The sequence below is a fragment of the Lepidochelys kempii genome, chromosome 25 (genome assembly GCF_965140285.1).
Source record: "Lepidochelys kempii isolate rLepKem1 chromosome 25, rLepKem1.hap1, whole genome shotgun sequence".
NCBI lineage: Eukaryota > Metazoa > Chordata > Testudines > Cheloniidae > Lepidochelys > Lepidochelys kempii.
In genome coordinates, this window is record NC_136404.1 from 8089915 (window position 1) to 8233622 (window position 143708).

The window sequence follows — 143708 nt, forward strand, 5'->3', positions numbered from 1 at the left end:
TCACCAGGCAAACACCTGTTGCAGGAGTGTCGTAGAAAGTGTGAGAACCCAACATTATCCTTAGAGCAGTGCACAGAGGCCCCAACCAAGACCAAGGCCCCATTGTGCTAGGCGCTGTACATATACAAAGAGTTTACAAACAACACAGACATGACAGGCCAAAGTCAGGAGGAAAAATGCAGGCTTACCCAACCTCACCCAGGAAGTCAATGGCAGAGAACCCACATCTCCTGAACCCCGTCTAGTGGCCCATCTACCAAGCCAGATCACATCCCTCCACAAAGGGGATGGGAGAGGGAATTCACTTCACACCAGCGCAGGGACAGAGGGGAGGAAGCTGGAACCCCACTATTCAGAGGCTACCAAGGCTCATGGGGCCAGGGGCTGTTCCTTAATAGGGGGTTGCACCTACTCTGTGGCCCCTTTGCATCATCCCAGCTGGCACAAAGGGGTCATAGGACAATGACGAATAGGTAGGGGACCCAACTATCTGCATTAGCCACCTCGGTAAAATTTTCAAAGCATCTAAATGAACTATAATAATACTAGCTCTTATATGGAGCTTTTCCTCAGTAGATCTCAAAGTACTTTACAAAGGAGGTGAGCATCACTGTCACTATTCTACAACTGGGGAAACTGAGGGAAGGGAGGGAGGGAAGTGACATGCCCAAGTCACTCAGCAGGCCAGTGACAGAGCCAAAATTAAACCCACGTCTCCGGAATGCCAGTCTAGTTCTCTACCCACTACACCCCACTCCCTTTCCTTTGATGGCAAAAGTGACTCTGGGACTTAGGCTCCTAAGTCACTTGGGTGCTTTTGAAAAATTTTATCCCTAGTCTCCTACCGCAGCACGTCCTGCTCCACCAGCGACGCCAGCCTCGGTGCCCTGTCCCCACAACCCTCCCCTTGCCTTTACCAGCCCCCTCTTCTGCACAAAGTGCCCAGCCAGCTGAGACCTGCCAAGACACTTCAGCATTCAGATCCAGCCTTACAACTCACTTCCTTCTTCTGTGCTGCCCACGCAAAGCCAGTCAGTAATAACAGCAGGTTGTATTCTCATTGCTATTGTTTATTGGATTGCAACAGGGCCTAGAGACTCCAGTCAGGGCCTGAGTAAGATCTGCGTATGTACAGGGCCTAGCACAAAGGTGGTGCCTGCCCCAAAGACAGGAGGAGTGGCCTGGCAGTTAGGACACAAGCTGGCAATTTAGGAAAGCCGGGTTCAGTTCCTGGTTTAGCCGTTGACTTTCACTGTGACTTTGGGGAAGTCACTTCACCAGCTGTATGCCTCAGTTTCCCGTCTGTAAAATGGGCGCAATGCTGCCCTGCCTCACGGGATTGTTGTGGGGACTGTGACATGTGCCAGCACTACAGTAATGAGGGCTAGGTAGACTCAAAGGAGTTTAAACTGATATACTTTAAATCAAAGCTTACAGATGCCTGGTGCAACCATGGGATTTCATGGCTGTAACCCCGGTCCCGTCCTACCCCTTCCCGGCTCGCGGCAGAAGTAAGACAGTGGGTTTTTCAGTCTCTTATCGGACTCCGTTCAATGGTGCTCATGGTGGGTGCAAACACGGCCCTGGTGCCTAAGCATAGCACGGCTCCTCTGATGTTATCAAGTGTATCAAACACAGACACACATATTTCGGGCTAGGTTTGCCCCCTGCCCTCTGAAAGGCCGGGACCAGAGCAAGGACGGTGCAGCCTAGTGAACCTAGGCAGAGGCGACACCAGGTGTTTATAAGCCCTGCCCTGGACCCCACGGCCTGTCACCAGAACCTTTCAATTGAACGCGTCATCTCTGAACCTTGCACAATGCGGTACCTGGGACAGATTGCGTTTTACCCTTAGGTCTTGTCTCAGCAGCCAAAGCTCCACCCATGCTCTGGCCCTCCCCAGCCAGCTGCAAAAGGGGTGAGGGAGTCCCGGGCCGCTCTCCATCAAATGCTATGGCCTGCGGTCCGGGGAGCCCAGTAAGGGGGCATTTAACCCACTGCATGGGGGTCACATGTAGAATGAGGAATGTAGAATGAGCCCGCAGAACCTTCCTGTGTGCCGCACGGGTGAGTTAACACAGCCCGAGGGACCAAGCTTCTGAGAAAACCGGTCACACTGACATGCTGGTGCATCAACAACACAGATCTGGGCTTAGCTCTTAAAACAGATGGAACCAGTGTAATCCTGGCTGCAGCACCAGGGCAGGGACACAGGGCAGCAGGCTGTCCCCAGGCAGCCGCCAAGCCCTCTGCATCAGAGCTGGGATCTCTTAGGGTCCAATCTGGTGCTCCGGGGAGGAGGTATGTTAACTTCAGGGTGACTGCTCCTACTCGCATGACTAAGGCCTCCTGTGAGGAAGGACCTGCAGATGCAGGTACCTGATGGACTGCAGGCAGGATCTCTGCTACGGCTAGCTTGACTGACGCAGAGCACCAGAGAGACACCTGGGATTCTCCTGCTCGGAATAAATGAATGCAATCTCAGTGCCCCCCACTGAGCTGCAGTTCTCCCCCAACTTCCCCTCAACTCCCTTTCCCTTACAATTCAGCCCCATTATTTCCAGAGTTCCTGCACATTATCAGAATAACAGGACCAGAAAATACAAATAAGAATAAAACGTCGCTCTCATCTAGCGCTTCTCATCAGTCGACTTCAAAGGGCTTCACAAAGGCCGTCAGTATCATCACTCCATCTTACAGATGGGGGAACTGAGGCACAAAGTGACTTGCCCAAGGTCACCCGGCAGGCTAGTCGCAGAGCTAGGAATAGAAGCCGGCTCTCCTGAGTCCCAGTGTATTGCGCTACCCACACCTCTGAGGAGGGCATTCACCCAGCCCTCCTATCCCCACATGGCTCACCCTTTACTGTGAGCTGCACTGCGGCTCCAGAAGGGATGCCCTGTGACTCCTACCTCAGATATAGGATTTAAAGCACCCTGAACACAAGCTCGGCAGACAAGCGGTGCACAGCGGCCTGCGTCGCACTGCAGGCGGGAAGGCCAAAGCAATAGGACAAAACACCTACTCTTATTAAAAGTGCCAGGGGCTCTTTAACACCCACAAGGAACAGAGAGCACCTGGGTTTTTATGGCCTTGTCCAAAAGACAAAAGTCACGGAACTTGGCTGATCTGCAGCATCATGGGAGGATAAAAGGACGACTGAACTCGACAGCGATCTTATCCCGTAGTAGCCAGGGAGTCCGGGCGATTCACAGCTGATGGTCAGACCGTTCAGCCAGCCTCTACCCTCTCACGCGTCCCGATTTGTCCTGTGCCAGGGGCAGGTGGTGACAGTGGCTGTTAAAAGCCCCCCACCCGTCAGTGAAAATTTTGACGGAAAACTTGTCAGTTCAGGTGTTCTGATACCACCACAAGGATCCTCATCGCAGATGGTGTAGATGGATGGACAGACAGATATAGAGGAACGTGTAATGGCGAATGTACAGTCAGAGGAGAGTGGGTGATGATTAGATAGACAGACAGACAGAAAGGAGTGTAGATAGATAGATAGATAGATAGATAGATAATGTGTCTGATGATAGACAGCTCATGGTTACCTCTTCATTCACTGGATTAGATGGTGAGACCCTCTCACACAGCTGTCCTTTACCAGAGTTCCTTGACTTCTCTGCCCTCTCCCTGGCTAAGCTGACATGACCACCCAGTGAATGCCAGTCTCTGGCTCTTCGGTAGCTGCCTTCCCTTTCCCCTGCAGCCTCACGGGCATAGCTGCAATTCTGATTTCACTCCACTGATTTCAGGGTGTCCCGCCCTGAGTGACATCCCCCAGGCTCCTGCAGAGACGGCCCCAAACATTCCCTCTTACCAACACAACTGAGACGATTGCTATAGTAGTAGAAAACCAGCCAGGTGGCCCAGCCCCTACCTCCCCGCTCCATTCCCCACAGGCCTTGTTCGGCGGCTGCTGGATGTCATCGAGTAGACACGCAAATCACAACAGAGCCACGAACGACTCTCTAGCAACCGGGCCCACAGCTCTTACCGGCTCCTGGGTCTCTGTGGGTCCCGTTCTGGGTCGCAGCCCTTCTGCCTCCCGTGTTCTGAAGCTACCTGGAACTGGGTGGAAGAGGAGAACTGAAAAGATACCCGGTGGCACCCAGAGCTTTTCAATGCAACGGCGAGTCAGAGGGAGGCAGAGAGCGGGGCGTGTCGGGCTCCTCCCAGAATCTGTACAAAAGCAGAGGCAGCTGTCGAACCTGCACGGCTCACCTGCCCCCAAACAAAACCTCCTTCATTCCAGGCCAGGGCTGGAGCTCCTGCCAGAGCAGAGGGAGCCAGGGGGTTTGTGGTGGCACTCCACAAACGCAGTAAGAACCACCCCCCGCCCTCCCTAGCCAACGTCCGCTGGGACATGGGTGTTGATTTTTCTTTACGCAATAGACTTTCCCCAGCTGTGTTCAGCTGCCTGAGGCCAGCAGCCACGGGGTCTGGCAATGAGCTTGCCGGCCCATCGGGATGCTCTGCGTAACAGGGGATCCATGGCTCAGTGCCACGCCTTTGGAGCGCCACCACCACCCAGCCCCTGCCCCACAGCCAGGCACCCCCCTGCAACCAAAGGCCACCCGACTGTTTGGATCTAGCCCCTCTGCCTCACCCAGGCTTTATCTAAGTGAGCATCAAGACGCTGCAATCAGGGGTCAGGCTAGGCGCTGTACAATCACGGAATGACTCTCCCTGCTCCCAAAGAGCTTCTGGTCTAAGCATAGGCAAGAGACAGCAATTGGATATAGCAGATGGGCTGGGGAGAAGCACAAGGTGAGAGCAAGACAATCGCAATCCGCCTGTTCACTGTTCACCGGCTGCCTTAACCACTGCCGAGCGCTTTGCAGCAAAGCGGTTAAGGCAGCCAGGTTGTGGCAGGGGAGTTTTCAGGCGCGGCTGGAGGGAGGAGGATGGAATGTTATGGGGAGCTCCATGCATGGCACTGTGTTCGGTGCAAGCAGGAAGGTCATTCAGGGAAGGGCTATGGCCCAGGCTGGCCAGGAGGTCAGACTAGATCATCCCCGTGGTCCCTTCTAGCCTTAGAAGCTGCCAGTTTATTTTTGCCAAGCCCAAAGGCTCCCAAATACCGGCTCAGACCTGACAGATCCCGGGGTTGGCCCGAAAATCGGGAGAATGTTTTTAATTCGTATTTTTTTCAGTTGTCTCCAGATTTTTGAAAAAAAACTCCCCCGTGTGTGTACTGCAGTTAGTGGTGGCAAATGATAATGAGAAATACAATTTTGGGTGCTGCATTCACCCCCCATCAATTGAGTTTCTGCACCAGCTCCCACATCAACCCTGGACCCCCAACCAAATAAGTTTTGGGGGCCCCGCCCAGCTTTTTACATCTGCCCCAGCCCCACATCAACTGCATCCATCCAGCCTCGCAACAATTCTTCACACACACCCCTCTGCCCCACCTCTGCCCCCTGCCTCCCAGCACCGATGTTCCTCCTGCACCTGGGGGACCTGGGGGGCGGAGCAGTTCCAAAGGGGAATCTCCTCTCCCCCTCGCCAGGCCCTGGTGCTGCAGCATCAGACAGGAGGGGCAAGAAGGGAGCGGAGCTGCCCAGTGCACCGCCCTCCCTCTGAAAACAACATTGGCTGCTCCCTCTCCCCGACACAAAAACGTCTTTCAGCTCCTCTGGGGAGGGCGGAGCCCTGCCTTGCCTGCCACAGCAGCTGCAATTGGCTGTTCTTCCCGAGGGGGCTGGGAAGTGGGGACGGCAGCCAATCAGAGGGGTTTTCCCTGGGGCAGTCTGAAAATCAGCAAAGGCTGGAGCTTCCGGCACCTGGGTAGACAGGCTCCAGCAAGAGCCAGAATCCCGTTCTTGGGGAGAGTCTGGCAATGCTGCATGTATGGGGGGAGGCAGGAGAGACCATAGCACCACCCACAAGGGAGGATGGTCCAGGGGTTACACTGGCCTATGACTGAGACCTGCGCTCAGTTCCCTCCTCTGCTGCAAACTCCCCTGTGTCACCTGGCCCAGTCTGTCTCCTCAGTCCGCTCTCTACACACGGGGGGGTAACAGCACCGCCCAGCCTCCTGGAGGGGAGGGTGGATAAACAGATGGGCTGTGCAGAGCTCAGACACGCTGGTAATGGATGTCGGATAGACAGGTGGAGAGCAAAATGTATCCGGGGGCAAGTCAAGGTGGGCGAGGTATTATCTTTTATTGGACCAACTTCTGTTGGTGAGAGAGGCCAGCTTACCAGCTCCACAGAGCTCTTCTTCCACGGGAAAGTGTCATCCCAGGTCCCTTTATGATCAATCAAATGACTTAGGAACTATACAGACCCCCCTACAATGAAACTGCCGAGACATCCCCAGTCACCCTGCCGAGACAGCCCGGCAAGCCGGGTGCTTCGTGGCTTTCAGGCGTAGGAGCCGAGACAGCCAGCCCGCTCTCACTCCACAGCAGCCTGTGAAATCAAAGAGAGATGGTGGATGGACCAGGCTTACATGATGCCCCAGAGAGCTTCCACTCAATGTAGACAAAGGGTGGGAGGGGAAACAGAGGCAAGGTGATATGCTACGGTCAGACAGGAAGTATTGATCCCAGAGCTCCTGCACGCGAATTGTAAAATCTCATGACTTTTAAACTGATCTCACGATTTTGGGGGAGCGGGAGTAGGTCTGACTCGTGGTTTTTCAGTGCTTGGGATGGAAGACACTGCCTGCATAGGTGCGGACTTTTAGTTTTCCCTAGTTTTAGTTTCCCTTCAGTTTTAGCTCCACCCTCCCTCTGCTCCAAGCCCCACCCCTTCCCCAAGGCCCCGCCTCGCTCTACCGCTTCCTGCCCCTGCTCCACCCCTTTCCCCTGAGGCCCCGCCCTCACTCCAATTCCCTAGCTCAAGGCCCCATTCTCGCTCCACTTCTTCCTGCCCCCACTCTGCCCCTTCCCCAAGGCCCCCACCTGCCTGACACTCACTGCTCTCTGCCCTCCCCCAAGCCCCTCCCCAAGCCGCCAAGCAGCTGTTTGGCAGGGACGCCCCTGATCAGCTGTTTGGCGGAGCAGATCAGCTGTGGTTGGTGGGTGCTGAGCATCTGCTATTTTTTTCCCCGTGGGTGCTCCAGCCTCAGAGCACCCATGCAGTCAGCTCCTGTGACCGCCTGAACTAAGAGAATGCCTGAATTACAAGACAATCTTTCACATACTTGCAAAAGGTCTCCTTTGTGCCTGTCTCTATGCAAATCCATGCACATCTATGCAAATTCACAAGTGGTTTCTTGTGAATTGGAAAAGAAACAGAGCCAGGGAAGTGCAGCTTCATGCCACTTTATTTGCTCAGCGGGGCTGCCTGAGTCATGGCCGTGATGTGGAAATCTTGTGGGTTCAATGGGAAAACAAATGAATCAGCGCATACAATGATCTGCTCCCTAACTCACCAGGAGTATCACAGCTAAGGGGGGTGGGATCTGGGTGTTCAAAAATTGGCAGCACGTGATTGTTGCAGAGAAGGTGGGATTAGCAAGAGGACAAGTTTCTAACAGCCTTGGATGTATGAGTTACTCCCACTGAGCCACATGGTCTACAATTAGGGGTGCCGGAACAGGGCGGCCAGGCGGCCATGGCCCTCCCACTTTTTACCAGCTATAATGGTGAGCAACGGCGGGGGGGGGGCAAGAGGATGGAGAGGAGCAAACAGGGGGCAGGGTCTTGGTGGGGAAAAGAGGTGTGGGAGCGGGGCTTCAGGGGAAGAGGAGGTGCGGAGACCCATAGGGCTCATGATCTCTGGTGTTCTTCTTAAAGCCCCAGCTCCTGAAGTCACGTGATTGTTGGGAGTCGACATCACTTAGGATACGTCTACACTGCAATCGGAAGGCACAGCATGTGTAGACGTACCCAAGCTAGCTCCCATCTAGCTTGCTTGGGGACCAACGGCAATGAAGACATGGCAGCCCAGTAGCTGCACAAGTCCATAGGCAGCATCTCGTGACGGGTGCTGGACAGCCCATGCTGCCGTGGCTTCACGGCTGAGCTACCGAGAGCAAAGCTACTGTAATTTATTGCTCCCATTTCTCCCCACACATCTCCTCTGATCCGCCTCTCCGCCCCCATGGAACAAAACAGCCCAGAGAAGGAAGAGGCACCTTCCATGAGGTATCAGACACTGCAAACCTAAGGAGAAGTGCCGAGTCTGCCTATCAGTTATAAACACCCTAAAGGAGTCAAATTAGGCTTGAAATTAGATGAAGGTTTCTAACCATCAGAGGAGTGAAGTTCTGGAACAGCCTTCCATGGGGGGCAGTCGGGGCAAAAAAAACTGCCTGACTTCAAGACTGATCTTGCTAAGTTTCTGGAGGGGATGGTACGATGAGACTGCCTACAATGGTACGTAGCCAATCAGCGACTGCTAGCAGCAAATCTCTCCAGCGGCCAGTGACGGGACACTAGGTGGGGAGAGCTCTGAGTTACTACAGAGAATCCTTGCTCAGGTGCCTGGCTGTTGGGGCTTGCCCACATGTTCAGGGTCTAACCGATCGCCATATTTGGGATCAGGAAGGAATTTTCCCCCTGGTCATATTGGCAGAGATCCTGGGAGTTTTTCACCTTCCTCTGCAGCTTGGGGCCCGGGCCACTTGCAGATTTAAATTCATGTAAATGGTGGATTCTCTGTAACTTGAAGTCTTTAAATCGTGATTTGAGGATTTCTGTAACTTAGCCAGAGGTTGGGGTCTGTTACAGGAGTGGCGGGGGGACAAGGGTCTGTGGCCTGCGACATGCAGGAGGTCAGACTGGATGACCATGATCATCCCTTCTGGCCTTAAAGTCTAGGAGTCTAAAAAACCAAGTCAATGCAAAAGATGATCAGGCACCAGATGGTGGGAAGTTGCCAGATACCCACGAACAGGCAGCCCCGTACGGACCTTTCCTCTCACCCCATTTCCCCTCACTATCCAAGCCATTCTCCCCACTCCTTAGCCTTTGGGAGCAGCACAGGGTAGGATGCAGGGGAAACCAATATCACTTGCTATCTCCTTTCCTCCCCCTTGCTCTTTTTTGTTAAATAGCCTGAGGGGGGAAATAATGGCAAGCAATTCTGACAGGCGAGTTTACGAACCAATAATGTTGTGGAAAACCTCTGAGGTCGTCCTACCAACCCTGGGCCTGGGCCAATGAGATGAAACTTCTGCCAAGCAATTACTCCCTGCAATTAACCAAAGAAACCCGGGGATGTAATTAACCGAGCCCTGGGAAGAAAATGCCTGGTGAGGCAATCACTGCACAGCCATGCCTGAAAGGAACATCACAGCAAATGTCTCTCTGCTTGCCCAGCCCAGCTGGTTGGAACCTCACAGGCATGGCAGGGACCAAGAAAGGATGGAGACTAGCTAGGGAGGAGCATTAAAGGGCAAGAAAAGCTCTCAAGCTAGGAGCTGCAACTCCTAAACCCTCCAAGGTATCGACAGGACCCACTCCTCCCCACAGAGCCACCCTTCCAAAGGCCAGATCGAAGCACGCTCCTTGCCTGCCCTTTAAGGTCATTAATCAATGTGCGCTGTGCTTCTCAAGCACATCTGGGCCCGTTCTCTCTCCTTCCCTCTCCTGCCCCATCTGCCTCCCCTGCCCACGATAGAATGGGGCCTTTTACCAGGTGGAAATAAAGGTCCAAACCCAAACAGCCAGGACTGGCAATCTGAACTCCTCAGATGGGAGGGAATTCACCTGGGAATTCTCAGGCACCACCCAACTGTCTGGTTCCAGCCGTGACACCATCAAAAGGGGACCCGCTTTCTAGCTCCAGTTCGGACGAGACCCAAGCCTGGAGAAATTTTGATCGATTGGTTATTCCAGGAAAAGTTACACCATCGCAAGAGGGAGAAGACATTTGAACATGGGTCTCCTATAAAGGCAGGCGTGAGCCCCAATGGCTGGGCTACGGGGCACTTCCTGGTGAAGCTGTGCCCCTGTTTATAGCTAATTAAGCCGGCACTGGAGCAGGGACGTCAGCCTGGGGCTTCCCCGCTCCGAGGCAAGTGCCCGAGCCACCCATCCATAGAGTCATTCTCACTCAGGCAGCCAGGCCCAGTGACCAGTCAGGGTCATTCTGCAGTCCTATGAATTGCCGCTAAGAATGGCCCATGTTCAAATCCCTCCACCGCGTCAGGTGAGTGCCCCAACACCGGCTCCAGGCTATGTGGGAGGCCGATGCTGCCGGTAGTTCGTTCCGATCAGCCCAAAGCAGATGTTCTTCATTTGCCAAAACCTGTTCTGCAATTTTTGGATGTGGTTTGAGCTGAACCGATTCTTCTTCCTTCTTCAGAACTTCCAGGAAACCAGAAAAAAAACAGTTCTGTGCCCAGGTCCAGGAGCGGGGGTCTGACCCCCTGGCGCCAGCCTGGTCACGCGTCTGAAGCTGGAAACCACCACCATGCCCAGCTCTGCTTCCTCCCGCCTCTCCCTCCTGGGCTGGGGCTGCACTAGGACAGCTGGGAGCCGTAATTGTCCCCCACAAGGGTCTCGCTCTACTTACCACTCTCACCAACATCTACCACGCCTGGGAGCAGATCCCTTTTGCCCTGTTTGCACTCCAGCTCCGTCAGTAGCTGCCATCGGTGGAGAATTATGGAGTCCTGGCTTTCCTAATGCGGAGAAGTTCCTACGCCTGCCCTGATTCACCCCACTCTCCACCCCAGGGGTTGGGTTATCCCAGGCGGCACCTTCCATGCTTCTTCTGACACCCATAAGCTCACCACTAAGAACCTGTTTAGCAAGTTCCCCACCAGCTGGGCTAAATCCCCTTCCGGCACATCCACACCCTTTGCTCCACCCCCACACCCAACCAGCCCTATCTGCCACTACATCTTCTGACTGCATCCCTGACATGTTCCAGGTGCCTCCTGGATCTCCAACTCCTCTATGACCTTCAGTGTCAAGGCGGGTTCCTCAGGCAGATGTGATCCATCTGGGACAGTTAACCCCCAAAATCCCAGCACCCTCCAGGCTGGAACCTGCTGGCCTCTGAAAGTGAGCATACAAAACTGGCCTTCAAAGATTCCACCTGGGGCTGATTTACAACAGTGGGTGAAGATCACTTTGCATCTGAATCCAGGCAGGGCGGGTGTAGTCCAGAGGAGCTTCTGGCACTGGGCAACGTCTGACCGTAAGTCACACCAACACTGAGCACTTGCAGTATGCGGGACCTTTCGTCAGAGCTTTGGAGCTCCACGTTTCACGGCCCATTGTTATCCCCATGCGCGGCACGGTGGGGAAGATCCCAGGGTGAATGCAAGGGCAGAGTCAAGCATAGAACTCAGGTGTCCTGCCTCCCAGGCCCCTACTCTTGCCGCTAAACGACACTTCTCCACGAGCGCATTGCAAACGGAGTCTAAGGGTATGTCTACACTACGAAATTAGGTCAAATTTATAGAAGTCGTTTTTTTAGAAATCGGTTTTATATATTCGAGCGTGTGTGTCCCCACCGAAAATGCTCTAAGTGCATTAAGTGCATTAACTCGGTGGAGGCTAGCGTCGACTTCCGGAGTGTTGCACTGTGGGTAGCTATCCCACAGTTCCCACAGTCCCCGCTGCCCATTGGAATTCTGGGTTGAGATCCCAACACCTGATGGGGCTAAAACATTGTCGCGGGTGGTTCTGGGTACATATCGTCAGGCCCCCGTTCCCTCCTTCCCTCTGTGAAAGCAAGGGCAGACAATCGTTTCGCGCCTTTTTTCTTGAGTTACCTGTGCAGACGCCATACCACGGCAAGCATGGAGCCCGCTCAGGTAACCGTCACCGTATGTCTCCTGGGTGCCGGCAGACGTGGTACTGCATTGTTACACAGCAGCAGCAACCCCTTGCCTTGTGGCAGCAGACGGTACAATAGGACTGGTAGCCGTCATTGTCATGTCCGAGGTGCTCCTCGGCAGACATGGGTGCAGGGACTACATTAGAAGTGACTTGACCAGGTCATTCTCTTTAGTCCTGCAGTCAGTCCTATTGAACTGTCTTATGGTGAGCGGGCAGGCGATACGGACTGCTAGCAGTCCTATTGTACCATCTTCTGCCAGGCAGGCAAGAGATGAGGATGGCTAGCAGTCCTATTGTACCATCTTCTGCCGGGCAGGCAAGAGATGAGGATGGCTAGCAGTCCTATTGTACCATCTTCTGCCGAGCAGCCATGAGATGTGGATGGCTTGCAGTCCTTCTGCACCGTCTGCTGCCAGCCAAAGATGTAAAAGATAGATGGAGTGGATCAAAACAAGAAATAGACCAGATTTGTTTTGTACTCATTTGCTTCCCCCGCTTCCCCTGTCTAGGGGACTCATTCCTCTAGGTCACACTGCAGTCACTCACAGAGAAGGTGCAGCGACGTAAATCTAGCCATGTATCAATCAGAGGCCAGACCAACCTGCTTGTTCCAATAAGAACAATTACTTAGGTGAACCATTTCTTATTGGAACCCTCCGTGAAGTCCTGCCTGAAATACTCATTGATGTAAAGCCACCCCCTTTGTTGATTTTAATTCCCTGTAAGCCAACCGTGTAAGCCATGTCGTCAGTCGCCCCTCCCTCCGTCAGAGCAACGGCAGACAATTGTTCCGCGCCTTTTTTCTGTGCGGACGCCATACCAAGGCAAGCATGGAGGCCGCTCAGCTCACTTTGGCAATTAGGAGCACATTAAACACCACACGCATTATCCAGCAGTATATGCAGCACCAGAACCTGGCAAAGCGATACCGGGTGAGGAGGCGACGTCAGCGCGGTCACGTGAGTGATCAGGACATGGACACAGATTTCTCTGAAAGCATGGGCCCTGCCAATGCATGCATCATGGTGCTAATGGGGCAGGTTCATGCTGTGGAACGCCAATCTGGGCTCGGGAAACAAGCACAGACTGGTGGGACCGCATAGTGTTGCAGGTCTGGGACGATTCCCAGTGGCTGCGAAACTTTTGCATGCGTAAGGGCACTTTCATGGAACTTTGTGACTTGCTTTCCCCTGCCCTGAGGCGCATGAATACCAAGATGAGAGCAGCCCTCACAGTTGAGAAGCAAGTGGCGATAGCCCTGTGGAAGCTTGCAATGCCAGACAGCTACCGGTCAGTTGGGAATCAATTTGGAGTGGGCAAATCTACTGTGGGGGCTGCTGTGATGCAAGTAGCCCACGCAATCAAAGATCTGCTGATATCAAGGGTAGTGGCCCTGGGAAATGTGCAGGTCATAGTGGATGGCTTTGCTGCAATGGGATTCCCTAACTGTGGTGGGGCCATAGACGGAACCCATATCCCTATCTTGGCACCGGAGCACCAAGCCGGCGAGTACATAAACCGCAAGGGGTACTTTTCAATAGTGCTGCAAGCTCTGGTGGATCACAAGGGATGTTTCACCAACATCGACGTGGGATGGCCGGGAAAGGTACACGACACTTTCATCTTCAGGAACTCTGGTCTGTTTCAAAAGCTGCAGGAAGGGACTTTATTCCCAGACCAGAAAATAACTGTTGGGGATGTTGAAATGCCCATAGTTATCCTTGGGGACCCAGCCTACCCCTTAATGCCATGGCTCATGAAGCCGTACACAGGCAGCCTGGACAGTGGTCAGGAGCTGTTCAACTACAGGCTGAGCAAGTGCAGAATGGTGGTAGAATGTGCATTTGGATGTTTAAAGGCGCGCTGGCGCAGTTTACTGACTCGCTTAGACCTCAGCGAAACCAATATTCCCACTGTTATTACTGCTTGCTGTGTGCTCCACAATATCTGTGAGAGTAAGGGGGAGACGTTTATGGCAGGGTGGGAGGTTGAGGCAAATCGTCTGGCTGCTGGTTACGCGCAGCCAGACACCAGGGCAGTTAGAAGAGCACAGGAGGGTGCAGTACGCATCAGAGAAGCTTTGAAAACCAGTTTCATGACTGGCCAGGCTACGGTGTGAAAGTTCTGTTTGTTTCTCCTTGATGAAACCCCCCACCCCTTGGTTCACTCTACTTCCCTGTAAGCTAACCACCCTCCCCTCCTCCCTTTGATCACCGCTTGCAGAGGCAATAAAGTCATTGTTGCTTCACATTCATGCATTCTTTATTCATTCATCACACAAATAGGGGATGACTACCAAGGTAGCCCAGGAGGGGTGGTGGAGGAGGGAAGGAAAATGCCACACAGCACTTTAAAAGTTTACAACTTTAAAATTTATTGAATGTCAGCCTTCTGTTTTTTGGGCAATCCTCTGTGGTGGAATGGCTGGTTGGCCGGAGGCCCCCCCCCACCACCACGTTCTTGGGCGTCTGGGTGTGGAGGCTATGGAATTTGGGGAGGAGGGAAGTTGGTTACACAGGGGCTGTAGTGGCAGTCTGTGCTCCAGCTGCCTTTGCTGCAGCTCAGCCATACACTGGAGCATTCTGGTTTGGTCCTGCAGCAGTCTCAGCATTGAATCCTGCCTCCTCTCATCACGCTGCTGCCACATTAGAGCTTCAGCCCTGTCTTCAGCCCGCCACTTACTCTCTTCAGCCCGCCACTTACTCTCTTCAGCCCGCCACCTCTCCTCCCGGTCATTTTGTGCTTTCCTGCACTCTGACATTGTCTGCCTCCACGCATTCGTCTGTGCTCTGTCAGTGTGGGAGGACAGCATGAGCTCGGAGAACATTTCATCTCGAGTGCGTTTTTTTTTCTTTCTAATCTTCACTAGCCTCTGGGAAGGAGAAGATCCTGTGATCATTGAAACACATGCAGCTGGTGGAGAAAAAAAAAAGGGACAGCGGTATTTAAAAAGACACATTTTATAAAACAGTGGCTACACTCTTTCAGGATAAACCTTGCTGTTAACATTACATACATAGCACATGTGCTTTCATTACAAGGTCGCATTTTGCCTCCCCCCACCGCGTGACTACCCCCTCAACCTTCCCCCCTCCCTGTGGCTAACAGCGGGGAACATTTCTGTTCAGCCACAGGCAAACAGTCCAGCAGGAACGGGCACCTCTGAGTGTCCCCTGAAGAAAAGCACCCTATTTCAACCAGGTGACCATGAATTATATCTCACTCTCCTGAGGATAACACAGAGAGATAAAGAACGGATGTTGTCTGAACGCCAGCAAACATACACTGCAATGCTTTGTTGTACAATGATTCCTGAGTACGTGTTACTGGCCTGGAGTGGTAAAGTGTCCTACCATGGAGGACGCAATAAGGCTGCCCTCCCCAGAAACCTTTTGCAAAAGCTTTGGGAGTCCATCCAGGAGAGCCGCGAATGCCAGGGCAAAGTAATCCTTTCACATGCTTGCTTTTAAACCATGTGTAGTATTTTAAAAGGTACACTCACCGGAGGTCCCTTCTCCGCCTGCTGGGTCCAGGAGGCAGCCTTGGGTGGGTTCGGGGGGTACTGGCTCCAGGTCCAGGGTGAGAAACAGATCCTGGCTGTCGGGAAAACTGGTTTCTCCGCTTGCTTGCTGTGAGCTATCTACAACCTCATCATCATCATCATCTTCTTCGTCCCCAAAACCTGCTTCCGTATTGCCTCCATCTCCATTGAAGGAGTCAAACAACACGGCTGGGGTAGTGGTGGCTGAACCCCCTAACATGGCATGCAGCTCATCATAGAAGCGGCATGTTTGGGGCTCTGACCCGGAGCGGCCGTTCGCCCCTCTGGTTTTCTGGTAGGCTTGCCTCAGCTCTTTAAGTTTCAGGCAGCACTGCTTCGGGTCCCTGTTATGGCCTCTGTCCTTCATGCCCTGGGAGATTTTGACAAAGGTTTTGGCATTTCGAAAACTGGAACGGAGTTCTGATAGCACGGATTCCTCTCCCCAAACAGCGATCAGATCCTGTACCTCCCGTTCGGTCCGTGCTGGAGCTCTTTTGCGAGTCTGCGACTCCATCATGGTCACCTGTGCTGATGAGCTCTGCACGGTCACCTGCAGCTTGCCACGCTGGCCAAACAGGAAATGAGATTCAAAAGTTTGCGGTTCTTTTCCTGTCTACCTGGACAGTGCATCTGAGTTGAGAGTGCTGTCCAGAGCGATCACAATGGAGCACTCTGGGATAGCTCCCGGAGGCCAATACCGTCGAATTGTGTCCACAGTATCCCAAATTCGACCCAGCAAGGCTGATTTAAGCGCTAATCCCCTTGTCGGGGTGGAGTAAGAAAATCGATTTTAAGAGCCATTTAAGTCAAAATAAAGGGCTTCATTGTGTGGACGGGTGCAGGTTTACATCGATTTAACGCTGCTAAATTCGACCTAAAGTCCTAGTGTAGACCAGGGCTAACTCAGTCTCTCCACATTTCGCCCACTGCCACTCGCTGCATCACTAGGAAACAGCCCAAGATAGGACAGAGAAACGGGGAGAGGCCCCTGAGACAGAGCTAACGCACTAACCTGCCGGTGCTGGAGATCGGCCTTCCAGGAAGCAATGAAGTTGGCTGGGTCTGCGGCCTGTACCGATCACCAGCTCTTCAGCCAACTGGGTGTCGCGGCCCGCAGAGCATCGCTTCTCAGGAAACTCCCAGGAGCCGGAGGAGCGTGTGTGGGTGTGCCAAGGGGCTGAGACACCTCCGCAGAGCCTGCCAGAGATGGGAAGCTCCTGCCCAGACTGTGCCACATTCATGCGGGCGCCACCATCGCTCCCCAGCTCGCACGTTGCTCAACCGGGGAGTTGGTTAGCCAGTGAATTCCCACGCAGTCAGCACCGCCCAGGGGCCAGCCCATTGCTCTCACTGCAGGGTCCCAGCACAGCGCAAAGGCGGACCAGCCCCTGCCCGAAGAAATCCTGCCTGGGCTCTTACAATACCCGGCTGGAGCAGGCAATTGTCGGGACTCCTGGGTTCTATTACCAGCAGGAGAGGGGAGCATGGTCTAGTGCTGAGAGCAGGAGACACCTCGGCCTCGCCAGGCTGGTTCAGACCTAGGGTCCATCCAGCCCTGTCTTGGACAGTGGCCAACATGCCCATCCCACACCTCACCCTGCCAGCTGGAGGAAGTCCACCCAGCACTATCCCACAATGCTCCTGCTCACCCTCAGAGAGCTCCAAGCACTGACTGTCACCGGTCAGGGCAGAGCGTCGTTGGGAAGGTCTTTAGCTGGTCTTGGCTCTGGCTGGCCCCCAGCCCAATCCAGGGAGCCCGAGAGCAGTGTGGGCAGGACAACATGCCCTCTTCTGGCTGCGTTTCTGCCTTGGCGCAATGGTACCAAGCGACAGGGTGATGGGCCAGGGGGAGGTGTAATCACAGCCGCAGTGGCCATGCCTGTGTGTGCAGGAGACATGCATCGCACGGGCACCAGGGTGGGTCCAGGAGCTGCTGAGAAAGTTCCCATTCCAAGCCACTAGGACAAAATCTGTCCACATCCGATCACCACCCTGAGAGACCCAAATCGGGGACGGGGGTGGGATAGTTGGAACATCTGCTTTGAAATCAGATATAGCACCCCAGGAAATGCCCAGGGTCACATTTTCCACCCTTGGGGTGAACTCCTGGCCCTACTGAGGTCAGCAGCAGTTTGCCATTGACTTCTATGGGGCCAGGATCTCCTCCCCACTACCTACTTCATGCCCACAACATGTACACCCGGACGTGCAAACTGGCATTTGCATGTGTAAAACACCCCCAACACGGTTTCAGGGGGTTGCACTCGGGATGAAGTGGGCCTGCTCTTGCTGGAGGCAGCATTGTCTAGTGGACGCAGCCTGGGGGCTATGACTCAGGAGACCTGGGTCCCTTTCCTGGTCCCGCCCCTGCTTTGCTGGGTGACCTGGGGCAAGTCCCTTCCCCTCTCCATGCCTCAGTTTCCCCTCCCACCCTTTGACTCTTGTCCAATGGCTCCTGGTATGTTAGCCAGGGTGAATACACTGCATCCCCAATGCCCTCTCCTCCCGCAGTGAGCCAGGAATGGACCAGGTTCTGCAGCATCGCCAGCTCTCCAGGATACCCTCTTGGGCCCACAGCCTAACACTCCCACCTTCCAGAGCCTCTGTGAGTAGCTACCCAACCAGCCACGGCTAGCCCACACTGCGGGTCTCTGCCAGCAAGAAGGGCTGCGCCCCACCCTGGATCCATGAGCGGGGGTCACGGCCCTGCTGCAGACCCCGTAGCAAGGCCCCTGAGCGGGGGGGGGGGGGGATGGATCAGCCCGAGGAGAGAAGGGCTGGGGCTTCCCTCCCTGCCACAGAGGGCAGAGCAATTCAGCCAGCGGCAGCCAGTTCTCTTCTCAGGCCACGCGCTGGGGGCCAGAGGGTAAACCCCCTCCTGGACGTGTCAGAGGCTCTGGAGCGACCGTGTCAGGCACCCACGCCCTGAGGCTGATGGGCGACCGTGCTTCGGGCCCCTCTGCAGCGCCTGGTGTCTAGCCTCAGATAGAAGAGACACCAGGACCCAGCTCCGTGAAGGACCCGGCTCTCCCCAGACCAGGGCTGGCTGGGCACCCCGGAGTCCTCTGGCCAAGCTGGCCAACGCACCCTGTCTGGAGCTGGGGGCACCATGCCAGGGACCAGGCGGGGAGGCCAGCCGCCATCCAGTCCTCCGCCTCTGCTCATACAGCCAGGGGGCCGGGGGACCAGCTGAGAGCAGCTTGGGCTCTCCACCGCCCTCAGCTGGGAGCAACTTTCACCCGCTTTCCCCTGGGACAGAACCAAGCCCCCAGCTCCTCCCTGTCCTGTTGCTGGCTGTTAGATGCCACGGTGGGAGCTGAACAGATAATGAGAAAATGCGGGAGGGGGATCCCCTGGCTGGGGGCGTCTCTATCCTCCCCCTTTACCTGGTAAGATGCTGGCTCCATCTGCACCATCCAGCTCTGCTCTGAGGCGTGTCCATGGCCCCTGCACCCCTCATCCTGGCACCAGCCTGCCCGCCCTCTAGGCTCCTGGGGTGCAGGGTACCGGCGCCCCTCCTCCAGGGCTGACCCACACTCCCCCTCTGCTCCAGCCGGCCCAGCCCTTCAGTGCTCATGGCGGAGCCCCCAAGAACAGCCGGGGAACGATTCCTCCTGGGGCGTATCGCTGGGCGACCGATTGATGTAAGGACGTGGTAACTGTTGTCCAAGCTCGGCTCCCAGGACTGCAGGCTGGGAACTGGCTGCTGCCTTGTTTCACTGAATGGGGGGGGGCCTTCCATTGGCCAACCAACCCTCCACCCCATAGCCCACTGGGGCACCTGGTTAACCCTCGCAGGACCACTTCACTCCAGTAATGAGCTGTGGGGCGTGAGCCTCTGCACCACTGCCCCCTGGTGGAGAGAACGGGACCTGCTGCTCTGTGTGTCAGAGGCTCCAGACTGCTGGGAACCTGAACCTCAAAACTCAGGGGAAGCTGCTTCGGAGGAAGCAAAGGAGAACCAGGGTCCCCAGCCCCACTATCCCCAAAGGGGTAGGGGGAAGGCGGGGAAGGGTGAACTTGCCCCTCCCCCACTCACACACCCCCTAAATGGGCCCTGGGTTCCCCGCCCCACCTCTGGTATCTTCAGAGGGGTCTCAGCTGGTGTCTCTGGGCTCTTTGGGGGAGCACTGAGGCCACGGCCCCCCCGGCAGCAAACATCAGCGTGGTCTGGCTGGCTGCCCACAAATGGTCCAGCAGCAGGGGGCTGTAACTGTTCATCCCAGGTCCCCTGGGGCCAGCGTGCACCCCGGTCCCTGGGCCCCGCCCGGCCAGCACCCCGGGGAGCAGGGGCGAGCCGGCGCGGCCTGGAACCCAGACGCTGGCTAAAGACGAGCAAGGGAGGAATTCAGGCAAGGGGAAGGGCCATGGAAGCCATGCGGGAAGGGATTTTATTGAGACGCACCCATTTTATTGAGACACACAGACAGTCTATTCGGCCACGAACCCCCCATCCCCATCCTGCGTCAGCACGGAGCTCGCAGGGCAGGAAACCCCCCCACACCCAGCCATCGCCGCTGGGCTCCTGCCCCGGTGGGAGTTCACACAAGCGACGCGACACAACTGGGTCTCAGCCCAGCCCGATGTGGGGCTTGCGGGTTCAAGGCAGGTCAGGGTGGGCCCGGTGTGGTGGATCAGGGCGCAGGGTGGTAGTGGGGCGAGCTGGTGCGGAACGGGGCAGCCCCAGCCTGCCTGGCTCCTGGCAGGTGTTTGGGTCGCTCCATCCGGCCAGGGACCGTACCCAGCCGGCCAGTAGGGCGGAAAGGGGAATGCCGGCAGATAGTTCAGTCTCAGGTTGCTCCTCGGCCCAGCGAGGCCTCCACTTTTCAGATCTGTCCCTGGCCACGTCCCCTCCAGAGGCCAAATCCCGCTGGGCACTGGCTGAGGGTCCCCTGGGGGATACCGGGAGGGCAGCACCGCACCACCCCGGGCCTTCTTCGCAGCGGCCGGGAGATGCTCTGCTCCTGGCGGGCTGCCCTCGGCCACGGGCCGGAGCCTCGGCCCCAGCAGGGAGCGCCCCGCTGCGCTGTCTGCCCCCCTGGGGCTCGCCGTCTCCCCCAGGTCCGGCTGCTGACGCTGGCCCTTGCGGAACTTGGCCCGGCGGTTTTTGAACCACACCTGGCAGGGGAGGGGCCAAAGGGATGATTAATGACTCAGCCGGTGTCGGCCAGCGGCCTGCACCGTGCACGTGGGACCCACCCGCGCTTGCTGGGGCGTTCTTCCCCCTCAAGGGGGGCACAGACCTGCCCAAAGGCATGACAGCACCATGGTTCCCTGCCCCACACAGTCTAGATGGAGGGGGAGATACAGGCCAGTCCCATGGGGTGGGGGAGGCAGAGGGACCCGAAAGGGTAAGTTCCTGAAAGAGCCAGACCCCCCCCCCCAGCCCAGCTCCCAAGGGAGCCACTGGCAGCCCAGATCCAGCCCGGTCTGCAGCTCCCCAGGGCGTGGGTGCGGGGCGCCCGTTGGGGTTACCTGGACCCTGGCCTCGGGCAGGTTGATGAGCACAGCCAGCCGCTCCCTGGTCACTGCGTCGGGGTAGTGGGTTTTCTCAAAGGCTGTCTCCAGTGCCTCCAGCTGGGGGCCGGTGAATGCCGTGCGGCTCCGGCGCTGCTTCTGGGGGATCCCGTAGCGTGCTTCCAGCAGGAGCTCTGGGGAGCAAGGAGAGGGACTGGAATGAAAGAACTCAAATCCTCAGGGTGGAGTCAACTCCTGGGGCCTGCCCTGCCACAGAAAAACAATCCTCAGAAAGCACCTCAACATGCTTCACTTGAGGTCATCCACCCACCACTGAAATGCAGCCACCTCTGGGGTAGGGCATGGCAGCTGTTTCACAGCCCACAGCAATGCTGCACAACCAGTTGGAAGAGAAGCTGAAGAAGACTTCTCGGGGCAGATCTGGGCAGGGCCAATGGCATCGCCCATGCTGGAATTTGGCCAGGACACCTGAGTTCAAATTCCTGATCTTGTGAAAATTAAAGTACCACAGGGACCTTTAAGGACCTGATACCCCTTCCCGCCGCAGCGCAGTGCCCCACACACCACGATGCAGCTGGCTCAGACCCCTGTGGCCAGCAGCATGTCTTACCCTAGCGGCTTTCCTTGGAGGCTTCCCAGCTACCGAACCCGCCTGAGGCCCGACCATTTATTCCTACTGGGGAGCAGAGCGGGACCCCGTCGTCCCCGCTCAGGGAGAGATCTCCAGTACTGGACACTACCCACACGGAGAGGTGGGGGCAAGGCCCAGCTCAGGGGTCCCCATCTGGTACATTTCCTATAAGGAACATGACTGCAATAGGCCAGGTGTGTCCGTGGGTCCTGGCCCTGCGTCCTTAGATCACAGCATCACGGGGCTTAGGCTGCTGCTCCGGCCCCCAGCACTGTCCGGGCAGCTCCCAATCTTTGCTGCAGTTCTCCGCACAACCCCGGTAAATTGGCAACGCCTCGCGCCACGCCCTGCTCCCCCCAAGCCAGACCCCCGCTCCTCGTCCACCCTACCTGCTAGCCGATCCACCACGCTCACTGCACGCAGGGAGGAGGGCTGTGGGGCCGGGGCGGGCAGCAGCTGGTTCAGGCTGTAGTTCAGGGAGAGGGGGTTCATGCTGCCGAGGGTCTGAGCACCCTCACCGAGGTAGTACATGGAGGGGCCCAGCTGGCAGCCGGGGGTCTCACACCAAGGCCCTGGAAACAAAAGGCAGCTTTAAAATATAGTCACCGTAAAGAGAGCAACTCAGCTGCACCCCAGCGGCCGTGTAGGGAGAGGGGGGAGCATCCAGGGTTCTGCCTGGGGGGGTTGGGGCAGCAGGGCAGTGCCTGGCAGAGAGAGGGAGGACAGAGCATGCCAGTGATCTCCTAACACAGAGATTTGGGCCTCAAATATGTGGCCTGAATTATTGTTTATTCTTTGTATTCCAGGAACATCTAGAGGCCTTGGCCAAAGCTCGGGGTCTGGCGCGCAGGGTGCTGTACACCCAGGGAGAGGGAGACCCTGCCCTCAGGGAGCTGACAGTCTAAATGGATCAGACAGGCAATGGGTGGGAAGGGAAACTGAGGCACGGAGCACGGCTGTGACTTACCCCAGGTCACAGGTCACGCTTCGAGCCCTCAGCTATACACACGTCTATCCACCCTGGTGGTGGGTGTCTGTACTTACCACTTCCACAGACGCCCTTCATATGGCCCTGTACACACAAACGGACCCTCGCCGTGCCCCTCAGGGTGGGACAGAGCCCCAGATTCCCCAGGCCGGCAGCTGTGACGCCAGCCCTTGGCATAAACGGCTTCTTCCGTCACCGAGCTCCCCTTTATTTCTGATGCCAACCGTTCTGAACCAATCAGAGCAAGGGGGGCGGTCGGTGTGGAACAAGGCCAGCTAAGAGCAATGCCCCTCACCCACATCCCGTGTTTCTTCCCCTCCCCAAGCACCCCACATGCTCAGGGCATACATGGGGGTGAGGGTATGTGCACATGCCTATGGCTGGGGAGCGCTTTGTACCCAGGATTCCTAGTAATATGCCTGCGGGCTCCCCAAAACCATCCCCCCCCCATGGCATTCATACACGCAATCCCCCCTTGTCTCAGAACTGCCCTTGGGCAGCCTTGATCCAGATGATGCTTTAGCCCTGCCTGATAAACCAACGATCCATCCACCAGCTCTGCTGCACTTCTCTGATCTCCAGCCAGTTCACCAATAACTTCCTGTAGGCAGGGCACCTCTGGGCAGGGGAAGTCTAGCCCAGTGGTTAGGGAATGGCACTGGGTAGGTGCCCATGTGACCCTAGGATATGTGAGCTCTGCACACCCAGTCCAGGTGCTGACTTCAGGTTTGAGCCCAAGCCCTGCTTCTGTCCACACACAAATCAGCCTGAGTCAAGTCAGCCAGGACCAGGTCCTAGAGCTCTGTTAGTGGAGTGGGTCAGAGCCCAAGGCTCCCAGAGATTTGGTCCGAGCCCTGTCATTTCGCCGTGTGGATGCAGCTTAAGCTGCAGAGCCGAGTCCAGTCTGGGTAGCGCAATATGGACGTATGTGAGACCCGGGTCCAGCAACTGAGAGCCCAGGTTCACAAAGCAGTGTGGATGCTCAAGCACAGGCTTGGAATCCCCGACACCACAGACCTGGGTTTACAGTGCAGTGCAGGGTACATCCACACTGCAGAAAACCACGGCAGCGAGTGTCAGAGGCTGGGTCAACTGATTCAGGCTTGCAGCACGGGGCTAGGAACAGCCATGTGGACGCTTGCACTCGGGCTGGAGCCTGAGCTCTGGGCCCTATTTTTAGCCCCATTGCGCAAGCCCAGATCAGTTGACCCGGGCTCTGAGACGTGGCGCCGTGGGGATTTATGGCAGTGTAGACGGACCCTCAGTGTCTGAGCTCCTCTTTTGTGAAGTGGGGAGAGCAGCACGTCTGGAAATGAACCGTTTCATCCCCGTCTTGTTCGATAAGGTACCGACGTTTCCTCTCGGCTTCCTTTGGGCTAAGCGCATTTCGGCGTTTCTGTTCGTAAGATGACACTGTCTTTACAGAGCCCCTGGTCAATGTTATTTTAATATTTCCCATTACGGGAAGAGGTCCAAATCAACTGGTTTTTGGAATTTCTGTTTTGCTGAAAATTTCGACGTTTCATCCCGATTCAGGACATCAATTCCATTTTCCAGCCCACTCTAGAGCTAACCTTTCCTACAACGTTCCCCCTACCCCTCCACTTAAAGGGCCAGCTTTCCACTTCTCAGAGTCGCAGCAGCTGTCACCTGCAGGCCTGCGCAGAGGCAGGTGGAAGAGCAAAGGGGGCTGGCTGGCCATGGGGCAGCCCTACTCCGGTGTAGAACCAAAGAGAGAGGAAAGGCGGGCGTGGTCTCCCGGGGTCCCATGGGGATAATGCTGTGATACCTTTTGCCTCTCGGTACCCGGGGCCTGAGCCTCCATTGCCCTGCAGCTAGTGCAGTCGTGCACGCTAGTGCAATGCACGTGCAAAGCATCACCGTTCTGTCTGGAAGCATTCACGCCCACCTTGCACGGCTGTGACTGCACACGGCTGCGAGGAGCACCGGGGAGTCAGGTCCCCGGCCTCTCCGCGCCCAAGGGGCTCAGGCCGAAGGGCAGCCAGCAGAGCTGTGGGCGGGCATAGCAGGGGGCTGCAGATCAGGAGTGAGGGGCATCAGCAGAGCGGTGTGTATGGGGAGAGCCCAGGGCTGGCATAGCAGGAGGACGGTGGGCAGGATCGGAGGGCAAAGCTGGGGAAAGGGAGCCTGGCACTGCATCTCCCCACTCTGTGCCTGTCTCTCACCCGCCCGATCCATCCCCCGCTTTCGGGACCACCCAGCTGACCCATGCTGATGACAAAGGGTCGTTTTTCTTGAGGCACATGGGCTGCTCCCTGTCCCCCCTCCCTCCGGCAGAGGGGAGTCCAGGCCTGTGTGATCAGCACCCACCCTAGGCACTGGGCTGGCAGCTCTCCGATCTCCCTGGCGCATCCTGCTTCCTGGGGACTCTGCTGACAGTATCACCCTGAAACACCCCAAGGATCCCCCACATCCAACCCCCCCGCCCCCCGCAGGCTCTCTCACCTCTTCTGACCTGCCCAGGAAGGACACCAGCCTCCTCTTCTCCCCACGACAGAGGGCCCCAGGGCTATGGGGAACCACGGCCAAAATTTCTCCCAGCTTCTCTGCCCTGGGCTATTTAAAAGGGATCAGCCCATACCCCCCTCTGCCTGTTGCAGCTGCCAACCAATGGGGCTGGGGGAAGCCTCCAGCCAGATTAGGGATTTGGTTTTCGTCCTCTCCAAAGGGAATCGCAATGGTTTCTAAGCTGGGCTCAGCTCATGGGGGTCCCATTATTCCCCATTCAGGCTGTGGATTAGACGCGGGCAGGGGTGGAAGAATGCAGAGGGTTGGGCTGCGGACCCCCACCCCTCTCCATCATCCCCTCCCCCCCACCCTCTTGCTGGTTCGGTTGTTCGACATACGGCAGGTGGCATTGCCTAGTGAACAGGGCAGCTGAGGACTCCTGGGTTCTACTCCACTGGCCTCCTGTGTGACCTCGGGCAAATCATTTCCCCTCCCGACCCCACACACCTCCGTACCTCAGTTTACCCAGCTATGGAATGGGCATGGCGAGCCTGGGGCTGGGAGTTCCTGTCTGCCGAGTGCAGCCTGTAACTGCAGAGCATTGAGATCCTTCCCTGGCGGGCTGTGGGGAGAAGGAATTTAAAAGCTGCCCCCAGACTGCAGGGCCCACGGCAGTGGTGGGGCTGGAATGGTGTGAGTCCTACCAGGTTCGCACACACAAACATGGGGGGACACAGGCACAAACACAGGCCATCGCAGCTAGTGAGGATTTTCGAGTCGGCGAATCAAACAACAGCCCTTCCCCTTCGCTGCCAGCTTTCCATGCAGCCCTCGAAGCGCTGAATCAGTCTGATGTTTTGCAGTCGCACGTAACAGCCCAGCCAAGACCAGGCGCTGCTCAGGCCCAGACTGAGACTCAGCCCCCACTCTGCCCGCCCCCCCCTCCCCCCCGGATCTTCCAGTCCACACGGACAAGACAAAGGACTCACTAACTCACTCCTCTCCTTCCAGGCTGGCAGGGGCACCCCAGGTCCCACGGCAAGTTAGCAGACAGTTCGGGAACCCAACGCCCCTGCTTCTTAGTCCAGTGCAGTCCCCCCCACACATCGAGCTCACAAAGGTCCCATAAGCCAACTTTTGGCTCATGGAATTTCATACAGAACATTTTGCTGCTTCTTTTTGCATGGTTTTGCACCCCCTGAACAACCAACCCTACAATAACAAACCAGTGTACCCAACCTAGATCCCACAAGGCACCCTACAAAAACAAACCAGTGTCTGGAGGCCACGTTCTTATGAGCAACCCTACAATAACAAACCAGTGTACCCAACCTAGATCCCACAAGGCACCCTACAATAACAAACCAGTGTCTGGAGGCCACGGTCTTATGAGCAACCCTACAATAACAAACCAGTGTACCCAACCTAGATCCCACAAGGCACCCTACAATAACAAACCAGTGTCTGGAGGCCACGGTCTTATGAGCAACCCTACAATAACAAACCAGTGTACCCAACCTAGATCCCACAAGCCACCCTACAATAAAAAACGGTTACTCACCTTTTGTCACTGTTGTTCTTCGAGATGTGTTGCTCACGTCCATTCCAATCATGTGTGTGCGTGCCGTGTGCACGGCCGTCGGAAAGTTTTTCCCCTAGCAGCACCCGCTGGGTCGGCTGTGGAACCCCCTGGAGTGGCACCTTCATGACGCTCAATATACGACCCTGCCGACCCGGCGTCCCTCCTTTCCTTCTTGCCGGCTACTCTGACAGAGGGGAAGGGGGTTTGGAATGAACGTGAGCAACGCATCTCGAAGAACAGCAGTTACGAGAGGTGAGTAACCGGTTTTTCCTCTTCGAGTGCTTGCTCGTATCAATTCTGGTTAGGTGACTCCCAAGCCTACCTGGGCAGTGGGGTCGGAGTGAAGGAAACGCGGATTGTAACCACTCTACCGAAGGCCACGTTGTCCCTGGCGTGCCGGATGACGGCGTAATGCGAGGTGAAGGTGTGCTCCGAGGACCACGTCGCCGCCCTGCAAATTTCCTGGGTCGGCACCTGGGCCAGAACCACCACTGATGAGGCCTGGGCCCTAGTGGAGTGCACGGTGAGAGCTGGGGTCGGCAGCCCGGCCAGCTCATAGCAAGACGTGATCCAGGAGGATATTCTCTGCGAGCAGACCGGGAGGCCTTTCATTCAGTCCGCCATGTTACGAAGAGCTGGGTCGATCTTCTGAATGGCTTAGTGCGCTCGATGTAGAAAGCCAGGGCTCTGCGGACATCAAGGGAATGCAGCCACTGTTCTCGGGGACCAGCATGAGGTTTCGGGCAAAAGACGGGCAAGAAAATGTCCTGGCTGGTGCGGAAGTTTGACATCACCTTGGGGACGAAGGCCGGGTGCGGTCCGAGTTTCACCTTATCCCTGTGGAAGGCCATGTAAGGCAGTTCCAAGGTGAGGGCCTTCAGCTCAGAGACGTGCCTCGTGGATGTAATGGCAACCAGGAAAGCTGTCTTCCAGGAAAGATACAGGAAGGAGCACGTGGCCAGTGGTTCAAGCGGGGGCCCCATGAGCCTCGAAAGGACCAGGTTACGATCCCACGCAGGGATGGGCTGACGGACCTGAGGGTATAAACGGTTTAAGCCCTTGAGAAAGCAACCGACTATCAGGTTGGCGAAGACAGAGCAGCCAGATGCGCCCGGGGGGAAGGCCGAGATTGCAGCGAGGTGAACCCTTCCGGAGGACACCGCCAGGCCTGGCTGTTTCAGGTGCAGGAGGTACTCCAAAATGAGGGGCACCGGCACCTGGAGGGGGGGTGTCACACCAACATGAGAATCTCTTCCCTCGCCAGATCGAGAGACGTGATCGTCCCCCTCTATTCGACATTGGTGAGGCCTCATCTGGAGTACTGTGTCCAGTTCTGGGCCCCACACTACAAGAAGGATGTGGATAAATTGGAGAGAGTCCAGCGAAGGGCAACAAAAATGATTAGGGGTCTGGAACACATGAGTTATGAGGAGAGGCTGAGGGAGCTGGGATTGTTTAGTCTGCAGAAGAGAAGAATGAGGGGGGATTTGATAGCTGCTTTCAACTACCTGAAAGGGGGTTCCAAAGAGGATGGCTCTAGACTGTTCTCAAGGGTAGCAGATGACAGAACGAGGAGTAATGGTCTCAAGTTGCAGTGGGGGAGGTTTAGGTTGGATATTAGGAAAAACTTTTTCACTAAGAGGGTGGTGAAACACTGGAATGCGTTACCTAGGGAGGTGGTAGAATCTCCTTCCTTAGAGGTTTTTAAGGTCAGGCTTGACAAAGCCCTGGCTGGGATGATTTAACTGGGAATTGGTCCTGCTTCGAGCAGGGGGTTGGACTAGATGACCTTCAGGGGTCCCTTCCAACCCTGATATTCTATGATTCTATGATTCTATGATACGTGGCCCTAGTGGATGGCTTCCTGCTGCCTAGTAGGACCTGTCTTACTTGGTCTGAACACAGAAGCTCCGTGGAGTTCAGCCCTACAGCTTCCAGGCCGTGAGGTGGAGGGACCGTAGGTCGGGATGGCAGAGGTGACCGTGGTCCTGAGTGAGCAGGTCGGGGAGGAGAGGCAGCGTGACCGGTATGTCCACCGACAGCTCCAGCAGCGTGGGGTACCTCAGGGAGCGGGCAAGGCCACTCCGGAGCTACCAGAATCACTCTCGCCCCCTCCCTGCGGATTTTGAGCAGGACCTTATGCCCGAGAGGGAACGGAGGAAGGGCGTAGAGCAGGTGACCTGTGCAGGGCAGCAGGAACGTGTCCATGAGGGAGCCCGGGCTGCGGCCCTGGAAGGAGCAGAACGCTGGGCACTTCCTGTTGCGGTGGGTGGCAAACAGGTCGATCTGGGGAAACCCCCACCGTTGGAAGATGGGGTGGATGACCTCTGGCCGGAGAGACCACTCGTGGGTGTGGAAGGACCTGCTGAGGCGGTCCGCCAGTGTGTTCTGGATCCCTGGAAGAAAGGATGCTACCAGGTGAATGGAGCGGGCTATGCAGAACTCCCACAGTCGAATGGCTTCCTGGCAGAGGGGCGAGGAACATGCCCCTCCTTGCTTGGTGATGTAAAACATGGCTGTGGTGTTGTCCGTGAGAACTGTCACGTAGCAACCTTGCAGGTGGGCCTGGAAGGCTCGGCAAGCAAGGCGCACCGCCATCAACTCCCTGACGTTGATGTGGAGGGAGAGCTCGGTCTGTGACCGCAGGCCCTGAGTCTGAAGGTTCCCCAGATGTGCCCCCCACCCCATAGCCGACGCGTCCATAACCGGGGACAAGGAAGGCTGGGGAGCGGTGGAAGGGGAGCCTCCTGCACACCGCTTGGGGGTCGAGCCACCAGCGAAGGTAGGCGAGGACCTGTCCCGGCATTGTGACCACCGAATTCAAGCCAGATCTTCAGCCTTGCAGAGACTCAGGGGTTTAGTGATCGCTTTGCAGCAGGGGGGAAGGCTGAGCGCATGGGGCGACCCTCTGCTGGGACACAGAACCTGTGGGTTTGTTGCTCTGCCATGTGCCCCCCAGGTGACCTTGGTGCAGTGACGTGGGGCCAGTTCAACTCCCGGCACGCTGAGTTCTTGTGACATTCTAGCCCTGACTGTCTTGCCTCAGTTTCCCCTCCGTGGAATGGGGATAAATGCCCTGTCTCCTGCCATTCGTCTGTCTGGGCTATTTATGCTGGAAGCTCATTGTAGCAGGAGCTGCCTCTCACTCTGTGTCTGTCCAGCACCATGGGGGCCCGATCGGCGCGGGCCGCTAGGAGCTGCTGGTCTCATACAAAGTCCAGTGCACCTGGCAGTGCCACCGACGAAAATGAAATGATCTGACGGCAGCTTTGGTTTCCATTCTCCCGACCGGCAGCTCAACCGCACATCGTCGAACACCGGCACTTCCCCGTGGGAAAGGATATCAGCCAAACCGCATGTGCCAACGGGTACCTTGTCTGGGGGCAAATATCCCTGCCCCCTCCAGGCTGCTCCCTCGGAGGGTCTAACGCCAGAGCCTGGGGCTGGGGGGTGAATACAAAGGGCTGCCCTTGCCACCCAACCAGAACCTCTTGTGGCTGCCCACAAGAACCTTTGTGGCTTGAGTCCTTCCCCTCCCACTGCCCAGCTGTGGGGTTGCAAAGCAGGGAGAAGTTGGGATGAAATCCTGCCCCCCCAACCCCTGTTTTAAACAGCAAATCTGTGCTAATCCCCCAGGGTGGCTGGCAGACAAAGGTCCCTTGGCCCCTAATCCCACCTCTCACTGAGGGCCAGGGAATTGTCAAGAAGGGGATCAGCTAATTGATTATTTAGCTCGAAGCTAATTTGCTCTGACAGCCAAAGAGCGGCCGCCAGAATGGACCAGTGCGATCGCTGGCAAAAGCGACTCACTGGACAGCCACCGTGAGCCAGGTGTAGGGCAGCGCGTGTGGGTAGGCATTGAGAACTGCCAAAGGGGTCGTGGTCATGCCAGACATGTGGGCAGCTCCAAAGGGCAGTTGCGGGGGGCCGGAGAGAGGGGGCTGTCAAGGTATTTGGGGTTTGTGTCTCCCCCCGGCTCTGTTGTTATTGAAAAAAGAAATAACCGTGGAGCTCAGAAACTCAAATCTATTTCCTGAGTTCAGTCCCTGCCCCGTCCCCCTGCCCCCAGATGATCAGGTGTGCATTGGTGTGTTATTGTAGGGTCACTCGTGTGTGCTGGGCTGTGCAAGTTGGTTTGCTACCATAATGTTTTCAGGAGAATTAGGCTGTGTATATTGGGTTGTTATTGTAGGGTTGCCAACAAGAAGTAGGCACACATACTCTGGTTTGTTATTGCAAGGTGGCTTGTGGGAACAATATTGTGCACGCTGGTTTGTTATTGTAGGGTTGCTCGTAAGAACTAAGCCTGTGTACACTGCTTTGTTCTTCTTCGAGTGCTCGCTCATATCGATTCCAATTAGGTGTGTGCGCCATGTGCTCGGCCGTCGGAAAGTTTTTCCCCCAGCAGCTCCCGTCGGGTTGGCTGTGGAGTCCCCTGGAGTGGCGCCTCCATGGCGCTCAATATATGACCCTGCCGACCCAGCCCTCCCTCCATTCCTTCTGACTGCCCGCGACGGTCGCTGGAAGCGTGGCATCTTGCTTAGCAAGTTCTCCACGTTTCCCTAGCTTGAGTCTAATAGTAGCTGTTCTTTCTTGTAGCTTCTTTTTTGTTTTGTTGTAGTCAGGAGCAGTTGGGTTGGGGGCTTTCCCCTCCGCCCCAACTGCTCTCCCTTGGGAGGGCCCAAGCCCCCAGGATTCAAGCCCTGCAAGTCCTGCTCTAAGCCCAGTGCAGGTGCAGTCCCAACCCCACCTGGCCAGGCTGCGTCTCCTCCTCAACGTGGAGAAGTCAACCCTAGAACCAACCCAGAGGATGGAATTCCCTGGGGCGGTGCCCGCGTCCCGTTTCTGAGCTATCGCGGGCGTCAGTCCAGTTCGGCCTTGTCTACACTAGAAGGGATCGCCCGTATAACTAGGCTGGGCCGAATTCAGGTCCTAGTTTTTACCATTGTGACCGAGATCAACGTTCTGTTTGAAGCTTTTTTTTTTTTTTTCTGATTTAAATGTTCACACTTGTGCAAAATTATGGGTTTTAAGCATCCCCCCTACCCCCCGATTTGTATTGATTTAAATTTTCACAGTTGTGGGAAATTATGAGGGGGGGTCGGGGGGGGGGACAGACAATAATGATTTAATAACAGCAGATGTTGAGATCCAAAAAGTTAACACTTTGTAACCGCTAAAACGCAAACTGTTATCACATGGCAAAATATACAAAGCAAATACCCTTCAATCAAACTCCGCTAAGTTCTGAAGCAGTATGTTTCTCACTTTGTCTAGCCGTAAATTTTGACTGTTATTGATGGAAATATTTTTGTGTGTGTTTGGTGAAATCAACATTTTATCTAATCCTGCCAAGCCTACGGAGAGCTAAACCGACAAGCTGTCCTGGTGGAGATGCAGCGTTTGCCAATGTAGTTTAAAACAGTTCCCCGAACAGACTCATCTGTACCCATAGAAGGACTCATTTTGCTGGTATCGCTGCGTCTCCACTGGGCCTTCTGCTGGCGTAGCTGTGTCGGGCAGGGACATGGAGTTTTTTCCTGTTCCTAACAGACATAGTCATGCCGGGAAAACTTTTAAGTGTAGACCAGGCCTTTCTGAAAATGTGGGCGTTTCTGAGGTCATGGAGTGTCAGAACCGGGATTAGAACTCAGGACGCCCTGGCTCATGTCCCAGTGTACCCCGACACAAAGCAATTACAGCTGGTACCCGCCTGACCGAGCCCTCTGTCAGCCAGGTCCTTTCCCACTGTGCTAGCACGTGGTGTATCAGACCTTAAAGCTCACTGCCCTACTTCTCTCTGGGTCATACAATGTCAGGGTTGGAAGGGACCTCAGGAGGTCACCTAGTCCAACCCCCTGCTCAAAGCAGGACCGATCCCCAATTTTTGCCTCAGATCCCTAAATGGCCCCCTCAAGAACTCACAACCCTGGGTTTAGCAGGCCAATGCTCCAACCACTGAGCTATCCCGCCCCCTTAGGGCATAGGGACATAGGGCTCCCAGACACTCCTAACACAGGCAGTGCATAAAGTCCTAGAGGACTTTTACTATAGGAATGCGACAACCACAAGGGATTCCCATTGGTACAGTGTCTGGCAGTGGCCAGACTGGGTCAGAGCAGGGTCCATCCAGCCCAGGGGCCTGTCTCCAACAGCAGCCAGAATCAGCTGCTGGAGAGGAAGGTGCCGCGATGGGGTAACCTGCCACCCACGGACTTTCCCCCATTCCCTGGTACTTAGAGGTCAGCTTAAAAGGGACCATAGGAGTGTAAGAGCCGGCCCTTGTGCTGTTCTATCTGGCACCCTCAGCATCACAGCATGCAAATACCGCCAGGCCCTAATTTAGGCTGAGCTGCGTAACCCCACCCTGGGAGGCACGGAAGTATTACCCCCACTTTACTGAGGGAAACTGAGGCACAGGGCAGCTTGAGTGACTTGCTCCTGGTCACACTAGGAGTCGGTGACAGAGCCAGGAGTAGAAAAATGACGACGGTAAATCGATCTCAGGCTTCAAGGCTTCAGCCAGGTGTCTGCAGGGGTCAGGAAGGAATGTTTTCCCCCAGATGCACATTTGGCAAGTCGTATCCTGAGTCTTTTTTCACCTTCCTCTGAAGCATCAGAGATTGGCCTCAGCTGGAGATGGGACACCTGCGGGGTGGACCCATGCTCTGAGGTGGGACACAGAATCCTCTTTCTAGAGACCTGGGTCTAGGCTGCTGGGTCTTGCTCACATGCTCTGGGTCATACTGATGTCCAGCTCTGGGGTGGGGAAGGAATTTCCCCCAGGGTCAGACTGGCAGGGAGCTTGGAAATGCTCTGGTCTGAGTAAAGGCTTCGGGGTTAATACAGAGGCTCCGGGTGAAATGCAATGGCCTGCGTTATACAGGCTGCCAGACCAGATGGGCGGATGGTCCTTTCCGGCTTAAAACTCTATGAAACGATGAACCCCGGCTCTCCCAGGGCCCAGTCCACTAAACTCATCCTTCCTCCTCTGAACTAGAAAAAATGAAGCCAGACTTTGGGGGGAACCACTGAAAACGAAGGGCCGGAGCAAGAAGCCTGCCTGGGGGCAGGGGGTGTCGATGCAGCAGCTCGTCTGGCTGTGAGGAGGGACAGCAGATGTGTTTGGGGCTCCCGCTCAATGGGAGAATGGGCCATGACACACTGGTGTCACTCGATAAAGAGCTTACCCTCTCCGCCATGCAGGGCAGAGCAGATTTCTCACCAGCCCCCCCAATTTCTGATCAATACTTTCCCGTCTCCCCCTCCCCTTCTGTCACTTTCAAGCCATGGCGTTAGCGGGGCCCCTTCCAGCCGCTCACACTTCTTAAGGGACCGGACAAAACGAGTTGAAGGCTTTTTAAAGACGGGATCGATCATCCCCGCTCACCTCTGACCCTGGGAGCCGGTTGGCTCTATGGAAAGAGGTCAGCTGCACAGACGCCCTGTGAAAGCAGCGCGGCGGGGACCCGGCTTCATGCTGAGCCGGCATTTGCCAAGAGAGCCCCAGCCAAAGCCAGCTCTTTCTTTACCAAAGGAGAAACGACCCCCACCCCCAATTAACCAACCCAGAGAGGTGACTCCCAGGGCACTGCAGTGTCCGAGTGTAACAAGGGCCCGGGAAGTGCTCCATGCTCCCTGCCAGACGAAGGCACTTTGCAAACATTCTCGGATTTATAATCCACTCATTAATCCAATGCTGCCCCCATTTCACGGAGGGGACCAAGGCACCCCGAAAGGATGTGACTCACCTAGGCTCACCCGGCTAGTCACTGGTATAACCAAGCAGGGATCTCTGAGCTCGCTGGAGTCCCCTGCTTTAAAGGTAGAATCAGTGAATCCACAGTTGTGCACATGGTCTTCGTGAGGGAGCGCACGCCCAAGGTCCAGCCCCAAAGGGGCGAGCGGCTACTGCTTGAGCTAAAGCAGCATCTAGTGGGAGGCATCCCTCTGTTAGCTGCTAGCGGTAAAGGGCCTGTGACACACGTGATCAGTTCCAATTCCAGGTAGGAGCGGGCCGTGTGTTTCTCTCTCTCACACCCACACCCAATATAGACATAAGCTTACACCCTGGGCTGCATTTGACCCCCAGCCGATGGTTGCTCTGGTGTGAACAACCACGCAAGGTGCAGAACGAAAGGAAACCAGACTCCATGTCCCGCTGGCTGGTTGCTAGACAGCATGTGCCCAGCTGTTGGGACTCGGGGGCAGCGTTCGCACTACAAAAGGGGAGCAGCACCAACCACACTGGGCACTTTAAATGAGGGGCAGAGTGGAAATCAAAAACCCTCTTCCCCTTTCCTGCGTCATTTGTATTGCACCAGTCACCACAGCATCCAGAGGCTGCAGCTGAGGAGAGCTCTGGCTGTCTGGCCACGTGTCCTCGGTGTCAGATTGTCTGTTTGTGGTATTGATCTCCCCCCGTCACTGTAATATCCAGCACCTTGGAGCCTTTGATGTGTTTATCCTCACAGCCTCCCCAGGAGGTAGACCAGGGATGTAACTGAGGCACCAAGAGGCAAAGTGACTTGGCCAAGGTTACCCAGAAATCTGTGGCAGAGCAGGGTCTCGAATCCAGCTCTCCCAAGTTCCTTGCTTTCCAGGGACACAAACAGCAGCTCGGCCACCACGGAAGTCAGTGGCCTGTGGGCTCCTGGCTTCATCCATGCTTTGGAAACTCTCCTCCCAGATGCACTTTAAAAAGATATTAATTCTCTATGCCCGGTGATTAACCAGGCAGTACATTGCAGTGAAAGCCCGGCAGACAGCACTCTGGCACCAGCGTTCCAAGGGAAAGGAGGGTTAATGACAACCCCAGATCAGATTTCCTTTGAGCAAGGGACATTGCCCCCTTGGATCATGTGCCAGCCCCCCCTCGCCCACCCGCACACACTTCACGCTGCAGAGACGAGCCCTGACAGCCCGATCAATCCCCCAGCAGGTCGGCATCCGTGACAACCCCGCAGACAGAGGGATCCCAGTGGCACGAATTGGCCAGTAAAGAGCTTACACTGAGAAATTAACTAAAGACAGGCTTTAAGACAGGCTCAGCCTCCCTGATCGATACTCTGCACACGGCGAGGCTCTGGGCCGCAGTGCCCCAGGGAGCACCAGCACGACAGGACAAAGGGGTGGGAGGTTAATGCCGGGGCTTCCTGATCGGCCGGATCGATCAGCTCCATCACCTCTGACCTCGAAGGGAGCCCGGATGCCACTATCAACGGGCACAGACACAGGACAAGTGGCATCGCCGCATCTAGGTTTGTTTCAGCACCTCTTGTCTGAAGAGGAGGACTTGTGGCACCTTAGAGACTAACCAATTTATTAGAGCATAAGCTTTCGTGAGCTACAGCTCACTTCATTGGATGCAGCTTATGCTCTAATAAATTGGTTAGTCTCTAAGGTGCCACAAGTCCTCCTTTTCTTTTTGCGGATACAGACTAACACGGCTGCTACTCTGAATCTTGTCTGAAGATGACACAAATTCTTTCTCCGAGACCCTGTGCTGTGTCTTCATCCTGGCAGGTGCTGTTTGGCCACGAGTTTAAAGCAAGGCAGGTTGCTCCTGTGGTTAAGCCGCAGAGCCAGGACTCAGGAGATGTGGGTCCAATTCCCAGCTCTGACACAAACTCACTGCGTGACCTTGTATACGTCTTTTAATCTCTGCAGCTCAGCTGCCCACCACCAAAATGGGAAGAAGAAGCCTTCCTTTCTCTATTCAGACAGCCAGTTCTTTGGGGCAGGGCCTGGCTGCTGCTGCAAGACACGTAATAAATTATTATAAAGGAGACTTGGGAAAGGGTGGGTAAAGAACTGCAGGGTTTAGGTGTTTTTGTCGGTGCCTTATGAAGAATACAGAACCCTGAATATTTCTGCTCCTGCTTTTTGAACTTAAGAACAGCAGGGAGGTCAGGCCTTCCCTTCCCTGGATCTGCTGGAGGACTCAGAGATATGCATCTTGGGAGCTGTCTCTGTCCTTTGCTGAGCGAGGGGGTTCTGAATGTGTAACAGAGACCCTTGCTCCCAACCCTTACTCAGGTGTTTGAGTTAGAGGGGTTCGGGTAAAAACAAACGAAAAATGACACAGGGTTTTTGACAGCGTGAGTGAGCTTCCCTCCCCTGCCCACTTAACTGGGTCTCGCTTTGCTAACAATCCAATGAGGTCTGCAGCTGATCCAGTGTTCAGTGCGAGACAGGGTGAACCAGGTGTGTGTTTCCAACCCATATCGAGAACAAGAGCCTACTGACCCTTTGTAAAGCAGGACGGGCTGTTTTTCTAGCAGATCTGCTCTAGGAGTTACGGTGGGGGCTGGGCAATGCAGGAGATCAAACTAGGTGATCCCAGGGGTCCCTTCTGGCCTTAGAATTTATCAACCTAGCAGCAAACGGAGCAACTCCAGAGGCCTGGGCAGAAGGTCCCAATCCCCGCTGATGAGCCCTGCTGACAGGACCTTCAGCATCTAAAGCACCAGCCTCTGCCTTTGAGCTAACAGCAATAGAAGGCTGTTATCCTCTATGTGGATCAGCCACAAGAGGGTGACCGGTCGCATTTGCCCAACGTCATATATAAAGCAGCTAAAGAGGGCAGAGACTGTAACCCTGACCTACCCACCCTCACCCCAGGGACACGTTTTCAGTCTCACACTTCCGTACAATCGGCTTCCTGAAGAGTCAGCCAAGAGCGACGTGCAGACCTGGCCTGGGGCTTGAAAAGCTTCTCCTTAGGGGCTAGGGGAGCTGGAGGGCTTAATGCCAGTCCATAAAGGCTGAGAAGAAGGGGTGAGATGCAGACACAGGGGAGGGCCGAGCTCGAGGTGAGCCATGGCTTTTATGGCCCCCTAAGTAACCAGTGGTATTACCAAAGCCTTAACAAGCGTGTTAAATAACCCGCATTGCCGTGAGGTCATCTAATGGCCTATCATTTTTAATTTGAACTTTTCGCCTTAACCTTTTCTCAGTGCTGAATCAGCCTCCCCCACCAGCACTTTAATTCCTCCCCCATTTGGGAGATTGATGGGGCAGGAGTAAGGGAGCGTGGTCGAGGGGCTGGAACAGGAGCAGGGGCTCTGGGGTGAAGACTCCTGGGCACTCAGCCCAGCTCTGGGGCTGGGTGGGAGCTCGTGGTGAGCACAGGGGAACTGGGAGGAGGGTGTGGACTGGCAGGCCGGACTCCTGGGTTCTATCCCCCGCACTGGGAAAGAGTGGGGCCCATAGTTTAGGGGAAGAGGCAGTGAGGCCGGACTCCTGGCTTCTGCCCCGAGATCCGGGAGAGAGACGCAGGGGGCTGGGAGGCAGAGCGCTGCATAGCGCCGCTGGCCTGGCAACCCACGCTGGTTTAATGGCCCAGCAAGTGCGTTGAGATCTTTGGCTGACAGAGGCAATTGCTTTGGCCTTGAAGCTGCAGGGCCTGGTGCGGGGCACACACTGGCTGTGTTACACAGGCACAGGTGCCTGGTGGGTGAGTCTCAAGGCCCTGGCACACCGGTCTCCCTATGGCCCAGAGTAAAATCAGGGCAGGGCCTAGGTGCAGGAACCTTAGGCTACGGCTGCACTGAGCTCCACTCTCCCTTTGTCCCTGCTGGAGGACAGCAGCACTCCCACTAATACCGGATTGGGGCCCCCAGCACAGCACCCCACCCCGCACTGCCCAGGATGACGCCCTGGTGCACAGCCATGCCTTTCCTTAATGCTGGAGTGTGTCCTTAGGTTGTGGTCTCCCCTGAGGAAACAGGAGTTGGATGGTGAGGCCAAGGGCCCCCCACTGCCAAGCTCCACTGGGCCAATCACACCCTTGGTTTTCAGAGCATTGATCACCACCAATTGCAGCTCAGTCCCTCCCCTTCCCCCTTGCTCTCCTCCCCCCAACCCAAAAAATAGCAAATCCTTGCCCCTTACCGCAGAGCCAGGGCCCTTTCCAAACACTCATCTTCCTACCAGCCCTCTGTCATCACCACCTCCATTGTACAGAGCAATGGAGAGCGAAGGGGCTACCCACGGGCACACAGCCAGGTTGGGGCAGGGCTGGGAGTGGAACCCAGGAGTCCTGACTGCCAGGGCGAGGCTGGGACCAAAAGGCCCAGCGTCTCTGCAGGTGTAAGAAAGCCGCCACACTCTTCGTAACGCAGCCATGGCTGCGGCGCAGGGAAGGCAGAAGTTCCTGTTGAAACCAGCCCCCTTGCCCGTTAGGCTGGCGGCTCCCCAGAGCCTGCTGCCGCATTTCCCCTCTCGCAGTCCCACCAGCTCCAGCTGGGCTCAGAAGGTAGCAGGACCGGCCCCGAGTCAGACTTTGATGTGTGATGTAGCAGTAAAATCAAGCTGTTGGGAGAGTTAATGACTGAATGTAGCCCAGTGGCCTCAGTTACGAACTGACAGGGGTAGGGGGCGCTAGGCTGGATGGGACGAGACATGCTGACCATGCACCATGTTTAAACAGCCTACAGGGGGGTTAGGGCAATTGTCTGCTGTTCACTAAATGTCATGCCTGGAGTTTCGAATGGCCTTGGTGCTCTTCACTTCCTAGCCAAACCTGTTGTGTGCTGTGCTGAGAATGGAAGTTCCACCCCAGAGTTGGCTGCATTTCAGTCACGGGTGAAACAATCCTTCACTCCATACCATTTGCCTAGTGCATTGGGGGTGTTTGATGAAAGCGAATGTCACCTTTTATCCTCCAGGCAGTTTACGGGGTGGACAGTCTCTCTCAAAGGACCCTTGACAGCAAGTGCTCGGTACAGACACCGAGAGCCCTAGACGTACTTAGCCTCATGGTCTTGGTCAAAATTTACCCTCTTGTCCACAACAATGCATTCTGGTTACCTGCCCTCCACCCACTGCTTTGCATGGGGCTGAAAGGACACTGTTTGCAATGTACTTTGCAACCACTGTGAGATGACAGGTGCCGGGCGTGGTGTGTAAAATGCTGCACTGGTGCACTATTACAGATGCAGTGCACGGGGGTAGCAATAGGCGAGCCCTGGTCTAGCAGATAAAGCAGGGCACGGGTACAAGGAGCTCCTTGTTCTCATCCAGCTGGTGACCTGGGGCAAGTCTCTCTGTACTTCTGCTTTAGCTCTAAGCTCTTTGGGGCAGAGGAAGTTGATGACTTGGGGGGAGGGATAGCTCGGTGGCTTGAGCATTAGCTTCCTAAACCCATGGTTGTGAGTTCAATCCTTGAGGGGGCCATTTAGGGACCTGGGCCACAAATTGGGGATTGGTCCTGCTTTGAGCAGCGGGTTGGACTAGATGACCTCCTGAGGTCCCTTCCAACCCTGATATTCTATGAATATAGAGTGGTGCCAACCATCTGATCTGGATCGACTCCAGGGATGCTCCACAGGAAAAGCTCTGTGAGCAATGGGTTGGGCATCTCCCACCCATGGCACTGAACTGACACAAGAACACAGCAACGCCAGAGGAAGAGTTCCGTTTCGGGAGCACATACCATCCGTGAGCCCCAGAGCTAGCAGCCCACATGTTTATTCAACACCTTTTTATTAAAAATTATTACAAAAAAGGAACAGGTTACCATGTTTATATACAGTCCAAAAATCTACCCACTTTGCTGTTACAGTGTCCGATGGGCTTCAAAGAAAGCATTACTGAAAGGGGGCAGCCCCCCCCAAGCCAGCTGGTTACCTGCAGCAGCATCTAGAGTATGCCACGTTTCCGGGCTGGGGGGGAAGAGTAGAAAAAACAGGCGGTGAGGAGGAGACAGAATTAGTAAGAATACAGTTAACAAGAGGCCTGATTTTAATCAGCACAGTGATGACTGGCACCCCATAGCTGCTTCCTGAAATGGGACAGAGTGGGAGGAAGGAAAGAGGGACTGCAAAATATATAAAGCAACGTGGAATATTCCAAGCCCCTTTAACTAACACAGCCAGAAACCTCATTTTAGACTGTTGTCCAGTATGGGCTACTTTACAACTGAAGCCCATCATGGTGGATTGAAAATTGAAGGGGGAATGGAAGGACAGCCATCTTTTCCGCTGCTGGAAACCTGGCATTAAATGCCTCTTGCAACAGGCAAGAGGAATCCATCCTCTAGCCCTTAACGAGGGCAGCTCATCCAAGTAGATGTGCCTCCTACCCCTCCTCTCACCCCCCACCCCACCCCCATTGCTACATAGGCCCACACAAACATTGTGCAGCAGGCCCACTGGAGCAGAATAGCTGGGGAATCACTCCGTGTGCCATTCGCCCTCACGGGATGGCATCCACTGAGGGGTGGTGATATCCACTACCCAGGCCACTTCTGCTCTGGAACAACGGCACTTGGGCCTTTCTGGGGGAAAGCAGTCGGGGTGGGCGCGAACAAAAAGCAGAGGTGTGCCAGCCTAAAGGAAAAGCTGACTAGAAAGACGTCCTGAAGGCAAGAACCTGCCTTGAATACCGCACTGCTCTGAGCTTTATTGCTAAACAATGCGGTTCCTGGCAGTAACAGGGGGGCTGGGATGCTCGCCTCTTTCTATAGCCAGAGGAACAGAACCAGACTGGTAACAGTCCGCAGTGGCAATCCAGCAGAGAAGCTCATTAGCAGAAAAGATGGGGTAACCTCTAAGCTGTAGCTCCTACCTCCGGTGGGGAGAGGGGAGGAGCAGAGAAACCCATTTCTCCCCAGTAAACTTCCTCCACGTCCCCACCCACAGCGCAAAAGACAGTAAGAATGGGGGATTTTAATTGAGTTTTCTATTTTTATAGCCACTCATTTCCTGGAGCATTTCCTGCGCTGAGGGAGGGGCTGGGACACAGCGTGTTAGAGAGAGGGGAGATGGGCAAAGTGGACTGGCTGAGCCACTTGGGGATGGATCTTCAGAGAAAGTGGCTCAAGACCTGTTAACCCTGCTTCCAACCACAAACAGCCAGGAAGGGCAGGAAAGTGATGGAGCCTCTGGCTGATGGCTTTGCTCGTGATTGCAGGTTTCTAAGGGCAATGCTGCAAATGAAGAACCATCGTCCCCCCAACCAACCCCCAAATCCAAGCAAGCACATGGGGAAGATATGGTGAATATGGTGGTGGAGGCTGTAGTTGCAGGGAAGCAGCAAGGTTATATAGTCTGTAGTGAGGTTATAATCTATGAACGGTAACTGAAGCTAAAATAGAGAGAGAGAGACTTTACGTGGGGGGAAAATACATCTCCCAGTGGAACACAATGTATTGGTGGCAAGTTACTCCTTCAGACAGAGTTCATCTGTCGTATTCAGCCAGCCACTTTATAAAGGGAACAATGCAGCAGGATGTACTGTAGTAATGCCAGTCCCACACATCAGCCTGAGCACCCTCCCGGCCTACGCACAAGGTGCTACAGACTCCAGGGAGCAGACAATCTGCCAGGGAAGGCCCGGTATGGTCAGCACTAGGGGAAGGGGGTGTGAATTATTCACTTTAGAACATAGCGCCTGGCGCCGCAGAGGCCTGGAACAAATGGACAGCAGCTAGTGGAAGCAATTTTCAGTTCTGGTCGCTGTGTGTTTGCTGATGGAGGCGGCGTTAGCAAGGCAGCGTTCTGCCCTTCTAAAGGCCAGAGACGGCTGGGCTCAGCTGCTGCGCCGATCTCAGCTCAGACAAGATTCTGAGCCAATGACCATTTCTCTCTCTCTCTCTCCAAGCCCTGAATGCAAAGGGACTAGGAAAAGGGGTGCCATGAATATGGTACATTTAATGTCAAGTCATCAAAGCCCTTGCTATTCCTGTGCACTACTGGTTTAGAGTTACTATTCATAAATAGACATTTATACTGAGAGAGTATAGAAACAGATGGGGTGGGGGAGTTCTGTAAAGGAGGAGAGAGAGGAAGAGAGTGAACTGGGGGATTTTTTTTTTTTTAAAAACCCCAATTTCCATGAAAACCAGTTTAAAAAGTCCTATTTTCACCTATTGCTTTGATCTTGCTAAGTCAGCCCCCCACTAAAGGGATCAGTCTGCAGGGACCCCTGAACATTTTCCTGTCCAGTAACAGCCAGTGCTACCACCACCCAGCTCCTGTTGACAATCCTTGAGCCTTGCTTCTGACAAACACAATGGAGATGCTCTGGCAGCTGAAGGCATGACCCTAGAGAGAGCCAGCTCCTGCCACCCTGCTGTCACCCAGAGGATGCAATGAGGAGCACTTGCTGGATGCCACAACCTAGCCAGCCAGAGTGTAAATCAGGCCCTTTAACACCACCTGCCCCCTCAACAAGTTAGTAAATCTAAGTTCCTCCTGTCCTTGACAGCTGTAAGTTGCTCTATGGCTTCAGAGCCTTCCTCACAGTCCTGGCTACCTTCCTGCCCTATCACTGAAACTGACTGCAGCAGCAGGTGGTTATGGCTTCCTAGCTGTCCATGGAGCATAAGACACTTCTGGCTTCTTCACCTGTTGCCACCCAGGATCTACAGAGCCCTGCACTTGTTCAGAAGGATCTGGGCACAGCAACTGTGCGAGTCTGCTGAAAGTCATCATCATTCCTCCTCCTCCTCTTCTGCCCAGTGTGGCTGTTTCTATTCGCTGCCTTTCAGGGGCATGCCATACTCCCTTGCAGTGGGTTCTTGCTACAATCCCTTCTTGGTGACCCAATTCTCGACCCACCAGCCTTTCTGCAATTCACATGCCAGCTACCAAACGTTTCCCGTTTCACACCCTTCTTACCCAACTTTTCTGTCTGTTTCTCACTGTCCAGCCACTGGGGACAGCTGTTTGCTTCAGAAGACAGAGGCAGATGCTGTGCAACCCTTCAAATCTAAATTAGAAATAAAAAAGAGTTGTCTACCTTTAGCTTCACAGAAAAGATCATTTCAGATGTATCCAATGTGCCTCTGAACACTTCTCCTAGAGAATAAAGAGCCTCTCTCTGGCTTTACTACTCAAAGCAGCCTTGCCATGCCTACAAGGCAACTACTGCATCCCAGAGCATCTCTCTGGTGGAGCCGAGAGGATCTCAGAGCCACGTCCCGGCCACGTGACCATTGCCAGCTGAGAGCCTGTACCCTGTAGCTGCGCCAGCAGCAGACTCTACGTTCCATAGATACCAGCGAGTGCATAGGGGGATCTGGAATATGGCATGCTGCTGGGTACAGGTGAGCAGTGTTACTCGGAGTATTTATTACACTGCTTCAAAGAGGCGGAGGAGGAACAGGAGAGAGAACGAGCGCAAGTCATCGTTTCACTTTAGCATCTTCTTTGATCTTCCAGATCATCAGCTCCATGCAAGCGCTGGCGTCCTCGCTGGAGTCATGACCTTCCACTGGGGACAAGAGACACAAGTGCCACAGTTAGCCACAGCCTGACAGAAGGGACAGGCATCCTAGGCCCGGCTTCTGGGCACAGATTCTAGAGAACATGAGAGTTCCAGGTTCTGTTGGAAGGTGGGGGGACTAACTCAGACACTTAATTGGGAGCTAGTGGCCTCGAAAGCCCCTGCAGTAACATCAGGATCAGCGCTCTAGTTGCACAGGGGGTGGCCAGATTCCATGGTTCAAACAGAGAAACAATGTTGTCGAGTGACAGCTGTTCTGCACAGAGCGGAGAGGAGCAACTCTGCACTGCATGCCGTTGTGGGCACCTCATTTCAGAGGGAGACCTCAGAACGATCTCCTGGGGGAGTCTAGAGCAAAATGCAGCAGACAGTTACGCTCTTCAGGGGAAACTCTGAGCTGACAGATGCCAGCAGGAGTTTCACATACCCGAGAGCAGGGCAGAAGTACTGGGGTATGTTATGTGGCTCACGCAGCTGAATTCCCCTTACATCTCAGCACCACCATCAGCTCACTAGACCCCTCTGCACAAGGAGAAGGCAACCGCTGACACTTGCCTTACAGAAACAGACACCTCAGAGAAGGAGAGCGCCCTGGAGCCTGCGCCCTCCCCATCAGAATGACCTGACTTTGGCATCAGAACTAGGCTCAGATTAAGGCATTCTGAGCCTGACAAAAATGGAGGAGTGGGAAGGGTAGTTTAGGACCACATCTCACTCCTGGCTCCTCAATTCTCCCCTGCCTGAAAGATCAAAAGAGAACTCTGAAAAACTTCCTGCTGCTCCGCCCTGCAAGGTTATTTATGTAGAGCTGAAAATATACAGAGTGCTTAACAACAGCCAGGCCAGAGAGCAAGATCCCTGCCCAAAGGAATTTGCAGTCTAGAGGCCCAGGTGGTTCCCGTGCAGTTAGACAGAGACGCGTGAACACGACTCACTAGCAGGCTTGCAACGTGGGTTTTCAGAAGCGGTTTGGAGGAGAGGCGCTGCTGTGCTTTAGTCAGTAGGCTGTCTCAGTGTGAATGGGGACATGACTTGCAGCTTCGAGACACAGAGAACAAAGAGGAAGGGTGGCTCAGGAGACGTGGGATTGAGTCCCAGCCCTGCTATAGACTGCCACGGGCCGTGGGCAGGTCACTTACTCTCTCTCTGCCTTGGTTCCCATCTGTAATGAGGGGACAATAATGCTTCCTTTCTCCCACCCTTTATATTACCTTGTAAGAGTGAAAGGTGGCTGGGGCAAGGGCTGTCTGACTAGGAGTTTGCACAGCACCTAGTACAGTGAGGCCCCAATCTGAGCTATGCAGAGACAGCTTGGTGATGCACACGTGGTGGTAAGGGCAGACGGTGAGACAGGAGTGGAGGGACCTCACACTGTAGGTGGAATTAGATGGGAAAGCAGCGTTCCCGTTTTCCCCGTCTCTGAAGTCTCACCATTGTCCTGGATGATGCGCTTGAGGTAGTCGGCCATCAGCGTCCGGAGTGCTCGTTTGTAAGGCAAACCCAGCCGGTGGGGAAAAACGACTGCAGTATCCACCACTGTGCTATGGATAAGCTGCGGGGGGGGAGAGGGGGTGGAAAAAAAGAGGGTGGTTTCTTTTTCCCTCCTCAGAACAGTCAGTGCATTAACTGAGATTAACCACACACCCCAGGTAAGACCTTGATCACCCTCAGGTGCCACCTCCACAGAGCTCCCACCAAACCAGTTCCGTGGGCGGCTCTGGCTGAGCTGAACCGAAGCGTCCTGAGCAGCACCTTCTGCCAGCCAGAACGCCTGCCGGCCAACGCACCAACTCCCCTCCACAGGCAAAGCTGCTTATATCCACGTCTCAACTCCGCTATTAAAACTCCTCCAAGTCTTTTCACAGCTCATTACACAGTCAGAGCAGCTCCTTGAGATGGGTCCCTTTAAACAGAATGAGCTGTGCTTTGGAACATACTTGGATTTAAGCCATTACCCGCCACACCTCCGCACAAGCAGACTCTTGCCTCTTTTAGAGACAGGTCCATTGGTTTCTAAGCTCTGGCTGGGGCTTTGGAAGGGAATCACTTATGAGAGTTTCAAATTAGCTTGAATGGTTCTGTTCCTGCTCTATCTGCAGATGGATTTAAAGAGGGCTGGATAATCTGATTGCATGTGTTGTTTGTAGTTAATGTAGGATGAGACAGGGCGAGCAGATCTTATGGGCAGGGCACAAGCAAATCACTGCAAAGGCCAGGAAGGAACTTCCTGCCACTCACATACATAACAGGGGCAAAGAGTTCACTTGTCTCTAGTATCAAGCATTGATCAGAGCTGGAGTCAGGATAATGGCTAGACAGTGGGTGAGTGGTTCAATCCAGCATGACAGAGCCCATGTGCTTTTGAAACAGTACGTGCTCAAGTTTGCTCTGCACTAGAGAGCTCATACATTAATTCTCTGTGCTGGCCAGAGGAGTGTTTAACAGGGGCTATGAAGAAGCCAGGGTGAGAGAGAGGTTAAGTATCATAAGGACTGGATTTAAGAATGGGGTGCTTGAAGTACAGCCCTGAGACGGAGGTAAATTTGTACATCTGGCCAGCGAGGGCAATTCCGGGAGGGCTCTCTTCTTTAGGTTTATGATTCATGACACAGGATGACTTGAACAGCACTTTGACTCTTCAGCCGCCCATCTGCCCCTTACTTTGTCTAGGCACTTGCTAATGTTGCGTGACAACTTGCAACTTACTCGTTAATCGTTTCATAGCTGAGCTATGGAAATGCTTTAGAACAGCTGCAGTTTAATGGAAACAACCTGCCGCGCTCTTTGAAGTGTAAAACTGCCAAACATTATGGATAATCTCCTCTATAGCACAGTCAAGTTTGGCATCAGCCCAAGCAGAATAATTACTTATGTAGATCAGAGAGACTGAGGAAACGGGATAAGACAGCTTTAAATATAAAACTGAAATGCTATTGCTATTTGAAGCTTGCTGTGGCCATTATTGGGATGTCTTCTTTACTGCCAGAGCCTTTAGAGATTATGACTTTGCACTGCACTGCCTGTAAAGCTTTGCTAGATTGCTTTGGGGTTCATTCTCTTGGCAGTTTCTGTGATGCTAAGAGAAAATAATGACTTTAAGAAGCCAACACAGTCATCTTGTGCTGATGAGACTGTAAATGATTTTTTATTGTGATTACTGATACTTTGAGATCCTGGAAAGGAGGGTGCTATAGAAAGGCATGAGTGCAGGAAACTTCCCAACACCCCCATGAGTTAGTGACTGTTACCCCTTTATCAAATAGGGCTACATGGATAAAGGATGGTCTTGTGATTTGTGGGCTTGAACCAAGAGTCGATCTGCCAGACTTCCCTTGACCTTGGGGGAGTCACTTAGTTTCTCTGTGTTTCCATTTCTGTACAGTGGGGCAATGGCCCTGCCCTGCCCCACAAGAGAGTGGTGAGGATAAAAGACTGAGGAGCTCAGATGCTATGGTGATGAAGACCAGAGAAGCACCTTAGGGTTTGTCTATACACGAAATGCTACAGCAGCACTGCCTATCCGTCGGCATAGGTAACCCACCTCCCCGAGAGGCAGCAGCTCGGTCAACAGGAGAATTCTTCCGTCGACCTAGCCCTGTCTACACTGAGGGTTAGGGCAGTTTAACTACACTGCTCAGGATGTGGATTTTTCACACCCCTGAGCGACACAGTTAAGACGACTTAATTTGCTAGCACAGACCTGGCCCCAGATAGACAGAATGGTTAAAATGATTTGATCAAGGTTACACATCAAGTCAGTGGCAAACCTGGGGCTAGAATCCAGGAGTCCTAGTAGCCATCCTCTCCCTCCCACCCAAAACTCTTAAAAAATTCATGTGAACACAGTCTTGGTTTCAGGAGACAGTTTGACAGGCCAGCCCATCTCTGGGGTAGGGTCCTTTACAGGCCTCCAGGGGTAAGAGAGGGGTTCTCTTTCCACAGCTCACTCAATCCCTGACCGCACTGCTGAGCGCATCAACAAGGGAACCGTCTGGGCCGCTGGGGATGGTGTTTCTCCTAGGTACAGATCACTAGTGACTTGAAACATGGCTTGTGCCCCTGCGCAACCGATTGAGCGGCAGCCTCCAACGGCTCAGGGAAGGATCTACAATGATCTTTCGCTCTCATGAAGGTGAACTCTTACTGCATTACAAAAGGAACAGACCAGGCATGTAACAGGGACGCAGTAAACACAGATTAAAGAACAGGAAGGGAGGAGACAGGGTTTGTTACCTTTAGTGCAAATAAATCACTTTCCAAGCTGTGTCCTATCAAAATCGTGTCTGTGCTGAACATGTTTAATAGAACAGCTTGCACGTCTCGCAGGGTGATGCTCGCGTTCGCCAGGTCCTCCTCCGTCACACCTGAAAACCTGCAGTGCAACAGCAACAGGGGACTTCTTAGTGGGGCTGAACCATCCACGTCCTAGCAACCCCCACACATCTGGGGCAACAAAAACTTCCCAATCTCAAAGTTCTCAAGAATAAGCTTTCAGCCAAGTGATCCAGACCATTGAGACTTGGCGCACGACATGGTGACAGAGGCACATTTTGGCACCCGCCCCCATTACTGTTTAAGGCTGCAGTTCTGGTGCGGAGGTCCTGGTCTTCGTGGTAATTGTGAATCACATCTGCGAAGCTCACAGTGGCAGCTCCTTTGCCCTCGGGGCCTTGCGACTTGGCCCACGTGATCACTGGGCCACTCGGGTTTGGTGTATCCGCCCCTCCATAAAAGGAGATGGGCAGGCGGATGCACCAAACCTGAGTGACGTTGCGACCTCATGGGCCAGGTGCTGCCCCGCAGGACAGCAGCCACTGCACAGGGTGAGCCCACTCTCCACACCCTTTCAGGACCCCTGCTCCTCCGCTTTCCATGACACACCCTTGGTTTTCCCACACCTCTGCCATGAAATGCAGTAAAAATTTTGTGGATAAAATCACAGCTTTACTCATGTTTTCTGGGCCATTTCAGCACAGCTGCTGGTCTGTTACAACAACGTGATCCACTGAAATCAGGGCTTCACCTGAGTGGCAGCCACAATACTCAGCATAGCAGGTAAGTGGCTGGGCTTGAGGGGAAGTCCCCATGCCCTCTGTACGAGAGGAAAAGCAGCCACAAATGAGCTTTGCAATTCCAAATTCTAATCATAAGCCACATGCTGCAGAGGCAGCGAACTCAGCTGCTGGGGAGGAACGGCTGGAGGGGACTTGAGAAATGCCTTGTCATCACTTCTCGAGCCAGCTAAAGAGTGGTGCTGCTGACAGGCTAAGGGAGGGGAGCTATGCCAAGATATCAGTGTTGGGCTGCTGAAGTCATTTATTATTAAAAACTCTCTTTCTCCAGAAAGCAGAGTTGGCTCTGGCCATACTCCAGCCAGGGGAGGGGCTGCTCTTACCTGGTGTTGTAGTCCACCACTTTGTTGTCAGGTTTGACAAAGGTGTCATAGACCACTTTCAGGTCAGAGTTGATCACCGTTACTCTTGTCAGCTCCAGTCCTTGCTTGGTGTAACACTGTCAATCGCAAACAAGCAAAGAGAGCTGGTCTTAGCATGGTGTTTGCAGTCCAGATCTCAGTATTTACGTGCCACCCCATTCACATTAGCACCAGTGTCTCCTGCATTACGACGCTGCGCGGCCGGCTAGCAGACATTGGCTAACACTGCTATTTTTCAAGAGAAATTTATCATCTTAAGTATGAACAGCAGCTGATCAATTAAAAAATACATCTCCCACTAACCCCCAGAATGTGCTATGACATCATATAGCCAGATAATCACGTGGTCTGCCAAAGGAAAAAAAGAAGGAGTCTTATTTGATGCTAAATATGGCAGGTGAAGGAGAAGAATCTAGGAGTTGTATATGTACACCACAGCATGGCCTATAGACAGGCAGGTCTACAGTACATGATCTCTGGAGCACAGCATGGGGGGGAGAATCAGTTATTCAGACAGCAAGGTAACCTTCTGGTATAAATATTAATAAGAGTTCCACAAAGAGGCTATCTACAATTTATAATCCACTTTTTAAAATAACTTGATACGCAGTGATCCTGAACAGGCTTGCTCTTAATAAACCGTATCAAAAGGATGCTCATAAGCACTGGATTAGATCGTCCTGATCAGTTACATCCTGAGCCCTGGCTCCTCTTGCAAATGGATGAGAATGTACCGTTCCCATTGCTGACGGATAAGACTCCCACTCAGAGAGTAACTGTTGAAGAGCATGCTGCATCTCAAGTGCGGCTTTTCTTCTTCTGGGAGACTGACAGGAGGAAAGAGATCTCTATAGAGAGCGCTGCAGAAAGCTGCCCTGTTCCGTCCCAAGCACTAGCCCTATTTCATGTATATGTTCCCCTTTCAGTTAGGATTCTGCTCCCGGATACTCACCATTTCACAGTCTAAAGCATAGATTCCTGGATAGCCATCGGTAGTAGGCAGTTTCTCAAAAGTTTTCACAAAACCCTCAAGGTTCTCCTTCCGACCATCTTGGACATGTTGCTTTAAAAAGAAAACCACACAAACTTGTAAGAGAAGAGCAAGTCCCTGAAATCCCATCACAAGCCAGACAAGACTCAGAACTAACTTTCCAACAGATCAAATCTCAGACTGAAATAAGAAAATTTCTTTACGTTTCCAACAATTACAAATGAAGAATACGATTGGCTGGCAAAAGGTTCCAACCGAGCAGGTACCTTGTAGAAAGGCAACAATTACACTGCAGCCAGCGATTATATAAGCGTACAGGAAAACATTTTATAAAGCAACAATTAGTGCTGTTATACTACAATACACAAGGCTGAAGGCTTGTGGGCAGCAACAGATCGGAAAAATGCAGATATTCTGCAGTCTCACGCCACATGGTGATCCACTGCTTCCGATAACTTTACCATGGATAGCAAACCTGGCCACATACAACCAGAATCTCACCTCCACATGTTTCAGAGTAACAGCCATATTAGACTGTATTCGCAAAAAGAAAAGGAGTACTTGGGGCACCTTAGAGACTAACCAATTTATTTGAGCATAAGCTTTCGTGAGCTACAGCTCACTTCATCGGATGCATACTGTGGAAAGTGTAGAAGATCTTTTTATATACACACAAAGCATGAAAAAATACCTCCTCCCACCCCACTCTCCTGCTGGTAATAGCTTATCTAAAGTGACCACTCTCCTTACAATGTGTATGATAATCAAGGTGGGCCATTTCCAGCACAAATCCAGGGTTTAACAAGAACCTCTGGGGAGGGGGGGGAGTGTAGAAAAAAACAAGGGGAAATAGGTTACCTTGCATAATGACTTAGCCCAGTCTCTATTCAAGCCTAAGTTAATTGTATCCAATTTGCAAATGAATTCTAATTCAACAGTTTCTCGCTGGAGTCTGGATTTGAAGTTTTTTTGCTGTAATATAGCAACTTTCATGTCTGTAATTGTGTGACCAGAGAGATTGAAGTGTTCTCCGACTGGTTTATGAATGTTATAATTCTTGACATCTGATTTGTGTCCATTTATTCTTTTACGTAGAGACTGTCTAGTTTGACCAATGTACATGGCAGAGGGGCATTGCTGGCACATGATGGCATATATCACATTGGTGGATGTGCAGGTGAACGAGCCTCTGATAGTGTGGCTGATGTTATTAGGCCCTGTGATGGTGTCCCCTGAATAGATATGTGGGCAGTTGGCAATGGGCTTTGTTGCAAGGATAGGTTCCTGGGTTAGTGGTTCTGTTGTGTGGTATGTGGTTGCTGGTGAGTATTTGCTTCAGGTTGGGGGGCTGTCTGTAGGCAAGGACTGGCCTGTCTCCCAAGATTTGTGAGAGTGTTGGGTCATCCTTCAGGATAGGTTGTATGTCCTTAATAATGCATTGGAGGGGTTTTAGTTGGGGCTGAAGGTGACGGCTAGTGGCGTTCTGTTATTTTCTTTGTTAGATCTGTCCTGTAGTAGGTGACTTCTGGGAACTCTTCTGGCTCTATCAATCTGTTTCTTCACTTCCGCAGGTGGGTATTGTAGTTGTAAGAATGCTTGATAGAGATCTTGTAGGTGTTTGTCTCTGTCTGAGGGGTTGGAGCAAATGCGGTTGTATCGCAGAGCTTGGCGGTAGACGATGGATCGTGTGGTGTGGTCAGGGTGAAAGCTGGAGGCATGTAGGTAGGAATAGCGGTCAGTAGGTTTTCGGGGGTGGTGTTTATGTGACCATCGTTTATTAGCACTGTAGTGTCCAGGAAGTGGATCTCTTGTGTGGACTGGACCAGGCTGAGGTTGATGGTGGGATGGAAATTGTTGAAATCATGGTGGAATTCCTCAAGGGCTTCTTTTCCATGGGTGCAGATGATGAAGATGTCATCAATATAGCGCAAGTAGAGTAGGGGCGCTAGGGGACGAGAGCTGAGGAAGCGTTGTTCTAAGTCAGCAATAAAAATGTTGGCATACTGTGGGGCCATGCGGGTACCCATAGCAGTGCTGCTGATCTGAAGGTATACATTGTCCCCAAATGTAAAACAGTTATGGGTAAGGACAAAGTCACAAAGTTCAGCCACCAGGTTAGCCGTGACATTATCGGGGATAGTGTTCTTGACGGCCTGTAGTCCATCTTTGTGTGGAATGTTGGTGTAGAGGGCTTCTACATCCATAGTGGCCAGGATGGTGTTATCAGGAAGATCACCGATGGATTGTAGTTTCCTCAGGAAGTCAGTGGTGTCTCGAAGGTAGCTGGGAGTGCTGGTAGCGTAGGGCCTGAGGAGGGAGTCTACAAAGCCAGACAATCCTACGGTCAGGGTGCCAATGCCTGAGATGATGGGGCACCCAGGGTTTCCAGGTTTATGGATCTTGGGTAGTAGATAGAATATCCCAGGTCGGGGTTCCAGGGGTGTGTCTGTGCGGATTTGATCTTGTGCTTTTTCAGGAAGTTTCTTGAGCAAATGCTGTAGTTGCTTTTGGTAACTCTCAGTGAGATCAGAGGGTAATGGCTTGTAGAAAGTGGTGTTGGAGAACTGCCGAGCAGCCTCTTGTTCATATTCCAACCTATTCATGACGATAACAGCACCTCCTTTGTCAGCCTTTTCGATTATGATGTCAGAGTTGTTTCTGAGGCTGTGGATGGCATTGTGTTCCGCACAGCTGAGGTTATGGGGCAAGTGATGCTGCTTTTCCACAATTTCAGCCCGTGCATGTCGGTGGAAGCACTCTATGTAGAAGTCCAGTCTGCTGTTTCGACCTTCAGGAGGAGTCCAACTAGAATCCTTCTTTTTGTAGTGTTGGTAGGGAGGTCTTTGTGGATTAGTATGTTGTTCAGAGGTATGTTGGAAATATTCCTTGAGTCGGAGATGTCGAAAATAGGATTCTAGGTCACCACAGAACTGTATCATGTTCGTGGGGGTGGAGGGGCAGAAGGAGAGGCCCCGAGATAGGACAGCTGCTTCTGCTGGGCTGAGAGTATAGTTGGATAGGTTAACAATATTGCTGGGTGGGCTGAGGGAACCGTTGCTGTGGCCCCTTGTGGCATGTAGTAGTGCCTTGCATAATGACAGGTTTCAGAGTAACAGCCGTGTTAGTCTGTATTCGCAAAAAGAAAAGGAGTACTTGGGGCACCTTAGAGACTAACCAATTTATTTGAGCATAAGCTTTCGTGAGCTACAGCTCACTTCATCGGATGCATACTGTGGAAAGCGTAGAAGATCTTTTTATATACACACAAAGCATGAAAAAATACTTCCTCCCACCCCACTCTCCGGCTGATAATAGCTTAACTAAAGTGATCACTCTCCTTACAGTGTGTATGATAATCAAGTTGGGCCATTTCCAGCACAAATCCAGGTTTTCTCACCCCCCCCCCCCCCGACCCCCGACGTTCTTGTTAAACCCTGGATTTGTGCTGGAAATGGCCCACCTTGATTATCAAACACATTGTAAGGAGAGTGATCACTTTAGATAAGCTATTATCAGCCGGAGAGTGGGGTGGGAGGAGGTATTTTTTCATGCTTTGTGTGTATATAAAAAGATCTTCTACACTTTCCACAGTATGCATCCGACGAAGTGAGCTGTAGCTCACGAAAGCTTATGCTCAAATAAATTGGTTAGTCTCTAAGGTGCCACAAGTACTCCTTTTCTTTTCACCTCCACATGGATCCAGAAGTTCTGGCATCACATCCGTAGCTCATGTTTGAGAGACAACTTACACATTCTGGAACAGGTATTAAATGAGGAGGAAATGCTAATAAATAACATTCGCTCTTTCTACTTAAAGAAAAAACGTTATGCAGGGAAATTCCATAGTGAGCTTCTCATACTGAACCACTCCAGCTTCAGGCTCTTAGATCATCCCTAGAATCTGTTCTATGGCATCATATCCCTATCTTGTATGGCTACCTATTCTCTATCTTCTCGATTTAAAGCTATACATAACATATAAAGAGCCAATGAGAGCAGCATTCCAGGTATAAGGGAGTGCAAAGAAATCAAGATACTGCACTCAGTCAGTGCAAAGAAGTTACCTTACTTCAAAACCAGGCCATTGCAGACAAACAGACAAAAACACTGACCACATGAAAAGCGAGGAGCTACTACCTTCCATTTATATTCTGGGCCTTATAAGTAAATTTCCAAAGTGTTAAATTATTGTCCCATTATGAAGCAACAACATTATTCTGAACTAAAGCTCTAAGATCAAGGAGTTTTAGCCCAGAATACAATTATTACTGAGCTAGCAGTAAACACCCTCAAATTATATTGACATGAACATAAGAACGGCCATACTGAGTCAGACCAACTGTCCATCTAGCCCAGTCCTGTTCTTTACTATAGTTTCAGCTAGTTTGCCTGGTACCGAAGTCAGGCTTACTGGCCTGTAATTGCCGAGATCACCTCTGGAGCCCTTTTTAAAAACTGGCGTCACATTAGCTATCCTCCAGTCATTTGGTACAGAAGAGGATTTAAATGACAGGTTACACAAAGTTACACGTTCTGCAATTTCACATTTGAGTTCCTTCAGAACTCTTGGGGGAATCCCATCTGGTCCTGGTGACTTCTTACTGTTTAGTTTATCAATTTGTTCCCAAACCTCCTCTCATCACACCTCAATCTGCAACAGTTCCTCTGATTTGTCACCTAAAAAGAATGACTCAGGTTTGGGAATCTCCCTCACATCCTCAGCCGTGAAGACCGATGCAAAGAATTCATTTAGTTTCTCCGCAACGCCCTTATCGTCCTTGAGCGCTCCTTTAGCATCTCGACCATCCAATGACCCCGCGGGTTGTTTAGCGACTTCCTGCTTCCGACGGACTTACAAAAAATGTTGCTACTACTTTGAGTCTTTGGCCGGCTGCTCTTCAAATTCTTTTTTGGTCTCCTCATTACATTTTAACACTTTGTTTGCCAGAGTTTATGCTCCTTTCTATTTTCCTCACTGGGATTTAACTTCCACTTTTTAAAGGATGCCTTTTTGTCTCTCGCTGCTTCTTTTACTTTGTTGTTTAGCCACAGTGGCACTTTTTTAGTTCTCTTATCATGTGTTTTAATTTGGGGTCTACATTTAAGTTGAGCCTCTATTATGGCGTCTTTAAAAAGTTTCCATGCAGCTTGCAGGGATTTCACTTTTGGCGCTGTACCTTTTAATTTCTGTTTAACTGACTTCCTCATTTTTGTACTGTCCCCCTTTCTAAAATTAAATGCTACAGTGTTGGGCTGCTGTGGTGTTTTCCCAGCCACAGAAATGTTAACTTTAATTATATTATGGTCACTATTACCAAGTCGTCCAGCTATATTCACCTCTTGGACCAGATCCTGTGCTGTACTTAGGACTAAATCAAGAATTGCCTTTCCTCATATGCATTCCAGGACTAGCTGCTCCAAGAAGCAGTCATTTAAGGTGTCAAGAAACTATCTCTGCATCCTGTCCTGAGGTGATCAGAAATATCAGATATGTACCCAATCAATATGGGGACAGATGAAATCCCGCATTATTATGGAGTGTTTTATTTTTATAGCCTCTCTAATCTCCCTGAGCATTTCACAGTCACTATCACCATCCTGGTCAGGTGGTCTGTAATATATCCCTATTGCTATATTCTTATTATTAGAGCATGGAATTACTATCCATAGGGATTCAATGGTACCGTTTGGTTCATTTAAGATTTTTACTTCATTTGATTCTAAGCTTTCTTTCACATATAGTGCCACTCCCCCACCAGTACGACCTGTTCTGTCCTTCCGATATATTTTGTGCCCTGGTATTACTGTGTCCCGTTGATTATCCTCTTTCCACAAGTTTCTGTAATGCCTATCATATCAATATCCTCATTTAATATGAGGCACTCTAGTTTACTCATCTTATTTAGACTTCTAGCATTTGTATATAAGCACTTTAAAAACTTGTCACTTTTTAGCTGTCTGTCATTACATGATGCAATTGAATGGGCCTCTTTCATTTGACTGTTTCTCATCAGATCCTACCTATATTTTATCATCTTCCATCCTCTCCTCCTTACTAGGACATACACAATCACCATTAATAGATCCTCCCCTAAGGGATGTATCTGTCCAAGCCATGTGCTTTTCCTGTTGGCTTTCCCCCAGCCCTTAGCTTAAAAACTGCTCTATGACCTTTTTCAATTTTAAGTGCCAGCAATCTGGTTCCATTTTGGGTTAGGTGGAGCCCAGCCTTCCTATAGAGGCTCCCCCTTTCCCAAAAGTTTCCCCAGTTCCTAATCAATCTAAACCCCTCCTCCCTACACCGTTGTCTCATCCACGCACTGAGACCCTGCAGTTCTGTCTGTCTAAGTGGCCCTGCGCGTGGAACTGGAAGCATTTCAGAAAATGCTACCATGGAAGTCCTGGACTTCAAACTCTGACCTAGCAGCCTAAATTTGGCCTCCAGGACCTCTCTCCTATCCTTCCCTATGTCATTAGTACCTACATGTACCCCGACCACTGGCTCCGCCCCAGCAGTACACATAAATCTAGATGTCTCGAAAGATCTGCAACCTTCGCCCCAGGCAGGCAAGTCACCGAGCGGTTCTCCCGATCATTGCAAACCCAGCTATTTATGTTTCTAATGATCAAATCCCATATAACTATTACCTGTCTCTTCCTAATAACTGGAGTTCCCTCCCCCGGAGAGGTATACTCCGTGCGAAAGGATACCATGACATCATCTGGAAGCATGGTCCCAACTATGGGATCGTTTCCCTCTGCTCCAGTTGGATGTTCTCTTTCCCTTTCATCCTCTTCAACAGCACAGAGGCTGTCAGACTGGGGGTGGGACCTTTCTACTGCGTCCCGGAAAATCTAATCTATGTTCTTTCTATTCTCAGTTGGCTTCTATAGTTCACTAGGCTCTGCCTGGCTACCACCCTCAACTCTCCAGCTACATGCCCACAACCAACATGGCTGCCTTAGTACCTCATCTCCTCCATACAACAACACACCTCACTTGTCTCCAGCTCCTCGTTGTCCCATGAGGAATTAAATTACATCTGGCACTAGGTTTGGTGACTGTGCACAGAGAGATTAGAAGTCAAGGTGGCTGCAGAGATGAAGAGATCCAAAGGCAGTAGGTTAATCAAAGCAGATGTTTAAGAGGTACCCAATAAAAGCAGAGAGAGTTACATGTTTGCATAAACAGGTGATTACTGCAAATCAGATGTGCTCACATGTAGGAAACTGCACAAATGGGAATGAACTATGCAGCTGTGCATCAGTGACTGTACAGCAGCCCCACATTGCCAAAATTTCTCCTCTATATCGGTTTCTTCAAAGCCAACACTATTCCTGTGTAGCTTGACCATTTCCATGCAGTCAACGGCCAGACCTGCCAGCACTGCATCTGTGCACACATATCAGGTTTATTTTGCTAAGAAATGGGAGGATGCAGATAATTACAAAGACTAGTCATTGGATATCAAGTGGGTTTTCTCTCCCTCAACTATGGCTGTAATATAACTGGGGTCAGTAAAATAACCTAACAGATTTGCTGGGACCACTGACAGCTAATGGCTGTCTAACGGTCTTTTCCCCACACCATCTGGGAGTTTACTGACCCATGCTCTCTTACCTGCAGTTTTTAGATGGTGAGGAGAACCAGCCCTCAGCAGTTACTGTGAAGTACAGCAGTTCCAGATGCACATTTATAGAAAAGCTAAAGTCATCTGTGCAGCTACAATCTGCCATCTGCTGTTAGGTTTGCTAATTGCAATGCAGCTCAAGGCCTGTGCATCTCAAGTATGTTTGGCAGGAAAAGATGTAGAAATTTCACTGGGAGAAGAACAGCCAAATATCGCATTCACTTATATAGCGCCTTGGCCACAGCTATTTGTTGCTTACAATGCCTGCCTTCGGAGCTGCTGAGAAGAGCTCACTTCCCTCTCCTTCCAAACACGCACATTCTACTTTCCCTCATCACACACATGCTTGGGGTTACTGATATTGGCTCTGTCGTCAAGGGATGCTGTGAAAACTCACCCAGTTTGATTGGAAAACAGAAAAGAGAGGATTGTTGTGTAGCAATAGAACAGCAGCAACCAGGCGATGGCGGTTGCAGGAGGATGCCTCAACCCCAGAAAGCCCTGCAGCAGGCTTCATGGAATAAGAGGCTACTAAGGTGATTGAATATTTCTTGAAAGGCTGTGAAGTTTTATGGCTTCAGGTGGCCTCAAACAGCAGTACAGAAGCCTTCAGAGAAGTCACGTTTCTATAACGTCTTGTCAATGTCTTCTGACTTCCCCCCACTGTATTTTTCCTTAGATCACTGTCAGATATAACTGATTATTAAAAACCATTGTTTCTTTTCTACTATTTGAGTAATAAAAAATGAGAGAGAACAAAAGCCTAGTAAATTTAGTCTGTGCCCTGAGGGCCGGGGCAGGATAATTCTGTACAGTACACACCCCTGAAGCCTTTTCTGTTTTGCAAAACGTTGAGTTTTACAGCTGCCCTCGTACTTCATGGCATCAACTATGGCTGCCTTTTGTTTGTTTCTCCTTTGCAAGCACTAGTATCAGGTTAACAGGATGCACAGAGCTCTCCAGTCATTACTTTATCATTGCTGCAGGGCCAGCCAAGGGCCTCAAAAACAGGGCGGGAGAAAATGAGGTCTATTGCTACAGATTTTTAAAGACATGGGGCATATCAGACATTTTGAAGTTGATTAAATTTGGGGCCCAACAGAACTCGATAAGCCCCTTCTGTGTTCCTTCTTGCTTTGTTCTAGACCACGTTTCTTTGTCTGGAAAGAAAATATCTAGCAACAAGAGAGTACAGAGAAGCCAGTGAAGCATGTGATTGAGAAACAGCTCAGCAGACCCAACAGGAGGAGCTGATGGGACAGGGGTGCTCGCTTTAGACAGTCATTCATTCCCAAGACTTGTCCTATGCCAGGGGTAGGATTCCAGTTATAAGTTGCACATAGAAAGAGAGGCACCTTTTACAAACTAAGCATTTGGGAGCAATGCTCTGCTCTCTGGAGCAAGAGACCAGAGCTTGATTCCTGAGCTGGTTTCTTACCCACTTGGATTTCAGGTGCTAGAATCACTTTCGGTTACTGTGCCCCCAAGATCTGAGCAGCATTTATGGGTTCCAAAAGCACTCTCCCATCCAGTATTTTCCCAGAGAGGGGGAAAGTGTTGAGCACTGGTATGGAGGAGGACAGAACAAACCAGGGTAAGGAAGGTGCCCTGTAGAGGGCAGAAACCCCATACTCCCCACGCACAAAACAAGAGCGGCTTTTATAAGCGTGGGAGGAAGGGAACGCCAAGCGAAAAGCTGTGTGAGAGACATTAGTTCTGTCTAGGCTGCTTTGTGCCACCTAGTTGTTTCCAAGCATCAGTAATAGCAGTGACCGTACTTGTAGTTTGAGGGCACCAACCTTCTCAGCCTCCCTTTCACTAGAGCTCTAACACACCCTAAAAGCAGACCAGGTCTGGACTCCCTGAGGATGTCATGCCTGGGGGTTTGCCTGGAATCATTCAGTCAAATTCCAGGCAGAAACCCCTCCCTTGCCACATGATTCTCTTAAAGAACATTTCCAACCTCTTAATCGCGGAGAGCGTGGGAATACATAAATCGCGGAGAGCGTGGGAATACATAAATCGCGGAGAGCGTGGGAATACATAAATCGCGGAGAGCGTGGGAATACATAAATCGCGGAGAGCGTGGGAATACATAAATCGCGGAGAGCGTGGGAATACATAAATCGCGGAGAGCGTGGGAATACATAAATCGCGGAGAGCGTGGGAATACATAAATCGCGGAGAGCGTGGGAATACATAAATCGCGGAGAGCGTGGGAATACATAAATCGCGGAGAGCGTGGGAATACATAAATCGCGGAGAGCGTGGGAATACATAATCGCGGAGAGCGTGGGAATACATAATCGCGGAGAGCGTGGGAATACATAATCGCGGAGAGCGTGGAATACATAATCGCGGAGAGCGTGGAATACATAATCGCGGAGAGCGTGGAATACATAATCGCTTTCCACAAAGAAGCTGGTGAGTCTTTTGAAAGCACACACAAGACAGTAAGCGACAAATCATCAGGGTCATGGAGAGGAAAAAAAAGCACAACTTACTTTGGCCACCTGGCATCCCGGTGAACCCACAGCTCCTGAACAGCAGCTATAGTGTGTTTCCCAGCCCCCCGGCACTGAAATGGCAAGAGACAAGGGTCAGACATCAGAGACAGCAAGGAACCTTGTCTGCTAAAGGGTACATCTACTTGGCAGACATGTGCTAGATCTGCTTGAGCTAGTGCCTAAAAAGAAAGGTGTGGCCACAGGGGCACGGACGGCAGTTAAGGGTAGCCACCTAAGTACAATCCACCTGAGTCCCTGGGCACGCGCTGGGATGTCTACCCCGAGGCGCTGCCGTGGCCACGCTGCTACTATGAGGCACGACTGGAGCCGAACTAGAGTGTTCATGTCTACCTGAGCTGGGCATTAGGCCTCCCAGCTGCTGTGTAGACACAACGCAATGCTTTCAGGATCACTTGCTAAAATTTCTAGAGCAGTGAAAGGAAAAGATTGAGGAGTAAAGTCCCCAAACCTAGAGGGGTCAAATCTTCCCCTCCCAGTCAATCCGAACCAAGTTCACCAAGAGGGTGCCAGCTTTGTTGGGGATCTGGTTAGAAAACAGGCTTGAGAAACAGAGGTATGAATGATGAAGATTCTGTGTGCAAAGGTATATTTTGAAAGCTACGGCAAAGATTCAAATTAGGAAGGCCTCTCTCTGGGAAAGAAGTCAATTGAAAACACTGTGCTCTTTGGGGCAGTGACCACTACTCTGTATTGTTCACACAGCACCTTATAAACAAGGACCGTGACTGGGGCCTCAAGAAGCTACTGTAACAATAATAAGACTAAAAGGAAAGGAGGACTTGTGGCACCTTAGAGACGAACCAATTTATTTGAGTATAAGCTTTCATGAGCTACAGCTCACTTCATCCGATGCAGCCGATGAAGTGAGCTGTAGCTCACGAAAGCTCATGTTCAAATAAATTGGTTCGTCTCTAAGGTGCCACAAGCACTCCTTTTCTTTTTGCGAATACAGACTAACACGGCTGTTACTCTGAAACCTAACAATAAGACTGGTTCAATAGATACAATTAATCCATCGGGGACCAGCATTATTTCTTAATAGGTCTTACTTCCACCCATCGGTTCTCCTTCCGACAGTTACTCATTCTGGAGATAGTTTTATCTCTAGACCTGGCTAGTGCATCCTTCTGCCATACACTGCCCCTCACCTGCCTTCTAGAAAGGAAACTAGCTTAAAGGCAGTACCCCATGCACAATAATGATCAGCTTGTTGATAGAGTGAGTCAGCTCTGCCCCCACCAGTACAGTACATGCCTTTGCACTGACTCCAAATAAATTATAATCATGTTTAGAGTTGGCCTGACCTATTTTGAAAGCCCACAAGACATTATCCTAAAAGGACAATGGGTTTAATAAAGGAAGATATAAGATCTAGGGAGGTGGGGGAGGGGAGAGAATTACCATAGGGCAATACAAAATCATAGAAATGTAGGACTGGAAAGGACCTTGAGAGGTCATCAAGTCCAGTCCCCTGCACTGAGCCATGATTAAGTATTATCTACACCTTTCCAAACAGATGTTTGTCAAACTGGTTCTTAAAAACCTCCAATGATACCTAGGGAGTTTGTGGAAATTTGTTCTGGTGTTTAACTACCCTGACAGTTAAGAAGTTTTTCCTAATGTCCAACCTAAATCTTCCTTGCTGCAATTTAACCACACTGGTGGCGAAGAAAAACAATTCATCACCCTCCTCTTTATAACAACCTTTTACATACTTGAAGACTGTTAATCAAGTCCCTCCATAGGTTTCTCTTCTCCGGACTAATCAAACCCAATTTTTTCAATCTTTCCTCATAGGTCATGATTTCTAGACCTTTAATCACTGTTCTTGGTCTCCTCTGGACTTTCTCTAATTTGTCCACATCTTTGCCAAAGTGTGGTGCCCAGAACTGGACGCAGTACTCCAGCTGAAGCCCTATCAGTGCTGAGTGGAAGAAGTAGTTCTTTAAATTAAATCTTTGCTACAGCTGCAACGTTACATTTCATGGATCACACCACCACCTGCTAACATCGTGTTTTGCCAAGTCCACTCTTTTGTAAAGTGTCGCGCCACCAAGTGGCAAAATTACATACTGACAATTTCCAGCTACAGTGCACAACTTTGGTGAAACCCACAGGAAACAAAAAAATGACAAAGCACAAAAACAAATTGGCTTTTGGATTCAAGTTTAACAACAGGTCAGATGTTAAATGGCAAAGTACAGCTAATGTTTTGCTGACACCTTCATCAAAGAGACCTTACCTCGCTGCTTGCGTAGCCTTCCCCAGTGATGGAGACACTCCTCTTTGCGAATGCAGTTTCCAGATGCGGAGACCATGTATTCAGTACCACAGCGGCAGCAAACCCTGCATGAAGCTTTAAAACAAGGGCAGTTAGCTCACTGGAAAGTCTACATTTCAGCCAGTTTAACCAGGGCAATCAGTAAGTTAAACTTGTTACTATTTCCAATGTCAAAAAGAAACAGGAGACAGTTTTGCCTAGTGTTTAGAGCAGGGACAACTGGGAATGAGGCTGCCAGAATTCATATGCCCCATCAAAGACTCAGGAGGTGACCTTGTGAAATTCAGTCTCTAGAGCTCAGTTTGCCCATTTATAAAATGGGTATAGTGCCACTTACGTACCAACTTAGAGATGTTAATGCGGCTTAATGTTTGTTAATTGTTTTGCACTCTCAGTTCTGGCCTAGTACACACACATCCTGTGTATTCTGAGATAGCTATACAACCACAATAACTTAGGAAATATCCTGAACACGGAAATACAGGGTGAGAGGGAAAATATATTTTATATATATATATACACACACACACACACACGTACAACATGGCTAAGCCAACTTTGCCGTTGAAACGTTAGCTGATTTTCCTGAATCTTGCATGCTGGAATTTTCAACCTTAACGCTGCATTAATGTTTAGGTTTTGCATTTAATTTCCCTGATTTCACAAAAAAGAAAAAATGTAAACCTGAAAAATGTCGTTTTAGTACCATGGCCTGTGTTCAGATGGCCATGAGCATTTATGGGCACTCAAAACCAAAGCATGTGCCAAACACTCCAAGCCACTTTAGAAACTGCATAGCACAAAGATGGAGAAAGGTATTAACAGCACATGTGAACATCATGATTCTGAAGTTCCTAAAACTTTATAAATATTGAACCAATTTTCTTCAAACTCAGCTTGCATTCTTTCCTCATAGCAAACTGTAAAACAAGCCTTGTTTGAATCTTCTAAGTAACAGGTGTTTGAAAGCACAAAGTCTCCAATTAGAATATACAGGGAAAAATGAGTAATTCTCCCACCCTGGTCTCATCAGTCCAGAGGGGGTCAAACTTATAAAAAAAGAAATTAATCTTGGACTGAGACTAAGTATTGTAAATTTCAGCTCAAGAGGAACTTGAAAAAGTTAAAAACAACTAAAAAGGGTGCAGAGGAGAGAAAAGGTTTAGAATCGAAACTGGAACACAGTCTTAACTGTTGCATTTCCTACTAAAAATGCGGTAACACTTTTGCAGGCATAGGGAAATGCAGCTCCCTCTGGGGTCAAACATGACACTAACAGCACACCACAAACGAACACCAGAATAGAACTTTTCAAGGTATTTAGGATAAGTACAACGTGAATTTTACCATTTGGAACTCGGCCCAAATCCCTGGAATACTACCCCTGCTCGTTCCAAAAATGTACCATAGGATCGTTAATGACCACAAGTGATAAAAAATCAGTTTTGTGCATCACCTGAAAGGAAGAATGCCCCAAAACAAAGTGCTGGGTGATTTTCTGTTGTGCTTTCTACATTGTTCACTATTAAAAGACTACAAGGGAGATTCCAAAACCAAAAAGTTGATAGCAGGACCTCTAACCTCAATACAACAATTCCTTGCACTCTAGTCTGAACAATTTTCCCAAAAGCACCATATCATTTTAGCTAACAGGTCTGTACAGCCTTTGTGTCCTTCTTATCTACTTTATATTTTCACTCAATAGGTTGTAACAACATAATGATGTATGTTTCTAATGGCTTAAGTTACTGACAGCATCAAAACCAAAGTTCCCAATACACCTGCAAGAAGCTGCAGAGACACACTAGGTACTATGAACTCTGGACTATGTGAGGGTAGGTGATTGGTTAGCTCAGAAGATAAAGCATTTAACAAATACAGTTCCTGATAGCATTAAAGCCAGATAACTTCAATGCAGGATGCAACAGTATTCACAGCACAAAAGTGGATGCAAGGTGTTAAATGGATGAACACTTAACATGCTTTAGCCAGCTATCCCTCCATAACCAAATGACTGACTCCACTGAACAAGATTCCTCAAGTCCCTTTTTTGCACTTATAAATTCTGATAATGCATTTATATTTTTCACTTTGGCCTGACATTTTACTCAATCTATAGGACTCTGGTCTCCTCTTAGTTTAAAAAGAGGAAGCTTAATTCCTCTGAATGAACACCATTTTTCAGAAAATCAGATCCACTGCTTATTAAAGGGCCTTTAAAATTATGTGTAGTGGCACCCCCAAGTGGCAGAATTGGCACTATTCTCAATCATGCTGCAGTGCTATTGGGGACCCAATCAGGCACCTCCTGCTGTTTATTAAACCACCATAGCAGTTCATGGGAGCTTCAGTCCTAGGTCTCCCTCAATTCCCTTGGACATGAACTTAGTTTTTAGTGCCCGCATGGAAACCCGTAAGGCAGCTCCATGAAAGGCTCTTTGTGAAACAATTTTGTCATTTGCCTTCCTCAGGGACGGCCTGCTAGCCCTGGGATAGTCTGAATTCCAAGCAGAGATGCTCACTATTTCTGGAGAGCGTGAAGTAGATAGGCAGTTCAGGGGACCTGCGGGACGAGAGGAAGGACAAGTGGGAACTCAGTTACAATGTGCTCCACCCTAATGCAGAGGTCTAGATACTTGTTCCCAAAAGCACAGAGCCTTTGCTGCCCTGAGGATTGACAGAACACCAGCCAAAGCTGGATGTCGAATCAGACACCTACATACGCTCGCCTCTGAGGAGCTCACACACTTTTTTTTTTTTTTTTTTTTTGAGGTTTATAACCCAGTCGTGCTCCACGACGCAGCAGGGAACAAGTGACTGCAATCCTGGCCATTTCCTCTGCGGACGTGAGAGTCAGCTGGCTCAGGAAGGGATACCAAAAGATTCTTGCCGCTGACAACAGCTAGAACCACCATACAAGGCATAGAAGGCTGCGGTGAGGCCAAAAGACATATGCCCTGTAGTGAAAATGGTTCTCGAGGCCATGAAACCTTAGGAACCTCTGGTTCATCAGAAAGATAGTCATTTGCAGCCAGCCTCATCTTCAGTATGAAGGGGCAGCCTGCAAAAACGCTGGGTCCCAGCATTCAAAGCTCTATCCTGATGGAAGTGAATGACCACATGCTGGGATCTGCAGTGACCTCAGGCTGCACCTGCGAGGGTGGCTGCAGGCGGCATGGGGCGTACAGGCGGTACTTTGGCTAACAAGCCTTGCTGGCCACAATAGCTAGCGGAGCTTACAGTCAGTTGTTTTCTTCTCTTCCACAGTGAAAACGACAGCACGGCCGGCTTTCTCTGGATGTGGCATTGGGTAACCATTTTCCTTCAACTGCTCGTCCGTCAGGAGATACTCCTTCAGTCTTCTGTGCAAAGCAGCTCCTAGGTACCAAAGGAAATGCTGATGTCGCAACACGAAGCAACAGGAATACCAATCATCTTCTACGCAGCCACCGTGCTACTCACCACATCTCACACAGAGAGTCCCACTGTCTCAAACTTGCTTCTACATCTTCTGTTCAGTATTTAAGCAATTCTAAGTCAAGGAAAATAGACTCCAAGGCAACACTGGGCACATACAGGACCTGATTTGTAGAGTTGTTCAGCAACTAATTTTAGGCACCTATGTCTCAAAATTTTGACTCAGAACTGTTAAGGCATTCCAAAATGGAATTCCTCTGAAAGGTCAGACTTCAGAACATCTCAGTGGCTAGAGCAGAGGTGGGCAAACTACGGCCCGCGGGACCGTTCTGCCTGGCCCCAGAGCTCCTGGCTGGGGAGGCTAGCCCCCGGCCCCTCCCATGCTGTTCCCCCTCCCCAGCAGCCTCAGCGCACCGCGTCACCAGCGCAGAAGGGGGCTGCACTGCGGGGCCAGGGGAGAGCAGGAAAGGAGGCTCACCTGCAGGCTCAGGGAGCAGGCGGGCGGTGCAGGTGGCGGGAGCGCAGCGAACGCAGGCGGAGGACTCAGGAGGAGTACCAGTCAGCCGCATAGCCGGCCAGAGAGAAGCGGCGCTTTGAAGGGGAAACCGCCACTTCTCTCTGGCTGCCCCTGCTCCTCTTGAGTCCTCCGCCCATGTTCCCAGGGCCGCATTCTGAAAAGGGCTTTAGAGAGGGGGATTGGATAGGGGGTGGGGTCCTGGGGGGGGGCAGTTAGGAGCAGGGGGTCCCAGGAGGGGGCAGTCAGGGGACAAGGAGTAGAGGGGGTTGGATGGGTCGGGGGTTCTGAGTGGGGCAGTCAGGGGGTGGGAAGTGGGAGGGGGCAGATAGGGTTAGGGTTTGGGGAGGCACAGTCTTCCCTACTCAGCCCTCCATACAGTTTTGGAACCCCAATGTGGCCCTCAAGCCAAAAAGTTTGCCCACCCCTGGGCTAGACTGTACACTTGGGAGCTTGATACATTATTTCAATCTTTAAAATGTTTTCACCATTATATGGTTAAGTGTGCCAAGCAACATGCCTTCTACCACATCCCTTGGGAGACTACCCACAGCCATCTAAGATCTTGCTCTCAGGATTTTTTCCCTTATATTCAGCTTAGGTTTTCTTTTTGTTAATTTCATTCCATTATGCCTAGTTATAATTCCTTGTACCACACTCAGTAACTCCCCTCTAGGCTTTGTGTTCATACTCTTCAAATACTTGAAGACTGGTGGGTTTCCTTTTGATGTTCATAGGATCATAGAAGATTATGGTTGGAAGAGACCTCAGGAGGTCATCTAGTCCAACCCCCTGCTCAGAGCAGGACCAACCATAATTAGTCACCCCAGCCAGGGCTTTGTGAAGCCAGGCCTTAAAAACCTCTAAGGATGGAGATTCTACCACCTTCCTAGGTAACCCATTCCAGTGCTTCACCACCCTCCTAGTGAAATAGTGTTTCCTAATAGCCAACCTAGACCTCCCCCACTGCAACTTGAGACCACTGCTCCTTGTTCTGTCATCTGCCACCACTGAGAACAGCCGAGCTCCAGTCTCTTTGGAACCCCCTTTCAGGTAGTTGAAGGCTGCTATCAAATCTCCCCTCACTCTTCTCTTCTGCAGACTAAATAATCCCAGTTCCCTCAGCCTCTCCTCATAAGTCATGTGCCCCAGCCCCCTGATCATTTTTGTTGCCCTCTGCTGGACTCTCTCCAATTTGTCCACATCCCTTCTGTAGTTGGGGGCCCAAAACTGGACGCAATACTCCAGATGTGGCCTCACCAGTGCCGAACAGAGGGGAATAATCACATCCCTCGACGTGCTGGCAATGCTCCTGCTAATGCAGCCCAGTATGCTGTTATCCTTCTTGGCAACAAGGACACTCTGTTGCTTACCTGAGCTACACAGATCCATTTAAGCTTTCCTCATATGTCAATCCCTCCAGCCCCTTAGTAGTTTTTGTGGCTCTTCTCTGATCTCCCCAACAGCCTGTCTACCGCACATCTCTGTGCACAGCCAATGCGACCCAACAATGTGCTGGTGGCACAATCCTTTGTATACAATTGAATCTTTTAGTACAATGTTGACAAACCATTGGAAAGAGAGTCCCTACAGAACATATGGAGACATATTAACACTGAACACAGACAATCTCCCCTTACGGTGATGGACCCAAAATAACCACACGCAAAGCACACCTTCTGGGGCAGGAAGGCAAAAGCAACCCCCAGTGCTGAAAATGGCAAGTCAGTGATATGGAGCATCCAAAAGGCATCTGCAAATCCAAACACATCAGGCAAGTTTTCTGACCGCCTGTTAATGTTAAAATCAAAGCCCTATGGGCAGGATCAATGAACTCGCCACAAAGGTACGGCCCAGAAGAGGGAGGGCAGCTTGAGTGCACATCAGCCAGAGGTCAACTCCTTTTTCCTCAAGGGCCAGGGTGGATGCCAAACATGCCACTGGAGTGAATGAGCCTGCAGCTCTTATATAGACTTCAGCACCCAGTATAGGTTTTGCACCGTTCAGTGAGTGATAACATGCAAAGCTTTGACCTGACGATGATCACGTTGCCTCATGGATCAGCAAGATGCTGCTCTCCCCTATTCCAGCTCTGTGATACTCACACCTCTGACTTGCAAGATATGGAGCTAGACAAAAAGGGACTTACCTGTCAAGTCCTCCGCCCGCAAGTTCCCTGACTGGTTTAGCGTAAAGCTCGTCTTAGCTGCAAGTTTCCCTCCTAGCACAGCTTCGTGGGACACCACCTTCCTGTTACTGGTCTCTGCCGTGAGAGGGGAGAAGAGAAACAGGAACAATAAAGGATCAAATCCACAGCTGCCACCTTTCGACAGTAGAATCTTCATTCTGGGGGTTTGGGGCACGACACACAGTGGGAAGCTTGGGTACTGACAGGCTGGGTTGCTGGAAAAAGGATGGTTCGATTTACTCTCTTGGAATTTCTCTCTACTTCAGGAGCTAGAATTTGTTTGGTGCTTTCAGGGCTGGCCGGTTGGTTGGAGTATCTGTCACAGGAAACCTGCTGCCTGTACTGTCAGCCTACTGTGGGTTTCCCAGGGGCAGCCAGGATGTCTGTACAATTCTATAGTATAATCCCAGCAGCCGCACGCTCGCCTCTCTATACCACTCAATCCTGTGCGATAGGAGAGCACAATCTTGTTCGCATTCCGGGGACATTGCGGCCACGCTGCAGGCTTTATTTCAGCCATGGGAACCATGGCCTCTTCTGCTGCACAGCAGTCCCATTTGGCGGAAACAAGCAGTGAGTAAAAGTGGGCAATGCGGAGAAGAGAACCCACTACAGCAGCTGTGTAGCTAGGAAAGCAAGGCTGTTTCCTGGAAAAGCTCCCGAGCAGGGAGGAGGGGAAAAATTCATCTCTGCAGCATTTCTGCCAAAGACACCCCGCACCTCCTTTACTGACAAACGGCATCGCCAAGCCCCATCAAGAGGCCCAAGACACATCCCATGCCACAGCTTGCAGCTCCAACACCAAGTTCCTGCTGACCAGGCTTCCACACTGAGGGCTTGTCTACACTTACCCAGGGATCCACGAGCAGTGATCGATAGATCGACCACAGATCACTCTCCTGTCGACTCCCATACTCCACCAGACCGAGAAGAGTAGGGGGAGTTGATGGGAGAGTGTCTCCTGTCAACATTGCATAGTGTGGACCCCGCGGTAAGTAGATCTAAATGACGTCGATCTGAGTTACGCTATTCACGCAACTCAAATTGCGTAGCTTAGATCGAATTTCCCCTGTAGCGTAGACAAGACCTGAACCTTTCACCCATCTTAAAAAAGAACTCGATCGCTTGGGAATATGTGCAACACATTAGATAATGGTTCACAGGTGCTTTTTACTAATCATTAACTGGCAGCTCTCCAAAAGGACAGCCTCCCAAAGTTCAGCCTGGCTGACTAATGGCTGTGAAAGGAATGTATGTGGGGGAGGGGGCTGGGGGGGAGAAGAGAAGTGAAGGGAGGGGGCTGAGATCAGAAATTTTTTTCACAAGAAAAGCACAAATTGATTGTTTAATGTACCCTCTTGAGAGCCAATAATGAAATGTCTTAACCCTCTTCTTTTCTCTCTTGAAGCTTAATGTGTGTTACAGATTTCTGCAGTGATGGACGAGTCTCACACTTTGAAGGCACCATGTGAAAGTTACTCCATTAGCAGGATTTTTCATTTTAAGGAACTTGTGCTAAAAAACCCCATCCTTGCAGAATTAACTCCATTTAGGTATAGACAGCCAGCAAAGCATTGCAGGATTTTCCTCTTGAGGAGGTCTATTAAAGCTTGCAAGGCTATAAAGCTAACTCGAGTTGCTTGCCTTTCAAGCCTAATGTATCTGAGAAATGGCTCTGTCTTTTCAATGTGTTTCACTCCGCTGCCTCTAATCCCATCATGGTTTTGGATTTGAAAATCCACAGTGCAGTACGTACTGTTTACACAAGGCGGGGAATTGGGCACTAGACTTCTTAGCTTCTTTAACGTATTCACTGCCACGTTCAGGTAGATGTTCCGGCTGGTACTGCGTTCATAAGCCACCTTCTCCTCTGACAGAGCCTGCAAATAATGTAGTTTGTTACCACCTGCTCCTTTATCGCATTGGATTTTAGTTGTGTGAGAGCGCGTGATTCTTCTTGAACACAGCGCCCTCTTGTGATAATACAGTGATTGTCCATACAACTGGCACCAACAAAGGGTTTCAGAAGCAATGTGCCAAGATACAAGACAAGAGACACTAGTTCAGAAACGGTCTTGTGGGGTAACAGTGTTAACAGCAGGTCATGGAGTGGATTCATTTGAACTCTAGACATGGACAGCTAGATTCACAGCGCAGCCCTGGACGCTGTCTTAGTAAAAATTGATCACTAGTCCTCCTGCAGCAACATGAAAGCACAGAGGTCTGAAGCAGGCAAAAAGGAAGGTTATCCAGAATGGCTGATAAGAACCCACTCACCCTCAGAACCATCCCTTGGTTGCAATAGGAACATATCCTACTGGGAGTGGGAAAGGAGAGATGTCACAGGAAAAACCCTCACAGAGTTTGTTGTGCACCAGACACGTGTGGCATATGTTATTCTGAATTTACCCAACTGACCTCAGTGGTCAGGGTTTCCGAAAGTAAAGCACATGCTTTTCTCAACTCTGCCTCAGGAAATACTAATGATCCGTTAGCAGGTTACTGTGAGGCTCCTTAAAATCAAGGCACCAAGACTCAATAGCGAGGTAACATGAATTATGAGCTTTACAGATCATGTCTGCACCATATGCATGTCTGTACAGACTGAATCTCCAGAAGGCCTTTACCAGCATACTCTGGGTTCAGAATAAAACTTGGGAAGGATTTTATAGAGTCTAACTCTGGTTGTTTCAAAGTCTCGTTCAGGAACCTGGAAGAGATTTCCCTGGGACCGTGCACGGATCTCCCAGCGGGGAGCAAGGTGAAATTCCACTGGAATTGTAATCTTTGCCATTTTTCTAAGGATCACATGTATTTTTCACCTACTTCACTCCTGAATAAGTAGCATTGGCTGGAGCACAGCTAGAAAACAAAACCCAAAATGATCATGACAAACAGAAAAAAATCCCCCCACTCCAAACTTCATACTTAAAAGCGAATGCCAACACAGACCTTGTCAAACGCTTCCCGTGAGGAAGAGCAGAACTTCAGGCACTCGTCAATGAAGAGATTGAGATACCTTTGGCGAATGTTAGTTGGGACCTTGGCACCAAACTCAGTGGGAATAACGGGCCTCTTTAAGCTAGCGCTCTAAAGAGAAAAAGAAAGGAATGAAAGGCTGTGCAGGGCTTGAAAAAACAAATTGCTTTGGGTATCTCATGTTTCCCAGGTGTTATTAATAGTGCTGTGACTTCCTTTCTGAAAACCTTCTCAAACCCCGGTACAATGTGTGTCATTTGCAGTCGCAAAAATAACATTTGCAACTGCTCAGGTCCCCCATGATATTTTTATTATAAAGAGGAATTGACATTTTTAGGGTGTTTTGTTACAGCCAAGTGGAATCGGGCCTTAAGATTCCACAAGGCAGCCAAGTAGCCTCAGTGACGTTAGACACAAAGCTAGTACGTCTACATAGAAAAGCTTCCCAGACCATTAAAATTGTAGCACTTACATTAAAAGAGTCAAGGTTAGTGTGGTGACAAAGCATCACACTTCGTATCGGAGACATGACTGTATGAAACCAAACATAAAACCAATGGTCTGTGGTGCACATTTCCGATACTCCACCTGCAAAGAAGGGAAAATGGGAGGCTGGCAACACGCTAAGGGGCTGAGGTAAGATAGTTTGGCAACCTAACTGAATTTCCATACTCGCAATTTGGGGTTCTCGTAAGTTTAATTACGCTACTGAATTTCTTGACTTCGTAAACTTTTGTGTGTGCCAACTACAAAGTGCTTGTAAGGACTTTTACCCTGAAGTAACCGATATGCACTTTCTCTGCCCTAATGATTTTTGTCTTGGAATGCGGACTACAAATACTCTTTGCATTTGACTAGGATACAACCAACCACTGCCGTTTTCCTAAGAAGGTCTGTCTGCACTGCGGTCAGAGGTGTGACTGAAGCACCGGCAGACAGACCCAAGCCAGTTGTGAGCTAGTTATCTTGAACAACAACAACAACAGAGAAGCCAAAGCAGCATGAGTAGAGACACAGCCTAGCTGCCTGGGTACAACCCCGCCCAGGATCCTGCAAGCAGCTAGTCTGTGCAACCATTGCTTCCCTGCTATTGTTGTTCGAGCTAGCTAGATCAAAGCTAGCTTGGGTATGCCTACATGTGCTGCAATCACACCTAATGACTGCTGTGTAGACATATTCTAAATGCCAGCTTATATCACAAGGGATATGCTTTTAGTTTCTTCCTACAAACGGTATGCCCACATCATAAAGCCACCCAACAGAAACCCAGGAACATAATAGCCCACATGTGGCAAGTTAAGACCAAGGTGCACCAGGAGAGACTGGGGGGGTGAAAGGAACCTGCAGCAACAATTGCTCCAATGAGGATGAAAGTTTGTTTTATATAGTGCCATTGGCCCTGTCTTGACAGGCAGAAAGGGTGCTTCTGTCAGTCATGTTTGTTCAATGAAGTTAACTTAACACCACTGAAAATCACTCATATTGCTAGTTAAGTGACAGCCTTATCTACGTAGGAAAGTTTTTCCAACATAACCTAAGGTGTAACTTACAACGGATGTAGTTATACAGGTATAACTTCCTGTGTGGACACTCTTTCAACATGCCTTTTCCCAATTTAGTTTGTGTCACTTGGGAAGAGTCTGAGGGTATGTCTACACAGCGCTGTGACATGGGCAGTGGAATTACGCTTTATCGCCAGGAGAGAGCTCTCCCAGCGATAAAAAAATAACCACCCTGAACGAGGAGCTCTCAGCGATAAAGCGCTGTCTATACCGGCACTTTTCAGCACTAAAACTTTAGTTGCTCAGGGGTGTGTTTTTTCACACCCCTGAATGTCTAAAATGTTAGCGCTGAAAGTGGCAGTGTAGACACAGCCTGAGCTAAACTGAAAAAAGCCACTTTTATTCTGGAAAAAGAGTGTCCACAACGAGGGCTATACTGGTATAACTAGACCAGTTTAAACCCACACCTTATGTAAAACTAAAAAAAAAAAAAAACAAACAAAAAAAACACCAAAGCATTTCTATGTAGACCTCACTCCAGTGAGTTAACGAGATGGAAATGCACCCTTTTTGCCCAACAACAGAGTGGCACTTTTCAAACACACAGGATGACAAGGTCCGTGCCCCAAACAGGTACAAATCTACACAGACAATAAAAACAGGGTACAGCCACAAGATCAGAATTGGTATAAGGTTACAGTATATTTAAACATTAGAATTCAGTTGCATATACATCCAGGTGGCTTTCAAAGGGTTATTTTTAGGACAGAAACCACTTCTGCCCTCAATGTCACTCTGAGTCGAATGATCAGAGAAGCATTTGATCAAGGACTTGTATGTTTATATGTTGCAGCCCCACTAAATGTTACAGTTATGTAATCCTAGGTAGGGCCAACACAATAAGAGTGGGAAACTCAGTTAGAACATGGCAGCAGCTAGCTGAATCTCACTGCTCCCAGAGCCTGCTGCAGCACACAGTTACATATAATCAAACCAGTGTGGAATGAAGGGAAAAAACATACGATGGAGATGGGTTTGATATGCCAAGAGTTTGTTTTACCTGTAGACTGGGAGCATGTGCTATTCTCTTCTGTAAAGCAGTAGTAGTGGTCTTAGATGTCATGCCAGTTAGCGTACGGGCCTTCAGGGTAAGAGCAGGTGCCTCAGAGCCATTGGGGGCTGTAACGCTGCTGACTGGAATGGTTTTCTTAATGCCCACAGTGACTACAAGGTACAGAAAATACGATTTTAGACTGAAATTCCATCCACATTTTCATTTGTCAGACTGGATACACAGAGCTCAAGGACTGCACTGCACATTGGGATTCAGGAATGGTAGCAAGCTTAATTCCTTGTGCTTATCTGCCATGTCAATGGAGAAACAACTCAGTGGGTCTGTTAAATTAGGTGATGTGTCCAACCCGTGTAGTGATGACAGTAGAAGTTTCTGCTGCAATGTGCTACACAGTTAGTCTTTGACTTGAGTGTCAGAATTACAGACGTCTTGGTTCCAATGCAAAGAGCACTGGCAGAAGTTAAATCCTGCCACGCTCCTACTCACTGTGATCCATGTAAATGCTCTTGGATTTTTCTTCTTCCACACAACCTGATGTGATAAAATAGTTACTTTTATTGAATGCATGAATGTGATGTCCTCAAATGGTGTGGGAAGAGCAGTTAAGAATATCACAGTGAATATGCCCTAACAGCATCAGAAGGTGTTCTGAAGAGTCTCAGGTGGACTCATTCATCACCTGATCAGAAGAGTTCTTGGTTGCTATTGGAAGTACCTGTCCCCCTCCTGAAATAATGGCTTCTATGATTCAGCAAGAGGGAAGGGCTCAGAGAGGCTAAGCTAAGGACTCAGTCACTACCATGGACACTCAGATACCAGAAAAGTCATTACAAAAAGATCTCAGTGATGCCACAAATGTAGGAGAGGAAGGAGACAGAATACCCTGACATCTGCAACATGAAAGCAAGGTAGCAGAAACCACCTCAGGATGAGTCAATATTATGATAACAGAAAAGCAAAAGGGTGAACACACTGGGGGTGAAATCCCTGCCCCCACTGAAATCAATGGCAAAACCCCCATTTACTTCAGTGGGGCCCGAAATTCACCTTCTGTAGTCTCTTAAATACAGTTAGCAACATTCAGTTGAATATATTTCATCTGATGTCTCACTTGCGCAGTGACTTGAGTCTTGAAAAAAATATATGCCAACATCCCTCTTAACCCAAAGTTTATTCATATCCTTAGTGGACTAAGAAAATTGTCTTGTAGATCCTCTTCCGCAAAAACAGCCTTTCTAAAACACATCTGCAAGAAGAGCGTCTTGCCACTAATATATTGGGGCAATTCTTCCCCCTTTAAAATTCTGTTAGAGGATGTTGCTTTCACACTGCACATGGAGAAGTGGCTGGCTCTCTTTTCACACATGGCAGGGCAGATTTTGTAAGCAGAAGGAAATACAGATGTCAGAGTTTCTGTTTCCAAGAAACAACCCAATAATTTTTAAAACATCTTTTCTCATCCAAAAAATCCTAAATAGAGGATTCTAGATTATAATCTCCAGACCTTCTTTGCCGTCAGCATGGGCTAAGGGTATCTGTAGTGCTGACAATACCCAGGATAGGAACGTAATGCTTATAGTGCTGTGAAAGCTTTTACCCAGAAAAAAAGTCAACCCAGATTTTTCTACTTTTTGAACTTGTGTCATTCTGAAGTATTTATATGAACACGGAATAGACAAAGTCATTTGTGACTGGAGAGAGAAAAGAGTATCTAGCGGGAGGATTCAACCGTCACAATGTTGAAGAGAAGGTAGTAGGTGGAGTTATGAGTTGTTTGAAAGCTTGGTTTGCTAACTAGCTTTAGAAAGAGTCACAGTGACAGATGCCCTGTCTAGAGGAACTCTATACACCAGCATGCAATTAAAACTAGTATGTTGACATTTCCAACGAGCATGAAAACTTAACACCACATAAACACACATTTTATGCAGACGAGGGACCAAAAGAAAGGCACTACATTTTAAAAAGTAGACATTTCAGGGGGACTTGGGAGACTACATACCACTGTCAGAGCCTCAGTGAAAATCTGACTTGAAGAAATTAAAAAAAATGGAACTACATAGAAATAAAATCAAAAAGCCATTCAGAGAAGTTACAGAACCTTTTCATTATTTTGCCAACGTTACTGATCTCAAATACAAAGGTTAGAGGTTGAACCACTGAAGCACTTAGAGGAGAGGAAAGTGATCAGGAACAGTCAGCATGGATTCACCAAAGATTAGTCAGGCCTGACTTGCCCAATTGCCTTCTATGACGAGATAACTGGCTCTGTGGATGAGGGGAAAGCAGTGGACGTGTTGTTCCTTGACTTTAGCAAAGCTTTTGACACGGTCTCCCACAGTATTCTTGCCAGCAAGTTAAAGAAGTATGGGCTGGATTAATGGACTATAAGGTGAATAGAAAGTTGTCTAGATTGTCAGGCTTAACAGGTAGTGATCAATGGCTCCATGTCTCGTTGGCAGCCAGGATCAAGTGGAGCGACCCAAGGGTCGGTCCTCGGGCCGGTTTTGTTCAATATCTTCATTAATGATCTGGAGGATGGTGTGGATTGCACCCTCAGAAAGTTTGCAGATGACACCAAACTGGTAGGAGAGGTAGATACACTGGTGGGTAGGGATAGGATACCAGAGGGCCCTAGACATACAAGAGGATTGGGCCAAAAGAAATCTGATGAGGTTCAACAAAGACGAGTGCAGAGTCCTGCACTTAGGATGGAAGAATCCCATGCACCGCTACAGACTAGGGACCAAATGGCTAGGCAGCAGTTCTGCAGAAAAGGACCTAGGGGTTACAGTGGACGAGAAGCTGGATATGAGTCAGCAGTGTGCCCTTGTTGCCAAGAAGGCCAATGGCATTTTGGGATGTATACGTAGGGGCATTGCCAGCAGATCAAGGAACGTGATCGTTCCCCTCTATTCGACATTGGAGAGGCCTCATCTGGAGTACTGTGTCCAGTTTTGGGCCCCACACTACAAGAAGGTTGTGGAAAAATTGGAAAATGTCCAGTGGAGGACAAAAAAATGATTAGGGGATTGGAACACAAGACTTATGAGGAGAGACTGAGGGAACTGGGATTGTTTAGTCTGCAGAAGAGAAGAATGGGGGGGGGGGTTGATAGCTGCTTTCAGCTACCTGAAAGGGGGTTCCAAAGAGGATGGATCTAGACTGTTCTCAGTGATAGCCAATGACAGAACGAGGAGTAATGGTCTCAAGTTGCAGTGGGGGAAGTTTAGGTTGGATATTATGAAAAACTTTTTCACCAGGAGGGTGGTGAAACACTGGAATGCGTTACCTAGGGAGGTGGTGGAATCTCCTTCCTTAGAAGTTTTTAAGGTCAGGCATGACAAAGCCTTGGCTGGGATGATTTAGTTGGGGATTGGTCCTGCTTTGAGCAGGGGGTTGGACTAGATGACCTCCTGAGGTCCCTTCCAACCCCGATACTCTACGATTCTATGAAACCCTGAACAGGAGAAGTGGCCAAATCATGGCTGGTGGAACATAAGTTCATTCTTTCTCTTCCAGCATTTAAAACTGAAGATCCAGATGTCTACCCTGTACCTATGTTTGTGAAGGCAGTAGTGCCTCAGGTCATTGTATTAAAATGATGGAAAACTGAGGAAGTAAAGTCACAGAAGACAGGACCAGCTGCATTCAGAATTTTGTCAATTTTAGAAGACCTGAACCCCTATCCAGCCAGCTTAGCATGAGTCCAGCATGCTTTTAGAATACTCAAATTCTCCTGAACTTTGTAATATGTTAGATATTGAAAAAGCAAATAAATTGGTAAAAATGTATCTATATCTAAGGGCAGATACAAAAGTGCGTTATGTCTAACTTGTCAAGGGAGAGGAAATTTGACGGCATTCTTGTTTTGCTAAGACAATGGCAATAAATACACTTATGACATGGATTATGCAGCATACATTTTGTGTTTCATTTCATAAAACTTGTGTGCGCTTCCTAGAGTTTCTTACTTTTCAGAAAACAAACAATGAACATAAGAACGGCCACAGTGGGTCAGACCAAAGGTCCATCTAGCCCAGTATCCTGTCTTCCCACAGTGGCCAATGTCAGGTGCCCCAGAGGGAATGAACAGAACAGGTAATCATCAAGTGATCTATCTCCTGTCGCTCATTCCCAGCTTCTGGCAAACAGAGGCTAGTGAACCATCCCTGCCCATCCTGGTGAACAGCCATTGATGGACCTAGCCTCCACGAACTTCTTTTTTGAACCATGTTATATGGGATTTTTCAGTTTGGAGGAGAAGGGAAAGAAAGGGAAAAAAATCACAACAACCCTGACTTCTGGCCCAGCACACAAAGATTTGAACTTGGCTAATGCTACCTCAAATGGAGGAATGTTTGTTTTCCCGTATTCTCGCTGCAAAACACCTCGAGCTTTTATTATCTTTAAAACATTCTTAAGGAGACAATGTCATTTTAACGGGAGAAAGTGAAAGGACAGCGGTTAATGGAGCCAGCGGTGACTTACTCTGCTTTGCTGCTGTGGAAAGCGCAACATTTGGCACGTGAGCAATCCTTTTCTTTTCTCCTGGCAAGGCAAGAGAGGCCCTTTGGACGGCCACAGCCAGCTGGGCTGCCTGCTGCTGTGCCAGCTGAATCCTCCGGTAACAGACCTCCTGGGCAGTCGGTGGGCGGTACGGCCGGATTACTGGTTTGTTCGGGACATCTGCCTGCACAGATATAAAGGATTCTATAATCAACCTGTTTGCTCGCTGAAGTCCAGACCCCTGGCCTTCATTCAGAGTAGAAAAGGGCAGAGGCTCTTTTACAACTCCAGGTCCCTCGATTTAGGCTATGGCTACTCTATGGAGCTTACACCAGTGCAGCTGCATTGCTGTAGGGCTGCTAGTGCAGACACTCTAAGCCAACAGGACAGAGCTCTTCTGTCGACTTAATTATTCCAGCTCCCACGAACGGCAGTGGCTATGTCAGCAGGAGAGATTCTCCCACCGACACAGTGCTGTCCACACCAGCGCTTAGATCGTTGTAACTTACGTTGCTCAGAGGGGTGGCTTATTTACACCTCTGAGCAACATAAATTATACCGACCTAAGCTGTAGCGTGTACATAGGCTTATTTTGTTTATAAAGATTTCCATGTGTCAGCTGATGGAAGGGGAGGCCATGCTAGTCTTCCAGAATAGTTATCATTACAGGCAGCTCCCTTCAGTTTTAGTTTGTTTAAAAACCCAATTCACTTGTGTTTACAGCATCGGAACGGAACAACTAGAATTCAGCAGTCTGTTCACACATAGGAACAGAACCCTTCTGTCAAGGGTCCTTCCCCACTCTGAACTCTAGGGTACAGATGTGGGGACCTGCATGAAAACCTCCTAAGCTTACTTTCACCAGCTTAGGTTAAAACTTCCCCAAGGTACAAATTAATTTTATCCTTTGACCCTGGATCTCCACTGCCACCACCAAACTTTAACTGGGTTTACTGGGAAACGTAGTTTGGACACGCCTTTTCCCCCAAAATAATCCCAACCCTTGCACCCCACTTCCTGGGAAAGGTTTGGTAAAAATCCTCACCAATTTGTATAGGTGACCACAGACCCAAACCCTTGGATCCGAGAACAATGAAAAAGCATTCAGTTTTCTTACAAGAAGACTTTTAATAGAAGTAAAGGAATCACCTCTGTAAAATCAGGATGGTAGATACCTTACAGGGTAATTAGATTCAAAACATAGAGAATCCCTCTAGGCAAAACCTTAAGTTACAAAAAAGACACACACAGACAGGAATGGTCATTCTATTCAGCACAGTTCCTTTCTCAGCCATTTAAAGAAATCATAATCTAACACATACCTAGCTAGATTACTTACTAAAAGTTCTAAGACTCCATTCCTGTTCTATCCCCGGCAAAAGCAGCATACAGACAGACACAGACCCTTTGTTTCTCTTCCTCCTCCCAGCTTTTGAAAGTATCTTGTCTCCTCATTGGTCATTTTGGTCAGGTGCCAGCGAGGTTACCTTTAGCTTCTTAACCCTTTACAGGTGAGAGGATTTTTCCTCTGGCCAGGAGGGATTTTAAAGGGGTTTACCCTTCCCTTTATATTTATGACACCTTCTGAGAAACAATACTCATGTCCAACAAAGCTGTGTATGCATTTTCTTTGATGCGGGAATTCAGTACGCAGGAAAGGTGCCAGAATGGACAGCAGTGAAGACTGAAACCTTCTAGCAAGAGAACAAATACCAAAGAGGGAGCAGCAGTGCAAACTTCCCCACATTTCCTAGTCGATGTACCTCACACCTGACTCTTGGTGTCCACATCTAGTGTCTTTCAGAGGGAAGGGCAGTCTCTACAACCCATTAAGTATCTGTCCTTTTTGCTGAGACTGCAAACTAGGGAGCAAATTAGTGTCTACTGGAAACTGGTGTCAGAGTAAACAGAGAATAGAGGGGAACTTTAGATTACTACAGAACTGGATGTGAATGGCTTTCTACCTGCTCACCAGTCCCTTCACTCAAAACCTCAACTAAGAGACACCACCTTTTTCTTCTGTTTCTACCGAAGTTCTTGAGATGTAAGCAGCAAGGAACACAACGCATACCATACCATTTGGACGCATGCAGCAATATCGTGAATCTAACTCTACATGCATACACACAGTAAATGTTTTCTGACAAAAAGAAAAGGAGTACTTGTGGCACCTTAGAGACTAACCAATTTATTAGAGCGTAAGCTTTCGTGAGCTACAGCTCACTTCATCAGATGCATATCGTGGAAACTGCAGCAGACTTTATATATACACAGAGAATATGAACCAATACCTCCTCCCACCCCACTGTCCTGCTGGTAATAGCTTATCTAAAGTGATCATCAGGTGGGCCATTTCCAGCACAAATCCAGGTTTTCTCACCCTCCACCCCCCCACACACAAATTCACTCTCCTGCTGGTGATAGCCCATCCAAAGTGACAACTCTTTACACAATGTGCATGACAATCAAGTTGGGCTATTTCCTGCACAAATCCAGGTTTTCTCACATCCCCCCCTTTTTGCGAATACAGACTAACACGGCTGTTACTCTGAAACCTGTTTTCTGACAGTAACGGAAGAAGTGAAGGATCCCATGGCATGACATGAAAGCAAGAGGCATAATACCACCTCCGAGGCAACATTCTCTTCATAGATCAGGTTCCGATGTCTAAGTCTGGGTGCAAGCCGTTGCTGAGCACACCAAGACTGCCGTTTGTCTGGACAGTGACTGCACTACGGCTTCCTCACGGTTTTGAAAAGTGCTTTGGGGTCAGAAACTGCATTAAGAAAATTTATCTAAAGACACATAAATGCCTAACGTGTACATATTTACAATGAATATTTGAGTTAATGAATTCCAACTCATTTACTTCAATCTCTTATCTCCTTAGTTTATAAAAAAGAGCCTTATCAAACAAACGAACTGGCTGAAGATATGTAATTACCTAAAATGCATTGCACTGACCTTAAGACTTAAAGGTTAAAAACACCCTTTTCCAGACTGTGTGGAAAGGAAGAACAATTCATTTTTGAACTCCTGGTTAGATCAATGCTTAAACCTTCATTCTTCTCCTGCTGCAATATAAAACTGAATAATCTGTCTTCAGCAGCTGGAGGGAAAAACTATGGCAAACAAATGAAAAAACCTGAATGAAAGAAAATGATGATGGCCTATTTTCTTGTTTTCTGAAGATACTTTAAATTCAGATGCGTAGAAAAAAGTTGAAAAACGAGATACTCAGCTGGTTAAAATGGAGCAAATACAAACAAGGAAAACAACCCCTCAGATTTGCAGTGCTTCAAACTCAGGCAAATATGCTATGTTAACCTTTTTGCTTTCGCAAGACAAACTTAATAAGCTTTCTTAAATACCCAGGGTAACCTGTGTACAGTTAACTTGATCTAATGAAGCTACATTTATACTGATGGAACATGAAAATCCTAGACTGTGTCAGTGCATCACAACATGCAGAAAGCAATTCCAGTTACAGGGCTGGTACCTGTTTTTGCTGAAGGCCAATGGGAGTTTTGCCATTAACTTTACTGGAAGTCAAACTGTATTTCAGAGTGAAGTTATTCAGTGGGGAAAAGAAAGACCTTCCATGTAACTGGGTTCCACTGCAAATATATCACAGTCAACTTCCCTATGTTTTGGTTGTTTCACCTACAGCCTGTGTGGTTTCCTAGTACATTGTGGTCATATGATGGGAAAGAAATCTCATTAACACTTTCTCCAAATTGTATTCTCATTAATGAGGTTTACACTTACGTTTCCTTGCTTGGCAAGGTGAGAGATCCTCCTCTTTTGGCCAGGAAATAGAGTGGTTAAAGCATCATCCATCTTTTCTTCACTTGCCTCTTCTTTCAGTGGCTACAAAACAAAAGAGCAAACTTCCAAAATTGAATCGACTCAAGTGTCTGCTTCATGGGGATGTTTGGAACGCCTCCCTCTGAGATAATGGAATCGTAAAGGGAAATTACTTCCAGACAGCAGGTGAGTACAAACTACTACCAGCTGCTAAACTACTGAAAGAGAACCAGCTTTCAAAATAAGAGGCAACAGTGAAGCAAATGAATAACGGTATTACTGTTCCCACCCATGCAGCCCATTCACGGACCTTACAATAGGATGCCTTGGTTTAATCTATTACCAACACTACTCTCTTGGCCATCCTTACAGACTGAATGCTTCAGCAGTGCTGTTTACCTGCCAACCACTTACATACCTCCATGTGTTAGCAACGTTTTTAAAACCAAAGAATTTAATTAAACTCTAGATGAGTTAATTTCTTGGTCCCACATAATTATCTCTCACAGAGCAGGCCTTGAAAAGCTGCAGATCACTGAGCCTCCAGTGTCACTATTCTGCATTTAAGAAACAATGCACCCCTGCAGCTATATACAAGACTAATCCATCGAGGGACTGTGGTGCCAAACGCAGAGATGCTTTGTTCACAAGGCAGAAACCCCAGAATAGAACAACAGCTTTGCAGTAGAGAAGATGCTTATTAAAGCTCCTGTTTCCAGACACTTGATTTGCCAGATAAAAAGCCACTTTGGGGCTGACACCTCAGGCTTGTTCCTAGCAAACAAACAAACCTGTTTAGAAATGTTGACAAAATTCTATTTAGCTATTTGAGTTATACGGGCATGTACAGTAAGTGTTGCACATATTAACTTTTTTAGAGCCATATCCATGCTCTGATCATTCTTATTTTTAATGCTCCAAAAGAGCCACTAGCAGAATTCTCAATGGAGCGAAATTTGACATTCGCAAAGAAATTGAGTTTAGACAAAACTACAGAAGTGATCTTAGGAAAAGCTCAGTTCTCACTTAAGCAAGGGCCAGATTTTCAAAAGCACTCTGCCCCAGCAGTTCCCATTGTGACATTTATGACCAGGTTTTCAAAATTGGTCAGCTCCTAATTATTTAGGGACCGCAACAGGAGATTAATTTTTTTTTTAAATCTGACCACTTAGAGTTCCGCAGCATTTAAGGCCAGAAAGTACCTTTAAATCATCTAGTCTGACCTCCTGCATATCACAAGCCATTACATTTCACCCAGATACCCCTATATTAAGCCCAAATACTTGAGTTAGACCAAAGCATTTCAGTCCTCGAGAGACTAAACTGTATGCCACAGGCAGAGAACAGGAAAGACCTATGTCCGAGGCCCCTGCAATGGCAGGGAACGGATTAGATGAGATATATGCAGATAATCCCAGCAGGATGATCCTGTTAGACCCCTAAATAGGAGCTGGTGAGTGCTGAGCTCTTAAAAATCTGGCCCTATAAATACCTTCAAAATTAACAACTCACTGAGATCTGGGGCTCCAGGCTGCTTTTAGAAATGAAAATAGGTGTCATTTCAGTGTGCAATCTTACATACATACTACGTATAGATAGAATGTGTATGTATTTTTTTTTAAAGCAGAACACACCTAAATAAGCACCTACTCAGAGGGATCTCACCCTCTTAAAAGACAAATTTCTCCATAACAACTCTCTCCTCTTAATCTTAAATAGATATGGGGTGCCAGGGAAGGAATCCTTCTCCAAAAAGGGAAAATTAAAGCCTTGATGAAGGAATATAAAATGCTGTGCCTGCAAGGTCCAGTTAGTGGCTGTGAGAATGTTGCCCTATGAACATTTCCATTCTGCGCCAGAACACTGCATTTGCACAGTTTCAATGAAGTGAATTAGAGCCCTCATTTCTGTACTTTTTCAGGGGAAGAAGAGTTATAAGAACTCCACCATTTTTGCACTATGCAACATTTGGAAAGCTCAAAGAAGATGATAAACATTTCCTGCTATAAGCAACTCGGCATGTTGTTAAACTCTTTTCTTTTAAAATTGGCAAGGTAGAGTTTATTGCTATTGTTGGGACCTTCTTATTAAAGCGCGAGGCTTTTGACAATGGAAGCACAGACAATTAAACAACTCTTACCTACCCTTTCCTAAATACCATAAAAAGAACGCATGTGTTTAAGCAGCAATTATTTTCTTCTGAACTATTAAACCAGCAGAATCAAGTAACAGGGAAACCTCCTTTATAATTTCTTCCACCAAGGTTCTAACATCAGTGTCACAAATGTAATTTTACCTGTCAGCAAGAGAGAACGTTAGGCTCTGATCAGTGCCATTACAGCAAGTAATATCTGGAATCAGAAGCTTTATTAGCCGATCATTCTTTCATGGGACAAAATTCTTTTCTCCATACAGCAGTTGTGGTTTCAGTCAATGACAATCAGTGACTTCTCAGTTGCTTAGGAGCATTTATCTTTTAATATCATGCTTTGTTCAACACATGCCGAATGCATCTAGTTATCTCAACTTCATCTATGAAGCCTTACTCCGGACATAGTGAGCCCATACAATACACCTGTCTCAGATAAATGTAACTCTTTGGTACCCTTCATTGCAATCAGATGTGCCTAAAAGATAATATTGGCAATAAAGGTTTTTAGGGTTTCTTTGAATAAAGGAAGTCAGGTTTTTTCTAGAGTCTATTCCCAGTTTGATTTCCAGAAACACCTGCTATGGTGAAAATGAAGTGATCCCCAATAGAAAACTTAACAGCATTATGTTTGACATGAAATCAAGTGCTTCTGTTCATTTACAGCCAGACATGCATTTAGCTGAGGGTTTCTCCTCATTGTCTCCTTAACTTGGATGTCAAAAAGATGGAGGATAAGATTAGTTTGTTTCTACCCTATCATCCCAGAGACCACTAAAGGATTATTACTGACAGTGTGTTTTCTAGTTCTTTGCCCTACTTAGTTTTAAATGTCTCCATGGATGGAGCTTTCTACACTTAATTTGGAGACTATGCCACAACCACAGGGATCTCACTGTTAGGCAGCTTTTAAGATAAATGTTCTTTTTCTTTATTTTATCCCATTCCTCCAAATACCTTTTGTATCATGCTGAGTAATTCTTCCCTCCACTTTAAGAGTTTACACTATTCATGTATGGATGGATGGGAATCCTTATTCAGGAACTGAACTATGAGAGTTTAAAATGGCATACATGTAGGCTTTTAGAGGTTCCCTTTAAAAGTATCAACTAGATCAGCCGTTCTCAAACTGTGGATCCGGACCCCAACGTGGGTTGCAACTTCGTTTTAATGGGGTTGCCAGGGTTGGCATTAGACTTGCTGGGGCCCAGGGCTGAAGCCCAAGCCCCACCGCCCAGAGCCAAACCAGAAGCCCGACAGCTTCAGCCCTGCGTGGCAGGGCTCAGGTTACAGGCCCCCAACCCAAGGCTGAAGCCCTTGGGTTTCGACTTTGGCCCATCTGCACAGAGTGGTGGGGCTCAGGCTTTGTCCCCATTCCTGAGGTGGCAGGACTCGGGTGGGCTCAGGCTTTGGTCCCACCTCCTAGGGTCATGTAGTAATTTTTGTTGTCAGAAGGGGGTCACGGTACAATGAAGTTTGAGAACCCCTGAACTAGATAATATCCCAATATCCAACTAAATATTGGTTATGGGCTAGGAAATGCTATGGGAGAGAGCAGGCTAGCTGGCTGAATTGTCTAGGTCCTGGGTTTCCTACACACCCTATCCCTACCTGCCCAGTTGCCTCCCCATTAAGGAGGGCTCTTTCTTCATTCAGTCCTCCAGGCAATTCAGTAAGCATCAGCCATACTAGCTTACTTTCACCATCAACTTATTGCCTTAGAGGTTGCCCTGCTGTTTCTGGTCACGCTGCACTCAGTGGAACCTGTTGCATGAAGGAGTGGGGGTCCCCAGGCTATCAGCAATGATGCTGGCCTGGGTTACCTCTGAAAGGCTGGGAAATTCTCTCTTAAGCTTTTGATGTATCCAGCTAGACAGCTGGGGTTGTCATTACACCTGCTGGAGACATAAACAACTGCCAATTCTGCTAGGGCGAAACTTCAAAACTGATGGATGTCAAAACTCAGATTCCAGTGCTGTGTCCATCATGTGGCAGGGAGAAACCATCCCCCAAAATTCTGATTTGGTATAGCAAAACACACAGTAATAGTAACTAGATAATACTTCCGATACCCAATTAACTACTGGTGGGATGGGAATGGAAATAGATAGCACACTCAAGCCACAACTTCTTTCAAGCATTGGTCAAAATTATAAATGGAATAGCAATTTAAACCTTGTAGGGGAATCCCCACCCTGTCCCCCACCCCCACCCCCCAACTCCTTGGGAGAGGCAACAAAAATAGAATAATGACACTAAAGACAGTTGGTTTAACATCTAAATTTGGAGGCAGGGGAATGATTGACTAGTGCTGTATTCAGAATGAACATTACCTGCTTCCCTAGCCTTCCCTTGTCTTCTGTTTTCACATCCGTGGATTCGTTAAAAATTCTGAGGCATTCTTCCATGGGGTCAGAGTCATAATCCAAATCTTTCTCCAGGACGGAATAATCAATGTCATCAGAGGATGAGGAGGATGAAGATGACTTGGACAGCTTGGAGCGTTGAATGCTCTTTGTCCCTTCGTTATCACTCTGAAAACCATAGGAGCCATCATCTCCATCAGAGTCTGAGCTCATGTTTGGAAATGTAGAAGGAGGTTGGCCCACCTTCTCCTCCTCCCCGCTCTCATCTCCAAATAGGTCAATGTGGCTCAGCGTCCGTTGTTTCGGCTTACACTTGCCTTTTGAGTTCCCCACTTTCGCAGGGCTTGCCTTCCTTTTTGGACGATCAGAGGCAGAAGTCTTGCCCCCTTTATCTTTGTGTTTATCCCTTGAGGCTTGTTTGCCATTTTTCAGATCAGCTGCCTTTAGTATGGAGTCCTTCTTGCTACCTTCCAGCTTCTCTGTGCTAGCTCCCTTCCAGAGCCCCTCATTCTTGCTTTTCCCTGAGCTGGCTGCACAGCTGGTGGACTTCGACTTTTCTTTCTTAGCCACTTTTTCCAATTTCTCTTTTTCAGATTTCTTCAAATTCCCATCAGGTTTTGCTTTGATACTTTTCTCTTTACAGTTTTTTTCTCCATTTTTAATTTTCAATTTTTCTTCTTTCTTAACTGTTCTCTCTTTCTTTGTGTTTTTACTTTTCTCCTTGCCCATCTCTTTGTGGCAAGGGGGCTTACTGCTATCTGTTTTTTTCTTTTTCATTTTGTCTTTTGCAATCTCTTTGCTGTCTTTGTCTTCAACATCCTGTTCATTCTTGCCAGAAGATGCCTTTGCCAATTTCGTATTCTTCTCTGACAAGTCTTTGACAAGATTTTTCCGTGGACTTTCAATATCTTCCATGTCATACTGCACTGCCATTTCTTTCATCTCCCGGGAATTTAGGTCTTCCAGTTTGGTGCTCTTTTCTTTGACGGACAACCCATCACTTGATTCATTTTCAGAACTGACTTTAGATTGTAAACGGCTAACAGAGGTTGGCTGGTATTCCAAGTCAACATCCTCTTCAGAGTCAGAGAATTTGGCATACGTTCCATAGTTATTGGATACATTACAGTGCTTTTTCCGTGAAGGAGAATAAGATTCTCCATAACTAGAGACCTTTCTCCTTTTGGTCCCCTTCTGCTCCTTTGTGCTGGCTTTGCTCAAAAGCCTTGCTGAGTAATTTGAAAGAGGGTCATATTCCAAGTCCGTAGAAGGCTTGGAGTCATCAATCACATACTTATTGTTAGGAACAACGCTACTGTATTTTTTAGGCTGAGCTACGACCTTGGGAACGTATTCCAATGAACTACCTTTGGATTTGGCATTGTCAAATGTATCCAAGGTGTATTTACTTGAACTAGCAGCAGCCAAAGGCGTAGGGTTGTAGTCTGTGTTATTATTCAAATTATAGCTACCTGGGTTATATTCTAAAGAGTCTGTTTTTGTCACAGCAGCTGACACAGATGTTTTGGAAATAAGTGAAGAAGCCTCAGATGTGCTGTATTCCTTTGTTGTCTCCAATAACTCCTCATACTTTTTCTGCTCTCTCTCAACTTCATATCTGACCTCTTCGATGGCCTTGTTGACCAGCTCCAGCTGTAGAATGCTAGGGGCTGACACTGCAATGTCACCCAAAGCACCATTAGCTATTTGGGTTGAAGGCTTGGGAAGCTCAGGGTTATATGGATCATAACCAAGCTCTGTAAGGGGAGGAAAAAAAAAAAGTACCTTAGATCTAGCAATTTTTCTAAAGTAAGATTATCCTTGATTTTGTATGAAATGTCTATTAAAGTCTAAAAGCGAAGCTCCACTGTCATCAGATCCCAGCATTGGAAAGACATGTAACAAGCAAACAAAAAAACAACCAAAACCATGCTCTTGCACGTGGAATGGGACACGCTAGCTGATCAACATTCTCCGGCTTGTGTGAAGCTGGAGGTCAAACTAGGTGATCACAATGGTCCCTCCTGGTCTTAAAGCCTACAAATAATACACCATTGTGAATCCAATGCCTTTATTACTTACTACAGTTTTGAAAAGCTCTCCAGGTAAAATTTTCATTTGGGAATGTAAAGTTCAATTTTCATCAAAATGTAAACTAAAACTCCATCTTTTTACTGCATATATCTGCTTCTTATATTTCTCTGTGTCCTATCTACTTAATATAATGAGTTTTTAAATTATTTTTATTACTGTAAGCACTGCAGAGCTAACATGGTTGCACAAGAACAAACTGTATTTTATTTTGACAAAAATTGCCAGCCAAGTTCTAGTTATTTTTTACTGTTGATGCCAGTGTCTGAAGCACCAAACATCTCCAGTTTCACTTGCAGTCCACTGAGGTTTGTGACTGTGAGGGAGAAAACCTTACCCTGGCTGATAAACTGAGCAAATGTGACACAGAAATCACGGAAATGGAAGTACCACCATTACCGGGTCTTTTAGAAAGGTAAAACTACACTTCAATTTCATAGAGCAAGGAGATTAAGACACATGTATTAAGTACTCTCACAAAATTTAAAAGATAACCAGAAATGTCTGACATTTGTCTCTCCACAAATCTCTTTTCAGATGTTGCAACTTCCTCAGATAATTATAACATTAGAACTGTCTGAGAATCTTGGTGAGCGCAGACTCTGAACAATCCACCTTGGCATTTAGACTAATTGTAGTGATATCCTACCACTCCATTTTATCTTTTACATAGAAATAGAGAAGAAAGATTTGCTGGGGAGATTTTTTTTGTGAATGCATTTTTACTCTTGCTGTATAAGTAGTCTGCACATCACTTGAAAATTATACATCTATTTATCCAAGTAGGAGATAGCAACTTTCAATTGAGACATTAAAGTCAAAGAAAATCAGTAAAGCACAGCCTGGTATCTAATCTGCTCACAAGGCACCTGTATTCTAACTAGTGCACACAGTTTTGTGGTAATTATGTAGTCAGCAAGCAACTTGCTCCCTCTCTAAGTAACAGGCACAGAGAAAGATAATTTTCTCCTCTGTTATTAACAGAAGTTCATGACAACAATCATGATGTAGGGCCACTAAGTGCTACTAAACTGGCCTGTTCATCCCCATACATTTCTAAAAAATGAACCAAGATCTCAATCAAAATGATTCTGCTGAACCCACGACATTAACTTAAGAAAAACTTACTACTTTATACTGAAAGCAGGATGTATTTTAAAAGTAAATCAATAAAAATAATGAGTTTGGTCTATTGTTAAGAAACCAATGGCTAAGCTTTTGTGCAAAACCTGGCTAGAGCTCAGGGCTCCGCAGAGATGAAAAACAAGATGGTTTTTCATGTTGCTTCCTGAACAAGGGCTACTCAAGGCAATACATTAAAACAAACTGCAAAAATTGAAAATGAATGAATGTGAAGACTCAGTTTAGGTTTTACTCTTGTAAACTGACTCAAAACTAGAAGAGACAGAATATTCTTTCATGGGATTTATTGTTTATGGCCAATTATAAGAATATAAAAGAGTTCCCATACTTGGTCAGACCATGATCCATGTTGCCTAGTATCCTGTCCCCGATACCATACCATACCAGAGTTTCAGGGGAGTGTACACAACAGGGCAATTATGTTTTCCACTCTCGGGATAAATGATCTTTTTTTAATTCCTATCATAGGATGGAGGCAAATCCTATGTAATGAACTCTTTGAAACATAGAATCATAGAATATCAGGGTTGGAAGGGACCTCACAAGGTCATCTAGTCCAACCCCCTGCTCAAAGCAGGACCAATCCCCAACTAAATCATCCCAGCCAGAGCTCTGTCAAGCCTGACCTTAAAAACCTCTAAGGAAGGAGATTCTACCACCTCCCTAGGTAACGCATTCCAGTGTTTCACCACCCTCTTAGTGAAAAAGTTTTTCCTAATATCCAACCTAAACCTCCCCCACTGCAACTTGAGACCATTATTCCTTGTCCTGTCCTCTTCTACCACTGAGAATAGTCTAGAACCATCCTCTTTGGAACCACCTCTCAGGTAGTTGAAAGCAGCTATCAAATCCCCCCTCATTCTTCTCTTCCGCAGACTAAACAATCCCAGTTCCCTCAGCCTCTCCTCATAAGTCATGTGTTCCAGACCCCTAATCAGTTTTGTTGCCCTTCGCTGGACTCTCTCCAATTTATCCACATCCTTCTTGTAGTGCGGGGCCCAAAACTGGACACAGTACTCCAGATGAGGCCTCACCAATGTTGAATAGAGGGGAATGATCACATCCCTCGATCTGCTGGTTATGCCCCTACTTATACTTCCCAAAATGCCATTGGCCTTCTTGGCAACAAGGGCACACTGTTGACTCATATCCAGCTTCTCGCCCACTGTCACCCCTAGGTCCTTTTCCGCAGAACTGCTGCCTAGCCATTCGGTCCCTAGTCTGTAGCGGTGCATTGGGTTCTTCCGTCCTAAGTGCAGGACCCTGCACTTATCCTTGTTGAACCTCATCAGATTTCTTTTGGCCCAATCCTCCAATTTGTCTAGGTCCCTCTGTATCCTATCCCTGCCCTCCAGCGTATCTACCACTCCTCCTAGTTTAGTATCATCCACAAATTTGCTGAGAGTGCAATCCACACCATCCTCCAGATCATTTATGAAGATATTGAACAAAACCGGCCCCAGGACCGACCCTTGGGGCACTCCACTTGATACCGGCTGCCAACTAGACATGGAGCCATTGATCATTACCTGTTGAGCCTGACAATCTAACCAACTTTCTACCCACCTTATAGTGCATTCATCCAGCCCATACTTCCTTAACTTGCTGACAAGAATACTGTGGGAGACCGTGTCAAAAACTTTGCTAAAGTCAAGAAACAATACATCCACTGCTTTCCCTTCATCCACAGAACCAGTAATCTCATCATAGAAGGCGATTAGATTAGTCAGGCATGACCTTCCCTTGGTGAATCCATGCTGACTGTTCCTGATCACTTTCCTCTCATGTAAGTGCTTCAGGATTGATTCCTTGAGGACCTGCTCCATGATTTTTCTGGGGACTGAGGTGAGACTGACTGGCCTGTAGTTCCCAGGATCCTCCTCCTTCCCTTTTTTAAAGATTGGCACTACATTAGCCTTTTTCCAGTCATCCGGGACTTCCCCCGTTCGCTATGAGTTTTCAAAGATAATGGCCAATGGCTCTGCAATCACAGCCGCCAATTCCTTTAGCGCTCTCGGATGCAATGCGTCCGGCCCCATGGACTTGCGCACGTCCAGCTTTTCTAAATAGTCCCTAACCACTTCTTTCTCCACAGAGGGCTGGCCACCTACTCCCCATGCTGTGATACCCAGCGCAGCAGTCTGGGAGCTGACCTTGTTCATGAAGACAGAGGCAAAAAAAGCATTGAGTACATTAGCTTTTTCCACATCCTCTGTCACTAAGTTGCCTCCCTCATTCAGTAAGGGGCCCACACTTTCCTTGGCTTTCTTCTTGTTGCCAACATACCTGAAGAAACCCTTCTTGTTACTCTTAACATCTCTTGCTAGCTGCAGCTCCAGGTGTAATTTGGCCCTCCTGATTTCATTCCTACATGCCCGAGCAATATTTTTATACTCTTCCCTGGTCATTTGTCCAATCTTCCACTTCTTGGAAGCTTCTTTTTTATGTTTACGATCCGCAAGGATTTCACCGTTAAGCCAAGCTGGTCGCCTGCCATATTTACTATTCTTTCGACACATCGGTTGGTTTGTCCCTGTAACCACAATAGGGATTGCTTGAAATACAGCCAGCTCTCCTGGACTCCTTTCCCCTTCATGTTATTCCCCCAGGGGATCCTACCCATCAGTTCCCTGAGGGAGTCAAAGTCTGCTTTCCTGAAGTCCAGGGTCAGTATTCTGCTGCTTACCTTTCTCCCCTGTGTCAGGATCCTGAACTCAACCAACTCATGGTCACTGCCTCCCAGATTCCCATCCACTTTTGCTTCCCCCACTAATTCTTCCCGGTTTGTGAGCAGCAGGTCAAGAAAAGCTCCCCCCCAGCTGGCTCCTCTAGCACTTGCACCAGAAAATTGTCAGCCTACTCTCATTCTATTAATCCAGGGGTGGGCAAACGTTTTGGTCTGAGGGACACATCCAGGTATAGAAATTGTATGGCGGGCCAAGAATGCTCATGAAATTGGAGGCTGGGCTGTGGGAGGGGGTGAGGGCTCTGTGGTGGGGCCAGAAATGAAGAGTTCAGTGTACAGGAGGGGGCTCCAGGCTGGGGCAGGTGGTTGGGGTGCAGGCTCTGGCTGGGGGTGCTGGCTCTGGAGTGGGGCTGGGGATGAGGATTTGGGGTGTTGGAGGGTGCTCTGGGCTGGGATCAAGGGGTTCAGAGGGCAGGAGGGGGATATAGGTTGGGGAGTGGGAGGGGGGTCAAAGGTGCAGGCTCCAGGCAGCGCTTACCTCAAGCAGCTCCCAGAAGCAGCAGCATGTCCCCCCTCCAGCTCCTACGCAGTGGTGCATCCAGGCAGCTCTGCACACTGCCGCATCCGCAGACGCCGCCCCTGCAGCTCCCATTGGCAGTGGTTCCCGGCCAATGGGAGCTGTGGGGGTGGCACTTGGGGCGAGAGCAGAGTGCCAAGCCCCTTGGCTGCCCCTACGTGTAGGAGCCAGAGTGGGGTCGTGCCGCTGCTTCTGGGCTCAATGGGTAGCGATCAATGGCTCGATGTCTAGTTGACAGCTGGTAGCAAGCGGAGTGCCCCAGGGGTCGGTCCTGGGGGCGGTTTTGTTTAACATCTTTATTAATTATCTGGATGATGGATTAATTGCACCCTCAGCAAGTTCGCAGATGACACTAAACTGGGAGGAGAGACAGATACGCTGGAGGATAGGGATAGGCTACAGAGGGACCTAGACAAATTAGAGTATTGGGGCAAAAGAAATTTGATGAGGTTCAATAAGGACAAGTGCAGAATCCTGCAGTTAGGATGGAAGAATCCCATGCACCGCTACAGACTAGGGACTGAGTGGCTGGGCAGCAGTTCTGCAGAAAAGGACCTGGGGATTACAGTGGACAAGAAGCTGGATATGAGTCAGCAGTGTGCCCTTGTTGCCAAGAAGGCCAATGGAATACTGAGCTGTATTAGTAGGAGCACTGCCAGCAGATCAAGGGAAGTGATTATTCCCCTCTATTCGGCACTGGTGAGGCCACATCTGGAGTATTGCGTCCAGTTTTGGGCCCCCAACTACAGAAGGGATGTGGACAAATTGGAGAAAGTCCAGCAGAGTGCAATGAAAATGATTAGGGGGCTGGGACACATGACTTATGAGGAGAGGCTGAGGGAACTGGGGTTATTTAATCTGCAGAAGAGAAGAGTGAGGGGGGATTTGATAGCAACCTTCAACTACCTGAAGGGGGGCTTCAAAGAGGATGGAGCTCGGCTGTTCTCAGTGGTGGCAGATGACAGAACAAGGAGCAGTAGTCTCAAGTTACAGTGGGGAAGGTCTAGGGTGGCTATTAGGAAAAACTATTTCACTAGGTGGGTGGTGAAGCACCACAGTGGGTTACCTAGGGAGGTGGTGGACTCTCCATCCTTAGAGGTTTTTAAGGCCCAGCTTGACAAAGCCCTGGTTGGGATGATTTAGTTGGGGTTGGTCCTGCTTTGAGCAGGGGGTTGGACTAGATGACTTCCTGAGGTCTCTTCCAACCCTAATCTTCTATGAGTCTATGACTGGAGCGCCAGAGCAGGGCAAACCCAAGACCCTGCTCCCCGGCAGAAGCTCGAGGGCCGTATTAAAATCTCTGAAGGGCAGGATGTGGCCCCCGGGCCGTAGTTTGCCCACCCATGTATTAATCTGTTTCCAAAGTCCAGTTATAGATGTTTTCTGCTGGCTATTGCCAAGTTAGTCATATTGCGCACAGCGTGTGCAAATGTGACATTGCTTCTCAGGCAGCGTGGAAAAGGGATGGCATTTAGAAGTGGGAGTGTCCACTGTACCTCCTAGAAATGGAATGGATTTTGGGAATGTTGTATTGTTACTTCTGACTGTCCTGCCCAGCAGCATCTTTTGGAAAGTGCAGTCCCACCCTATGAAAATGTGGCAACAGGAGTAACCTTTGCAACATGACACATTTCCAAAGTGACAGGTCAGACAGTGGATAGGGCTGCTCTAGCAGAGGAAGGAGGAGCAACCCAGAGGACAGAGGAAGACACAGATAGTTGGTAGTCAAAACACCTACGCCTCTCCGCACTGCCAGATCTTCAACGACAAGAACACACTTGCCTCTCCAGCCACTCCCACAGGCCTATCCCATCCCCTGTGGAAAGATGAGGTTTTATATCTTTCACATATGCAGCACTGGCAAATCCATAGGTGCTCTCCCCCCTTTCAAAACCAGGGTATCCAAATTTGGCACACTTTTCAGTGGCAGGTTTGGAATACTACACTTTGGCACACAGCTTCACAATGTTAGCTGTGATGAACTTGCTACTATAAATAAAACACAATCCATTTTACAGACTACTTGAAGCTGCAGGTAAGTCATGCAAATCAGGTGCAGCCCTCTGGCTGCTGACAAATCGCCATTATGGCTCTTGTAAAATCTGGATGCTCTTATTCTAAAGCAACCCTGTCCTGTTCTCCTTCTCCAGCGGGACAGTAACAAAGCTGGCTCTCACAGGTGGGTACATAAAGCAGGTGAAAATCAGGGCCGTAATAGTGATGCAAAGGAGTCACAGAATCAAAAAAAAAAATCAAACAAGCTGATATGGGCAATTTACATCTCTTCCTCAAATGCTTACAAGCCTAACCATACAAGGTTGTGTGCTTCCTCTGAAAAGTGTTGAGCTCCCTTATCTCCCACTCAAAGTACGAATTGAGGGTGCTTAGCACCTTACAGAATGAGCCCGCAAGTGGGTGGAATAGAGACACTGGTTTTATGAAATGCCTTTCATACTCCAAGTCTCTCAAAGCCTTTTACAAAATAATTAGTCGGAAAGCACAGGAACTGTGTGGGCAAAGGCGGTACGTCACTACGTTCCGAGTGACAGCTCAAACGGTCTTCAACATTAGGAACGCAGGGCATTACTTTGAAAGAATGAATGTTATTTTACATTTACATAGCATACGCCCCCCCGAAAGATCCCAAAGTGCTTTACAAATCAAATATAGACAGCGCTTCTGCAACGCAGCCATCTTTGAGTAAGGGTGGCAAACTACCAGCCGTAAAATCTGTCACATCCACACATGGTGGACAGAACTTCTGTGTTTAATACCTAACTGAAAAGACAGCTACACCACATGAACTGACCTCAATTTATCTTCCCCAGGAGGAGGAAGGGCTGAGTGAGCCCTACGGGGATTTTAAAAGGTGGTTATGGAGAGCCTCAGGCTAAGATTATACTTAAAATGCTACAGCAGCACCACTGTAGCACTTCAGTGTAGACACTCACTACAGCAATGGGAGGGGGTTCTCCCCTCCACGAGAAGCCATCGCTAGGTCAGCAAAACAAATCCTCCATTGAATTAGCGCTGCGTACACCTGATAGACGCAGCTATGCTGATGCAACTTTTCTGTGTAAATCAGGCCTCAGTGTCCCCTTCTCCAAAGCAGAAGACACCTCAGAGGGAGGTGGTACATAAAACCAAAGGTAGTCAGAGACCACATTCTCACTGTGTCCACATTACAGAGCCTATGCCAGCATAGCTATGTTGGCTTAGCTGTGTTGGTATAGCCCCCTAGTGTAGACGCAGCATACACCAACAGAAGGAGTTTTTCTGCCCTCAGAGAGCAACACTTCCCCAAACAATGTTAGCTGCGTCTACACTGGGGGGTTTGTCAGCATAGCTATGTTGCAGGGGGGCGGGGGGGAATGGCAGGGTTCATGCCCCTGATGCCAGTATAAATTTTAAGTGTAGACCAGGCCTCAGTCTAACAAGAAGAAACTGGGAAGAGATTTGGGGTGAAAACAGGAGTAAAACCAGAAACAAACTGCTTAATCTTCAGGATGAGAATTGTACTGAACTACCTACCACCATTAATGCAACTGGTAACCTCCCCCTCACCCCCACCGTAGCAAAAAAAAAGCCTATTCCAACATCACAGAGAGAAAGAATGTGGTGGGGTGACCCGAGATGCTAGCAAAGCTTTTCTTTCCAGTCCTTACACTCTAGAACAAGATGAAGACCCACAGTCCAGTGTACACCATTTTAAGACAACTGGAGGAAAACTGGCAGTTTGCACTAGGGTAATATTAGATGTCTAACAAGCAGCTGTGAAAGAGGTATGGGGACAGCATCTAAACGTTTGCCAAGGGTCAGTGAATCATGGCAGTGATGCATGTCCACACGCAGAAGTTGTACTGCTTTAATGACACCGCTATTGTCAAAGCGGTACAAGGACATGTTTATACTGCTATAAAAGTGCTAATACCGGTATAGCTTATTCCTGTATGTGACAGGGAATAAGTTACACTGTTAGGGCATGGCTACACTTGCAGATGTAGAATGCTGAGAGTTAAACCAGCCCTTGGAGAGCACAGCAGGGAAAGCGCTGCAGTGTGTTCACACTGTCAGCTGCAAGCGCATTGGCATGGCCACATTTGCAGCACTTGCATTGGGAGCGGTGCATTATGGGCACCTATCCCACAGAGCACCTCTTCCCATTCTGGCACTGTGGCTTGTGGGAAGGGGGCGGGGGAGTGCGGGGCATTCTGGGTCCCGTCCCAATGCCCCAATATGCACCGCTTCGCATCCAAGCAATCCCTGTGCTTCCATCCACACTTGGCGCCATCTTTCAACAGTTTTTGTACTGCACACTCTGTCTTCCCTTTCGGTCTGCAGGAATGGAGCCCGAAATGCTGAGGAATATGCTGATGGGTCTCGCCAGCGCGTCACGAATTGCAGTCGAGTTACTCCTTAAGCTACAAGCTGATAGTGAGGAGTCCGACGATGATGTTGGTTCATATACGTTATGTGAGTCAAGATTGCTTGTGGCATTCACGGACATGCTCACCACCGTGGAACGCTGCTTTTGGGCTTGGGAAACAAGCCCTGAGTGGTGGGATCACATCGTCAGGCAAGTCTGGGATGACGAGCAGTGGCTGCAGAACTTTCGGATGAGAAAAGCCACTTTCATGGGACTGTGTGCTGAGCTCGCCCCCACCCTGAGGTGCAAGGACACGAGATTGAGAGCTGCCCTGACGGTGGAGAAGCAGGTGGCTATTGCAATCTGGAAGCTGGCAACTCCAGTGAGCTACCAATCGGTCGCTAGCCAGTTTGGAGTGAGGAAGTCGACCATTGGAATCGTGTTGATGCAGGTTTGCAGGGCCATTAATCGCATCCTGCTCAGAAGAACCGTGACTCTGGGTAACGTGCATGACACCGTGGCTGGCTTTGCAAAAATGGATTTCCCTAACCGCGGTGGGGTGACAGAGGTGATGCATATTCCAATTCTGGCACCAGCCCACCTAGCCTACGAGTACATAGATCGGAAGGAGTATTTCTCTATGGTTCTCCAGGCGCTTGTGGATCACTGTGGGCGTTTCATTGACATTAACGCAGGCTGGTCCAGAAAGGTGCATGACGCAGGCATCTTTCAGAACACAGGCCTGTTCAGAAAGCTGAAACTTTCTTCCCAGACCAGATCACCATAGGGAAAGTCAAAATGCCCATTATAATCCTTGGAGACCCCGCTTACCCTTTAATGCCGTGGCTCATGAAACCCTACACAGGGAGCCCTGACAGCAGCAAGGAGCGGTTCAACAACAGGCTGAGTTGGTGCAGAATGACTGTGGAGTGTGCTTTTGGCCGTTTAAAGGGCCGCTGGCGCTGTCTGTATAGGAAGCTGGACCTGGCCAATGACAACATCCCCACGGTTATATCTGCGTGCTGTACCCTCCACAACATTTGTGAAGGGAAAGGTGAAAGATTCACTCAGGCATGGAACTCAGAGGTTCAATACCTGGAGGGGGAATTAGAACAGCCAGAGAGCAGGGCTATTAGAGGGGCCCAGCGCAGGGCTGCAAGGATTAGGGATGCCTTGAGGGAGCAATTTGAGACTGAAAGCCATCAGTAATGTTTGGTGCCCTTCATGGGACTGAAGTGCAGTGGTTCCAATGTTAGTAGGAATCTGCGCTTCGTATGATGCGCTGACCTGCAGTGCCTGTTGTTTTCCTGGACTACGGTATCTTTTACTTAATGCAATATTAAAGACTGTTTTCAAAGCCAAAAGATTCATTTTTTGAAAATAAAATTCATTTATTGAAAAGAAACAACTGCTTGGGAAACAGAAAGGGCATGACATACCTGTGCTGTTTGGGACAAGGGAACAGGGTTGGGTGGGGAACGGTACAATCACAGATTTGCATATGTCCTATCATACTCAGCCTTCCTGTCTGGAGTGCTGTGCAATGAGTGCTGCACTTCAGGATGGCTATACTGCAAGGTGATGGGGATTGAATGCAGTGGGTAAGCGTCGTAGTTTGCAGGGCTGGGTGGTGAAGCTACAGGTGTTGGAGGCAGCTGGTGGTGATAAGAACCTGGATGTTGGGGAAAGTGAGTTGGCCGTGACATGGAGGCACAAGGGAAAGAGTTTTGTGAAAAGGGCTGCAGAGGGGGACAGGCACCAAAGTGCTCCGCCTGCATTGCTACCAGCACCTGTATCAAGTCTGCTTGGCGTTCCATGATGCTTAGCAGCCGCTCCGTACTTTGGTGCTGGCGATCCGCATTCTGCTGGTGGACCCTCCTTTCACCACTCCTGCACTTATTGATTTTCATTAAGGGAGTGCTGCATTAGTTCATGCAGCATGTCCTCTTTACTTCTACATGTCTGCTTCCTGATTCTTTGGAGTCTTTCGGCCATTGATAACAAAGATGGCTAGGATCTCAAGGTTGCATCTGTAAAGCCATAATACAACGCTTAGCAGAGTCAGCATTGTTCACACCAGACAGAGAAATGATTTGGCCGTACTTAAAGTACAGTGTACACAATAGCAGAAAGTGACCGTCCCAAAGCAAGCACACACAACCCACAGGAGCCCGAAAATGTTGAGTAAGCACAGGAGCAAGGGGGACTGTTTGGTTCATGGCCATACTGTCCTCTGGGGTTCTGTACCTTGGGGAGAGCCAACAGCTGCAGGGGGCCCCATATTGAACACTATCCCCACATTTTCCACAGGATGAGTTCGTCCCGGAAGATATCTCGCTGCTGAGGGTGACCTGGGAAGCAAGGGAGAATCTTCTACTACTATGTGGCTTCCGTCCTGGCCCACATGCAGCTTGCCTGTGTGCAGCAATGGTCCCCCCGCCCGTCACAGTGGCACGGACATGTTAGTCTCACTGGGACAAGGAGCACAGTTGCTCTGCTAAGGAACCTGCACAAGTGGATTGCCCAGCTTCTGCATGAGACCGTTGAAGAGGTCACTGAGGCCGATTACCACGATGTGATAGAGCACATCAACACCCTATTCTGCATCTAGGCGTGCATGCAGCCCTAACCCTGCATGCAGCCCTAACCCTGCAACCCTCCTCGCCCCAAGAGCCCGCACCAAACAACTTCCTTCCCAAAATAAAAGCCGCTTACCAGGCACCTCTTCTGGTGTTTGTTCTTCCCCAAGCATCATCTGTTGTGACTGGCTACCTTCCTCCTGGCTTGAAAACAGCTACTGGCTGCATGTATCTAGGGATGCCGGGCTGTCCCGCTCTTCCTCAGCACCCTCGCTCCCACTTTCCTCCTCCTCCTGCCTTGTTGAACTGGACTCTGAAGTGTCCATAGTGGTCTTCGAAGTGGAGGTGAGGTCACCCCCAAATATCGTGTCCAGCTCTTTGTAGAAACGGCAGGTGGCGGGGGCAGCACCGGAGTGGCAGTTTGCCTCGCGAGCTCTGCAGTACGCATTCCACAGCTCCTTCGCTTTAACCCTGCACTGCAGTGCGTCTCGGTCATGGCCCCTTTCCATCATGTCCCTTGATATCTGCCCGAAGGTATTGTAATTCCTACGGCTGGAGCGCAACTGGGACCGGACAGCTTCCTCCCCCCAAACACTGATGAGGTCCAGCACCTCGCCATTGCTCCATACTAGGGCTTGCCTGGTGTGTGGCAGCATGGTCACCGGGAAAGATTCACTGAGAGCACTCCATGCCTGGCTGAGCAAATAGGAAGAGGAATTTCAAAATTCCCAGAGAATTTGAAAGGTGGGTCTGATGGTTGGTCACCTCAGGGCAGGGCAGTAGAGTTCAAAGTGATGACCAGAATGAACAGGCATCGTGGGACACTTCTGATCAGAGCGCATTAATAGACCAGGGCATCCACACTGGCATCGCGGCGCTGCAGCGGGGAGCTTCTAGTGGAGGTGGATTACCAGGAGCACTCCAGCCACGGAGTCAGAGCGCTTTATGTGCCTTGCCAGTGTGGACGCGTCATGAGTTAGGGCGCCCAGGGCTGCTTTAATGCGCTCTAACTCTCAAGTGTAGCCAAACACTGATGTAAGGCAGCTTTATGTCAGGATAACTCATCCACGCCAGGACTGTATAAGTAAAAGCCACCCCCTTAACTGAAACAGTTACACCAGTACAAAAATCTACGTGTCGACCAGCTTTTAGACTAATGCAGTTTGTATTGTGATATTCTAATGTACAAATCAGTTTATTTTATTTTTTACACATTTTACTTTAGTGGAATGATCAGTTGGTCAGCTACAGAATAAACCCTGAAAATATCAAGGGTCTTGTGAGATTTCTTCTTAAAAGAGCTCTTTTGTGTGTCAGTGGATAGTTTGATTGGATTACACAGAAAATGTGGTATCTGATCAGCTTTATTCCTGTATAAGACACATGCTTAAGTGAGCTCCACTATACTACTTTGGACTGTTACCTTCAGTTGTGATGTGTTTGCATAATGCACTAGAAATACAAGCAAAGATTTTTTTAAGAGTGAATGTCTAGAGTAAGGCAAACTAAATAAGCTGCCTCAAGTCAGGCCACTTATTTAAGCACCATACTGTAGACTTCATATGGAACCTAACTTTACATGCTTAAAAATCTTGGCCATTATATAAAAAAAAAAAAAACACCCCTATTTGCTTTTTGCATTTGTTACTTTCAGTTCAGTACATAAAACATTTAAGAAAAATCTTTACAGTTAAGGAAGATAGCAGAAACTAGATCACTTATTTTGCAGTTATTTCAGCTATACAATAACCCTATGATAATTCTGTTAAAACAAAATGGGCAGATTAAAGGTATTACTTAATGAAATTTCTCTTTTTTGATGAGAAGTTAAAGAGAGATGTCTCCCAGGAATATCACAGGGCAACCAAACTTGAGATAGCAACTCCCTGTCTGACTGTTAGTTTAATTACGATTAAGACACTTTTTAAAAAAAATTCAAATTATTTTAAGAATAAATACATCTTAGAATGAACATATTAAAATACATCTTCCAATGCATCAAAAAAAATTCCTTTTAAAAAACATGTTATAGCTCTATATAAATGCTTATCACTAAAACCAGAAAATGTACTAAACTCAGATGTATTCCAGAAGAGACCAGTGTGCTTTGAAATGAATCCCACTTAAACAACTTTTCTGGGCAAGAAGAATAGAAAATGTGGAACAGGCTTCCACAGAAAGTTAGGGTTTTTCCCCCCTTAGTTGTAGTTATGCTGGTGGTGTTGGGTTTTTGTTTGTTTGGGTTTTTTGGGGGGAGCAGGGCACGGAGGGGGTGTCAATTCTGCAATGGCAATGTTATTCAAACAGCTTCATTTCGGCCAGGAGCAAAAGGCTGTAGCATCTTCTCCAGTATAATGGTCATTCTAGTTTTTGCAACATAGATGAAGATAGCAAACGAAGACTGACATTATTTATTAAACATGATGCAGCCAGTACAAGGTCGCCTATTTGATTTAAAAACTTATTTTCCAATGAATCATTCTGCATCAATAGATGCTTTGTTTAAAGGCAACCTAGGAGTGTGTATATAACATGCTTTTTATTTGGAATACAGAGCCCTTCTGTTTGATCAATTCCTACCACTGAAGTTTATAATTTGGGAAGAAAACAGGCTGCTTTTTGCATCTGTATTGCTCAAGAGGGAGCAAATATCTTGCTCTCAAAGGCAGCACAAACTAGAGGAGCTAAGAGGTAGCTGCAGGGGAATCAGAAATATTAAAATTTTGGGCAACTGAAGTCTCGCAATGCCAGACTTGTAAGCAAGACATTAATCTTTTGTTACAGTGACTATCAGTCTCGGGCATCTAACTGTTCAAGGTAGCGGTTTGGAAACATTTTCAGACAAAAACAGCCATTTTTGTGACAGCCAGAGCAACTGTGCTAGATTAACACCATGCTTATGTTCACAATGTTAGTGCTGACCATCCCGACAACCACTGCAATTACCAGAAAAAATTATCCCCACTGGAAGAATATTTTTGAGCTTTAGCTTTAATATTTCTAGAAAGAGAAAAGCAGTTCCCACAAGAAGATATTATTTCACAAGAGGCTTTGCTTTTCTGTGAAAATGGCAAGATTTCATCCTAGCAACAAAGGCTTGGCTCAGCAGGTTGAACTTCGTGATAAAATACCACAAGTATGTGCTGGTGGAAATGGTGACTTCTGGCAAAGACCTTATTCGCAAATACCCAAAGCAGAGTTTGACAGCTTTACATAGCTCCAATGATGAAGCTTAAATCCCATAAAGGGCGGAAAATAATTAATAGTAGAACATTTCAAATAAGTGGTTCAGATTAAGTAGGTTTGGGGGGGGTGTACATAAGAGGAACCAAAAGCAAGCTTTTTTTATTTAAAGTACAGTTGCAGTCAGAAAACTCACACTGTAACCCTTCTTATTCAATGTACCTGCTCCTCGTGTGTAAGTCTTACCTGCATGTTTATTCATTCATTGATAGTGCACCTAACACCATAGCATCTAAGCGCATTACAAAAGTATCAATTTATAAACAGAAGAATAAAAGAAGACAATGCCTTAGCAAGAGATTTGACAAAACTGCCTCACTTAAATTGTGTGATTTTTTCAACGTACTATTGCTACAAATAACACCCAATGTGTCTAAGTGAAAGATTAGAGAAATATCGCTGTATTTTTTCAAGTTTGCTTACCTAGCACATCTGACAGCACTTACTGTATTGTAAGTTCCATGCTTTCCCCTGTAGAGACAAGCAGTTTCTCCTGTTTGTGTGGACCTTTCACACAGCAACAGGGAACAGAGAAATGCGATTATTTTTTTAAAAGGCAAAGTGTAATTGTAAAATCACTGGCAGGGGAATCAGAGCAGACACATTATCTAATTAATTTAACTTATGTTTTAAACTGAGTAGATTCCAAAGTGGCAGTGCCCACTTTAAACTCAGGCTTCAAAGGGGCATCTGTGACAGGTTCCCCCAGGGTGCCACCTGGAACTGGGGTACCACTGAGCCCCCTGACCCACCAGCCTGGGCTCCCTTCTACACTGTACAGTACTGTTATTGACAAGCCCTCTGGGCTTCAGCCTGCACTTTCACCAGCACACCTACAGGTAGGGACACACCCAGCTGCAGCACATGAAGGCAGGTTCTTTAACAGGCCCCTGCATGGGATGGCTTCAGCCAGTTCCTAAGGAACACACTCCCTCTGGAGTATAAACCCAAAATTATACTGTCCTGCACTGCACAGGGAACTGTACAGAGTAAGCTCATAAAATTCGCCCCCTCCCTCAATGTGGAGAGGAACATGCAACAGCTTTCTCCCCCTGAGTTATGACTCCTACACACTGGTTTTAGATAAAGCAAAAACAAGTTTATTAACCACAAAAGATAGATTGCAAGTGATTATAAGGGATAGCAAACAGATCAAAACAGATAAACAAAACAGCAAACTAAGCTTAATATATTAAATAGACTGGATATGAAAAGCAGATCCTCATCCTAAGTGATGACACAAGCAGGCTGCAGATTCTTAAGGGGCAAGCTACACATGCTTACAGCTTGGAATCCCCAGGTGTTCCATTCATAGGCTAAAAATCCCTTTAGCCTGGGTCCAGCACTTCCCCCAGTTCAGTCTTTGTTCCTCAGGTGTTTCCAGGAGTCTTCTTGAGTGCGTAGTCAGTGGACAACCAAGATGATGTCACTCCCCTGTCTTATATAGCTTTTGCATATGGCAGGAACCCTTTGTTTCAAAGCTTGGTTCCCACACCAGTCCGTGGAAAAATACTGACATCCCAAGATGGAGTCCAGAACCAGGTGACCTGGTCACATGTCCCACAGCCATTCCTCACGGGCTGTTTGGAGCACTCACAGGAAGGCTCACCAGGTGGGAGCTAAGCTTCTCCTAAGGCCTATTGTTTCTTCCTAATGGCTCATTAACCTGAATGGGCCCTTCCCAGCCAGCCATCTAGACAGAGAGCATTTTGCCTAGTGGGCGTTGCCCAGGAATAGCTACATTTGAAATAGATACATAGTCAATATTCATAACTTCAGATACAAAAATGATACATGCATGTAAAAAGGATATATTCAGCAAACCATAACCTTTCCAATGACACCTCACGTGCCTTGCCTTGCATAAAATATATAACTATGATATAATTATATCATACTAATATCACTATGAAGAATATGGCGTGCAGTGTCACAGCATCCACACTAGGAAAAAAGGTTAGTTTGCATCTCCTCCTCCCATCTTAGCTAACTTACTGTGGACAAGGCAGGGTTTTAACATGTTAGCAGGTCAAAATGAACACTATATTTTACCACACATTCGCTAACATGTGGTAAAAAGCCACCTTTTTTCCTAATGAAGATCAGGCCTAAGAAGCCACGAGAGGGAGCAAGATCAACAGCCTCTACCAAGAACATCTTGACAGTTCTCTTTTTGCTTCCAGTTCACAAGAGGGCATCTCTACCCAAGTGCTTGCTTTACTCTCGGGGCACTTTCAGAGACAATACTGCTGTGAAAGAGGCTGCAGCGTTCTATGCTGCCTCACACAGACCTCTGCAATGTCAGCTAAATCTTTATTGCTAAAAGATGCAAGAGGCCAAAATAACAGATAAAAAAATAAATGATAGCATCCACTGTTTGTCAGGCATATACAAAAACAATAGTTTATGCGTTTTCCATTGCAACAGTTATTAATGCCCCTGTGCTGTGATAATGTGAATGATACAAAAACCACCAGATTAACGTCAAACTTTATGGCGGGAAAAAGTCATTCCAAAGGGGAGACTCTCAGTAAGAAGGAAATTTTCAAAGTTGCGATAGACCACCACAAAGAATTTAAATATAAAACTATATTTAAAGAGTGCTAGTGTACTTAACAGAAAAAGAGTGCACAAAGGGAAGACAAGTAAATACTGGGACTGTTGCCCTTAGATCAAAGTGGCCTTCCTACCCCTAATCTTTCGTACCAGACAGATTAGTAGTTGTCTGGTAACTTTTTTACACCCTGTGACAGGATCTTAAATATGTTTAAATTCTTAAAGAGGAAATCTAAAGACCTCCAATTAGTCTGGCTTAAAATAATTATTTTCCCTCCAGTATTAAAAAAATAAAGTTTAAATTAACTATTTTGAAAAAGCACGAGCTGAGAGTAATTTTCTCTGATTCAGAAAACAAAAGCACCTGTAAAGTTTTCAGAGCCCACTACAAAAATGGCATGTCAACTTAAAGCTGCTACTTCAAATAATTATTAGTAAGTTAAGTCTTGCTTACAGTTAGCGGAACCAAAATAAGGATCTTTTAAATATTCTGATATCCTCGCTTCTCATTCAAGTATCTCCTAGAAGCTCACTTTTGCCATAACGGCCACCAGAAGCAACAATTTTTTCTCTGTTTAATCTTCAAAGTCAATTCCTCCCTCTGGGTTTCTCATTAGGTCCTTTCTTCTTAGTATCTGCTTTTTATTTCTTTAAACTCTTTAGGGCATAAACAACCTTATTTTCTATGTCTTGTGCTGCACTTAATTAAAAAGATGTAGTACTTCAGTGGAAAGTCAGTTATTCAGACTTCTAGAAGAGCAAAACTGAAGTTAACTGACATATAAAAAGAGCAGTTTTGAAACTTGAGGGTGTTACAGTTTAAAAAAAATCAAGTTATCTGTTGAAAAAGTTTGACTAAAAGCAAAACTCAAACTGTATTTAAAAAAAAAAAACACATTTCACTGACTCAAAGCCTATATTAGAACAAAGTAACTGATTTACAATTTTCAAACACCTGCAGCTCAATCTTTCCAGATACCACAATTAGTAAGTACAACATTCTTCAGGTGGTTTTAAGCATGGAACCTATGAGTTAGTTTCTCGGAAAAGGGTCAGATCTTTAAAAATACTGGAAATATTATATATCTATAACTTCCAGAACAGGACTGAGGTTTTGGGTAGTCTATTTATTTAGACAGGATTCTATTCTGAGGGATAGAAGTATGATGTTAATACACAAAAATACTTCAATAGACAAAAGTTTGCTTGTAGAAAGCATTTCTCTGTAACTGCTTCATGTACTGAAATCCACATCAAATCACAAGCCAACTCCAAATACACAATAATGAAAATTTCAAAGAATTACCTGATTTCTCCACGGTTAATAAATAATGAAGATATTTGTTCATGTTTTGCTTGAGGATTTTAATATCTATTTTGTATAGTCAAGGCATTCAAACAAATGCTTATGTCACAATGTGCTGCTGATCAGTACACTGACAGCACCTTCTGGGTCGCAAAGATAATTGTGGCAGGAGGGCAGGACATAGTAACTTGCTGAAGTCCCGCCCTCACCCTCATTTACTCTAAAGCGAAATTATCATTTCTACAACAGTTTCTCCATCCTCCTGCCCACCCCCCTGGTTTCCTTATCAGTGTTATTAATATCACCTAGGGAAATTTTTAAAAAATTTATTTTCAATATTTACTCTACTTACTTTTTATATATCATTCAGCTTAGACACTGAAAATTGACTAGTCAATTTCACTTCCTGGCTCTCATGCATTACCCCAATGTTGCAAGTTTGATCTGTGAAAATTACAGGGGAACCATTTAAATATGAAGCAAAATATTTCTAATTAGAGGGATCTATAAAAGCCTTTTTGTTAAAAAACATGCACAAAATCTAATTACTGAGCCTAAATTACCTGAGAACATGTCCATTTAACATCACACAGGCAGGTCTCAATTGACAACAAAATTATAAAACGTAAATGTAGTTCTGTTGAGTTCAATGCAATTAGTTGCCTAAGTAAAGCTATGTATGTACATACATGTTTGGAGGAATGGAGGCTAAAATACTGGACCTTTCACAATACATAAAATAAATTTAGGATAACAGCCTCTGATAGTACTGAATAAAAGCTTCCAAATGAACACTTGTCAAGGCATCCCTAGTCCTTGCAGCCCTGCGCTGGGCCCCTCTAATAGACCTACTCTCTGGCTGTTCAAATTCAGCCTCCAGGTGTTGAACCTCCGAGTTCCATGCCTGAGTGAATCATTCATCCTTCCCTTCACAGATATTGTGGAGGGTACAGCACACGGATATAGCCGTGGGGATGTGGTCATCGGCCGGGTCCAGCTTCCCATGCAGAGAGTGCCAGCGGCCCTTTGGGCGGCCAGGGGCACGCTCCACACTCATTCTGCACTGGCTCCGCCTGTTATTGAGCCGCTCCTTGCTGCTGTCAAGGCTCCCTGTGTAGGGGTTCACGAGCCATGGCATTAAAGGGTGGGCGGGGTCTACAGGGATCACAATGGGCATTTTGACTTTCCCTACAGTGATTGCAGGGTTGTGAGTTCAATCCTTGAGGGGGCCGTTTAGGGATCTGGAGCAAAAATTGGGGATTGGTCCTGCTTCAAGCAGGAGTTGGACTAGATGACCTCCTGAGGTCCCTTCCAACCCTAACCTTCTATGAATCTATGAATCAAAGAAGCCTTTAGAACAATCAGAGCTGGATTGTGCCTGGTTTTATGCAAGTGTAAAAGGGAGAGGGTATGGGGGAGAAAAAAACAACACAATGAGCCTTCCTCTCCACCACAGCCCTACAGCCCTGAGAAGAAGCTACACCTAATCTGCTCCTTGCATGAATCTAAGCACAAGGACTTCATGAGGTTAGCTGTGACAGCAGGACAAATCTCTCCCAAGTGGGTGGGGAGAGCCAGGGATCTGCCTCCACCAGTGGAGACTGCCCTGGGGGAGCACATGTTGCACATTTGCAAAAGGTGGCAAAGTAGTAACGCTTCCAGGAACTACAGAAAGCATCATGTCTGTACCAGGGGAAGAAAATTTGCTTCAAGTAAGTTTCACATTCTAGCAGAGATCAAACATGGAAGATTTCCTCCCCCAAAAATAAACATTTTAGGAAGTTATGAATATGTGAAAACACAAGTTTGAACGGAAATTGTTTTGCATATTTACCAAATGAGGGCAATACATGCAGCCACTCTGAAAAGTGAGGTATTTTAAAAGCTCCATATCTTGACATTCTCCATTCACAGGGAAGTGAAAGATGTTAAAAAAGAATAAAACATTCCAAGGGGCAAGTAACATGTTGAATTCTCAACTGTTTTGCCATGTAACATTGCTACATAATTTACCATATCTGGCAATTTAATGAAATGACAAGAAATCTCTGACTACTGTAAAACCAATATTAAGATCAGTTTATTAAATGAAAAGACATGCTCTTGACCTTGCTATCAAGTGGTTTTTCCAGTCTTCATTTCACAAATCACAGCTGTAATCATTACCTATCTTAAGTTGACAGTATTTTGTTACTTTCGTCAGTGCTAACAGATACTAAGCCTTTGGAGCTACCAGCCAGCATGACTTCCTAGAGTCTTTAGAGAGCTTTGTCAAAAGATTCTACCCAACCTTGGAATCCACTTAAAATATGGAAACCCACAATAAAAGCCTGCATTTAATTGATCTGAACTCTATTCTACAACTACATCTAAACTACGAGCTAGGGGTGTGATTCCTCTGCTCATGTCCACATGCTAGTGGGAGCACAAACAGTAGTGTAACTGCAGCAGCACGGGCAACAGAACCAAAGCTTAGCTGTGCCAAGTTCAAACCCACCTAAAACCAGTGCCCAGACCTCTGCTGCTGCTAAACATGCTACTGTGGCTACACTGCTATTTATACTCATTCTAGCTGGATGAGAGCTAGCGCAAGTTTGTGTCCACAAGCAGAGGAATCACACCCCTAGCTTGTAGTGAAAAGACAACCTACATCTGTTGCAAGAGAAGATTCATAGAATATCCAAGTTGGAAGGGACCTCAGGAGGTCATCTAGTCCAACCCCCTGCTCAAAGCAGGGCCAATCCCCAATTTTTGCTCCATTTCCCTAAATGGCCCCCTCAAGGACTGAACTCACAACCCTGGGTTTAGCAGGCCAATGCTCAAACCACTGAGCTATCCCTCCAAAGTTTACCATTTCTGTTAATTCTATTTCCCTTTCCATATAGCATTAAAAAAAAAAGTTTCCTAGGAGAAATAAAAAGGGCATTCCCAAAATTCATTACTGAATGTAATAAGACCACAGAGTATTAATTCACATGCCATTACAATATGTGATGTATTAAAAACCAGAGAGATCAGACAGATAAAACAGAGGCCTCAGTCCTGCAAACACTTATGCGTGTGGTTGGGACTACTTATACAAGTGAAGCTAAGCACCTATGCAAGTGTTTTGCAAAAATATTTTGCATTTCGCAGCATCCTTTTGTGGATTTTCTCACTATTCATGTTTTTTCCTCCACCCAGAATAAAAGTTTTGTTGTTTTAAATGTGTGCATTTCACTCATTTCTTTCCTAAAGTTAATAACAGGTTTAAAAAAAGTATTTTATTTAAATTTATAGGAAAGAAATGCAAAGCTGTGTGTCATCAAGCTTTTCCATGCAAACAGCAGCTATTTCTCAGCTCCCTGTCCTATCTAAAGATATAAGTAAAGTGTTCTTTAAACTTCTCAGTTGTGTTACTAACATGTCAGTTATTAAAACAAAGAATTTAAATTTATTTCTCCCTTCCCCAATTCTTCATTTCACTGAGCTAGGTCACCAAAACCAGGTTAATTAACTTCTTGTTTTTTATTTTAGCAAAATGGTACAAAGTTTCCAATACACTCACTGCAGGAAACTGTGTAAGTATTTTCACTGACATTCTTTACATTTAGTAATAATATTTCTATTAATAGTTTTATCCCTTAATATTGTGTATATTTTGGTAATATCCTGCTTCTATCACCATAGCAACTGAGAACCTTCTTTGTAAAACTGATTGGCAATAGCAGAGTTTCTAGGTGACTTTCTGAATCCCTTTGGGTTTACTAAAATTTCTGCTTGGAGTATGGTTAGGTTTTTGGTTAGTTTATTTATTACTTTTGTGTGTCTCTGCTTGTTTTTGGGAGGGGGTTTTAGGAAGAAGGGGCAGGTAGAAGGAGGGGTTATTGTTGTGTCATTCTTGTGATGACTGAAAGACTTTGTCAAAATGGAAGGTTCTGCAGCATCTCCTAAAAGGAGACTGCCAAGTTGTTTTAATATTTAATTTATCTCCTGTATTTTATTAAGTATTACCCTGCACTTCTACAATCTAACCTTCTAGCATTTTACAATTAACCCTCAACCTTCCTGTGAGGTAAGTATTTGTTTTATAGATAAGGAAACTGAGGAACAGAGACATGAAGTGAAAGGCACACTGCATCAGTGACAAAGTCAAGAAAAGAACTAAACAGTCCTGGTTCCTACTGTTCCCAGCTTTAATTACTAGACTATACTCCCTTCTTTAAAGGAATTCTCAAGGATGCGTATTTTACCTAAAGAATTTGCAAAATCCTTGGAAGCATTCTAAACATATAACCCACCCAGCACAAAAAACCATGACAGGGTTTTGATCTTTGTTTAGCAAAGACACTTACTCATGGCTTAGCCTGGTCCACTACCATACAGATGTTCTGCACAATGTAACTATCTGTATGTATTGTTCTAATGTAACTGTTTCCAGGCTAGGCGATAAAACTTCTGCTCTTTCAATCCTACTCTGATAGCAGAATCACATAGGTGATGAGAACCTCAGAAATCCATAGCTGGATTGTAGCTTTGTTTTCAAACCAGGACAGAGAGCACCAGTCTTTTGATAGCATCAAGCAAAGACCATGCTCAGAAGTGTCAAATAGAAATAAGGTTTGGTTTTCTTTTTTAAATGTTCACAAACAAAATATTTGTTATGCTTTATGTCTTTTCAGCTCACACAAGCTCTAGACTTTCACAAAACAGAAAAACTGAACAAATAGCTGGGGGGGGGGTTCCCCCCCAAACCACAGCTATAGAAAGCAACGCTTTTGGGAAAAAAGACAGTTATTTGCTTCCTACATTTTCAAAGCACTTCACAAACATTCATTAATCTTCACACCCTTCTCATGTGCCAAGTGGATATTACCATCATTTTACAGATGAAAAAATTAGGGCAAGTCATTTCATGTAAGGTCACACAGCTAGTCAGTGGCAAAGTCAGGATTAGAACTCAGGATTTCCTGATTCCCAATCCTGCACTCAATCCTTCTCACAATGCCTTCTCCCAAAAGGCATATCTGATATACTATTTCAAGTGTATTACACATCACCCCCAGGAATTTACCCACCTTTCAGGAAATATTTTAGAGATACTCCCCTCAAACCGGACACAATTTCTATTACTGCACAAATGGAACCTAATGGTTAATAAATAAAACAATATTTCTACTCTAACTATTCATATACTTCAGTATCCAGTTCAAACTTGCCCTCACTGGGCTAAATCACAGAATCATAGAAGATTAGGGTTGGAAGAGACCTCAAGAGGTCACCTAGTCCAACCCCCTGCTCAAAGCAGGACCAATCCCAACTAAATCACCCCAGCCAGGGCTTTGTCAAGCCAGGCCTTAAAAACTTCTAAGGATGGAGAGTCCACCACCTCCCTAGGTAACCCATTCTGGTGCTTTACCACCCACCTAGTGAAATAGTTTTTCCTAATAGCCACCCTAGACCTCCCCCACTGCAACTTGAGACCATTGCTTCTTGTTATGCCATCTGCCACCACTGAGAACAGCCAAGCTCCATCCTCTTTGGAGCCCCCCTTCAGGTAGTTGAAGGTTGCTATCAAATCTCCCCTCACTCTTCTCTTCTGCAGACTAAATAACCCCAGTTCCCTCAGCCTCTCCTCATAAGTCATGTGCCCCAACCCCCTAATCATTTCCATTGCCCTCCACTGGACTCTCTCCAATTTGTCCACATCCCTTCTGTTGTGTGGGGCCCAAAACTGGACACAGTACTCCAGATGTGGCCTCACCAGTTCCAAACAGAGGGGAATAATCACTTCCCTCGATCTGCTGGCAATGCTCCTGCTAATGCAGCCCAATATGCCATTAGACTTCTTGGCAACTATGGCACACTGCTGACTCATATCCAGCTTCTCGTCCACTGTAACCCCCAGGTCCTTTTCTGCAGAACTGCTGCTTAGCCAGTCGGTCCCCAGCCTGTAGCGGTGCCTGGGATTCTTCCATCCTAAGTGCAGAACTCTGCACTCATCCTTGTTGAACCTCGTCAGATTTTTTTTGGCCCAATCCTCCAATTTGTTTAGGTCACGCTGGACCCCATCCCTACCCTCCAGGGTATCTACCTCTCCCCCTAGCTTAGTGTCATCCACCAACTTGCTTAGGGTGCAATCCATCCCATCATCGAGGTCATTTATGAAGATGTTGAACAAATCCAGCTCCAGGACCGACACTCTGCTTGATACTGGCTGCCAAACAGACATTGAGCCATTGATCACTACCCATTGAGCCCAACGACACAGCCAGCTTTCTATCCACCTTATAGTCCATTCATCCAATCCATACTTTAACTTGCTAGCAAGAATACTGTGGGAGACCATATCAAAAGCTTTGCTAAAGTCAAAGTATATCATGTCCACCGATTCCACCATATCCACAGAGCCAGTTATCTCATCATACAAGACAATCAGGTTGGTCAGGCATGACTTGCCCTTGGTGAACCCATGCTGACTGTTCCTGACCACCTTCCTTTCCTCCAAGTGCTTCAAAATGGATTCCTTGAGGACCTGCTCCATAATTTTTCCAGGGACTGAGGTGAGGCTTTCCAGGGACTGAGGTGAGGATGACTGGTCTGTAGTTCCCTGGATTCTCCTTCTTCCCTTTTTTAACGATGGACACTATATTTGCCTTTTTCCAATCTTCCAGGACCTCCCCTGAACACCACAAATTTTCAAAGATGATGGCCAATGGCTCTGCAATCACATCAGCCTATTCCCTCAACACCCTCGGATACATTAGATCCAACCCCATGGACTTGTGCATGTCCAGCTTTTCTAAATAGTCCTCAACCTGTTCTTTCACCCCTGAGGGCTGCTCACCTCCTCCCCATACTGTGCTGCCCAGTGCAGCAGTCTGGGAGCTGACCTTGTCTGTGAAGACCGAGGCAAAAAAAGCATTGAGTACTTCAGCTTTTTCCATATCATGTCACTAGGTTGCCTCCCCCATTCAGTATGGGTCCCACACTTTCCCTGACCACCTTCTTGTTGCTAACATACCTGTAGAAACCCTTCTTGTTACCCTTCACAACCCTTGCTAGCTGCAACTCCAGTTGTGCTTTGGCCTTCCTGATTTCACCCCTGCATGCTCAAGCAATATTTTTATACTCCTCCCTAGCCATCTGTCCAAGTTCCCACTTCTTGTAAGCTTCCTTTTTTTGTTTAAGCTCACTGAAGATTTCTCGGTGAGAAATCATGGGTGGGTTTTCCCTACGAGTAAGAGGACAGAAAACTCCCCAAGTTTCCATTTGCTGGGGTGCTTTCAGATCAGGGAGGGAACGATTGGCATTTGCAACCTCTGTGCAAGGCTGTAGGGGGTTCACCCTTACAACCTGCAGATATTAGGAGCTCTTCTTCTGGAGGCCAGGGCTCCTCCATTTGTCACCCTTCAGAAGACACAATTTGATGACTTCGATAGCTCAGACATAGGTGAGGTTTTTCGCAGAAGTGGTGGGTAAAATTCTGTGGCCTGCGTTGTGCAGGAGGTCAGACTAGATGATCATAATGGTCCCTTATGACCTAAATATCTATGAATCTATGACAGGAGTTCAGCCCACTGGGAGCGTGCTATGTAAATTACAGATATTTTAATGCTATCCCCATCAACCATTCATTTGGGGGGAGGTGGGGGGGGGGGGAATAATACTACCTGTGGTTGGAGAGGGAAGGAGAATGATGTCATGAAGCAGGTATTCCCTCTTATGCCCTCCCTTCACCTAGATCTGCCTGGGGTTCATATCTTCTACTCAGAAATGGAGAAGTAGACGATTTGGCCCCTTCTTTTAAAAGCGCCATGAACTGCCTGCAGTCAGTCAATTGGACTCACTCTCCTCCTCCCTCCCCGCAGAGATCTACATTGGATAAACTACTGAATATTTTTTGGGTGGCACAATAGTAATGGCAGACCCAATGTACTGCTTGGGCATCATGGCTGATGTCCACCTTAGAAACAAACACCCTATATACACTGGATTTGTTAGAGCTTTATTATTCTTCACCCCTGATTGCACCCTTGGGGAAAAATCCTATTTGCTTGCAGGCTGCTTTTTCACTGCTCTGGCCTCATGTGTTTTCATGATCTTTTGTAAGGCTCCTTTAGAATACAAGCAATTCAATTGACAGACAGCAACTCATCTTGAATAAGAGAAACTGTCTGATCTCAAAAAGATGGTTGCTTTCTAAAGAAAGTCAGAATACAACAGAGAAAACACCACCCTCTAGTGTAAGCTTTAAATGTAACCTCACAGATCAGGGGAGGTACAATACTGCACATGAAAGGAAATACTAAATCAAAGCATAGTCTCTTTAGTCTAAATCCATCTCAGATCAAATGAGCTAAAACAAAAGGGTTGTTCCCTCCCCCAGATTTTAAAGTATAGAGTACTTTGTTCTTAAAGACATTACACACGCTAACAGTAGCGGTGCCAGCAGCCTCCTATTAAAGGGAGTGCCTTGGAGTCGATTTATAATTACTCTCCACTTCTCAACCCAAATCCACATATATAAAAGGGTTCTACTGAAAAGAATCCCTCACAAGAAGAATGATCAAAAAAACCAAGGTTATCTTTCAGACATCATGCTATATGAATGTATAGATTCTCTATCATCCAAAAGGAACTCTAAGTGCTGTACGTACTACAGAAATTGCTTCACATACCATCACACAAATACCTAAATAAAGTTGGGTTTGGATTTTTTGGGGTTGAAAAAAAGGGTGTGGGGGGAAGAGCATAGAGTTGGTCCCGGGCACCTAAGTCAGTTAGGCTCTTTCGAAAATGCCCACAAACTGATGGAAAAATATTTCCAGCAATAATCATCAAAATGTACAGATCGGCAAAGTAAGAAAAATGCTGCTTGAGAACTTTTAAAGTCTGATTTAAGGATAATTATACTGGATTTTGTTTGCTCATTGTGATGTCGGCAATTAATTTTTTAACTGTTATAAAGCTTTAATTTTTTGAATCCCAACGTTTACGGTCATTAAATAATTACTGTCCCCCATAATTTCCCACAACTGTGAAAATTTAAATGAATAAAAAAATGCTTCAAACCCGTAATTCTGCACAACTGGGAAATTTTAAATTGATAACAATCAAAGAAGATGCTTAAAAATCAACCTCAAGCGTATCCATTGAAATTATAACAAAATTAAAATTGATTTCTGCGAAAGCCTAGGTATATAAAAAGGTCACATCAGCAGCAGGACAAACAGACTAGGTGACTTAACAGGTCGCCTCTATGCCTATCACCTATATGATGACTAATAAAGGACCCTTGGAGCATAACAGGGTGGGAGCTACCCTGAGGGGGATTGCAGTTAAGAAGTGAAAGGAAACTGTCCCCTCAGCTGACCTGTAATTAAGGACAGGGTGACAGTGAATGAGCGATACATGGAGCACTCACTGGGGAGTGAGGGCTGGGAAGGGGGAAGAAGGCTTGTCAACAGAGCTGTCACTCTGGGGAGAGCTGCAACCTGTCCCTATGGTGGGAGGAGAGGGGGAAGAAGGAACCGGTCATATTTTGTGGCAGACAAGGAATTTGTCACTATTTGGGGGGATGCAGCAAAAAAGGAACCTGCCACTAAATTTTGAGGGAGGATGGGAGGAGAAGGCACCAGCTGGTACATATCAGTGGAGGAAGGGAAGGCACCTGTCACTATATTGGGGGGGTGGGGAGAGGAAGACACCTGTCGCTACATTTCGGGGGGTCGGGGGAGGGGAAGGCATGGGCCGTATATTTGCGGGTAGAAAGCACCTATGACTACATTTTAGGGGGCAAAGGGAAGACACCTGTCGCTACATTTTGGGGGAGAAGGCATAGGCCATATATTTTGGGGGAGAAGGCACCTATCACTACATTTTAGGGGGCAAAGGGAAGACACCTGTCGCTACATTTTGGGGGAGAAGACATAGGCCGTATATTTTGGGGGAGAAGGCACCTATCACTACAGTTTAGGGGGCAAAGAGAAGACACCTGTTGCTACATTTTGGGGGAGAAGGCATAGGCCATATATTTGGGGGGAGAAGGCATAGGCCATATATTTTGGGGGAGAAGGCATAGGCCATATATTTTGGGGGAGAAGGCACCTATCACTACATTTTAGGGGGCAAAGGGAAGACACCTGTCGCTACATTTTGGGGGAGAAGACATAGGCCGTATATTTTGGGGGAGAAGGCACCTATCACTACATTTTAGGGGGCAAAGGGAAGACACCTGTTGCTACATTTTGGGGGAGGGGGGAAGGAAGGCGTGGGCCGTATATTTCGGGGGAGGAAAGGCACCGTCAGTATATTTCGGGGGGGGGGGGGGGCAGGCACCTCTCGCTCCATTTCAGGGGAGGGGGGAAGGAAGGCCCGGGCCGTATATTTCGGGGTGGGGGGGCAAAGCACCGGTCAGTATATTTCGGGGGGGGGGGGCAAAGCACCGGTCAGTATATTTCGGGGGGGGGGGGCAAAGCACCGGTCAGTATATTTCGGGGGGGGGGGGCAAAGCACCGGTCAGTATATTTCGGGGGGGGGGGCAAAGCACCGGTCAGTATATTTCGGGGGGGGGGCAAAGCACCGGTCAGTATATTTCGGGGGGGGGGGCAAAGCACCGGTCAGTATATTTCGGGGGGGGGGCAAAGCACCGGGGGGGGGGCAAGGCACCGGTCAGTATATTTCGGGGGGGGGGGGGCAGGCGCCTCTCGCTCCATTTCCGGGGACGCGGGAGGCCCCGCCGCCCTGTTTCGGGGGGCGAGGCCCGGGCCGGGGGCTCCCGGGGGGCCGGCGGGGCGGTACCTGCGCCGGGCTTGGCCCCGGACTCCGGGGCGGCGGCGCCGCGGGCGGCCGGCGGGTGTCGGAAGTGGCAGTGCGGCCTCCGGCAGGGCGGGCCCCCCGCGCCCCGGCCGCCGGCGCCGAGGAAGGGGCAGTCGATGCCGCGGAAGTAGCCGCTGGGTCGCAGCATCCCGCCGGCTCCGCGGGGCGCCGGGCGGCTCCGTCCCCGCCTCACACGGACAGCCCCGGCCGCGGCCCCGCCAGCGCCGCCATCTTGGGGAGCCGGGCCCGGCCGGCCGAGGACCCCGGCGAGGCCGCTGCCAGGAGAGGGCTGCCCGCGCCGCGCCTGACTGGAAACCCGCCCGGCGGGGGGGGGGAGGCTCAGTGATGGGGGGAGGGGCTCAGGTGGCGCGGGGGGAGGGAGATGGGCAGGGTTTTCCCTCCGCCGCCCCCACGCTCAACTCCCCCATCCACCCCCACACCTATCAACTAGCCCCCCCCCCCCGCCACGTAAATTCGATCACCCCCAATTCCTGGGGAAAGCTCAGACAGGGTGCAAGGGGGTGGGGAGAGAGATGGGGGAGCAAGGGGGAGGGGAAGGAAAGGAGCTGGGGTGCAAGGGGGAGGGAGATGGGGGTGCAAGGGGAAGGGAAGGAAGGGAAAGGGGGTGCAAGGGGGAGGGGAGGGAGATGGGGGTGCAAGGGGGAAGGGAAAGGGGGTGCAAGGGGGAGGGGAGGGAGATGGGGGTGCAAGGGGGAAGGGAAAGGGGGTGCAAGGGGGAGGGGAGGGAGATGGGGGTGCAAGGGGGAAGGGAAGGAATGAAAAGGGGGTACAAGGGGGAGGGGAGAGAGATGGGGAGCAAGGGGGAGGAGAAGGAAGGAGATGGGTGCAAGGGGGAAGGAGATGGGAGTGCAAGGGGGAAGGGAAGGAAGGGAAAGGGCATTCAAGGGGGAGGGGACAGAGATGGGGTGCAAGGGGAGGGGAAGGAAGGGAAAGGGGTGAAAGGGGGAGGGAGATGGGGCAGTGGGGTTGGGAGGGGAAGGGAGACAGGGCCATGGGGGGAGGGACAGGCAGCACAAAGGGTAGGGAGGAAGAGGAGGCAGATAAGAGGGGAGTGGGTCGAAAGGCTAAGGGGCTGGAGTCGGGGAAGGGGAGTCTCCAGCCCATAGGACCAGCAGCAGCCAAAGCAGGAAGAGGGGAAAATGAGCCGCACAGCACCCCTCTGGATCAAGGACTGCAGAGGATTCCACCAACTCTGCGGGCACTAAGAGGCAGGCAGCATCTTCTCCCTCCCATCCCACCAGCCATGGGTGTCTGGGGGATAAGCTGCACAAGAACTCACTAAAATCTCCAGCCAGTTGCACAATAATGTCCAAGTTTCACTCCAGATCGTCCGGTCCTGCCACTGGATGGGGAAGGGACATGGCTGCAGCAGCCCCGAGGTCGCTGTATATTTCCTGGTTGGAGCCCTTTACAGGGAAGTCATGCATGAGAATTATGTGACTGTGGCCTCACTGTGGCCATCCCTAAACCCAACCTGATCTCATGCATGGAGCGAGGGGAAGAGCCATGACTCCCAGATCTCTGGGGGGAGGGAGATCCTCAGAGGCACTTGTGCAGCATCTGACCGGACAGTGAACTCCCCAGCTAGGACATCCAGAGTCAGAAGAACTACCCAGGACAGTCTCGGAAAGGTACAAGGGGAACATCTGCCGGGAAGAAAGCTGCAAAAATCAGGGCAGGTTGGAGGAGCAGCGGGGCACCCACCCAGGAAGAGCGAGGATAAATCCACTCCTGTAGAGGGAAGTTTCAAGGACCTTGAAAAGCTCTTAGTCCTTAAGGAGAAGTATAGCGGAGAGATGGAAAATGCAAGCACTGAATGTGGACGGGGCTCCCAGTGATACGTCAGGGAACCCATAGGGGAGAGAGATCCTATAGATGTGGGGAAATCTTCCAAAAGACTTCAGAGCATCCCCACAGGAGAAAGAAAAGGAGGACTTGTGGCACCTTAGAGACTAACAAATTTATTTGAGCATAAGCTTTCGTGAGCTACAGCTCACTTCATCGGATGCATGTAGTGGAAAATACAGTGGGGAGATTTTATATACACAGAGAACATAAACAATGGGTGTTACCATACAGACTATAACAAGAGTGATCAGGTAAGGTGAGCTATTACCAGCAGGAGAAGGGAGGGCAGGGAACCTTTTGTACTGATAATCAAGGTGGGCCATTTCCAACAGTTGACAAGAACGTCTGAGGAACAGTGTGGGGGGGGAATAAATATGGGGAAATAGTTTTACTTTGTGTAAGGACCCATCCACTGCCAGTCTCTATTCAAGCCTAAGTTAATTGTATCCAGTTTGCAAATTAATTCCAATTCAGCCGTCTCTCCTTGGAGTCTGTTTTTGAAGTCTTTTTGTTGAAGAATTGCCACTTTTAGGTCTGTAATTGAGTGACCAAAGAGATTGAAGTGTTCTCCGACTGGTTTTTGAATGTTATAATTCTTGACGTCTGATTTGTGTCCATTTATTCTTTTACATAGAGACTGCCCGGTTTGGCCAATGTACATGGCAGAGGGGCATTGCTGGCACATGATAGCATATATCACATTGACCAAACTAGACAGTCTCTACCATCAAAAGTACCATCAAATTGTCCACCCAATCAGCACTCTCAAAAAAGTGACATTTTGCTACCATTTAGGGCTGCGTTGAGGAGGGCCTCCCCTATTTCAACTTCTGGGTCTTCACGTCCAAGACTGTGAGATGGGCCCACTCGAGACTGGAGCAGGTCAAAACCCACCAATTATTTTTCACAGGAACTTGCAAAAAAAACAAATTGTTTTTCAAAAATAAATCCCTGAAAAATGGTTTTGATGAAACATGTTGACTAGCTCTACTCAGCACGCAGGCAAAGTTGCTAGTTCAGTTTGCATCCAACTCAGGAGTGGCCAGACTGGTTGTTCATTAAGTGGCTTGTGTGTCATTAGTTGGCCGCATCAGTTCAGTTTCCCAAGAGTGCATAGCACAAAAACATCCCCAAATGGGGACTAATTTGCAGTCTCGACTCCTGGGAGACAGAGGCATGTATCTTATATGGTTCTCCATTATTGCAGTGTCTGAGCACCTGACAGTCTGTGATGTATTTATCCTCACAACCCCCCTGTGTGGCAGATCAGGGCTATTGTCCCCATTGTACAGATGGGAAACTGAGGCACAGAGTGAAGCAGTGACTTGCCCAGAATTATACAGGCTTGAGTCAGCAGCACAGCAGGGAATTGAATCTGGGGCTCAGACTAGTGCCCTAACCACTGGACCATCCTTCCTCCCCTTTAGGGCTACTGCCTCCAGCTCAGATTGGAGGCACATGGATGGGGCGGCAGGGATGAACACACCCCAAGCTGCTCTTGTCTCTGGGAATGACCAAAGGACATTAGTCCTCCAGGCAGTTTCGGGGGAATGAATCAACAGATGGGGTCCTGTAGTTGGACTGTTGTATTTTTATATCATGCACCGCCGCCATCGGTGTCTGACCGGGCAGTGTTCCTAAAGCACTGGTCATGGGCCGTCTATGGGCTGGCTACAGGGTTAAAAGATGCCACCCAGTGGCCCAAATGTGCCCCCTGTTCTTAGCTCCTCCAACAACAGGGACATGCTTACCAGGCCTCTTTGTCTTCTTCGATCAGGTGAAGTCCAGAAAGGCCATCTCTTATTAATTCTTCTATCTCATCCCCTGCCACCTCACCCCCACCTGTAAAAGAAAATGAATCCCCCTACCCTGGACACAGACCGGATTTTTATCCTTCAGGAGGCTGCCTGGGTTAGGGTTGCCAGGCGTCCGGTTTTCGACCAGAACGCCTAGTTGAAAAGGGACCCTGGCAGCTCTAGTCAGCACTGCTGACTGGGCCATTAAAAGTCTGGTCAGCCCCAGGCAGGCTGGGGTGTGGGAGGTGGGGTTCGGGGTGTGGGCAGCACTCACCTCAGGCACCTCCTGGGAAGCAACGACATGTCCCTGTGGCTTCTAGGGCAGGGATGGCCAGGGAGACTCTGACTTTCCCCCAGCTCTGTCCCCACAGCTCCCATTGGTCGCAGGTCCCATTGGCTGCGGTTCCGGGCCAATGGGAGCTGCAGAGGCGGCGCTTGGGACTCCACACCCTCCCCCTGGCTCCGTCCCCACAGCTCCCATTGGCCACGGTTCCGGGCCAATGGGAGCTGTGGAGTTGGCACTCGGGACTCCACATCCTCCCCCCAGCTCCACCCCCGCAGCTCCCTTTGGCTGCGGTTCCCTGCCAGTGGGAGCTGCAGAACGGGTGCTTGGGGGCAGCGCACGGAGCCTCCCTAGTCGTCCCTGCGCCTATAAGCTAGAGGGACACATCACTGCTTGCGGGAGGTGCCTCAGGTAAGCGCTGACCGGAGCCCGCACCCCTCCCTGCCCCAGTCCTGCGCTCCCTACCGCACCCAAACTCCCTCCCGGAGCCCACACTCAACCCCTTGCCCCTGCCCGTAGCCCCCTCCTTTTCCCCAAACCCCTCATTTCTGGCCCTATCCTGGAGCCTGCACCCCCAGCTGGATCCCTTGCCCGCTCCTGCACCCCAACCCCCTGCCCCAGCCCAGAGCCCCCTCCTGCACCCTGAACCCCTTATTTCTGGCCCCACTCTGGAGCCCACACCCCCAGCCCTCACCCCACACCTCCCCGCACCATAATCCCCAACCCCAGCTCGGCCACCCAGAGCCCACACCCTGAACCTCCTCCAGCATTCCAACCCCCTGCCCCAGCCTGGTGAAAATGCACAAGTGAGTGAGGGTGGGGGACAGCAAGCAACAGGGGGGGGGGATGGAGTGAGTGGGGGGAGGGGCCTTGGGAAGGGGCAGGGCAAGGGTGTTCCGTTTTCTGCAAATAAAAAGGTGGCAACCCTAGTTACCGCAGGACATCTTGCTACCAAGCAGTGGAAACCGAGACTCGCCGCTTGGTATTCTTCAGCTGCAGCAGCCGGCAATCCTCTGCGAGGTGGGAGATGTCAAGAAGTAGCTGGAGATTTCAGAGCCGCTCTCTGAAGTGGTGCTGAATACACAGTGCATGTGTAGGTGGACCTGACAGTTCCTTTATCGTCTGGAGCCACCAGATAAAAATAGATACACCCTGCTTGTATAACAGACATTTCCTGCAGACAGTGGAACCATTATTCATTCTCCTTTGGGCTGTGTGGCACGTACGAAATAGGTAATCTCAATCAATACACTGATTAGAGAGTTCTCTAATGTTTTCTCACTGGCAGGGTGGGCTTTCCCTCTTTGTTTATGTGCCCTCTGATCCAGAGGAAAGTTGGGGATAGTTACTGCTTTTGCAGAGCACATACCTGCAAAGGCACATACAGATCCCAGATATTTAGGTCTTCAAACTGCGGCCAGCCATGCTTCACACCCAGAATAACACAATCATACATCTCTGGGCACCTACTAACTTTTTGGTTGTCGCTGTGCTGTGTACCTGAACAACACAACAGTCGTGGCACCCGAATCCAGATCCCCCTGGCTTGAAAACAGGGGCCTCAAGAGCTGAAGGAGAATCACCATTAGCGTTTAGCAGAGTAGAACCTGTGACACCTTGTTGAGTGGTTCAGACACTATCCAGTAGGGGGCAGGGCTGTACACTAGGAAGGGGCTGTTACGTATTGCCCTTGGTAGGCAAGGAATGACCGACTGGGGTCCGGAGGAGTTTTTTACATGGCCACCAAGTTGTGTCCATGCTACCCCCTGTGGCCATTCATGGGAACAGCTTAAATTGTTCTCGCCGGCATTTACAGTTTCGGACGCCCATTACCTCGGTGTCTGGGCAGAATTCACATGGTTTAAAACTGAGTCAATTAATTGGATCCCAAATGAGAGAAACAGAACCCCAGGCTCCCCTGCTGCACCTGGCATTGAATCACAGAACTGGAAGGGACCTCAAGTCCCTCTGATCTAGACCATCCCTGACAGGGGTTTGTCTAACCTGCTCTTAGAAATCCCCAGTAATGGAGATTCCACAACCTCCCTAGGCAATTTATTCCAGTGCTTCACCGCCCTGACTGTTAGGAACTTTTTCCTAATGTCCAACCTAAGCCACCCTTGCTGCAACTTAAGCCCATTGCTTCTTGTCTTATCCTCAGAGGTTAACAAGAGCAATTTACCTCTCTCCTCCTTGTGACAACCTTTTGTGTACTTGAAGACTATCATGTCCCTCCCTACCCCCAAGTCTTCTCTTCTCCAGACTAAACAAACCCAACTTTTTCAATCTTCCCTTCACAGGCCATGTTTTCTAGAGCTTTAATCATTTTTGTTGCTCTTCTCTAGACTTTCTCCAGTTTGTCCACCTCTTTCCTGAAATGTGGCCCCCAGAACTGGACACAATATTCCAGTTGAGGCCTAATCAGTGCAGAGAATCTGGGAACCTAGCTGGGAGCCTAGATGAACGGTTCGGATACTCCTGCTGCAACGGCCCTGGCCCTAGTCACTCAGGCTGGTGGTAGACACTCCCATAAACGGTGAGTAGCATGGTAACCCATCACACGCAGCCCATCAGTTCTGATTCCATCCAGGAGGGGGCAGTGGTGCTAGGCAGTGCACTGAGAGAGCTTTATTTTGGGGGCAGCTCTGAGGAGCGCTATAGGGCGTTTCTGTTGGATCGTGGACAAAGGAAGCCAGCGGTGAGTGGGATTAAACTGCACTCTTCACTCAAGCAAGCACACACAATAACACAGCTCCCACCTGCCGGTCTGCTCCTCTACCTTTCCATCGACGCTCTCTAGCGTTCTCAGTTCTGTCCTGCATTTTTCCCCGTCCCTGGGCTGTTCTAATGGGCACACAGGCATTGTCAGACTGGATCCAGTCCTGTACGCTGTCCCCAACTGAGACCAGCACCGGATGCACCAGGAAAGGTGCAAAAAACCCTGTAGTGGCACTTATGGGGCAACCTGCCCCCAGAGAAAGAATCTTCCTGACATCCCTTAATTGGAAGTCAGTTTATGCCCTGAGGCAGGAGGGATTAATCTCCCTGCCAAACTCTTATTTTTAATATTTATAATTCTAGCTCTGTTTGTCCTCATTAGCCATATCAACCCCTTTTTTGGCATCCTGGTAGGCTCCTGGCTTCAGTGAGATTTTTTGGCAAGGAGTTCCTCAAGCTAACTGGGCATTGTGCTAACCTAAGCCACAACCATTTACCCTACACTGGTTCCAGTTCAGAAAGTTTGTCTGAAATTTAACCATCTAGAATGCCTGATCTTCTATTGCTTCTTTTCCAAGGATCAAAGAAACATGAGGATTTGCCATTCTGGGTTAGATCATTGGACCATTCAGTCCAGTATCCTGCCTCCAGCAGGGGCCTCTACCAGATGTTCTGAAGAAAGGAAAAAACCCTCCCATCTCTGGTGCCCAGAATCAGTGACCAGTGCATCAGTTTCTTGATCACATGTGGCCATTTTGTGTCCCTGCCCTTCCAGGCCAGATCAGCTAAGTGTGCAGCATACTCAGGTCCTAGATTTTCAAGAGGGACTAATGCTTTTGGGCGCTGCTCCAGTGCAAATCAGGTCCTTTAAAGTGTCTCTTTGGCCAAGAAAAGCTCTAGAAAGAGCCAAACTACCATTCAATCTTACACTCAAACAGTGGTAAATCAACTTCCTAGCAACAATGCTTAAATTCCTCTTTGGGTTTTCATTTCCCCTTCTTTCCCTTTTCTCTTCCCATTCTCCACTTTTCCTTCTAATCATTTTTCTCAGACCAAAATCCCAGGAAAAGCATAACTTTCTGGCAGACATTTTGGCTTTGACTTAAGTATGGTCTGAACACACTGCCAGGAACCTGTCTCTATCTGTGACCTTGAAAAAGTCATAGGAATGAGTAATTGCCTCGTAGAATTGGACTCAGGGTCCATCTAGCCAGGTGTACTGTCTCTGACCACATGCTTCAGAGGAAGGTGCAAGAACCCCACAGTAGCAGATGTGGAGAATCTGCCTCCCACCCACCTCATCCTGCTCTCTAATGGAGCTTGGGTTAAGCCCTGACGCATGAGGCTCAATATCCCTTCCAAATTGTCTGTTGCCATTAATTATGATATCTTATGATGTTCTTGGCTTCAAAATATTCCTGCAGCAAGGAGTTTCACAGTTTAATAGCTGAGTCAAAAAGTCACACATACACACACCTTGCCATGCCTCAGTTTTCCCATCCGTAAATAAGGGGTAATATCACTTATATTAATTAATGTTTGGGAAGTAATTAGGACATACTTCCTAATAGTAATAAAATGAAAACTTGGTGATGAGGCCACTGGTTATATTCATTAATTTTTATCTGTATAGCACCATCTTTGAGCCAGGCATTTTACAGACAGGTTTGAAGCCCTGATTCCTGCCCTGGATAGCTTGCAATGTGTTTAGGGAGAATAGCTCTGAGAGAAGGAGGATGGAATGATTTGTACACAATTAATTTCCACAGAGTCATAGTTAGTAAAAAATATGAATGGTTTATTTTTTGCAGAGAGTCAGACCCATTACACCCATTGTCCAGTTGGGGAAACTGAGATACAATACAGTCTGACTCCAAAAAGTGACTATGGAAAAAATGGCATTGTGAGATTGCATGCTTATTGTCCCTTGGTGACTGACAGAGACAAAGTGACTTGCCTAGGGTCACACAGTGACAGAGTTGGGAATAAAACCCAGACCTCCTGACACCCCCAGTATCACTCTAGCTATGAGGTGGAGAGGCCCAGCCTTTGATTTGGCAGACTTAGGTACTATTCCCAGCTCAACTACTGGGTGACCTCAGGCAAACCATTCTCTCGGTTTACCCTCTAATCCTGGCTCTGTTTTCTTTGGCTCATAAGCCTTTGTGGCAGGGATTGTCTCTGACTGTGCATATGTACAGCACCTAGCACTATGGGGCTCTAAGTGCCCCTGTCATGCAAACACCAGCTCATGTCCCTACATGGTTGGTTTAAACATTTCATGCTAATATCGAAGTAGGGGGAAGTCAGAATGCACCAGCTGTGGAGAAAGATTTAGGTTGCAGGCCCCAAGGAACCCGCTCCTCCTCCAAACCAAATTCCACGCTCGGCTCCAGCTGGCTTTGCCTGGAGACGCACAGGAGCAGAATCTGCCCCCCTGAGTCCTGTCGAGAGGGGAGGGGTCCAGGAGGAAACTCCCTTAAAGCCTCTTCCTTGGAATCCCCTGCAATGGGATGAAATGCAGCAATTCTCTGCTGCCCGTTTCCTGCACACGGTGGCTGGCGTGAACAGGGGTGGGGGGGCAACAGTGCTTGCCCTCTGCACAGAGCATTCTGTGAGCCCACCCCCTCCCCCAGCCAGCCCCGTCTCCCCCAATCCCCACTACACTTCAGCCAAACCTTGGTCACTCAGCCTAGCCATCAGTGGTTTAATTGGCACCTGTGAGCCCTGGCCTAGCTCCAGTGTCTGTCTGTATCGCTGTTTCAGGGAGCGGTGGGATTTTCTGCTGCCCCAGTAAAATGGATGCCACCTCCCTGGTACTGCAACAGTTACATCCAGTCCACTGGAGAGAGGCGCTTTGTAGCAGCATTATTGTCCTTCGCGGAATAACAACACCAGGAGGAGCGCCTGGCCCGAGGCAGAACTGCACCCACGCTCGGGGGGGGGGGGGGGGATTGTAATGTGTTAGCTACACTGTCTCCTCAAAGCAGTACCTTTGGGGGTGTAGATCAACTGGCACAAGCTAAATCAGTCTCACCAGGAGAGTCCACACACAAAAGCTGCTCTGGCTGAACTAAACCAATTTTAAAGGTAACAGGTGCAACCTGCGCGTCTAGACAAGCCCGAGGAAAGAAACGGGGCAGCGCTCAACCCATCCCACCTCTGCAACAGGCGAAGGCTGCTTTCAGTTGCCTAGCGATCGGTGAGGGAAGCCTGCCCGTTGCCTAGCAGAGAAGCGTGGGTGGCACTTTCATGCAGGAAGGAGAGATGCTCAGGCTATGTCTACACTACGGTCACCACGGCGGGCCAGCTACCATGCTGCACCTTTGCCGCGGGAGTGCCGCAGAGCAGAGGTTTCCAGCGTGGACGGAAGGGGGGGGGGGGTTTCCGCCGGCACAGGTAATCCCTCTCTGCGAGAGGCGGCAGCTGGGTCCATGGAAGGATGGGTGCTCAGGGCGCACAACCGGTCCCAGCTGCGAGCGCCGTTGCTCGGTCAAGCCAATCTTGAAGCACAGACCAGGCCTCGCTCGTGTGCCGCTGCGCACTCCGGGCTCGCTGGCAGCGGTGGGATTTTCCTGCTTCTGGCATCACTCAAGGGTGGCACCAGTTTTCAGACCCCACCGGCTGTAACCTGGGGCCGACGCAGCCCGGAAAGGTTCAGGAGCAGCAGCGAAGGCCCGCTGCCATGCAGAGCTTTTACAGGGAGCCAGGCAAACCCTGTTACTTGCTAACAGTGTCTTGTGTGGGACTGAAAGACACTGGCCCGCCAGGCTTGCTGAGTGAGGTCCTGTTTCTCCCCAGGACAGGCACACCCCGGCCGGCCACAGCTGTGCTGAGACTTACCTGGGGTGAGGGGGCCATTCTGGGCCATTTGGTCCCTGGCCTCCCTGCACCATCTCCTGGGTGCCAAGTCGTGCCATTGGAGGGGGCAGTTTGCACGTGGTGACACCTCTCAACTGGGAGCTGCCTGAGACCAACAGACTCATTGTATGCAGGGCACTGAAGGCCACTCCTTGCAATTGCTCCTGAATTCGATCTGGTGACCTAGAGTTCTTTATCCAGGAGCCATTCTCCAAAGCAGCCAGGCCCCAAGCTCTCCCCCCGCCCCCCCGGGTTGCAGTAGGATGTGGTCTCCTTCTAGAGTCTTTGCTCTGCACTTGGAAGTGCAGCAGACTAGTGTAAATGTGGTCAGCTTTTGAGCTGCATTTGCCAACCTTAACTACGGTCACAAAGTTTTCTGTGGGGCAGTTCCCAAGTTCTCCTTTTTAAATGAAGAGGATTCTTTCACATGCTGCAGGAAATTTTCTTCCACTGCCCCCTGGGACACAGCTGGGCTCAGGTATCTGTGTGTAGATCAGACCCACCCCTAGATACAAATCCCAGCCACCTCGCAGCAGCATGCACGGGGTAACCACAGGGTGGGCTCCGCTGGCGGGTACTAAAGTACTGATATGGCCCCCAGTAACCGTACTGTATTTCTCCTCAATGCCCCAGAAAGGAGCTGCAGGGCTCTGGGGTCTATCCGCCAGCCAAGTTCTACCTTGGTGATTGGTTACTATCATTATCATGTTCTCTGTGTATATAAATCTCCCCACTGTATTTTCCACTGAATGCATCCGATGAAGTGAGCTGTAGCTCATGAAAGCTTATGCTCAAATAAATTTGTTAGTCTCTAAGGTGTCACAAGTCCTCCTTTTCTTTTATCATTAAGAAGGGGTTGCCAATGTCTTAGTTTCTGTAGACAGAGCTTATTATCCACAGCAGGGCTCCTTACGGTCCTCCATTTACCCCCCTCTATTTCAGGGACTCCCTGCACTTCCCTAATCTCTCCCTGGCTAGGGGTTTGTGTGGTTTTTCTTCATACCTCCTCCCATCCCCTGTGAGCAGCGGTGTGCATCCCCATTCCCCCAATGGCAGGGTCCCCCAGTCCTCCCCCATGGTTCTGTGTGGCCCCCATTCCTGCCTGCACCCTACAGCCACATCCCCCATTTCTCCCTCCATGTCAGGGGCTACATACACTTTCCCCTCTTCTCTTCCCCCCCACTGTGGTGTTCAAAAGTTATTGCATTGCAGACACATGCCATCCCTCTGAGGGTCAGGCCTCATGAGCTCAGTCAATTACAAGCTCCGTCAGCAAGGTGGGCAAGCGCCCAAAAGAGAGCAGAGCTGGGTCTGATCAATATCCTTTGGGTTGGGGCTAGAAGCAGGTTGGGGCACTGCCCGGGGGGAAGGAGGATGTGGGAAGCGGGGACAGATGAGCTCAAAAGAAGCATTCCAAACCCCAGAGGAAGAATTAAATGTGGCCACGAGTCAAAATATTTCACTGACTTATTTAATTAAAAAAAATTTATTTTAAAATACAGCACCAAGACTGTGCAACGCTTTCAACCCATCCTTCCACGCGCAGCTCCCGGGCCAGCGAACTGAAGAACAGACACCTGGTTAAAAAAGGGACCGACTGACCAACCCCACGTTTTGCAAAAGGAAGTTCCCTAAGAGGTCTGCTCCCGCCCAGAACCCCGCTCCCGCCTGAGAAGGCGACACCGGCTTACACCGGCCCAGGATCGTTGCCATCCAAGAACTGGCAGGCCGGTGACTGACACGTTCCTACAATGCTTTGGCTGGACCGGCCCAAGTTCCACCCGTCATCCCAGCAACTGCGATTCTCTTCCCAGACCTGTGCCCACAGCAGCGGCCTCGGTTTAAAAGCTGCATTGGTGTGTGTTATTGGGAGCACGACACCCGCTGTGCCAGGGAGGGGGTGGCCCAGGGTCCACTCCCCCTCCTCCACTCAAACAGCAGAACGGCCAGTCAAGCTGTACGGTTTGACCCACAAACTGCGTATTAGACAAAATCTCGAGCTTCCTGCTGGCAGCGTCCCTTTGCGAGCAGAGAACCCATCTCCTTCCGAAGGGGCAGGGATCCTCCCTGCTCCCAGCTTGATCCTGAACAGGGAACTCGCGGCTCCTGCCGAGAAGAGAATTGGCCACTGGGTTGGGAGCGGGAGGTCTGGCGGCACAGGGAAGAGGCTCCTAGCTCAGCGTCCACCAGCTTCCCCTGCAGCCAGAGACACCGAGAAATAGGAGATATCTTGTGCTAAGGGTAAGCCAGCGCTCCAGGCCCGGGAGAGTGGGACGCCTAGCTAAAGCCACGCTGCCATGGGCTGGGATCTGTGCTGGGGGCATCATGGGAACCCAGACGCAGTTAGCACCAGGGAGGAGCAGGAGAACACACCATGCATCACCAATTCTTCCCTTTAACAGGGGGACAGACTGATCGGGAAGGACATCCACATCAACCTTATTACTAGCTGGTGAATTTGGCCTAGCAAGGAGAGAGGAGGGGACCCATCAGTGACAGACAGATAGCCTTTTTGACTTCATTTCTTCCCCCACCTCGTTTCAACCCACGATCCTTCACCAGCCCTGACAAGACAGGCAGGCCCGTGTAAAACACAAAGCCTCCAGCATTAGGGATTGAACCACCCCACCTAAGCTGGGTTCAGCAAACAGGAGAAAGGCCGCGTTTGCCCTTCCATGAGGATTTCTTTCGGCCTCTAAGCAAACTCAGAGCCAGTCACTCTGGAGCGTTAAAGGAACTTCTGAACCTACACTGGTCAAGTGGGCTTGAAATTTGCCAAACCAAGGTCATTCTTCCCTAGCTCGGGCGTAGACATCAGAGATCGCAGCCTCATGGCAGGGTCGTCTCCAAGGGCTTGGGGAAGCAGCTGGCGAGGCACCCCCAGTGCGTCTTAAAAATAATCAGTTGCTAGAAACGGAGGCGGAAAGGTACTTTTACCCTTTCCTAAAAAGGAAGTGATTTAGCAACAATAAACCACTCCCCAAAAGGTCTATCTGCTAAGATCCAGCATCCGCCCCCACCACGCACGCCCTTGGCTTTGTGGCTCTTTAAATAAACACACACACAGAGAGAATGAAGAGACCAGTTAACAAGGAGATTTCTCTTTGGGGAAAGTGGCTTCCGTAACATTAAACCTCCTTGACCTCTCCAGCTCTTCCTGCTCCCCAAGGAAACGTTCAGACAGGATCCATTTCTCCCCCTGAGCTCCTCGTCCCTCGTGTGCTCCATCGCTGACCGGAGCTTTGATCGCACAGCGCCTGTCGTTTTGCAGCCTGGGCGAGTGGGGTGCAAACTGAGCTCAGGGATCCCTTCACCCTCCTCCTCTACCGAGGAATGGGGCAGCAGCTCACCAGCCTTATGCAGCCGATTAGGAAGGGAAGTGAAAACTACCTCTCCCTGACAGTGCTGTCTGGGGAGCTTCAAGGAGGCCGAATGCAATGACTCCAGTGGGAATTGAGCCAGGACGCCAAGATTAAACCTCGGACTCTCGCCAAGCAGCGTGATCCATTCTAATGGGGAGAGTAGCCACTAGGAGGTGGGGTCCCTGGGTTCTATTCCCAGCTCTGACCTTGTACAAGTCACTGCCCCTCTGTGCCTCAGTTTCCCCCCACCCCAGCTATAAAATGGTCATAACAATACTGACCCTCCTTGCTTTGAGATCTATGAGGATAAGAACTAGGGGACTATTCTCACAAGGGCCACAGGCTCTCTGCTGAGCACAAGGCGCCAGGCCTGGGCTTTAAGTCTTGTCCCAAAAGAGGGTTCCTCCTGCAGCATAGTTCTCCTTAACGGCCCTGCAATGCCCATTGCATCGGCACTCCCTACAGATCTGCTGGCCTCAAATGGCCCCAGGCCAATGCTGCTTAGCTTGTTGGCCGAGCGGCTCATGGGAACGGCTCCCTTAGGTCTGGGCCATTCTAACCCCTCAGTCCTCCAGGCCAGTCGACATTAGTACTCAGCCCCGTTATGGCCCTTTGCATCTCAGGATCCCAAAGCACTTAACCCCAGTTTCCGGGGTAGGGACAACACGTTCATTTGTGGCCTGGGGGTCTGGAATGATTTTCCTCTTCCACACCCCGCGGCTCAGGGCAGATGGGGAAGGGCCACGTCCTGAAAACAAAGAGGTGCATCAGGCCAGGAGATTGGGCAGAGGATAGGACGGGACGCAGAGAACCCCTGCGTTCAGGAAGTGGGCCAGGATCTGCTGTGCTGTATGAAGCGGGGTATAAGCTGTATGGCATTTCTGCAGTTAACTAGAGATGGGAGGTCATTTTATCTGTCTTTGGCACCGGTGTGACCGCTGCTAGAATAGCGCATTCAGGCCTGGGGTGCACACTTCAAGGAGGATGTTGATAAACTGGAGAGGGGTCAGAGAAGAGCCACGAGACTGACCGGAGGATTAGAAAGCCTGTCTTAGAGTGACCGAGCCCTGACTCTGTCAAGCTTAACAAAGGGAAAGCTAAGGGGGGACCTGATCACAGTCTGTATGTATCTCCACACGGAACAAATATTTAATAACGGGCTCTTCACTCTCGCAGAGGAAAGTCAAACACTGGAAGTTGAAGCGAGGGAAATTCCGACTGGAAATAAGGCACACATTTTTAACGGTGAGAGTAATTAACTATTCAAACCACTCCCCAAGGGTCGTGGTGGCTTCTCTGCCACTGGCCATTTAAAATCAGGATTGGCTCTTTTTCTATAGGATCTGCTCTAGGAATCATTTTGGAGCAGGTCTCTGGCCTGTGCGATGCAGGAGCTCAGACCAGATGATGCCAGTGGTTCCTTCTGGCCTTCACATCAGCAGAACATAAGAGCGGCCAGACTGGGTCAGACCAAAGGGCCATCTAGCCCAGTGGTCCTGTCTTCTGACAGTGGCCCATGCCAGGTGCCCCAGAGGGAATGAACAGAACAGGGAATCATCAAGTGATCCATCCCCTGTCGCCCATTCCCAGTTTCTGGCAAACAGGGGTTAGGGACACCATCCCTGCCCAATCGCCATTGATGGACCTATCCTCAAGGAACTTATCTAGTTCTTTTTTGAACATCGCTATAGTCTTGGCCTTCGCAACATCCTCTGGCAAGGAGTTCCCCAGGTCAACTGTGCATTCGGTGAAAACATACTTCCTTTTGTTTTAAACCTGCTGCCTATTTATTGACTCCTAGTTCTTGTGTGAGAAGGAGTAAATAACACTTCCTTATTTACTTTCTCCACACCAGTCATGATTTTATAGACCTCTATCACATCCCCCCCCTCAGTCACCTCTTTTCCAAGCTGAAAAGTCCCAATCTTATTAATCTCTCCTCATAGGGCAGCCATTCCATACCCCTCATCATTTTTGTTGCCCTTTTCTGAACCTTTTCCAATTCCAATATATCTTTTTTGAGATGGGGCGACCACATCTGCACGCAGTAAGTAGAAGCATTTGAAAGGTCAGGCCCAAGGACACAAGAGGCCACCTGGTGCTTCTCTGCCACCACAGGAGGTCAGGAAGCATTGCTTAACCTCATGCCAGGGCTATGAGGTTTCTGTGTTACCCTGCTGCCAGTCTATTGAGGGGAAACTGAGGCACGGAGAGACACTGCTTGCCGGAGATTGCACAGCAAGCCAGCAGTGGAGCTGGGAATTGATCTCAACTACCAGTCATGCGCTGCAATAGGCAGAACTGTGCAGGGTGGCAGATGGGGTGAAAACAGAGGAAGCTCCAAATTAAGCGTGGACCGGGCCGGGGGAAGATCTAGCTTTGTCAGGGCTCTAGTAATCCTGCGCCTTCAAGCCACTGAAGACTCCGAAGGCCTAGATACCAATTATGTCCTGTTTAAGCCTAAGCCACATGGTTGATCTTCTGCCTAAGGAGTCAGTTTCACATCTAAAATGGTGCCTCCTCTCATTAGATCTGCTTAGCAAGGGCCCCTGGGACAAGCAGATCCGATTTTGGACCTCTCCCGCCTGTGATTTGGGGGGGGGGGTTGGTCAGGATAGGAGCTCCCCCTGAGAGCACGGAACGCAAGCTCCCACTCACGCGTGCCAGCCGGCTCCTCGTCACCCAGTCAGTCCTGGTTCCAAACCGCTCTATAAAAGTCGCACTAAAAAAGTAAGGGGTCCCCCCGCCCCCCAAAAAAGCAGCAGCATTTGATTTTACTGTATAGAGATCTATTTATATAACTCCAGCTCTGATAGAGGAGACTCTGTAGAAATATCACACGCACACAGAATAAAGTTATTCCCTCTTGTAAGAAAAGAAACCATCTCACCACACTTATTAAAAATCACAAGCCAGAAAAATACCCACTTTGCATGGAATCTGGGGAGCCCAGATATAAACCTGCATCTTTCGATTGCTCTTGGTTGAGACGGATCTTGGTTACACTAGGTGAAGGGACTCAGTCTTTTCCATATGGGAACCACCCTCCAGTTTAACTGGGACCCATCCCCTCTTTCCATTTAGCAGTTCGAGAAGAGAGCAGAACCCCAAGGAGAAGGATCCCCGACACCCCTGTAAATCCAGAGTGACTCCACTGGAACCAGGGGCGTTCTAGATTTACTCACCATGCAACCAAGATCAGAATCCAACTGCATAGGCAGAGAAATAGCGGGGGGGAAGGAAAGCTGGGGGAGGGGGAAGATCTAGGGCCCAGACCTTAATGGAAGCTTTGCATGAGTAAGGACCGCAGGGGTGGACCCCTAGCGAGGGACGCTCCCAGGAACAGCGACTGCAGGGAGATTATGCCCCCGTGACAACGGAGTTTGCCCCATTCCCCACCCCGATACTGGTGCTCTGAACCTTCAGGGATAAAGGGACCGGATTAATAAAGACACTGAAAGCCAACCAGCCCCTTGCCCCCAAGGAAATGCCAGGGGCGGAGGGCAGAATACAGAGAACCTACATTACCAGAGGGGCAAACACACCGCCGCTTGTGGCAACCTACGGCAGCGTCTGGTGGGGGGGCGACTGCATTGTATTCTTAAAGGGCCTATTCCAGTTCAACTCCTTGGGGGAAAAGGGAGAAATCAGTAATAAATAAGGAGGAAATAAGTGCATGGAGGCTGGGGGAGGACCCCTTTGGAGCTGGGGAGGGGAGGGCTGGCATCTCCAGGCTGCCAAGGTGGCCCCGTGCTGCACAAACGGCCTTTAATAACCAGCTGGCAAGTCCCCACAGAGAATCTCCCCACACGCCACAAAGGGAATTTCAGCTGGTGGAGGCAGTGTAGCCCCTCCCCCCACCCCCAGTTCACTGGACCCCCTCCTCCCCCACAACACGGTGTTCTGCCAGTCCCTATCCTTGGAAGGGACCACACACCCACTGCCCAGGTTATAACAGGGCCCTTCCTGATCTAGCTTCGGTGGGGGCCAAGTGGCCCTGCTCAGTGCTATGGCCACCTCTCACCGCGGTGGGGAAACTGAGGCCATGCAGGTCACTGGCTGCGTATGGGTCAGCAGGGACCCAGGGCAGCCCGCAGGCTTCAGCGATGCTTCCTTGGGTCACCAACATCTGCCTTCGCAGGTGCCGTCAACACTAAGCAAAAGCAGCCCAGCCTACGAGGGTCCCCTACCCCTGAGTCCCGCCCCCCACTCCAGCAATGATGCCAAGCGCTACAGGACAGGAACATCGGGGAACCCAGCATGCACTGGGGCAGGACGGCTAAGGCGGGCTGGGTCAGAATCGCTCCAGGTCAGGGCTACGAACTGGAGACACCGCTGGCTGCTGCAGAGGAAAGAGCCAGTGACAGCCCGGCGCCAGGCTTATCTGGGGAGGGGAGACGCCAGCCTCACCCGCACCAGCTCAGGCCACTAACCACTTCACGCCCCAGCCATGGAGCCCTTCCTGAAAGGTTGTTTCTAGATCACCTGCTTTTGCCCTCTCCTCACTGGTCCATTAAGTGCCCTCCTTTCCTCTCCTCCTCCACCCACTTAGCCATTCATAAGCCACTTCCCCCCCCCCCCCGCCCTATCCCCATCACAGGGGCCCTGGGACCGCCCCAGAGAATAGTCACCCAGCGACACCCTTGCATGAGACAGCTGGTGGGAAAGGTTGGGCTCCTTCAACAGTTCTTGCTGGAAACAGATCCCCCCTGAAGCATCAGCGGAAAGCAGGAGAGAGACAGACAGGCAGCTCCCAAAAGGCCAGTCAATTTGTGAGCTGCAAAGCCTGGCTTGATGTGCACGGACAGGAAAGGATGCCAAGTCCCATTGCACAACACTGACGTGAGAAGGGACATGCTGGCTAATGCAGTACGTTTCAGTGTATTTTAAAGGTGGCCTTTGGCGAGCCGCCCCGAGAGGCGGCCGCTGCTCCCAGAACCAGGGTTCTCCAGCTGGGCTGGCGTCTCTTCCCGGCAGCCCCAGTTCAGGAGGCCAGAGACAAGGTCCAGCCAGAGGAGCTCCGCACAGTCCTCGAGCTCTGTCGCCGGAATCCTGGCCGCTGCAAGATCGGGCCCCAATCCCAGCAAGCTGCTGGCTTCTTCGAGACAGTCCAACGCCACTGGAGATTGGTCCTGCAGAGCTGGGACCCAGGGGCCACGTGGAATACGGAGTTGGGGCAAAGGGGTCCGACTCCCAGCTGTTCCAAGCTTGAGGAACACCCAGCAGACCCATCCCAGACACGTCTCTGAAACATTCCCGGGGGCGAGATTCTCTCCACAGAGCCCAGGGAAAGCACTGGGGGGAGGGGGTTTGCTTCCTGATCTAAAGCATGCCTGGATTGTAATGCTTGAGAGAGGCGTGGGTGCAGAGCAGCCTATGCCCAGAACAGGTGCGGTGTGGGCACTGGTAGGGCCAGTTCCCTCCTTGGTCCAACGCAGGAGGGGAGAGCCATGCCAGCTACACCGATGGCTTTGTTACCCAGGCGGTGGGACCCCGGGAACTGCCTGTGACTCAAAAAACTCGCTCCACCAAGGCCAATCGGCCTGGGCTCAAGCTGAAGCCCTGGAAGGCTCCAGGTTTCGTGGGGATAGCTGATGTTCAACCTTCTGGCCAGTGGCACACGAGCTTCCAGCCCGGTCGATCCCCAGTGCAGGCAGAACACCCGCGTCTACAAAATCACGCGGGGCAGCTCCTTGTCCCCCTCTAGTGGTCAGACTCCAGAGTCCGCTCCTGCGACAGAACGAACGGAGCTGGGCGCTTAGCTCAGGCGACACACTCACTGGTTTTAGAGCCAGAGGTCCCAAGTTCAATCCTCGTAGCTGACTCAACCAGGGGCATTACCGCACCCCACCCTGCAGCCCCGACCTACCTCCGGGCTGGGTCTACACTGGGAACTTACACCAGCACAGCTACGCCTCTGCCGGGCGTGAAAAAATCCACGCCCGAGCGGCGTAGTTAAGCCGACCAAACCCCTGGTGCAGTCAGCACTCGGGCGATGGAAGAATTCATCCGTCGACCTAGCTTCCACCTCTCGGGAAGGTGGACTGCCAAGAACAACGGGAGAAGCCCTCCCCTCGGCATAGGTGGGGTCTACACCAAGCGTTCCACCAATGCAGCTGCAGCAGGTTGAGTGTAGACACACTCTTAGGGACTTCAGTGCGGCTACTTGCGGCAGAGTCAAATGGAGCGTCCCACTTGGCTGAGAAAGGCTGCTATGTAACCACTGTTGGGCCAATAAACTAGTCCACTCTGATCAATGCACTTGACCTAGTGCAGTTCTGGGACAGGCCTGCTCTCGATGGACTCCAGTCACTTAGCCCTATATTTCCAGCAGTGACTGACTGATTTTTGGGGCACCCCACCTGACCCACCTCAAAGGGGCTCCCTGTATCTTTAAAGTGCTGAGCACTCTTTGGGGAAAAAATTAAATTACAAGTTTTCAGGTCTCCGGTGGAGCGCGGAAAATCTGTGGCAACCCCCAAATCACCAAGAACCTAAACGCAGGCCCAAGCTCCCCTTAAAACAGCTGCACACGGCCAGGATCCAGCAGCAATATGCTGCGTAGACAAATTCTCAACCCGCACCCCCTTCAAAGAGGCTGGCTGACGCGCCTGTCACACCCTCCCTCTTTACCCCCGCCCCCTGATTCCACAGCTATAAAAACCGATTCTGTCCATAAATAGATTCCTGCCTAAAAAGCCCAGCCCCACCCCATGGCAAGGACTGGACTGAGAGTCACTCGAAAGGTACATGACCCACCCAGTGCCAGTCACTCAGTCTGTGTCCACTGGCCAGACACCCACAGCTTGCAAAGGCCTCAGAAGGTTGCAGCTGGGGGGCATCAGTCCGTATAAATAAATATTCAGAATTCCCCTCTGGGAGAGGGAGCGGGAGGGAGATATCTATATATAGATATAGATATGCTGGGCTTTCCGCAGAGGCAGAGGGGAGAATTTCAGGGGAGCAGGTCCTGGTTTCCAGAAGGGGAGGGGAACAGGGAGACGCAGGGGACTTCGGCCACTGGCCGTCTCCTCCCTGAGCAGCCTTCTGTCCCAAGAGTGAAGCAGTCACGGCCTCTGCGGACGGGGGGCAGAACTGGCCTGGTTTAAGCTGCCTTTGTCAAGGGGCCCCCAAGGTGTAAGCTGGAACCATCCCGAGGGTGCCCCCTGCTGGGGAAGTGTCATTGCAGAGAGGCGGCAAGGGGCCTGATTTGCCCCTCAGCATCTCCAGGGCGTAACAAGTCAAGCCGGTAGAGTCTGGCACGGTGGTAGCCGGGGGTTCCCGGAGAGGTGCCACGTCCCACCACCATGCAGGAGTCTGCCCCGGGGAGGGGCTGGCGGCAGCCGGGGCGAGGTCGTGGCCACCCCCCACCAGCCCCTTCCACAGCCATCAAGGGGGCACAGCACAGCCCGCGGGACTGGACGCCCGACCGTTGTGCCACGCAGGGCGGGGGTGGGGGACGCTGGACGTCACCACGAAGCCAGGTGGGGAGAGGCCGCTGCTCGAAGACACCCAGAACACGGAGAGGAAGAGCTCCGTAAGCAAGACCCCATCAGGGAGGAGCGGACGGTTCATTCCCCTGACAGATCCAAGGGCAGCCTTGGCACCGGGCCCTCTCAGCGGCTTCCTGGGCTGGCCTGGGCCAGGCGGCACCTTTTGGGGTCCGTGCCACTTGCTCCCCGCTCGGAGCAGCGCCAGCCCCTACAGGAACTTGGCTGGGCTGGGGGCAGGGCTGGCGACGGGGCTCCCCGCCAGGCTGCCGGGCGCTGAGTCGCTGGGGGAGACGCTGGGGCAGCCCTGCCGCTTGACCATGGAGGGGTGGAAGGCGGGGTGGCGGCGGGCATGCTTGGTGAGGTGGTCACTGCGCATGAAACGTTTCTCGCAGAGCGGGCAGGCGAACTTCTTCTCCCCGGTGTGGGTGCGGTAGTGGCGGGCCAGCTCGTCCGAGCGCGCGAACTTCTTGGAGCAGTAGGGCCAGGTGCACGGGAACGGCCTCTCACCTGCGGGGAAGGGAGGGAAGAGGGTGAGACACAGCAAGGAACCCATGGGGGACATCCCTGTGCCCCCTGCCCCGACCCCTTTGGACTCCCCCAGGCAGTCTCTGTGCCCCCCACCCCAACCCCTTTAGGACCCCCAGACAGTCCCCAGGCCCACCCTGGCCCCTTTGGACTCCTCCACATAATTCCCATATCCCCCACCCCACCACTAACCCACCCCTTTGGGTTCCCCCAGACGGTCCCTGTGCCCCCCCCACCCCTGACCCCTTTGGCCTCCCCCAGTCCTCCTGCTCCAACAGCACAGGCTCTTAACACTTCAGCTCAAGGAGACTCTCCACTAGCCATTCACCCTATAGGGTCTATGACACACAGCTGAGCAGTTTCAATTCCACCCAGTGGAGGGCAGTGTTACACACACCGGTCCAATAACAGTGTTGGACAAACAACCCAGGTGCATTGTGAGTTGCAGGCTCCAAGTTCTGGGCATTTGCTCTAGCCAGGGGCAGCTGGCTTGGCAGGCCAGTGACATGATCTCATGCAGCTCTCATGTGTGAGCTCCGAGTCCCTGGACTGACCTGGGGAAGGGCTCAGAGCAATGCCGCTTGGAGAACGAGGCAAAGAGAAAGGGAAAGTTAATCATTCATTTTGGCTCCTACCCCTCCAAAACAATCTCCCGTGTCCCAGCTAGGTGGCAGCACGCTAATTAAGGACACTTCAATCTCTCTGGTCACTCGATTACAGACCTAAAAGTTGCAATTCTTTGGGGGAGGGATAGCTCAGTGGTTTGAGCATTGGCCTGCTAAACCCAGGATTGTGAGTTCAATCCTTGAGGGGGCCATTTAGGGACCTGGGGCAAAAATTGGGGATTGGTCCTGCTTTGAGCAGGGGGTTGGACTGGATGACCTCCTGAGGTCCCTTCCAACCCTGATAATCCATGAACAAAAAAACTTCAGAAACAGACTCCAAGGAGAGACTGCTGAATTGGAATTAATTTGCAAACTGGATACAATTAACTTGACTGGGCGTGGATGGGTCATTACACAAAGTAAAACTATTTCCCCATGTTTATTCCCCTCCCACCCACCCCCACTGTTCCTCAGACAATCTTGTGAACTGCTGGAAATAGCCCACCTTGATTATCACTACAAAAGGTCCGTTCCCGCCCGCCTCCTGCTGGTAATAGCTCACCTTAAGTGATCACTCTCATTACAGTGTGTATGGTGACACCCATTGTTTCATGTTCTCTGTGTATATAAAATCTCCCCACTGTATTTTCCACGGTATGCATCCGATGAAGTGAGCTGTAGCTCACAAAAGCTCATGCTCAAATAAATTTGTTAGTCTCTAAGGTGCCACAAGTCCTCCTGTTCTAATTAAGGACGGTGACACACACCACATTTCCCTGGGTTTGAGGATACTTCTGCCATGTGAGTCTTTCCCCCCCCCGCAGAGTCAGAGAGCGGATCCCAGACAGCTGCAATCAGCGTCTCATGTGTTGCGTTACCAGGGAACCGTGAGCGTGCGCCTCGCTCTACTCCCCGTGTCCCCGAACCGCCCTGCAGCAGAACTGGGACGCCGGGAGGCACTGAACTGGAACAGCAGCGGGGGCTGTGGGGCAGGACTGAGGGGCAGCAGCAGAGCTGGGTGCAGGGAGAAATCGGGAATAGCACCAGGCACGACAGCCATTCTCTGGTAAACCAGGTCCGGTCAGACTATCGGGGGGAGTCTCCTTTCTCCCCAGGAAGGGGCAGTTCAGTTCTCCTGCAACAGACCCACCTCCCCCGGCTCTGGGCTGACCCTGGTGCAGGGCTTGTGCGAAAGAGAGAGGCTAGGGGGCGCTGTGCTGGGACAGGCCCAATGCCCACTCGCCCCGGACAGACAGCCCTGGAAACACAAATGCCGCATGCACCCCCTGCCCACGGGCAGCCCGCTCCGGCGAGCCGAGAGGACAGCTAGGACTACGCCAGGCCCGGGGACTAGAAGTGGGAAGTGATTTAACTGGGAATTGGTCCTGCTTCGAGCAGGGGGTTGGACTAGATGACCTTCAGGGGTCCCTTCCAACCCTGATATTCTATGATTCTATAAGTGCCCAGCAGACAGGCTCAGCCAAGGGTTTCAAGCCCACCCAACCCCTGGGGATCGTTTGCTGGTTCTAATCCGCCCCCATCTGCCTAATCCTGACACAAAGCAACTGACCTGAGCAAGAATTAAAAAAAACAGACCCAGAGAGGATGAAGGCAAAATTAAAACCTCAAATTAAGATGCGGCCGGCTCCGGCCTCCCCAGAGACTAATTAGATGCTGGGCACAGGGCTTCCAGCCTAGCCCCCAGTTCATCAATCTCGCTCCACCCGCAGTGACTGCTGCCTCTCTTACTAGGGCGCCCCCTGCTGGTCAGCTGTAGGCTATGCCTGGACTCGCAAACTTGTCCGGACTGAAGGTATTTCGAAGAGAGCCGACACCCCATTGAGATCAAGGGGGCCAGGAGCGTCAGTACTAGAGACATAAGGGCCGTGCGTTCCTGGGGGCCTGTACAAGGGGCAGTTGGGCTGACAAAGCCGGGAGCCACTTGCAGCGAGACGCCGAGAGAACCCCAGGGCTTAATCTCACTAAGCTCCGTTCCAGGCTACAGCAGGTTCCTGCAATCACAAGTGTGACAGGATCGTCACCGGATCAACAGTGAGCGAAATTCCAACACAATCTGCCACTTGCGTCCTTTCTTCCGGTTTAACCCACCCAGCCCCTCGCCCCCAGCAGAAGGGTCCCAAGGCCCAGGAGGGGAAGATCACTGGACCCATGGCTGTTTCAGGTCTGATCCTGACTGACCCCTCCAGGCCACGTATCAGCGGGTTACCACTGTGCAGTTGGACAGTTAATGAAGCACCTGCATCTAGAGGTGCAGAGGCAGAGACTAGGGCCAAGTTAAACTTCCTTAAACGTTTTTTTTTTTCCACAACGTATGACACAGGTGGACTGCAGAGGAACTGCCAGACTGGATCAGAGCAGGGGCCCTTCTAGACCAGTCTCCTGTCTCAAACAGTGGTTAGCACCAGCTGCTTCAGCAGGAGGAGCAAGCAGTGATGGGGTAATCTGCCCCCAGCAAAGCTGGCTCCTGACCCCTATGGCCAGAAGCCAATTCATGCCCTGAGTTGGGTTTATCTCCCTGCCAAAATGCTTGTACCTTTAAACCGCACTGTTGAACTCTGGGTGATCTTTTTTTTAATCCTGCAAAACTCTTGACCCTGGTGATCCCTTGTAGCAAGGAGTTCCACGGGCCAGAAAGAAGCTCCTTCACCCATCTGTCAGTCGTCGAATGATGAGGTGGCCAAGTGTCAAGGTTTTAAAGTCAGCATAGATTTGGGGCGACCAGCCTCCCCCACTCACAGCTTTGTCCCTGGTAAGCGACACGACTATGAAACAATTAA

General features: G+C 49.6%; 2 protein-coding genes across 6 annotated transcripts in view; both read right to left on the reverse strand.

The window, feature by feature from the left end:
* Positions 1 to 39865: 39865 nt before the first annotated feature.
* REXO1 (RNA exonuclease 1 homolog) lies at positions 39866 to 118657 on the reverse strand. 5 transcript variants are annotated; one of them, XM_073324143.2, is made up of 17 exons: positions 118381 to 118657; positions 87019 to 88808; positions 82498 to 82599; positions 78712 to 78913; positions 74206 to 74369; positions 71617 to 71754; positions 71491 to 71526; positions 70421 to 70544; positions 68626 to 68739; positions 65786 to 65923; positions 62507 to 62620; positions 60241 to 60314; positions 50067 to 50177; positions 49076 to 49191; positions 47914 to 48052; positions 45112 to 45232; positions 39866 to 43668 (listed from the first exon to the last, which is right to left on the reverse strand). In XM_073324143.2, exons 1-17 carry the CDS (start codon positions 118544 to 118546, stop codon positions 43580 to 43582), a joined length of 3738 nt encoding a protein of 1245 aa, XP_073180244.1. In that variant the 5' UTR covers positions 118547 to 118657; the 3' UTR covers positions 39866 to 43579. The 5 variants fall into 5 exon arrangements, 4 of the variants coding, with proteins under 4 accessions (XP_073180244.1, XP_073180246.1, XP_073180247.1 ...); XM_073324145.2 differs by lacking the exon at positions 118381 to 118657 and adding an exon at positions 107599 to 108401; XM_073324146.2 differs by lacking the exon at positions 118381 to 118657 and adding an exon at positions 100630 to 103142.
* A 17626-nt stretch (positions 118658 to 136283) lies between these two features.
* The window catches only part of KLF16 (KLF transcription factor 16), a 17156-nt gene continuing 9731 nt past the window's right edge, over positions 136284 to 143708 (reverse strand). The window contains exon 2 of the mRNA XM_073323765.2: positions 136284 to 140287. Within this exon, the coding sequence (XP_073179866.2) occupies positions 139989 to 140287 (299 nt within the window). The 3' untranslated portion in view covers positions 136284 to 139988. The remainder of the gene's footprint in view (positions 140288 to 143708) is intronic.

Bases quoted from the DNA above. Each gene is read 5' to 3' on its own strand.
- REXO1 (XM_073324143.2), bottom strand. From the start codon at position 118,546: ATGCTGCGACCCAGCGGCTACTTCCGCGGCATCGACTGCCCCTTCCTC. The intron at 74,370-78,711 runs GTAAGTCACCGC...TGTACCTTGTAG, and splicing joins TTCCACAGCAGCAAAGCAGA to TCACTGTGGGCATTAAGAAA. The intron at 65,924-68,625 runs GTAAGTCCCTTT...TTTGGTACCTAG, and splicing joins GCGGGCGGAGGACTTGACAG to GAGCTGCTTTGCACAGAAGA.